The sequence below is a fragment of the Macrobrachium rosenbergii genome, chromosome 6, assembly GCF_040412425.1.
Source record: "Macrobrachium rosenbergii isolate ZJJX-2024 chromosome 6, ASM4041242v1, whole genome shotgun sequence".
Lineage (NCBI taxonomy): Eukaryota > Metazoa > Arthropoda > Malacostraca > Decapoda > Palaemonidae > Macrobrachium > Macrobrachium rosenbergii.
The window spans coordinates 62,299,012-62,414,011 of NC_089746.1; the positions used below are offsets into that span (position 1 = coordinate 62,299,012).

The 115,000-nt window shown below is 38.5% G+C and overlaps 2 protein-coding genes across 3 annotated transcripts; one reads left to right on the top strand and one right to left on the bottom strand.

The window, feature by feature from the left end:
- The first annotated feature begins 3,151 nt into the window (after positions 1-3,151).
- Positions 3,152-60,832, top strand: rdx (BTB/POZ and MATH domain-containing protein rdx). Its single transcript, XM_067105957.1, has 10 exons — positions 3,152-5,194; positions 33,553-34,198; positions 40,010-40,167; positions 41,043-41,164; positions 43,473-43,624; positions 43,872-43,999; positions 47,652-47,829; positions 51,777-51,955; positions 54,279-54,421; positions 59,492-60,832. Exons 1-10 carry the CDS (start codon positions 4,961-4,963, stop codon positions 59,637-59,639), a joined length of 2,088 nt encoding a protein of 695 aa, XP_066962058.1. The 5' UTR covers positions 3,152-4,960; the 3' UTR covers positions 59,640-60,832.
- Positions 60,833-76,644: 15,812 nt separating this feature from the next.
- LOC136839647 (3'-5' exoribonuclease 1-like) lies at positions 76,645-113,037 on the bottom strand. 2 transcript variants are annotated; one of them, XM_067105960.1, is made up of 9 exons: positions 112,826-113,037; positions 109,569-109,829; positions 101,680-101,815; positions 99,307-99,475; positions 98,612-98,750; positions 87,013-87,165; positions 84,220-84,303; positions 80,329-80,504; positions 76,645-77,147 (listed from the first exon to the last, which is right to left on the bottom strand). In XM_067105960.1, exons 2-9 carry the CDS (start codon positions 109,761-109,763, stop codon positions 76,931-76,933), a joined length of 1,269 nt encoding a protein of 422 aa, XP_066962061.1. In that variant the 5' UTR covers positions 109,764-109,829; positions 112,826-113,037; the 3' UTR covers positions 76,645-76,930. The 2 variants fall into 2 exon arrangements, with proteins under 2 accessions (XP_066962061.1, XP_066962062.1); XM_067105961.1 differs by lacking the exon at positions 112,826-113,037 and adding an exon at positions 112,692-112,754.
- Positions 113,038-115,000: the final 1,963 nt, after the last annotated feature.

A 115,000-nucleotide genomic window follows, 5' to 3' on the forward strand; every position in this document is an offset into this window, starting at 1 on the left:
AGAAGACGCAACAGCAGTGAATGAAGAAACGGATGTACATTTACAGAGGACAAAGTTGACAATAAAATAAGAATGATGCTGCAGCACGAGGGCAGTACCTAAAGGCCAACAAATTAAAAAACGGCAAACACTGTCAACGGTAGCCTATTATAAGAATCTGGGTCACTTCCCATTACACGGTAATGTACTCGTTATTGGAGTATGAATAAAATACAGTAAGCGCAAAGCGGAATTAATGAACGGGGCCGCATGTGCCTTGCTGGTGGTTGTTTTGAAGATGAAAATACGACCAGAAATGGCTCAGCATTGCAAAAGAAACAGATTACAGGTAAAAAACGACCAAGTTACCTTTATTTAAAAGAATCTTCTGCTGAGAAAATCCCTGCCAAATTCACTATGAGAGTTATACGAGATTCTAGACGGCACGCACTGTTAGTCCGTTATGGGCCATCAACTACGATCCCTTGGCCTAGACAACCTTCACATTAAAAGTATATTCAGTTGTGATGAAGGGCTTACGTCATTTATGAAAGCAAATAAAGACATGGCAACCTCCAAAACATGGAACTTAACCAAGTCAATAGATTTCAACGGATAAATTTCCGAGCGCTAAAAAGGGAAATTTCCTTTCCTCGTGACCTCAATAACAGCTTCAGTGCAGCTTCTTTTCATCCTCACTTCTCTGTTTCACTTAAGTGATAACAGTATTATTCGCCACGTGACGACTTTACTTTTTTTCTAAGAACAAAGACGCACAAAGGGACTGCAAGCATGAACGGTGAAAGATGAACTTGTGAAATGCTAGTAGAATACGGACAAATTCTTGGTTAGCTTGTGTTGGAGTGATGCGTGAGCTGGGTTCGTTTTAGAAGTTTGGTTCCCCATCGCCCATCGATAAACGTGAACGGACATTAGGCTAACCCAGTTTAATCATCTTGTGACGAAACTTCTAATACTGAATTTTGTCTCAGCGACTGTTTGTTATAATAGAGCCCGAATTATACGAGTAATGCTAAGATTGCCGAAACCAGTTTGTATTTTTTTACAGTCATCTGTGAAACAAAGGAAAAGAGAAATCAGTCAAATAAACCAATGCAACAATGCGTCACCTTTTCAGTCAGAAGATAGCAGTCATAAATTTGTAAATGAAAACACAAAAATAAAATTTCGTATGAGAAATACAGTAATCTATACAAACATCGCAGACATATGTACTTTCAAGTTTACTTGTGAAAAAAAAAGCGAGAGCAAAGAGAAAATAGGATCTTGTTTCAGAGAATAGGTCATAATACGAGACTTAAATTAGAAATCAATGACAGGAACTTCTTTGTCGTGGACAGAAAAAATAACACTTAAAAATAAATGTAACCTCAATGCAAAAGAAGAAAGTGGCGATATTTAGCTCGGGTAACAATTCTCAAAAGAGAAAACTGTAACGGTATAATCACCACTTTCTCTATAGGAATACAGCAGACATCGAATGAGAGACAGAGATGGCAGCATCTGGAATAATTCTATTCCAGGGCTAGAATACTATGTTAACGTGGGTAGTTTGTAACGTCGGGTTGCTAAAAACTTTCAATATTATATTGATACGGTATGATCAACTTATCAACTTTTAATTCGGAAAATTTAGATTGACATATTTTCACTGTGAATCGATGAAAGGTGACTAAAGTATGTATGTTATGACCATGGAGAAACTGTTGATCGATCACGACGTTTGACCTATTTAATAATAAATAATTGGTTCCAGACGTGGGTTGACCTAAAATGAGTCTGATCTAGTTCAGATAAAACTTTATCCCGGCCGTGATTAGCCTATTCATGTAAGCACATTGCATTTATAATACACGCCTTGTTAACTTTTAGTTAAAGAAAGTCAGTAACGCAATTCCTAGCCTGCACTCTCGAGGTTTCTAATTTTCTCCTTCTATCCAACCCTGGAAGTTCTGCATTCGGCTACGGGCTTGGTTTCCCTCGAGTGGAAGCGCCGGCCCTGGTTACAGGTATGCATTTTTGCCCTACTTTACTTCCTGGAGGGCCTCCGAAGCAAAGAAGTGACGATATTTCATTCTTACTACAGTCCCAAGTGATTCGTAGTTGTTTTTAAAAGAGAACAGGTAATCGATTTTAACGATACTGACAACAACAGAAAGTTACGACAGTATAAATGTCTGGCCCCTGGTCTAGCCTTGTGTTGAGATATAATAAGTCCGTACCCCCTTAGTTACTGACGATAATAGTCATTTTACTCATACATAGTCGATGGCCTTTGAAAACAGTGATTCAAAGAATGACCTTGACACAAATTGACCTGTTTGTGTGTTTCGATTCTTGCAAGATGTTATTAGATTATGCAGCCGATTGCTAACTTTAATTCATCAGGTCGAGCGTGTTCACATTTTTTCTATCAAGGCCGAGAGTTCTCCTTGAGAGGAAGTAACCATGCTCAGCATTCTGTTTAAAATGCACCCCTTCTCTTTGTACCCTGAACAATTACGTTATTCTTTATGTTCAGGAAAATAATATTTTGCACAGAGAGAGAAAGGAGAGAGAGAGAGAGAGAGAGATAGATAGATAGATAGAGAGAGAGAGCGAGAGAGAGAGAAGAGAGAGAGAGAGAGAGAGATCTAAAAATTAAAAAGTCCACAAACACAGGAAGAAATACGTTTAACCATCTATTAAATGATGGTCTTCACTTCTTGAGTGTTGTGTTATAGCACACTACGTCAGTAACATGACATTGGCTGACTATTCGTTCCCGTTCTTTGTAGGCCATTCTGCTGGCCATGGCATAGAACGGTGCACATTTTTGGGTGAGAATGGGTGTTTTCCCCTATACTTTGTCCTCTCATTTCCGTAATCTTAAAACCGTCGAATTTTCAGCAAAACGTGTACTTTCATGGTCTGTGGTCTTAGGTTTAGCAAAATCAATGATATTGTTTCCAGAACTGAAGTTTATTATTCCAGAATTACACGTTTTTTGTTGTTTCAGGTACATCTCTATTCTCTTTCTCGTGCTGTCTGGCAGCTCTAACTCTCCGTGGAAGGCTGCTGCTGGGGTCGCTACGAGGTTGTTGCCATAGTGAAACGGGAAATAATATCTTATCCAAACTATCCATAGCGTAAGTAAAAGTTCTAGGAATAAGTAGTTATAGGGATACACCGATCAGGCTGACAGCGGAAGTAAAATTTGACCTCAAAGAATTCTAGAAAATATATTACAGAAAATGACCAGTTGGCATTTTCGTCAATGCTGAGCCTCAAGCCAGTCATTTCGAGACTGGGGTTGCAGTTCACACGTGTCGGTGAAAGACGTAGGTGTGTTTTATCAGGTCGTCTTACAAGGATATCCCCCGTCTTTCCGTTCATTGTAGGAAGTTCACCAGATTCTGTGGATGTGTGGCGTGAGATACTCGCCGATGTTGATATATTTAGTGTTTTGAAAACCACCCGAGGGCCGGATCTAATAAAATTTCTAGTGCATTAGTCACAAGAAGTTTGAGTGAACCCTGTGAGTGTGTGTGTGTGGTGTGTGTCTGCTGCTGGTGGTGCTGCGTTGGAGGAGAGCTTCTATTGAATTTCACTCGCTGTTTGACCTGCCTTTTGAAGGTTAGTGTTCGCAGGAGGAAGAAGAGTGAATTTAACACAAATTTATTTATCGTCTCTCGCCCTGCCGCTATCCTACTGTATATTAGGGAGAGTTATGGTAGCATTAGCCAATGGCGCTTGCTAAGTATTTTTATCTTTGTTTTTAATCATTTTATTTTCATTGATGTGCTCGACCATGGCCACGGGAGGAAGAAGAGTTTTTTCGCACACGACCCCAGTGATGGTGACCATGCAAGTCGAGGGGATTATCGCCCAGGCGTAAGAGAGCACAGCATTCTTAGCAGCAGCAGCAGCAGCACCACAACAGCAGCTCCTCCATCACCCGTACAGACATCGCAGGTGGTGGTGGCGGGCAAGAGAGAGAGAGAGCGAGCGAAGAAGAGCGCGCACCAGAACGAACGAACGCTCTGCAGCAGAGCAGGATTTGACTGACGCTTGGTAATTGAGGTCAAGCTAATATAGTGAGTGTGAGTGTGTGTGTGTGAGGGAGTTTTCTGTTGCGTCCGATATGATTGAGGAGACCGCCAAAGGCCCCCCCTACAATTGGTTCATCTCCGCCACCTCTACTTCGTATTCGCTGAAAAAATGCCCGTCGTCTTCCTCGGTCTCTGCATCGTAACGGAGACCTGCAGCAGTACAAGTGTGGATGGCAGTGCAGCTGAGGAGGGGGAGAAGTCATAGTAGCAGCAGTGAGGACTGAGGAGCGAGAGAGAGGAAAAGTTGTGAATGAAGAAACTAGGTGAGTGAGCCTCGAATTCAGGCCAGCTTCTCCTCGTCCTCCTCCTGCCTGTGCGTGTTGGCATTGGTGTCGGTGCATTACCGGGATTATTATTAAAGCCGTTGTTATCGCCGACGTGATTAATAGTCTACTGTGAACTGTGAACCTTTTATCAGCTGTGAAGTGGCATGCGTCGACCTTAAAAGCAGGGTACGAGAACGGCGAACGTTTGATTGATTTCGACAATGTTAAAAGGAGACGCTGTAACATAACATGAGGCTGGTCTCGAGTTGCAGCAGCAGACTTTTTTTTTTTCTTCTGGTGCTCGTACAGCAACAATAAATAGCAAAGAGAAATCGGTCGTTGCAAAGTGAAGAAGTGCTGTGTTGAATGGTGGGATTGTACGAATAGCACACGATCTAGGGCCAGCAGCCCATTTTTCTTTAAGTTTGATATTCGCGAATGGTAGAGGCTTGGAAAAAAAAATCCTTCGCCCAGTGAAGGCGGAGGAGGAGAGTTTCTTTCCGCAGTTGTAGGTCACCATAGCTTAGCAAGTCTAAGGTCAGCCATCCAAACAGCCGTCAGTGTCATCAGTGTTTGGAGGTCACTGAGGCCACCTGTCTATGCATGAGTGCATCGGAGGTAGCTAGGTGTTTGGATCAGTATCACAACCGTCGTCTGCACCCATATATTCACTTGCTGAAGAGTGTATTGTTGGGAAATAGTGAGCACTGCCTCCGGTTGCCGTCTGTTGATTTGGTAGTGGAGACTAACCTAAGGAAACTGCTCGGTTGCTCTGCTGTAGCAAGTCTCCAGAGACGTGATTTGCCACCCAAGAACAACACGCCAGACACACGCAAGGTGAGGCTCAGCCGAGGATGTGATGCTTCTGCAGTTGATAATTTTAAGGCTACACTGTTTTTAGTAGAAAATTGCATTCTACATTTCAGTTTTGTTTACATTTAAGCTCAAAGGCCAAAGCTTGAATAGGCCACTGATATGTAGAAGCTACGTCAGGTCTTTTGAATTTGAGATTAAGACTGCTGTGTTTATGGAGATGGTATCCAAATATTGTATTATTATGGTGTTTTAATCCAAGTTATTTCTTTTACAAAATGTGTCTTGACAGACAGTGTAATTTTGTGCAGTCAGAGATAACATTTTTGGGCCACCATAGGCCAGGTTAGAAATGGTCAAGCCACGAGGAGGTATCAGTATTGTGGGCTACTCTAGTCGATCACAGTTTAACCTCAATCCAATGGTTAGCAATGGCTTAACTGTGCATAAATTCTTTGGTAGTATAGGCAAACTATTCTACAGGTGTACTTTTGTACATCAGACTGTCCCCATTTTTTTTATGCTTTTAGTGTATAGGTTTCATAAATAATGTTTATCCATGTCAACTTTTGTAATAATGTCTCTAGCTTAGTTTTTCTTGCCTTTACATTTCCACATCTTTAGTTTGCTGTGAATCCTACTGAATAGTTAATATTCTGTGTATTAGAAGGTGCTCTTTGCATAGGCTATTGACTACCTTAATTTCCAAGCTCAGTGTTTTTTCATAGGTCAATGTATGCACTATAAGTCAGCTTTTTATATTATATTTTCGTGTATTTATGTATATGTAGTTTGGTTCTTCACTTATTGAGTGTTCACAAGCAATACTTGATTTATAGTTGTTCTCTGTGCATTGTGCCTTTGAATGACAGTCCTCTAACTTGTCTTTCCAACACTTCAGTTTTACAAGTTTTCCATTACATTTGTCCTGCTTATCTTCAATTTTCTCTGTATTGTTGTACATGATATTGCATAGACATGGCAACACATATTTGATACCTAGGCTATAGCTTGTCATCATATGTCTTTGTATTCCTTAAATATGATGGGCACTCTTGTGATGTAATGTTTCATCCCTTGCATTTTATATTTTAGTTGTTTTCACCTTTTACCAAATCTTTTGGCCACAGTTTCCATGTTATTTTTATGTGTTCAACTTGTGGGAAGTTTGCAGTCTTGATCCTTGGGTTGTTTTCTTATCAGCTGAAATATTTTTCTAGAGCGATTGTAGAGTGAGGGGTCAGGGCTACTGCAGGTTATTGGTGATTTACTTTTACGGCTCTTGTCTAGCGACAACAATAACTGGATTTTCGATGCCGATTCCCGGTTATTAACGATTTCCGGTTATCGCACCGATTTCCGGTTATCGGCGCTGATCCTTGGTTATCGACGGCGCTGATCCCCAGTTATTGGTGCCGATAACCGAGGATTGGCGCTATTATGGCCAATTTTCGGTTGTTGTCACGCTGTCTGGAACGGAACCCTGCCGATAACCGGGGACTGCCTGTACTGTATTTCAGGGAGAATGTGACCTAACTAGACTCGACTTTACTTAACCTAACCTTGAATACTGTGACTAAACTTGGCCGGGAAGGGGGTGAGGCCCCCTCCCCCAAGAAATCTATGACCCCCCACTCAGCATTCTACCTGAATTTATTCACTTTTCTCCATGATCTTATTTTTTGCAGTTTGTAACTTTGTTCTGATGTAAGGTAACAAGAGTAAGTCCATCTCTTACTTGCTTTATAAATTCTAATGTTTTTCTTTGATTCAGTAGCTTTTGCTGTACACAGGGTTGGAAGAATTTAGAGCTAATGGTAATTTAGTTTTAATCAATCTACCAAGTGTGTAACCTCTAAGTTCCTCATTGGATGGGTTGGTATCATTCTCGTCTAGCACTCTGCTGGGCTTGCGTTCGATTCTCCGACTGGCCAGTAAAGAATTAGAGAAATTTATTTCTGGTGATAGAAATTCATTTCTCGATATAATGTGGTTTGGATTCCACAATAAGCTGTAGGTCCCGTTGCTAGGTAACCAATTGGTTGTTAGCCACGTAAAATAAATCTAATCCTTCGGGCCAGCCCTAGGAGAGCTGTTAATCAGCTCAGTGGTCAGGTTAAACTAAGGTATACTTTTAGAACTGTTTTTCACATTTTTTTTACTCATGGCTGCTATTTTTACATCTGACCTGCTGAATTTTCTTTGTGAACATCTCCAATGCATTAATCATAGTCATCATTCACAGAATTGGCTTTGCAATCTCATTGGGTTTTGTGTGGGCAATGACATGTCATATCTGAAGGTGATGATATCAATTACTGTACTGTAATTGACTTGGCAATAAGTTGTCAGTTGAAATACCATACTATATTAGTCATTTCAGTACATTACATGCCATACAACAGGGTCCAGAATTTATATTTATTCCAATCTCCAGTTTCAGATGGTAGTGTAAATACTGTACAACGAAGACCACTGTTTTTACAAAAATAGTTGGTGCTTTACAAAAATATATTTTTTAAAGGGTTGACTCTTTGCCATTTGAATTGAGTAATGAGAAGTTACTGGTTACTACATACCTCAAAAGTTATTAGGGTAGACTTGTCACCAGACGAGAGAATCAGTGGTGTCGACTAATATGAGTACAGGTCCTTCTTCCAATTGCTTTGATTCCTTTTCTTTGTGCAGTAGAAATGTGACCTGTCTCGCCAGGTGATTGCAATCAGCATGTAACAGAGAGGGCAGGTGGATGGCTCCAAGCATTGTGCTAATGTTTACCTCCCTGTCTTAAGGAATAGGCTACCTGGAAGTCGGAGTTGAGTGACTGACTTAAGTGCAGTGTCATTTACTTTTCTTCCTTAAGACTTCAATGACCTTGATTTACAAATCAATACCAACTACTGTACCTTCTTTATTCTCTTCTTAACGATGAAGCTCTAACAGAAGCTGATGTTGGTTTAATTTTATGGGACTCTGACTTGAGAATGACTCAAAGGGCATCCTAGTTGTGAGACAAAGGATATAGTGCAGCAAATTTAGGAAGAGACTCTGGCTATTTCCTTGGGTCAGTATGTACTTTAGTTGCCACTACTACTTCGTGCTTTAAGTCCTACCTTTATAAACAGAAGCCTTTTTCCGTTGAGAATACTCAGATCCATTCTTAAAATTGCCATGCAAATCCAGGTTTAACCCTCCGGATTCAGGTTTTGTGTTGTTTATACATGTAATGGTGTATGTGTACTGGAGTTTGCTCATAATGAATGTTTTTTCTTTTATGAAGCTACGTATTTACACGTAAAATTCAAATACAGGTGCTGTAATGTGAAAGCAGTAACAAAAGTGTAAAAACTACTAGTCCTACAAAATTTCAATGGGAATATGCTCTTATTTTAAAACTTATTTTCATTCGTTTTTTATACACATCTTTTTTTCATGCTGTTGTGTTTTCTCAGTAATTTTCCTTTGCTATGTTTAAACAGCTTTTTGAATCTTCATGAAATGATTCCTTGCTTTACATACATCATATATTTTCCATATCCAGTGAAATCTTTTCACAAGTAGGGATTTTCTTTTAGTACAGAAATTTAGTAGTATTTCACTAAGTGTGTCGAAGGTGGATCAAGCATTGCCGCTTTAAGAATGGTATCATAAGAGAATAATCCTCAATTCTGTTGTGGGTTATGCAGCTTAACCATCCGATAAATGACCTGTTTTAAGTTGATAGGAAAATTGGCAGAGTTCATCAAATCATATACCATGTTACTAGGTTTATTATTTTAATCTTAATAAAAGATAATGATTCTAAAAACAAGTAAAATTTACTGAGAGAACATATAGCCTATGCCCAGCACTACTTATGTATGGCATCAGTGCACTGACTCAAGTCAACAGCCGGTGTCTCTTCATAAATTGGTCAAACCATAGTAACTGCATAATAAAAGAATTGTTGGGAAATTCCAACTATCAGTTTTGGAAAACTGAAGGGTTTTTGAAGAGTGTGTCAGGCAATTTTTGTACCAAGAAAGCAGTAAGTGGAAGTAGGTAGATGAAGACGTGTAGGAAGCCCCAAGAACTATTGAAAAAGTAGGCAGGTGAAGATCTGTTAAAAAATGAAGAGAACTAGTTTCATATCTGACCTTGTAAACGGAAAAGCTATCATGAAAATATTAGTGACCAAGACTAAAGAAATGGAATAGCGTGAGAGAGAGGATGTGTGATGCGGAGTTTCCAAGTGTGTGAACAGACAATGATTAATGAAAAATGACCAGAAAAGTTCAGCGTTCCTTTTTGGATCATGGCTTTTTGTTATTTGTAACTTTTTCCTTTGTTTCCTTTCAAAAGAGGGTTGAAGGCAGTTTATCTAATCTGTGCCCTTGCCCTTATCTTTTCATGTAGATAAAGGATCCTGTTTTAAATCATACCACTGAATCCACTCTTTTGTTGATGATAGATGTGTCAAATTTCCATAGAATACAAAACCTTTTGTTATTGAATTGTTGACCATATAGCCTAGGCTATGTATACAAGCTTTCATTGTATCAACACACAAGCAAGAAGTGAGACTAAGGGTTACATTCTCCAAACAATTTCTCTCTCTCTCTCTCTCTCTCTCTCTCTCTCTCTCTCTCTCTCTCTCTCTCTCTCTCTCTCTCTCTCTCTCTCTCTCTCTCTCTCATTCATGGATCCATCAAACATCAATGCACAAGATGTGGATATAATTCAGTTCTCTCTCTCTCTCTCTCTCTCTCTCTCTCTCTCTCTCTCTCTCTCTCTCTCTCTCTCTCTCTCTCTCTCTCTCTCTCTCTCTCATGGATCCATCAAACATCAATGCACAAGATGTGGATATAATTCAGTTGCCTCAGCAAGATCAAATGTCTGTTAATGCTCCTTTTCTAGACTGACACCCATTGCAGTGGTGGTCAATATTTAACTTTCCAAGAATCCTGTTGAACATAATTGGATGAATAAATAAGAACAAACAGGTAAATATGTTCTTACATAAACAGCAGTGCTTGAGGAGGACTAATGACATAGCCTATTGAGTTTCAAATTAGCCTAGTCTCAGAGCCTCTCCTGAATATGGGAGTTCTAGTAACAACAAGCTTCCAAGGACACCTTTCAGTTTTATAGTAAAAGAATGAAAGACCTCTGTGTTTGACATTGTTACCAGAATTTACACCTCTAAATTGAAATTTGGTGTTCTAAGCAAGAACTGAAGATAATGACAGAAGTTTTATATTGAGTATTTATGGGAGAGGGTTAAACAGGATATCGTTCAGGTGATCTAAATCCTAATTTTCATTGTTCGAAAAAGGAAATTGCTGCTATATTCTTGACAAAAGTTAGAGGTCTAATGTTGCTGACATCCAGGCAGTAAGCAGTAAAAATGATGTGGAGCTTGTGATATTAATACCATTCATATACAGGCAGTCCCCGCTTACCTACGGCATCAATTAACAGCATTTCAGTGTTACGGCGCTTGGCTAGCAACGTCGTCAACCGGATTTTTGGCACTGATCTCCGGTTAACGGTGCCGTTAACTGGGGAATTTAGCGCCAGTTTCTGGTTAACAGCACCATTAAGTGGGGATTTCAGCACCAATCTCCAGTTAACAGTGGTGATGTCCAGTTAATGGTGCCATTAAGAGGGGTTGTCATTGCTATTATCGCCGATTTTCGGTTAGCAGCACTCAGCTGGGGACGGAACCCCTTGCCGTTAACCAGGGACTGCTGGTGTAGATATAGGCCTTGTAACAAGCAGTGCTTTGGTGTGTTACAGCTTAAGGTTAACTGTAATGTCAGTTATCAGAAAGTAATCAGTATTCTTAATTACAGTTCCCTGTGAAAGGTAAATTGTGGTGTGAGTACAAGGTGATGTGTAAGTTATTAAGCTTACCTTGGGCTTAGCCTCGTACCCTATGGTACTCCACCATCTGCACTGCTCACTTATCAGTTTTGGGTTATTATTGATGCTGGATGCAAGGTCATTTGTGGGCATCGAATAACAGCAGTCATCACCATCATCTGCAGCAATTTCCACATAGTGTTGTGCTCCCTGCCATTTTTCCCAATCTCATTCTTGTAGGAAACTGCCTGTAATTTTGGTTAGTTCTGGGGCTTCTCTGCTTTTTATCTTCCTAAGGCCCTTTGATTCCCTCAGATTTTATTTTCTTATTGGTGTTCTCATCCCAACATCCTTTAGTATGTATTTTCCCTCGTAAGATTTTTCAAGTATTGCTGCTGGTGTTTTATGGTAATTTTTTTTAGCTTTATAGTTTCTTCTATTTCACTCTCCTCCCATACTTTTGCCCTTTCATACCTTTTCCATTTTTCCTCATATATTTTATTCCTTCACACCTTTTCCATCTTTCTTAAGCCCATTTTCTCTCATAGAAAGTGCCTCATTTTTCTTGTTTACTTTTAAGTGCCTGACTATTAAGCTCAGCTTTCCCTTGCCACTTACCTTTTAAGCTCTCTTCACTTCCTCTTTATACGTCTGTATTCTCTTCCCTGCCTGTTTTATGCCAGTTTCCCTTTGCCATGATTATACCATCCTCTTTGCTCAATTGCTAGAGGCCACATTTTGATGCTATTCATTTTTTATTCCCTTGACCTTCTAATACTGTATTTTCTTTCTGTGCCTTAATATCAGATCAGCATACAGTAGTCTGTTTTGTATTAAGCTGTGCTTCACTTGGTTCAGGTCGTTTGAATTTTCAGTAGTTGCAACATCTGTGTACTGTTGTTATCTTGTTTTATTTTTGAAATAAAAACAAGAAATGTTCCAGACCCTATCCATGGAGCTTGAGGCAGTAAAGATGTCCTCAGTAGAGACGCCAACAACAATTCTTTGATCCGGTTGTTTAATAAGTACTTGTTCATGTATGTAGTCTCCAACATTGAAGTTAGAAATCTCGTATAGAGCGTGAATAAGAGCCTAATGGCTAATCAAGTTAGATGTGATGCGAAAATTAGTGTCAACATTGTCTTGTATTGAGCACGGTTGTTAGATCTTAAGGGCATCACATATATACACCTAATTGGTTCATGTAAGTAAGCCTGCTGTCCGGAAACAAGTACAGCTTGTAGACTTGAGGTACAGGTACTCTCTAAGCACAGGAGTGATGAAGATTGCCTAGTAATATTTTTAGTCACCACTTAAACAGTCCATTGAAAGAGCTCTTTACTGCATAACATCTGCTCAGTCAAAATATTCTGGAAGATAAATACAGTGCCATTAATACATAGCAGTAGGGTAGATTGCCCTTGACATGCAGAAGGCATTATTAAAGGATTAATATGGCATTTTTTTTTAACCTCCTGCATTGTTTTCAGCCTTTTTCAACTTTCTTGATGTTTCTTGATGATCCAGTTTTTACTCTATATTTATGGAGACAAATAATGTAGGCCAAACTAAGAGTCTAGAAATGAAATGAGACTGTCTTGTTAATATTATAAAGAAGACGTATCTACTTAGCAATAAAATTAGCTGAGTTTGGGAGCAAATTCCTCAGACATTTTGATAAATTTATGGGAGAAACCCATCTGGTTATTCTTCACCCCAGTTATCAAGGTTTTTAGTGACTTTGTGTTTCCAGTGAACAAAAATTAAAGTACACTGCTTGTTGAAGGTGTGGCTCAGATTAACAGGCTCAGAGATCAACTGGAGATTAACTTCCGAAGGTTATATGAGTTCTGCTTCCTTAGTATAACTTGGCATATTTATTGAATGCACATTACCTTGCTATTTGGTGACTTTCAGCAAAAGTTCTGATCGATCAACTGTTAGCTATTACATCTTTTATGTTCGAGTTACCACAGTAAGTCCATCCCCATAGGCCTTATGTAGGTGAATAATTAGGTGTGATTATGATGGTTTTATATGCAATTAAGGGAGTTACACGTAAAAGTATAGTCACAGGTTATTAACCATTTTCTTTATTCCAGAGACCCATTAGTGTTTGGCAATAAAGAACAGGAGATTACACAAACCAATATGTATATTATTCTTTGTGGTTCTAATGTGACTCACTTGATTATGTCGAGTCTGGCTGTGGGATTATTGCGCCTTCCCTGGCAAAATCTCAGCCTGACCACCTGTCTCATGGCAATAGTGTTTCAGGAATTTTTTCTCCAAGGTGAAGTCACAGGTTATCGACCCTTTTCTTTATTTTGGAGACCCTTTAGGGTTTGGCAATAAAGTACAGGAAACACACGAACCTATGTACTGTGTGTATTATCCCTTGTGGTTCTACGGTGACTTACCTATTGTTGGGTCTGGCTGAAGAATGATCGTGCCTTCCCTGGTTCAGGAATGCTACCTCTAATAACCACCCTGTACACTCAGACATCTTTGAAGGAAACATTTCCAAAGATAGTTAACGATGTACAGTACTCACCTTTTGCATGTCATGCAACTTAGGAAAGGATTGAGGGTCTGCATGTTTAATGAAGGAACAAATAATAGTGCTATCTAACATTTAGGTAACCTTGAGTGCTTGAACCAGGCATAATGTTTTATATGAAATGCTGAATTCATTTATCAGAAATGGGGATTTTTTCCATGAAAAGGTCCTTATTCTTGGCCAGGAATTATAGGCCTGGAGAAAACATTATTTAACTAGATGTATGTGTGACAAAACAGTGTCCTTGTCTAAGAGAGCCCAGTTTGATAATCCAAGCTCCTTGATGCCAAAACAGTCAGAAAGACCGCCGTTTGGAGCATATGAGTTGCAGTTGTATTGGGCCCACTGAATTGAAGGGACAGGAGTCTAAGAACCTTATTCAGTGACCAGGGAATGGTAAACTCTGCTGGAGTTGGCCTTTGCAGAGCAAAAGAATGGGGAAGGGAATTGACAGTTCCTATATGAGAATCGATTCCAAAGCCATAAAGCAAGGGTTCCGATAGTGCTGCCTTGTATGCTGTGAGTGTTGTAATAGTGAGGTGCTTGACCTCAAAATATATACGTGTAGTAAAACGTGAAACTGTTTCAAAATATTTCATCTGGGCTCTCACTCTGGAGGCAAGCTAACCACATTTTCCACACAGACTGTATGTTGAATAGATAAAGTCCATAGTTTTGAGCTAGGTACCTAGCAATGTTAGGTAAATAATGTTCATGATAGACTAGATTTTAGAAGTCCACATATGAAGGCCATGGCTCAGAAAGGAGGATGCATAGATGACTCCCCCTCCCTCTGTCTGGGGTAGAACAGCAGACGGTAGTGGAATCTATTCTCTCACCTGTTGTTGAAGTAATAAGGAACCAGTGACTGGTCGACTGATTCTGGTCCAGTAGGTAAGTGGTTCCATTGAAAGCTAGAAGATTGTTGAAAGTTTCCAAAACCAAGGACAAAGGGGGGCTGAGGTATAAAGGCCGTCCCTGGTTAACGGCGGGGTTCCGTCCCCAACCAATGGTTGCTAACGGAAAATCAGCGATAATAGCGCTGAAAACCCCGTTTAATGGCGCAGCCAACTGGATATCGGTGCCGTTAACTGGAGATCGGTGCTGAAATCCCCACTAAACGGCGCTGTAAACCGGAGATCGGTGCCGAAAATCCGGTTGATGATGTCGCTAGCCAAGTGGCGTAACACCGATGCTGCTGGTAAGCGGGGACTGCTTGGATTATCCTTCATTCATTCCAGCCTTGTAGAAATGTATCTCTTGCTATTGCCTGAATGTCCAGGTTCAGAGACACATACACTGGAAGTTGATGGTTCTCGCATGTGGCAAAAGAGGTCTACTTCCAGATGTGGAAGCACCTTAGAACAGGTGACAATATTCCCACTACCTGCATTCTCCTAATGGCCTCCCCAACTGTGAAGGAGACATCCATATGTATTAACATTTATACAGACGGTGGAGTCGGCCCATTTGTCAGAGACCCCTTCCAGGCCCGTGGACAGAGTGTCTTCCTAATCTCAGATGAAGGAAATCACAGTCTTTTCCTGACATGTGAGAGCCAGACTCCATTTACATCCTTCAGTTGCAGTCTGAGGATTAGATCTACCACAGACACAAACTGTAACAGGCCCAGACTTTGTTGCAGTTGTTATCTGGAAAAGCTGGGCTGTGCAAGGAATCTCACTTTGAGGATGAACAGTGGCTACCAAAAGTAGTTTTTTCCTACGTCAAAACCTGTTTTTTTATGAGACTTAGGTGAACTTCACTCTCTGACTATAATTGTACAATCACATTTTAAGACTTCACTGTTCTCATGACTTGAATTCCACTTTTTTTTTTTTTTAAATGTGGGTATTATATTGATTTATTAACTGGACTCAGTTATTTCCAAAACATTTAGGTTATTACCAAAAATGTGAGTAGGCTTCTGGTGTGCTGGAGACAGAGTATTGACAGATGTTAGACTACTGTACTCTACTATACCTTATGCATGCCATTTTCTTTGTTAGCATGGAAATCATTAGTAGTTGTGTGAACAGAAAACTACCTTAACTATATTTCTTATTATTATTTTGGCCACCATTCCTGGAGCTGAAGTCACAATTTCTCACATTTTCCTTGTTGAAGATCAGATGATCATTTTCTCACTTCAGTGACTTTTTTCCTCTTACCAACCTTTTTGTGAGCTTTTATTTTTTTTTTTTTTTTTTTTTTTTTAGTGCTCCTCCATCTTTCAAAGACAAGTCAGTCAATTTAATTGTCTGTATAGCCCCCTCATTCCCCTCTCCCTTTTGACTTTTATTTGTAGCTTTTGTTTGGGAGGACAGTACTATGTTGTTGATTTTCATTTATTTTACCTGGAATAAATATAAGAAAGTAAAACTTCTGTTTTTATAGTGAACCGAAGTCTCTGGTACTGTACAACTGTACTTTGTGGATGATACATTTAACTTTTCATCACCATTTTTGCTGTGTTGAGTATGATTCTTTATCTCCTTTTCATCACCATTTTTGCTGTGTTAAGTAGGATTCTGTATCTCTTATAATACTGTGATGTTTTTTTATTTGGATTGACAACTTTTGTATGAAGATTTATTAGTGCATATGTATATAATAGATTTGACTGATTCAAAAATGGGTTTAGATTTTAGTACAGCAGCTTGAAATGTTTTTAACAAAAAAATGTTCAGGTTTTTGATTCTCTTGTCCTTGGCATGAATTCTGTTCATGACATGGCTTTCAAAATTTTTCCTCCTTGTTGCTACTTAGAGGAAGTTAGAGCATTTTGTTTTAATATTTCAAGTGTAATCTTGCCTATGTTGTAAACTGTAGCATGGTTGCATGAATGAGATGACCCAGGTTTGAAGGAGTAATGTGGTTTTCTAACAATACTATAAATGGAAAGTTCTGCTAACTGACATGAGACACACTAAAAGTGTGGGTGGTCATGGCTCCTTCAAATGTATTCTTGACAACTGTACTTAGTAATGAATAACTGGTGGCCTTGACAAGGTAATCTCACCACCTCATATTTGCACTTGAAATGGTTTTTCTGACTTTATAAATTCATGGCAGATTAACCTCTCAGTTTATTGGTATAACTTACTTGACATTTATATTTATTTATTTTTTTTTTGCATCAGATTACTGTGTATGCAGAGACAGATCATTAGCAGTAATGATTGTCCTGCTTACTTTTGCCACCAGAAGAATTTGGAGATCTTTCACTTTAAAAATGAATGAAACTGTACTTTGGTGTGTGATCTGTGCCTTGCGGTGTGTACCTACTTTTTCCTTCACAAAACTTTGTGGTTCACTTCACCTGTAATGATTTTTATCATAGGGCTTATTTAGCCATACAGTATAACTTTAAAGCACAGTCATATGATTTTTCTAGTTATTAAAATAGTTCCTAGACAAAGTCATTTCTCTTTTGGCTTTTGCTAAAGGATGGTCTTATAAATATGTTATCAACTTGAGTGTCTGTGGCGGTGTTAGGGTTTCAACCTGTATCATAATCTCTTTTCACCATATTGCCGAATGCATATTGCAGATATTGTCATCTGAACAATCTTAGAAGTATTAGTCCAGTGTCCTTCGTCAGTGCTGGTCTGAAGGAAAATAAGAACTTGGACGAAAAAGTCAGAGTATGAATTGTGTCATTTGCAGGCAGATCATTCATGGGATGATTTCAAATGATCCTCCTTAGGGTATTGTTTAGCACCCAAAACACCTGAAGGCACAGATCTCCAAACAAATTCTGTTTCATAAGAAAATTAAGTATCCTGTAAGCATTCAAGAATGCTACAGATGTTGCCTTTCCAAACTTGTAAGTGTGGATTAGCGTGTTGCTAGGCTAACTCAACCATCAGAACCAAAGCATCTTATTGAAACTTGTTTATGCACCCTGCATGTGTGGGCACCTGATATTAAGAAAGAAGCTAACTAGAACAAATGTAATAAACATAATGTATAAAGCTGCAGTTGAATGTATGATATATGAATCTGTCACATCCAGCTCACAGAATTGAAACCATTCTACAAATGTTCTACAGGTTTCCTTATCGAAGACCATTCAGCCTGGTGTTGATGGTCATAAACGTGAAAGAAAATATAATGACCTATCAAGTGATAAGGTTATTTCTTGGATATGTTGCATTATATATTGACCAGCACAAGGGTACACTTTTCAGTCCTTTATAATAAATAAATATGGGAGTACATGATGAATCATGTTTTGTCAAATGGACAAGGGTTGCAAGACAGCTTATATGTAAGAATCATATTCTTAGCCTTCCATTTTGTTTTCACCACGGGAAGTGACTTCTCAATCTTATTTGCAAGTTTTGTAAAGTACTAGAAAAGCACCTTGTCAAGCAAGGGCAGAGATTATTTACTGTAACTACACAATGCAAAGTTTGCAGCTTAATTTTATGGTGATTAAAGACCTTCGCATACTATTACAAGGATTTCTGAGAAAATGTAGGACAGTAACACAAGAAAGGGAAAGTTTGATACATCCATGGGTAAAGGAAGGTTGCACTTATCATCTTTACAGTAAAATCCAATGAAATCTCTCATTCAGATTATGGTGAAGTCATTCGATCGTTAATCACACTAAACAGGATTAATGTAGTGAGATAAGGTTAATTAATCTCTTTGAAGCACCAGCAGCTGTGATTCCACTGGGGAAAAAAATGTTACAAACATACTCATTGCTGAGTAATGGTTATCCATGGTCACAGAACCACACCTATAGGAATATTTGTGATGAGTCAAAAATTCTTATCCCCACCATATAGCCAGGGACAAACTGCACCATCTGAGCACTGTTGGTAGTTCTTGCATATAAAAAGATGACAGGAGTATTAGTTAAGTGTCCTTATCAAGTGCCAGTCTTAAGGAAAGTAAAAACCGAAAGAAACGTGTTAGGAAAAATATAAATTACTTTAAAAATTTGTCATTTTACTCATGTCTTATGTAATTGTCAGCTGCTGGTAGATCTTTGGTTGGGTGACCTTATATGATCCTCCATGCTGCCACTAGTTTGTCTACCTTGGTGAATTGTTTAGCACTTGCTGAAACAGTACAGTACTGTAGTGCTTTTAGTTGTTGGATTCCTGCCTCTCAGGAAATATCTGAAGGCTAGGATGCATGAAAAAAATTGTATTTTGTATAGACATGTATTCAGTCCATGCATAGTGAATGCTGAAATGAATGTCACTTACATTTGCTTATCTAAATTTGCAAGAGTGGAAGCCTCAACTGCTGGGATAATTAAACCAACAAATCTCAGTGCTGTATAAATTTTATTGAAACCTATACATTATATGAAACTAGTATATGGGACTACTACTACAGCATTGAATTAATTTTTTATGATTGTGTTTTTTTTTAGTTATTTTTAATATATGTAATTTATACACACACATTGTAACAGCCTTTGTTTTGCCATTAGTTGTTTGTAACTTTGTAATTCAAAATTTAGAAGTAAAAACTGTATTTAGTAGCCATCCTGTATCCAGTAAACCAGGAGTTAGTCACATCAAGAGAATAGAAAGTTAGATGGCTTTTTTCCTTGTGTTCTACTTACTTGGAATAGAAAGTTTTTAAATATTAGAATGTGGAACCAACCGAGTATAACTCAAAGCAGTTTCCAGCTGAATTTGTTGCTTTTATCTGTGGGTTAATGCCTCTAGAGTTCTTAGAGATAAAGGTTTTAATTTTGATTATGTGGAAAGAGTTAAGAGAAAACTAGTGCTCTGCTCTGCATGTGTAAGAAGAGTCAGATGTGAAGTTTTTATAATATTGAATCACATCTTTTATTTTTAAATTTTAATGTGAAAGTTAAGAAGTCAGTATCATTTTAAATTTTGAATCAGTTCATTGATTTCAAATTTTAATGTTGCTCCCTGATGTTGCTTAGGTAATCTTTTAAGTTTTAGTTTTCTGTAAAAGAAAACTCTTGAGATGGCTTTGTCTGTCCGTCTGCACTTTTTCTGTCCGCACTCAGATCATAAAATCTACTGAGGCTAGAGGGCTGCCAATTGTTATGTTGATCATCCACCCTCAAAACACCAAACATGCCAAATTGCAGCCCTCTAGCCTCAGTAGTTTTTATTTTATTGAAGGTTAAAGTTAGCCATAATCATGCGTCTGGCAGCACTGTAGGACAGGCCACCACTGAGCTGTGACTGAAAGCTTCATGGGCCATGGCTTGTGCAGCATTATACGCTGTACAGAAAACACGATTGTGGCAAAGAAACTTTGTCGCATTGTTTACTTGTTTTTTAGACCACCCTTTAATTCCTTGGTCATTTTCTTTCAGATTCATAATATTTTTCCATGTGAATATATATTGATCAGTAATATACAGGTAGTCCTTGGTTATCGGTGGTGGTTCCGTTCCGACGGCATGATGATACGCGAAAAACGCTGATAACCGGGCGCTTTTTCGTTGATGCACTTATTGGTGCCAATAAGTGCCAAGGTTATCGGTGCCTCTGTTAGGTATGTATCGGCACCAATACACAATTATCGGCAATAAGCAGAAATCAGCTCATTTTGGCTGAAAATTGCCAATTTTTGTCGCTACAGGAAGTCTCTGGTTATCAGCGATCTGGTTTTACGGCGCTTGTCTAGCAATGAAAATCAGCGATTTTCTGTGCTGATACATACCTAACAGAGGCGCCAATAAATGAAAATTGATGATTTTTCACTCATTGTCATGCCGTCGGAACGGAACCCCTGCTGATAACTGGGGACTGCCTGTACTGTGCAGTCCCCAATTTGCATTTCCCAATGGTAAACTCTGTAAATGGTTTATTGGTAGCAGTGATGCTTCGTCTTTGCTGGTAGTATTTGAACGAGTTTTAGCAGCCTTGTCAAGGAAAGTTACCTTTTGCTTCAATCCCCTGTAGCTAAGGATCGTTCGCATTTTAAGGCTAGTATAAGTATCAGTTAGGTTCTAGTGAGAAGCTTAAACTCTCTTGGGCTCTCTTGTTTATTGTGTATTTTTTCGGCCGTGGTGATAATGCGCCTTGCAGTTTTGATACACCAGTAGCATGCGTCGAGCGCAAATTTGCGCAGTTGCCGCATGCTACACTCTTGCGTGTGCGTCTTTTGCTTACCTGTATACCTATCTCTTGCACGCCTTGTTTTGTACGCCTATTACATGTGCACCTGTGGCTTGCACGCCTATTGCTTGCATGCCCATGACTTGTGTGCCTATTGTGTGTGTTTATTGCTTGTATGCCTCACACGTTCACGCCTGTAGCTTGTATGCCTATGGCTTGCATGCTTATGATTAGGAGCACCTTTATTTTGCACTCATACGCCTGTGCGCCTATTGCCTGTACAGTACGCCTATCACTTGTGTGCTTTTTGCTCGCACGTCTACTGATTGCTGTATATTTGGTGGCTAAGACTTATCCTGCCTTTTTCTGTGGCGGAAGGGAAATTGCTTGTGCCTCTGTTGATTGATGAATCAGGTGTCTGATTTACAACCAGGGTATAAATGGTGCAATTTCTTTTTTGAAGCAGTTAGTTGCTTTCTGTAAGGAGAGGTTAACATTATGATTTTGTGGATATAGAACTTTCATTTTAGCTGTGGCTTGCGTATGTTTCAAGGCTTTAATGCAGTTTATGTGAAGGGAGCCTCTCTCAAGATATTTCTTTCTTGCCGCCATGCATTGGAGAAAGAGAACTGCTTCATAATCTAAGGATTAGTCCCTGCGCAGGTTTTTTCATTTTGGAGTCAAAGATATTCTTATTCTTCAGGGTTTTCCTGTGGAGAACTTTTTATCACCACTGATCACTTCTAAGAGTTTGTCAGGCCTTATAAGAGCTCTTTTTAGCGAAGCAGCGGTTTTTACATTGAGGTCTTAAGATTTTGGGAAATTTTTGACCAGGCAAGACTCAAGCTTAGGTTCTTTCCTGTTACCTGAACCTGGGTCAATAGGTGCTCTCCTATCAGATTCAGTGTTAGTTTAAGCTCTCATGGGAAGAAGGATCTGGTCCATCGGTCTGTGGCATGATCATGGGAGATCTAAGATTTCGGGAGTTTAACTAGTATTGGACTTATAATCCCAAATCTTTAGCAATCAGAAGAACGTCATGCGGTGTATATGTCAAGTGGAGCACAAGTTGCAATGTTATCATACAACCAACCATCCTCCCTTATTTAGGTATACAGGCAGTCCCTGGTTATCGGCGGCCTTGGTTATCAGCAATCTGGGTTTACGGCACTTGCATATTGGCGGCTACGGGTGTTTGTACCCAACAGTCCCATGGTGGGGGAATAGGGAAAGTAGATGGATGGAGGAAGAACATTCATAGAAAACTGAAAACGAGTATTCTTGTTTTTTGTTTTAATCTGTCAAACTCCCACTGACACAGAAGTAAAAGCTATAAAATGGAGAGGCAGGCATTTAAAACACACACACACACACACATACCCACCTCAGGAAGACTGAGAAAGGGTTTTGGGGAGGGGGGAGGCCTCGGGGAGTTTCCAAAGTGGGGGGGATGGGTCAAATGGCTAGGCGCCATGGGAGAGGAGGGGTACTAAGGTAGTGTAGAGAAACTCATGGAGAATGGGTTGTTTTGGAAGGTGGATCCCTGGCTGGGAGGGGTTGGGGATGCAGCATTGGGTGAGTGAAGAGGGCTAGGTAGATGTCTGACATGCTACAGCTTGTTTTGTGTTTTGTTGTTAAGCTTATGATTTTTTATTTATAATTTATGGTATTCTTTATTTATATTTTTACTGTATTTTCTCATTTTTTTATTTTCACAACCCAAAAGATAAACACAATATTGTGTATAGATAAACACAACAAAAATGATTGTCCAATTCTTTTGCTAGTAGGTTGTCCAATTCTTTTGCTAGTAGGTTGTCCAATTCTTTTGCTAGTAGGTTGTCCAATTCTTTTGCTAGTAGGTTGTCCATTCTTTTGCTAGTAGGTTGTCCAATTCTTTTGCTAAAAGGTTGTCCAGTTCTTTTGCTAGTAGGTTGTCCAATTCTTTTGCTAGTAGGCTCAATCAGCTGATTCTGAGAACATAAACATTACTCAGTGCAAATGGCGGACGTGCATTTTTTTATACATACAGGTATTACGATAATGATATAAGATTACAGTAAAATAAAAATGGATGTAATGAGTAATATATCAGTTTCATTACCATTACCATTATCTTAAATTCAGTTGTAATTACACATATGGCTTATGCAGTGGATACTGTGAGTGTAACACCTAGCCTAATGACTTATGCAATGGATACTGTGAGTGTAACACCTAGCTTAATGACTTATGCAGTGGATACTGTGAGTGTAACACCTAGCCTAGGTCATTGCTAATATAATATGGAGACAACTGATAAGAAAGTTGCTGTATAAAAATATATTAATGGTCGTAAAACCATGGTAGGTTGTGGGTAAACACAGGTAGGCTATCTACCTACTGAACAGTGTCATTTATGAGAGAGAAAAAGAAGTTGCATTTTTTTTTTTTCAGTGTATTTATGCTGTATATTTTCTTATAGCTATTAGAAAAAAAGGTAGATAAGTGCCTTTTGCATAAAGTTTTCAGTTTAAAAGTTTGAGTTGTAGTTTATAAGCATATTGAGTGTTTATGTGGTGTTGACAAGGTTAGGTGAGGAAGGGTACAGAGTTGCCTTGGAACACCCTTAGATTTTTTTTACTTGCCCTTATCCAGATTTTGCCATTATCTGTGCACCCTTGACTCTGTTTCTGGATATTTGAAGGACTACTATGTATATATACACATATACTGTATAATTATTGGATATTTTTTATATGAAACTTGTTTTAAACAATTTTTTTTCTTTTAGTTTGATATTTAATATTACGGCATCAATAAGCTAGATGTTGTAACACCAGTTTTAGTAACCATGAATCAAATCAGTCAGTCTCGATATGAGAATGTAAGGAATGGTCTGATGAGAATGAACAATTTTAAGAAGTATCAGAGGATGTGAGAAGCATTAGTGTATACAGACAGTCAGGTCTGGTCACAAGTTGATTCTAGCTATTCTTTCTTTTTCCAGTGTCATTCTTCTCCTACTCCTCTCCATCTTCTAATTCTCCCAGTGTGAATGAGGAGAAATAGATAGGTAAAGATTGCTGTTCCCCCCACATTGATTGACCTTTTCAGTTTCTCTCTTAAGAGAAGTGTGGAGCCTTTGGCAGTAGCCTGCCCTGTGGACTGCCCCAAGTCAGTAGGCTTTCATTACTGGATGGAGGTCTGTGCCCCTTGCCACCTCTCTCTCAGCTCTCTACTATTTCATAATCGAAAGGTTTTTCGGTAGAGGTTAGTGCTTTGCATCAACTGACTTACGTTTTATCAACATTTGGCAAGAGTGACAGTGGTATTGATCATGCTGAGTTATCTAGGGTCTGTAAGCTGAGTATTCCAGTTTATTTGATAGTCTCTGAAGCTCTACTTCAATTTCAATTGTGCAATCATTCCCCCCCGTTTCATCATTTATTCCTTCTGTTTGTGGTGTGAACACTTCCCCCTTCACTCAGTTCTGTGTCTATTGCCTCATATTTTCCTGTACCCAACTGTACTATTGGCCCTTCCTTTGCCACTGCTTCTGGTGTTGTGCAGCAGCTCCTGCTTATTCTCAGGATATTCGTCACTCGAGTCAAAACTTTTGTCTCTTGGGATATGTTGTTGAAGCTTGAAGCGGGGAGTTAGTCTTCCGTGGTGATGTCATGCGAGAACTGTTTACCTTCTCCCATCCAGCTGTCTCCCTCCAGCCATGTGGTACTTCCAAACAGCCTCCCATGGTGTCAGTGTTGGCAGTCCTAGGTATGTGACTGTCAGTCCTATCGTTTACTCTTTTCCACCATCTCTGTTCTTAAGACTTGATGTATTTCAGCCCTGATTAGATGATTCTCCTTTGGGTTTTTTAAACAATTCATAGTTTGCGTTGATCCATTTTACCGTCTCCTTTTTGCCAAAGATGAATCTATTGATTGGTGCACTTTTGCATGCTTTTACCATGGCTCCTGTCAAAATGAGTAAGACATTAAAGCTACCTGATTCTGTAAAGGCATTGCCTAAGATGCCTTGAATCAGGATAGTAGAGAATTTTTAGCATATTCTTTGATGTCTTCCCTCTAGTGTCCTGCCTCTGAAGCCTTTTCTACATGAATATTCCTCATGGAATATCAGCCCAAACTGCCCTAGAATGAGCTCTTTCAAGGTGATCAAGGCTCATGTTCTAAGTGAGGAATCGCAGAGGCAACCATAACTGATGTTTCAAACTCACAAGGTCAGGTAGGAAACCATGGACAGAGTTTCTGGAGTGTCTGGCAAAGCTTCAGGAACAACCTTGACAGTGTTCGTTCCCAGTGAAGGATACTTGTAGCTCTTGTTACTCTCCCACAGAGGGAAGTTGAGTTTTGAAGGAGGAGATCAGAAAGTTGTTACACAAGGAGGTGATCAAGGTTTTATCACGACTTTTTCTTGTTACCAAGGCCTTTTGGGGCCATGGAGACCAGTTTTGGACATTTCGAGTCTCTGCAAATTTTGTTAATTTTACTTCATTTTTGATGGAGTCATTCAACTTGGCCTTATCGTCCTTCTGGAAGGGTGACTGGATGCTTTCTGTTAGTATGCAGGATGCGTACTTCCTTGTTGTGATTCATCCTCAGTGGAGGAAGTAACTATGCTTTGTCTTCAAAGGGAAGGTCTTCCAATTCAGAGTCTTCCAATTCAAAGCAGTGTGTGTTGGTCTGAGCATGATGCCACACACATTCTCCCATGTTTCTGCTCCATTAGCAGGAGTAAGTCATCTGCTTGGAGTGTGAGTTCTCCTAAATTTGGATGATTAGTTAGTTCTCACCAACTCATTTCAGGCAATCTTTAGGACAAAGGATTGTCTTCTGTGTCTGGTCTTGGTGTTGGGTATTCTGATCAGTGTTGACAATCCTATGCAGCTTCTGACCTGGTCAGTTGCTTATTTGGGGATGAAGGTCAACATCCTTTTTGGGCTTTTCAAACAGAGACAGTTAAATATTTTCTACCACTGCTGAGAGAATCTCAACCCTTAAAAGCCTTGAGCCAAGAAGTGGGTTTCCTCTTTGGACAAGTTGGAAGGTCTTGTACCAAGCAGAACATCTAATCAGAGACAAGATTTGCAGGTCACTTGGTTTCTTTTGTTTTAATCCTTGAGTTAAGAAGTTAAGAATGCTATGTCCTTTTTTATTAATTGCAAAACTCCCAGTTTAATCAAGTCAGCTTTTTCTCCACTTATGCTTTCGAGGAAATGCAACAAAGTGTGGACTCTTTGGTTTGATCATTTGCCATCATTGAAAAGTAAAACAGTGGTGAGTTTTCACTTGGTGCTTGTCTTTATACTGTAAACATGTCTTAATATCCTTAAGACCCTTTCACTAAAGAAGGTTGTCAGCACAGCTGAGTGGACGTGGAACTCGGTTTTTCCTTGCCTTGTTTGGATAGCATCAAATTTTGTTGAGAAGCAGTGTATTAGTGAGCTTTAAGCTTGTCACAGAGGGGACATTGTTTTTCTCAAAACAAATCAAATTGACAGTGCCTGAATCTTCAGCCTCTCTCTATAACTGTAAGGATTTATCTAGAAAGCCTTAATCCTTATGGTTGTTAGCTTAAAATCCTGGTGTTGATCATTTGCCATCATTGAAAAGTAAAACTTCACAATGTCTTTATACTGGAAGGTTGTCAGCACAGCTTACCTTGCCTTGTTTCTAGTTTTGGATTGTCAGTTATGGGCTTTCAATTCTGGCATAGGAGTCACTAGTACTTTATGAGATAGGATCCTTTTCCCTGTAAGGATCCTTCGACAAGTCTCGCTGTGAGGACCTTACAATTTGTAGTGGATCCACCGTTTGGCAACAGCACTCACCAGGAAGAATCACATAGCAGGCAAGAATGTTTAGAAGCTTTTTTCTGTTTTAAAAAAACTTTTATTTCTCTTAGTTGAGCAGATGTTTCTCTGGCTGCACCAGATGTGTTTTGGCTGCACTAACCCACCATCCTCGTTAAGTGTGGTAGTCAGCTAACTTTAAAATAACAGTTTTTATGCCTCCCCACATCTTAGTGGGTGACCATGAAGAACTGACAAGAATGTAGACATTCCAACACCACTGTATGGGAAATATGTGATTACAGTCTATCTGGGTCGACCAAGCATCATTCTTTTGTTTATTTTGAATGCTGATCGTACCTAACGACATGAAGACTTAAGCAAACTAATGTTAGGTAAGTATCCAAATAGTTAATTTGGATTTAACAGGGACTCGGGTGAACATTTATCTTGCACAAACCTGGCATGTAATGAAGATGGTCAAAATATGCTATTGTCTCATCTGTGCGAGCGAGACGTAGTGGAAGCCGAGGTAATTGTTGTAGGACAAGAGATAGAACACTCCTGTCCTGAGTCCTTTATATTCTAGCACTGTGCCAACAGGCTCCATTCTGGCCAAGACCAACTATAAGGGAATTCTTTGTAATTGGTTGGTCTGTCTTATGGAGAGTGTAATTCCCTTGAGGACTCACAGCTGCTAGCAAAAACAGGTATTTTTGTACGTCAAAACCTGTTTTATTATTAGAAGTTTTATTCTGTAATTAGTCAGTTTATTGCACCTTAGGCCCATGCATCAATTGGTTAAGCTAGCTTGAAAACATCTAGATATTTTGATTTGGTCATGATTTGTGTTGGTGTGTTTGGTAAGATCATTGTTATAATTTTTTTTTTTTTTTTTTTTTTTTTTTGAGAAAAGATAAAATAGTTTTGAATTACAGTATACCTTTTATGCATTTTTAATTTTCTAGTATGTGGTTATTGTAGAGTACATACTTTATAAATTTCATGTGCATGGTTTGGTATGACTATTAATGAAAATGCTTAAATGAGTTTCAATAACATATTTTAAAGAAACATATCAAAACAGTGAAATACACAGACATGTTTTGAACTTAGTAAGTAAAAACAATTTATGACAGTTAAAATAAATTTTGTTAAAAAGTTTAAAATAGGGTTGTTGTCTCTTAGCTGCTGCTGTTCACCATGTATTGAATGAACTACAGTCTAATGTATAAAAATTAGAATCAACTAACATCATAAAACAGTACAATACATAAAGTGAAATATTTCAGTACATTATATAGTAAAAAGTAGAATTGCACATTTAAATACTCAAAAAAGATATATAGTAATGTTTTAAATCCAGTTAGCTGATATAACCACATGATCTTGGTGTTATGGTAAGCATTGAAAGAACTATAAAATTGTTTCAGTACACTTTAGTTCACTTAGGTACATGTAATATAGTGCAATAGTAGCTTGTTAGTTGATACACTTTTAGCCTATGTCACTAGAGGCTAGGTTAGCTTAGCATGTAGTAATCCTTCAATCATCTAGATTAATAGAGCCAAGGGCCTGTCGGATAATAGTGAAATCCATATAAGGGCGAATAAAAAATATAGGTTGTTCAAGGGCAACTCTGTACCCTTCCACACCTAATGTTGTCAATACCACATAACTGTAAATATTCTGTATGCTAATGAACAACAACCATTACACTTTAAACAGAAAAACTTATGCAAAAGGCATTATCTACCTTTTTGAGTAACAAAATATACTGCATAGATACACTTTGAAAAAAAATGCAACCCTTCTCTCTCTTGTAAATGACACGATTTGGTAGGTAGGTAGCCTGACCATTAATGTATTTTTATACAGCAAGTTATCAGTTGTTATCATATTGTAATACCATACATGGGATACAAAATGTGTATGTGTGAACTATTGACCTAGGCTAGGTGTTATACTTATCGTCAGAAAAATCTGTTATTGTCAGAAAAATCTGGAGCATAGTTGCCATGAAGTTCTTTGTTTTAAAATTTTCAGTAAGTTCTACAATGTTTACGTATTTGCTGTTCACTGCAATCCAAATGTCGGTGATTCTACTGTATATATGACTGTCTTTTGGAAAGGATTAGTATGGGTCAATCACGGGATTCAAAAGCTTCATTCGTAATTTGTGGCAACTTTAATGCAAAGCACAGTGAGTTGCTAAATTCAAATTCTACAAATCAACATGGCCGGTCTGCTCTTGAATTCTGTGTATCCGATTTTGTCCAGCTAATTGAGTAACCCATGCACACTTCTGGTAATAGATTAGACCTGATGTTCACAGATGTTCCAGCTGTAGTGAAGTTCAAGGTCTGTGAATATATAGGCACACTTCTGATCATTGCACCATTGAGATAGATGGACATATCTGTCAATCAATATATTCCTAATCCCACCATTGGAAAAACGGCCTGGCTGAAATCCGAAGCCAACTGGGATCGCAATATTGAAGCTTGTCAGGCACTTGATATTTCAGTTGCTATATTAGATCCTGATTCCAAGAAGTTAAATGAAATGCTGATGGCTGTTTTAATAAGATATGTCCCTTGAAAGGTCATCAGATTTAGGACAAATGACCAGCCATGGTTTGATGATACATGTAGATGAGCCTACCATGACAAGCAGGCCAAATTCAGCGCATGGAGACTAAATCGTCGAAGTGAAAATTACATCATTTTTGTTGAGTCTTGCCATGCTGCAAATAGAACTTACCATACAGCCGAGAGAAATTACAGTAATTCCTTGAAGAGGAAACTCAGCCTCATCTGTGGTGGACCAGGTCAGGCTCATCTTCCATTCCACCAATACTAACAGATGGTGGTAAATTGGTTACTGGCCCTAGGGAAAAGGCTGAACTACTTCATTGATCTTTTGAAGCTAAACAATCAGCTAAGGGTATCCCTCTCCCAGATACTTGTCATCCTGAACCTATTCTTACTAAATTTGCATTTTGCTCCAGGAATGTTAAGAAAATTCTGGATAATCTTGATAGCTTGGATGGAGAAATCCTGATGGTTTCTTCCCTTCGTTTTTTTTAAAAAGTTTCTAGTGTGTTGTCTCCCAAGATTAGTAGATTCTATTGATTTTTATGTCAGTATACAGTATCTTTGTGGATGAGTGCAAGCTGAACGCAAGCTTAGTACAGTAATACAGTGCCTGTTCCAAAGAGTGGCATATCTGCAGACTGCAATAACTACAGGCCAATCACTATTCTCCCCGTGTTCTATAAAGTTGCTGAAAAACTAATTTTTAAGCTACTATATAAGTATGTGGAATCTAAAGGATTGTTAGCTGATAGTCAATGCGATACAGGAAGCAATTATGTAATTGCGATGCTCTTTTAGACTTGACATGCCATTTGCCAGGGAACCATGATAAGGGTTTTGAGTGTAGAGCAATTCAAGTAGATTTTAGTGCTGCTTTTGATTTAGTAAATCACAAGACACTTGTTTAAAAATTTCCGAATCTTGGAGTGGGTGGATATGTTTTAAGATTATTTCAAGATTTCCGTACAGTTGCTGTGGTCAGGATCTTTAGTGAATCAAAACCTATTGTGTCTGGAGTTTCACAGGGCAGTGTTCTTGGTCCACTGGTATTTTTAGTGTATACAAGTGATATGGTGGTTGGCCTGGCTGGAAAACAAGATTGTTCAGTATGCCGATGATGCAACACTAGTGGGTGTTGTAATGAAGCTACCCTCAGCCTCAATCGGGACATGGACCCGATCTGAGATCTTGGTTTACCCCCTCCTCCCCTTCAGGTGGGGGGGTGAGTCTGAGGCTGAACTCCAGTAAAATGTTTCAGCAAAACTATTGATCAGCAGATCTTGTACAGATTTCCCATTCACAATTGATCCGTGATTCAGAGTTGTTGCGGCGTGGTGGTAGGTTTCTCATTTCCTAATTTACCTGCCGAGAGCAATTGATCCGTGAACCAGGTTTGCTGAACAGCAACACCAATATGCAGTAAATGTGCCTCACTGTTGACTTCTCAGTTCCAGAGGTCCTTTATTCCTCACACTGTTGGACTGTGGAACAGCCTCCCTTAAGAGGATGCCGTGCAATTGGAACTTCAGAAGTTCAAGCGAAAATGTAATGCATTTCTACCCTAATACTATTCTTGCATTTTGATACATTTTTATCTCTTTGTCTGTATATTTTATTTGTTTTTTTAATTTTTTTAATAAGTGGTATCTCTTCTTTCTGTATTTCCCTTTACTTCCTCTTACTTCTTCCTAATGAACACACATTCTTTGGAAGCTTGAATCTCAAGTCAGTGGCCCCTGTGGGCTTGTTCCATATGAATTGGTTTCATCTGCTGAATAATATAACAATAATAATGTGAAAAAAAAACATACTTCATAAAATATTCACAATTCCCTGCTCCTACAGGCAGTCCCCGGTTATCGGCAGCCTCGGTTACCGGCGATCCGGTTTTACAGCGCTTGTATAGCGACGATGATAACCAGATTTTCGTCGTTGATAACCGGTTATCGGCGTTGATCGCCTCTTATCGGCGGCGCTGATCACCGGTTATCGGCGCCGCTAACCAGGTATCAGTGCTATTATTGCCGATTTTCGGTTAGCGGCGATTTTCGGTTGTCGTCATGCCATTGGGAACGGAACCCCGCCAATAACCGGAGACTGCTTGTATTTGTTACTCTTTCAAGGTTTTATTATCACAGTGGTTTCCCTGTACAGTAAACCCCCCGTATTTGCGTTCTCAAGATTCACGGACTCGCGTATTCGCGGATTTCTCTGTGAAACGTATCAACCCATTATTTGCAGAAAATTCGCCCATTCGCGATATTTTTCACTGAGAAATATTCACTGATTACTGTATTTTCTTATTTTCATGACTAAATGCACTTTTTGTGATAAAACTATTAAAATAGTAAGGTATAAGCATTTTTAGAGGGTTTTTCTTGTGTTTAAACTACCAAAATAGGCAGTTCTAAGTGTGTTTAGAGGAGTTTTAAGTATTTGCGGATTTTAGCTATTCGCGGGGGGGGGGTGCGGTACGCATCCCCTGAAAACAGGGGTTTACTGTGCATCAGAGAACTTCATTCTTAAAATTTACCCATTATTACAGGCAGTCCCCAGTTATTGGTGGGCTCAGTTATCAGCGATCCGGTTTTACAGCGCTTGTCTAGCGATGAAAATCTGCAATTTTTGGTGCCGACAATCACCGATTTCCACTTATCGGCGCCGATAATTGGATATTGGTGCTGATACATGTCTAACAGAGGTGCCGATAACCGAAAATCGCCAATTTTCGGCGCCATTAAGCCCCGAAAAGTGCCAGAAATCACCGATTTTCGGTTATCATCACACCCTCAGAACGGAACTCCCTCCGATAACCGGGGACTGCTTGTATTTATTTATTTATTAATTTCATTTATTTTTTCTTTTTCCATAAGTGATCTCTTCTTTCTGTATTTCCCTTTACCTTCTGTTACTTCTTGCTCATGAACAGTATATTCTTTGGAAGTTTGAATTCCAAGTCATTGACCCTGTGCGCTTGTTCCATATGAATAGGGTTCATCTTCGGAATAATAACAATAATAATAATAATAATAATATGATTTATAAAAAACTGACCAACTACCATATGCATGTATGTAATGTTTACATTCTGAGCATCAGCTGATTAAGCTTACTAGCAAAAGAATTAGGAGAATCATTTCTCAGTTGTTAAAAGAATGAATCTATTAATGGAATTATTACTTTTATCTTTGTACATATAAATGTAAAATAGGTATACTGTACAAAGGTAAACTAACCTACTTTATGTTGAAATAAAATCTCAAAATTGTAAAACAGGACCACAGCCATTTCCTGATTTGTTTGTGTGTGTCATACTCAGTGTTGTTTATGTCAGTTCTTTGTTAAGTGGTTGTTAGTTTTAAGAGATGGTTATAAATTGTTACATAGTCACAGTTTTGGCATTCTTGTTTGAAAGCCTAACGTAGTACACCCTACCGAAAATTAAATTCACCCCAAATGCATAGCCAAGTACAGTTGCTTTACCAAAATGTCAGCCTTTCAGTTACATCCTGTTGTGCCTCTTCCTTCCTGTATTGATTGGAAATATGTATGAATTTGTGTTAAGCATTACCCTGTAGCCTTTTACAGTTATTGATGGGCAAATTGTAACTGGTGCTTCAATGTCTCTGTCTCATCAGTATAGCTTTGTTTGAATCTTGACTCTGTTTGCATGTAGCTGAAGAAAAATTTGTAACCTGTTTTGTACCTAGGCCTCATCTTATACATTGCTTTTAAATTTTAGTATCAAGTTTTGGACTAAATTGTGTTTTGGTCAGACCTTTGCAGTACAACTGGATGTTAATCACAGAATTTTAAAGAGGGATTTTTGTATTGCCCTGTTGTTGCCAGGAAGGTTTTGGTAATTATCTCAAAGTTATTTTGGAATTTTTTCATCTTGCTAAGTTTGAATTGTGTGTGTGTGTGCATGTGTGTGTATGCATGTGTGTGTGAAGGCAATAGCGACTGTTTAAGTTTCTTTGCTCATACTTTCCCAAGATAGAGGCACAACACATGTTTGGAAAACACAGAAATTATCCATATAAGATGATTTGATTGTAATGCAATATTTGTGTCAAGAGGATGGGTCCATGCTAAAAATGAAGGTCATTAATGTTATTTTTGGGTTTGACTCTGATTTTATTTGAAAATAATAACACGTACCCGTTGGATTTTTCACCTCTTGCCAAAGTTGGTTGCCTTCAGTTTAAGAGACTGACAAGCAAGGAAATGATTGCATTGGTTTTTTATTTTATTAAATCTTAATTATTTTTTATGCTTGATGGAATGGTTTTTGGTGCCATATAAAAAATTAGGCTATATAACAGTACTTGTAGCAGGTGAGATTAGCCAGTTGGTTTCAAGAGTATAAGAAAGATAGCCAAATATATGAGCTGATGAGAGTTACCCTTAGTTATAAATGTCCGTTCTTAAATGTAATAATGGTTATCATTAGTTTGGGTGATGTGTTTAATTCATAAATAATTTTCTCACAGGATTTTTAACATTTCCAGGTGTGTAGAGTGTGGGGAGGCGGGACGGGGTCGGGGCTGTGCTGGGTCGCATCAGCCGCCACAGTGGAGTCGCGTGGCGGGAGCTCCGGCGGCGTGTCAGGGGCTCTGCCGCCTCAGCCCCACTCCAACAATAACCCGCCCCCACCACCCCCACCACCACCACCACCCCCTCAACAGCCTCAAGCTCAGCCCCAGCAACAGCAGGCACAAGCACCTCATCCACAACCACCTCAGCAACCACATCAACAACAACAACAGCAGCAGCAGCAGCAGCAGCAGCAGCAGCAGCCACAGCAGGCGCAAGCTGCCCCACCCCAGGCGCAGCAACAGCAGCCACAGGCGGCGATTGCTGCTCCTGCCTTACCGGCGGGGAATAACGCGGAGCCTCAGAACGCACAGCAGGCGCCCCAGCCAGCTCCAAACCCACATCTTCCTCAGCCGCAACAAGCAGCTGCAGCAGTTGGGGGTGCTATAGTTGCACCTGCAGCGGGGGCTCCTGGGCAGCCTAGACAAGCAGCACCACCTGCAGCAGCTGCAGCTGCAGCATTAGCAGCCCACGTAGCAGCTCAAGCAGGTGTGCAGCAACAGCACGCAGCAGTTCCGCATCAGGTGCATAATACTCCTCCTGCTCACCAACAGGCTTTAGGTAAGAGATGCTGCATTGCATTGTACGGTATAACAGATCATTTTAAATTTATTATAGACACTTGTGCTCCGAGGTAGGTGAGAGCTTAGCAATCTTATATGGCTAGAGGCTGTGCTGAACAAAGAAATGGCACAAATACCAATCTACCACACATTTTTCTATATTAATCTAATTGTTTTTATAGTACTTTTAGGGAAGATGGGAAAGTACTTTCAGAATTGCATTCAATACATTTTTACAGCATCACACAAATAAAAATGCAGAAACTTCAAACATGTTGTTAGATTTGAACAGAAAACTTTATAAAATGTAATCTTTCTAACATATCAAAAGGATGATGATTTGAAATAATTATGATGATTGGGAAGGTACTGTATTGTAATCTACCAGAAACATAAGGTAAATGTTATATATTACTTCTTTACTGTACTGTTTATTATTCTAACACAGATTAACCCCCTTAATCCAAAGGGTGGGGGTGTTGGAATTTTTTCATCGGTAATCGGAGTACTTTGTCAGAAATATTTTGCGCATTCTTCCTTTTAAGCTTGCAATATTTATAAATGCATTCATGTATAAAGTTATGAATACAAATTTACTCTCAAGTAACAACTGTGCCAAAACTTCAGTGACATATGTCTATTGCAACAAGTACTTTTATTCTTATTGTTTTATTAATTGAAAAGGGTAACAACATTGAGTTTTGTGCATTGTATTAATTTTTATGAGACTTCTTTTTGTCATTATGTGTATTCTGATACACAAAGACTATTAAAGTCGTCTTTAACTAAATTTTGTCTCCCGGTGTTACATATACAGTGAGATGATTGGTGAACCAAATGGCCTTATCTATTAAAGATGCTAAATTAAAACTTAATGCAAGAAGTGTACAAAATATACTGACAATCGAACATGTTTTGTAATTAAAGCATGAAAATAGAAATCATAGGATAATCATACAATTTAATGTATGTATAGAGTTACTAAGTTTCACAAATGAAAGAAATTTGAAGTGGTGAAGAATATGCAAGAAACACTTCACTACCAAAGCTAGATTAAGCTAGAAGAGTAGAGTCAGGGGCAAGTGAGTTACAGTATTTTCACAAGAAAATTTTTCATACAAGCCCATTAATTATAATTGGCTTTTATTCTTTGTGAAAGGACCAGTTACACAAACTTGAAGAATTGAAAGAAGAAAAGTCTCACTGTCAAATGTCTGCCAACTAACATGTCTCATATCTATGTCAGTCCCCATCTGGAAGAGTGAGGCAAAGGTAGGACAGCACTTAAGATTATGATTAATGGGTTCTGATTAAAAATGTTTCATTGTAAAACATTGCTATACGAAACCCAGTCATCATAATTAGCCTGAAATGCAGTGTTGGAGGAAGGATGAACAAAATCTTTGAAGAGAGTAGATGACCAGATGTAAGAAGTCCGTTTCCTCTAGACTAAGGACAGTGGGGTCGACAAAGACTTCATTACTGGGGTAGCTTCTGTAAGTAATGAATGCAGTGGATAGGAGACATAATCCCAGATAGTTCACTCACAAAGGCACCTGAGGCATAAAGGTTGGTATATAAAGAAAAACACTCTATACCTGCCAATGGAAGAGAGATACTGTATGGTGGTGAAGAGGAGAAAGACAGATAACTTATCCCTCAACCTGTGCTGCATGAGAAGCTGCAATGATTATACAGGTAGTGCTCGAGTTACGATAATTCGTCTTACGATATTTCGATTTACGATGTGGTTAGCAGTTAATACCGATACAACAATATTTAGGAAATTTTTAGATTTCGCGCAGGCGCAGGCAGTAGCATACAACAGGCAGCAAGAGAGACCAACTCAAATAGACCAACTTCTTTTCCTCCATCTGTTTATTCCATCTTCTAGTTGAAAAGATAAAAGAGAATGATAAAAGTATTATTAGTAATGTTATACTCATGTGTAAATGTGTACAGCCATAAACAACTGAATGAGAAACTGTTGTTTTGCTAATAATCGAACGGATAACAACTGTTTACCTTGTATTTCAACCATCGTAATGTTAAACAATTAGCGTAGTTATGTTACAGATTTAATGACATTAAGCACAATACGACTAATATATTTTTACACTATACTCTCATTCACTTTGGGTAAAAGATCAGCAAGGAAATATACTGCTACAGTAAATTTAAGCTGCAAGTTGTAGCTGAAGCTGAGAAAACAATGTTCAAGCTGCTAATGACTATAAATTATCATGCATCAGCAACATAGATGAAACTCGACCATAAATAAAATTGGAGAGAAAGTATTTTAATCAAAACTACTGGCCATGAAAGAACACATTACTTCTGTTTTCACGCCGATAAAAGATAAATACATAAAGCTCTTATTGTAATTGTAATGAAATCAAGAGAAAATAGGGAACGGAATCTTGAATTTTTCGTTTTTTTTTTTACACAAAATAAACATGCCCCCAAACGGCCAGCCACCAACGTCATATCATCATCTATTAATGAAAAAAATAGCTAAATTAATTTCACAACGCGATGTATTTAAGATATATTTCAGCTTAGAAACACTTCGTATAACGAAAAATATCCTTGTCCCATATAAAAATAAAGTACTGTATCTAGAGATTCATTATGCTAACTAGAAGCAAGAAAAGCGCTCTGAATTGAGTTAAATGTGACAAAATAAACTTAACGCGCAACTGACCTCCAGACCAAAGCATTGATTGCTATGATTGCAATTTATAATACAAAAGCAATATAAGAATATATACAATATTATTGGATACAGTGTAGTAAAGTATAACTTTTTAAAAGATCCATGGAAAAGATGCACATTCATTATGTTGATGTTTGTATAATACGATGTTAATATATGAATATAGAGTACAGTATAATGTAGGCTAGGCTACCGATAGACTAAGCCTTGTTTGTTATTCAATTTCTCTTTATACTGAATTATCATAAGTCAGTCTGCATTGAACCTGCAGAATTAACTGATATTAATAATTACTATACCGTATATGTATAGAGTATACTGTGTAGTGTAGGCTAGGCAATATTCGAGATACAATTTTTTCAACAAACGATGGGTTTTTTGGAACCTAACCCCATTGTAAGTAGGGCAATACCTGTATAGGTGTTTTCATCCAATCGAACCTGTTTACTGTACAGCATGCGCATAAATCCCTCCATTTCTGTACCCTCCATTCATTATGAAGGAGTTCCCCAAGGCAGTGTTCTTAGCACTACCCTGTTTCTCATAGCAATCAGTGGTATTGTAGCATCCCAGCCAGCAGGAGTTAGGTCCTCCTTTTATGTCGATGATCTTGCAATTTATGCTGTTGGTTCTTCAATCCCTAAGCTCCACTCTCTTATACAGTCTGCCATTCTAGCTGCCTCTTCATGGGCTACTGGACATGGATTTCTCTTTTCCAATAATAAAACATTTTCCATTCTTTTCTCTTGCTCTTCAAATGTATCTTCATCTCCATTTTTGCTTTACAATTACCTGTACAGTACTGTACTAGTGGTAAATTCCTTGGTTTAATTTTTTACTCCCACCTTACCTGGAAGGAACACATTCTGTCAATTAAAAAACTGCTCTCCAACCTCTTTGCCTCCTTCAAACTTTATCCCACATGGCCTGGAGCGCTGACTGTAAAACATTTCTGCACCTTTATGTAATCCTCATTCTATCTGTCCTGGATTATGCATGGCATGTGTACTCTTCAGCTTCCCCTTCTCTTCTCAGCCTTCTAGACCTGGTGCACCACTTAGGGCTAAGCTTAGCCCTTGGGGCCTTCTGCTCATCACCAGTAGAAAGCCTCTATGCAACATCAGGACTACCATTGCTTACCCGCTGAGGTGCCCTCCTCACTCTTAGGTACTATGCCAGATTTCACCTATTCTCTACCCTGAAGCGAACTACACTTGAGCCCCTTCTTGCCAAATTTACTAACAATCCCAACTATCAGATCATCTTGCTTACCATCATTTCTTGATCCAGTCTGCTGAATAGCCTTCTTAGCTTGTGGCTTTGCTCCTTCTTGGCTTGTGGCTTTGCTCTCAGCCAATATACCAGTTCCTCGCTGGGTGAGTGGGTTCCGTTCTCAGCTACCACTATGTTGGTTGCGAGTTCGAATCTCCGACCGGCCAGTGAAGAACAAGAGGAATTTATTTCTGGTGATAGAAATTCATTTCTCGCTATAATGTGGTTTGGATTCCACAATGAACTGTAGGTCCCATTGCTAGGTAACCAATTGGTTCTTAGCCACGTAAAAATAAATCTAATCCTTTGGGACAGCCCTAGGAGAGCTGTTAATCAGCTCAGTGGTCTGGTTAAACTAAGATATACTTAACTTTTAGCCAGTATACCTGTTAATACAAATGTTCACATTGCATCTTCAACATTGTCTGTATTTTATCTTGTATTTTTAAGAAAGGTCATCCAGAGTAGTGCAAAACTTGAAAATTAGTTGAAAATGAAAAATAAAAATGTACAGTAACACATGGATTATATACTAATACATCCAAGGGGGTTGCAAAAATTTGTTAAGTGCAAAAAAACAAGGAATAGTAACTAGGCTAGCATAGGCTATGCTCCCAGTGGGCAGCCTGAAAATCCCACTGTAAGAATAGGTAGCCAATGGAAATAATGTATACACTGATGAAATTGTATGGAATCCAAAGAAATAAGAATTATCTTTCTTTAAAATAATTGTATATTAAACCTAAAACAGTAAAAAAAAAAAAATTACACTTCATTCAAGAGGATTACAGTAGTATAGCCCACTGAAACCAAGTATTCAAGATCAAGTAACTACTATACTCAAACACAAGATATCCAATGGTTTTGTATTGTATGTAATATATGTTAATGTAAACATCATAACCAGATTACCAGTTATTTTGAAAGGTAGTCCATATGTTAAAACTGTGTTAGCCTAGTTAATGTTAACTGGAGGCCCCAGTTATTTACATTTTCTATGGCTCCCAGTTTCCCAGTGTACAGCACAGTACATAATGTTTACTGTTATATCATCAGCAAATTGTATGTACTGCACTGTACTCTTCATATTTTCTTCTCTCCCTATAACAGCTTTTGTAAAACAATCATGCAATAAGATTGTAGTACACATAGTAAAACTTACATTAATGTGCTATAAAATTTTCTCTCTCTCTCTCTCTCTTTCGCTCTCTCAAGTTAATTTCAACACTTACCAAACAGGACATCTGTTTGCAGTATCCCATGTGGCTAGTGGTACACAGTTCAGTCTTATCTGTGAACACTTCTTCTTACCTTTGCTAGTTCAGTTGCATTTTTGCCATTTAGTGCAATTTGGTACATATATTTAGTCGCACTTAGAAAGTTGCGATAAAGGGTGTATTGTAGGTTAGGGATAGCGTGAATGATTTAGGGGTTACATATTCTATATTGAGTATCAAAAAGTTCCTGAAGGAGCCCTTCAAAAAATTGTGAAATGTCACTCAAGAGCATCTGATGAGTTTAGGAATGGAAGTGTAAAGATATCCAAAGTAGTTTGTATGTCAGGAAACACTTGGTTTGCAAAGATTTAAAAACATGGAACTATAACAAGTTTATTTGCCCTTTGACTCAATATTTCCTCTTGAAAAGTATGGTAACCTGGAAGACCAAAAAACTAATGTGTTTTGAGAATACTAAACATATTGGAGTAACTTTTGGTGTGTGATATTTTTATGTTTTATTGCCTAGGTTTGTGTCAGAGTGGTCTAAAAGAATATGAAGTAATTTGATCTTGAAAATATGTCAAGCCAATTTCAATTGCAGTTGGACACGCACATTCAGTGCACGGTGGAGGTGGTGGTGGCAGTGGCGGAGGTGGGCACGTTTCCTCAGGTGGTGTCAGCATGTCAGTGTCACGGGTACCTTCGCCTTTACCTCCTGAAAATAATATGCCCGTTGCTGAAAACTGGTGCTATACTCAGGTAAGAGTGTTCTTCTTTTTGAATTGTGTCACTAGAAAATAAATTCAGAATTAACCCTTACAGGCCAGGCTGAATATACATTACCAGTACCCCAAGACTGGGCAAACTTTTAAGTGATTATTTCTAACCTTGTATGCAGGTTCTTTTCTAGGACACTCTAAAAATACACTTAATTTTAGAAAGTTGTACATGTCGTTTCTAATAATTTTTTTGTAAGATAATAATTACAGCGCACATAATATCATAACAGATAAGAACTAAAGTTAGTAATAATCCCAAGTATATGTATGGTAAAATATCTACAAGATGTACTGAGATGGGGAGTTGCAAGACCATTTATGGATTATAAAGGTTCTTTCTATTATTTTCTTGTACTTTGCAAAAATCACAATGTACTGGGATGGGGAGATGAAGTACATTTGTACATTCTTCCATGAAATCTCAAGCTGAGCTGAAGAATGAGTGTTGCCATACACAGTAGTCATTTACAGCACATTCAAGTGATAGGAACGTTTTTGCAGAAAATTTGTTAAAATGTTATGGCGCAAAATAACAGTAATCATAGAGCTGAACCAGAATTTCATATGCAATTATTGGGATCAAAAAAGCCCCTTCAAGATTAATGCTGGATATAAATTTTTCATTTACCACTAGCCTTAGTGCAGTTATGATGCATAGTACCAGAAAATAGTATGGTGAAAATATATATACAGTAATGTCAAAATATTTTTATGTATATATCTAACTACATTATAAGGTTTTCTTTAAGCATTATGATTGCTGAAAGTAAATGGTCAATTTTCCTTAAACTGGTAAGTTTTACAAGGTTAGGTAAGGTCATAAATCTAAACCAGTGTCATATTGAACTTTTACAGGTAAAAGTTATCAAATTCAGTTATATGTGGGCTATCAACAACTTCAGCTTTTGTAGAGAGGAAATGGGTGAAGTCCTGAAGTCCTCCACATTCTCTGCTGGTGCCAATGACAAATTAAAATGGTGAGTGTACTAACTATATTTTCATTCATTTGAAAAAGGTTTAAAAATTCTTGGCTTTACAGGACTATTTCTGTTACCTTCAGAATTAGGGAAACATTTATTAAGCGGTAAGCTGTCTGTATACTGTACTTGAATTATGATTTCTTTTAGTACCAGAGTGATTGGGCTAATATTTTCTTGTTTTCTTTTTTATCACCTGTCATTCACTACCATTCATTATTTAAGACTGTTGCCATATTGAGTCATAAATGTAATGTAACCATTCATCCTGAATGAACCCTCTTCCCCTCTTTTTGGTAATGTGTAATGTCTTAGCATGTATCCATCCATATTCCATAATAAAGGTTACAAAAAGAGCCACAGCAGCAAGGTAGTAATGGTTTTCAGTCCATCAATGAGGTTGGATTTACACCATAATCTTCCAATAACAAAATACTAATTTGCTTTTAATAGCAGAAGTAGGCTATGTTATGTATGCTGTTGTAAAGATTTGTAATTTCTAGTCAGTTTCAGTATGTTATGTATGCTGTTGTAAAGATTTGTAATTTCTTGTCAGTGTATCTTAGAGGCACTTCAGAGTTGTCCTAAAAATGTTTCATTGACACCATTATGGTACTCTGAATTTATTAAGTTACAGCGCAGGTTGTGAACTTTGCAGGTTCCTTCTATTAGGGCTAAGTTAAACAGATATTCTTATAATTTTGAAAACACTGAGTTTATTACATTAAATGGAATAGCAGACTGTGGAATAAGGATGCAAATAATGAAGCTGATCAAACTCAAAGTAGGTTTATCATTAATCAGCAACAAAAAGAACATGGCAGATGTAATATCCATAGACTGCATGCTGGCTTATCCTCATCATCCAGTCCCTGTAGAAAGTGAATGCAGTATGATATAAACTGTATAACTTATATATTTTTAACAAAAAACACAGAAATAATTTGCGACAATTCTTAACTTTTTTGTAACCTTATTCGGTAGACATTTTTAAGAACCTGTATCTTATTCTGAATTTAACAAGAGCAGGTATTGAAGACTATCTATGGAGAGAAAGCTTAATAAGTTGCAACTTGCAAAGAATTTAATGTAGTACCAGATAAACAACATGAATAAAATGGTGGTACAAGAATTGTAGACCAATTTTTTGTGTTTTGCCGAATGAGAGATATTTACGTTAGCCATAAGCCTTTGAAATCTCTGGATGATTGCAAAGTCAAAAAGATATATACTGTATGAACTATTATTGGTTTCATATTCAGTGGATATATATCATTTATCTATTCCATCAAGATAATGTGAAACATTAAAAAAAAAAAAAAAAGATTGAATTCCAAACATAGATGAGTTCCCCAAAATTGTAAGTGCTGGGTTTATGGTCAAATAGAGGTAAATGTATCTAATGTGACTGTCTTGATTCCAGCAACATTGAATATCACTTTTGACACAGATCCCTTGGCAAAACTGTCTGAATCGTGAATGTTTTAGTGTACTTTTGTTGAATTGCAATTTTTCAATGGTATGTAGTTTTTATTGGAATTTTTCTATGGTATGTAGTATTTATCTAGGACAACAAACCTTTTGAGGTAGCCTTGTGTTAATTGAGACTGAATAGATGGTGTGGGCAAACTATCTATAATTCATCAATTTTCAGTACCACCAGTTTTATTGATACTGAATAATCGTTTGTGGGAATGGCTGTGTTTGATAAGGAAGTGGTTCAGCTGTGGCTGCCTTACCACTATGATATTTTCCTCAGTACCTACTTATGCAGCAATTTTAGTATTTGTGATGCCATATTACATTAATCAATAAATCTATCAAATTTTAGTGAGTGAATTGTTGGATTCCATCAGTTAAGGGTAGCTACCAATAATATGCTAACCATTACTGCTCCGCTACTGCATTTTAAAAATTTTAGTAGTCATAAATGTATAAATCAGTGTTAATAGGAAAATGGATATTTAATGAAAAAAAATTACTCGTAGACAAGGCTATTTGCCTTAAAATTCAAGTGAGTTATACCTGTTGTATAAAATTTGGCATTTCTAGGAAAGAAAGTAGAAATTTTATTAATTAATATATATGAATAATGACCATTTTAAAGATAGTACTGTAAATTTGGTCAAATTATGGTGACAGAATTTTTAAATATTAAAGGTGGTTTCTTTATAGTTATAAATCAAATGTGTACACATGCATATTAATAAAATTTTTATTTAGAAGACCGTGCATCGAGAAGATAGTGGCTTTAATTTTCTGTGTTTTATATTTAGTGTGATTAAATTGCTGTTTTGTCTTTTTACAGGTGTTTGCGTGTAAATCCTAAAGGTCTAGATGAGGAGAGTAAAGACTACCTCTCTCTTTACCTTTTACTCGTTTCGTCAAATAAATCAGAAGTTAGAGCTAAGTTCAAGTTCTCTATTCTTAATGCCAAAAGGGAAGAAACTAAGGCAATGGGTAAGTTATATTTTGTATGCTTTATTTTTAATGTAAGTAGCACCAGGTAGATACATGATAAATGTTGTTTTTAGTTTTAAAGAGGAAGGTTTTTTTTTTTTTTGCTATTTCACTTATGGGATATGAGGTTGAAAGATCATTTCAAGATATTTTAGATTACTTGTAGGAAAATTCTATTGTTAAAATATATATATATATATATTACTTGTACATGCAGTGTAAAGTTTAATGTTTTGTTTGCCAACAGAAAGTCAACGGGCGTACCGATTTGTCCAAGGAAAAGACTGGGGTTTTAAGAAATTTATAAGAAGAGATTTTCTCCTAGATGAAGCGAATGGATTATTACCTGATGATAAACTAACTTTATATTGTGAGGTAATTAGAAACAGTATCATCAAATTCTTTTTGCTCTTAAGAAATTTTATAAACATCATGCCCATGAATTTCCAGCAGACTTGTTATTGTACTTTGGGCTTATGATAGGATATCAGTCTCCTCTATGCCTGTTTATCCATCAAGGAGTGCCATATCTTCTGATGATGTTTTAGCTTGAGACATGCTTCTTCTTTTTATGAAACTCATAGATCTTGACTTTATGGGCAGTCTCAGAGACTTCCCCCTCCTTGCAAAAAATTGGATCATCCTTCTTATCCTCTTCCGCTCAGTATGGTTTAAATGTCTGGTTTGTATAAGAGTAACAGGTAACAAGTCTTCTGTTCAGACACCCACTATCCAGTCAGTGAAACTATCCAGCCCCTTTATGGTAACCATTGGATAGATGAGACTTTTTGCGAAAGTTTCTCATAGGGTTTAGTGAGTGTAGTGGAAGAATTGCAATGTTGGTTGCTGGTTGGCTGAGAGATTTCCTGGTTTGGTAAATTGAAGCACAAGCACTGACTCAGTATTAGTCTGTGATCATTGGTTTTGTGCTTGGTTGCAACCTGACCTCTTTCTTGTTCTGTTATGATGGAAGCATTAACGTGTGCACGCACACGTAGCATCCTTACCAAACTAGTGTAATCAAAGGTGGTCTAAATGCTCTTATTTGCCGAATATTACCTCAGGACAATGCTTCACAACGTAACTAACTTTAAACTGTGGGTTTATGCTTACTATATAGGCAACAGAACTGTAAACTTTGTGTTACGCTCACTGTGTATGTAACAGGAATAGGAGGAAGTAGTTTGGACCAAGTTGGATGCATTTGCTTTGTCCATCCTTATGGTAACAATTCTTGGCTGGTATGATGGTTTGTTTTACACAAACTGTACATGGCCATTGAGAAGTTATTACACCTTTAATGCTCTACTGATTCCAAGGCAATCGTAATATTGATGATGAAGATTCGGACATCTCAGAAAAGTTATTAATTAGTTAAGTGAGGAATGTGCAGATTTGATTGATAAGCATGTACATTTTGGTTTCCTAATCTCCCCTTGTACTGTAACTATTGATAAGATTAAAAACAAATTGCATAGCTAAAATCATAGAAAGCGAGCTATATTATTATTATTATTTTTATTTTTTTTTTAATCAGTCATCCTACTCAACTGGGTGGTTTTTGTAGTGTGGGGTTCCGGGTTGCATCCTGCCTCCTTAGGAGTACATCACTTTTCTCACCATGTGCACTGTTTCTAGTAGCACACTTTTCTGCATGAGTCCTAGAGCTACTTCAGCATCTAGTTTTTCCAGATTCCTTTTCAGGGATCTTAGGATCATGCCTAGTGTTCCTATGATTATGGGTACAATTTCCACTGGCATATTCCATATCCTTCTTATTTCGATTTTCAGGTCTTGATACTTATCAATTTTTTCTCTTTCTTTCTCATCTACTCTGGTGTCCCATGGTATTGCGACATCAGTGAGTGATACTTTCTTCTTGATTTTGTCAATCAACGTCACGTCTGGTTTATTGGCACGTATCACCCTGTCTGTTCTGATACCATAGTCCCAGAGGATCTTTGCCTGATTGTTTTCTATCACTTCCTCATGTTGGTGTTCATACCACTTGTTACTGAAAACTAGCAGGTGTTTCTTGCACAGGCTCCAGTGGAGGACTTTTGCTACTGAATCATGCCTCTTTTTGTACTGGTTCTGTGCAAGTGCTGGACATTCGCTTGCTGTGTGGTTTATGGTCTCATCTTTCATATTCTACTTCCTGCATATGGGTGAGATGTTATTTCCATATATTGTTCTTTGGACATATTTTGTTCTTTGGGACTGATCTTGTGCCACTGTTAGCATTCCTTCTGTTTCCTTCTTGAGTTCTCCCCTCTGTAGCCATTGCAATGTTTCATCACTGGCCAGTTCTTTTGTCTATCTCATGTACTGTCTATGCATTGGTTTGTCGTGCCATTCCTCTGTTCTGTTTTTCATTTTCCTGTCTCTGTGTATTTCTGGTCTTCGTCTACTTTTATCAGTCCTCCTTGCCATGTACTCCTTAGCCACTGATCTTTACTGATTTTCAGATATTGCCCCAGTGCTCTGTTCTCAATATTTGACGCAGTCCTATATGCTTAGTAGCCCTCTCCCCCCTTCCTTTCGTGTTATTTATAGTCTGTCTGTATTTGCTCTTAGGTGTAATGCTTTGTGTATTGTCATGTGTTTTCTAGTTTTCTGGTCTGTGCTGCGGAGTTCAGCCTTCGTCCACTCCACTACTGTGCTGTATCTGATTACTGGTGCTGCCCATGTGTTTATGGCTTTCGTAATGTTTCCTGCATTGAGTTTTGACTTGAGTATCGCCTTAAGTCTCTGCATATATTCTTTCCTGATTGTGTCCTTCATCTCTTGGTGTTTTATATCCTCTCCTTCTATTATTCCCAGGCATTTGTATCCTGTCTCGTTATGTGTTTGATGCTGTTCCCATCTAGTAGCTTTATCCCTTCAGCCCGTGTTACTTTGCCTTTTTGTATGTTGACCAAGGTGCATCTTTCTATTCCAAACTCCATCCTGATGTCCTTACAGTCTGGATTAGGTATCTATTTCCTTGATGCTCTTACCATACAGCTTGATGTCATCCATGAACATCAGATGGTCAATTCTGTTGCCTCATTTCTTGAGTTGGTACCCAGCATCCATCTTCTGCAGTACTTTTGTCATGGGAATCATGGCTACTACGAAGAGTAGTCGGGACAGTGAGTTGCCTTGAAAGATCCCTCTCCTGCTAGTATTATCCCAGAGCTTGTAAGTACTGTATTCCAGTTGCGCATTGTATTTTTAAGGAAGCTGATGGTGTTGTCCTCTGCCCCATATATTTTCAGGCATTCTATTCTTGTGTGGATTATTATTATTATTTGCAAAACCACCAATTTGCAGTGCTAGAGACCAAAGAGGAAAATTTGAAGGATTTGCTTTTAATTGAGAATTGAAAATTGAACAGTGGAAAGAATTTTGGCAGGTAAGTGAAACGAGACCAAAGCAACGGATGAAAAGTGAAAGGCAAAAGGCAGTGAAGCTGGGCCTGAAGAGATAGTGCAAAGCACCTTTTATACTGTTTGGTGTGCCTTGCACAGCTCACAGTAAATGTTACTCATCCCTGGGAGTGTTATGCAAACTCATTGGGGATCTGTGATGGGTATATGTAGGCAAATGCTGTGTCTTGATAGATTAACAAAGAGCTTCCAGCTATTTGGTACCCATTAAAGGTTTGGTTTAAGCCATTATCTTGGAAGAATGACTTCACAACCATTTATGCAGAAAGTCATCTAGTAAGAGGAGCTTGGTGTCATTTGAGACTGGTAAAAGCTTTTTGCAGTATGAGAACAGATAAGTATATGTAAACATATCAGAACACACAATTAGAAAGCAAGATTTGCAGTGATGCAGCATTACCTGTTACTGTTATATGCAGTTGCAGTTTTGTCATTATAAGGAGGTCTAGAATATACTTGGAACTCAGTTCAGAAACATTATATGATAATCTATTTATCTTTTTGTTTGTTTTATTTTTGTATGAACAGTACAGTTAGTCTGTAAATATCAAGCTTAACTGTTATTCTCTTGAGTTAATAAAAATTATTTTCCACAGGTTTCAGTGGTAGCAGATAGCGTTAACATCTCTGGGCAGAGCAACGCCATACATTTTAAAGTGCCTGATTGCCGTCTGTCAGATGATCTTGGTGTTTTATTCGAGTCCCAACGATTCTCTGATGTAACTCTTTCGGTGGGAGGCAGGGAGTTTCAGGCACACAAAGCTATTCTTGCAGGTATGGTATCACTCAATCTTACATGTTATCCCACCCATCTTTCCAAATTGTAGCCCTTAGTAGTTTAGTACACTATGTTCTTCCATTTATTAATCCATATGGATTAAATATCCATTTTATACCTCAGTTTTCTTCCATGTGGCATCCAATATATATTCAACTTTTGCTTCCCTAGGAAATATCCTCCCCAACTTTTTTGTAATCTCCCATTGACTCTGCATGTTGGACCTATTCTAGGGTTGGCATTGTCCATTCTACTGTTATCATCATCATGGCTTTTCTAAACTCTTTAGCATGCAGATTTTGCTTAGATTCCAATTTAGTACAGTATATATCTTCATCTGTGCATTTCCTACTTCCTAGCCTTTTTACTAATGTCTCCTCGCACTCTTCTCTGCACATGACCAAACTGTCACAGGTTTTTGAGGTCTTAATTAGTTTTATAGCTAATACACTTGATGTATTATTATTATTATGATTATTATGTTACAGTAATCCTTCAGTTTTCTGGATCGCCATTATCGAAAACTCGACATTATCCGACACACATGGACCAGGGACCAAGGCCCCCAAAGATATATGATATATATAAATTTTAAAAAATTTGAAAAAACTGATCTGTGATGGTTGGAAATGCTGCGCAACCTCAGGAAAATGTTGATAACACTGCTACACTCAAACAGACCAAGAAAATATTTTGGGGAGAAGGAAAAGCCTGAAAAGTTTCCAAGGTGGGGGTTGCTATGGAATGTGGGTGGAGCTGGGGAGCAGTTACCCTGTCTGGGAGGGGTTGGGAATGCAGTGTTGGATGTGTGAAGAGGTTTAGGTAGACATCTGACATGCTATAGCATGTTTTGTTTTGTGTTGTTATGCTTTTGATTTTTTATTTATATTTTATGCTATTCATTTTATTTTTGCTGTATTTTCTCATTTTTTTATTTTTACAATTCAAAATACAGTTCAAAAGATAAACGTAATCATGTGTGTATGTTATGAAAGAAATAGAGAAGAGCAAGAGAACAACTTAAGATGAAATATCAGCAGCAATTAAATATTCTCTTGTGGACTGTTATATGTGTGATAATCATTTTTAGTCAGCTAAACTTGTAATGAAGTACTGTTCAGTAAATCAAGCAAAGCAAAAAAAGAAAAATGGCAAATGTGATGCTGTGATAAGAAAACACACTGTAGAGTAGTTAATGTCATCATTGATGAAATGCCACATGCAGAGGTAAACAGGCATACAAGTAAAGCTTCCTTGATACTATGAGGTTGAAATGAAAAATCATTGATTCCAGTAAATGAGAAAGTGATCAACTACTTTTTAGTTGTGTTCTTAAGATGAATTTGCTGATGACAGTCGTCATTTAGAAATGCCATATGTACTAAAGATGCAACACAGGATGTTACAGTTTTCATGAGTTTATTTTCCAAACAAATTTCATTTTTGATAAATTGCACTAGGCTGGGCTTTCAAACAAGATTACCAAACTTTTGGCTTATATAGCAATTCATAGTCTCTATAAACAACATCGATTATGATGTAAACAAACGAATCGGGAAACAGCTGTTTTGCAATTTTGAGGGATTTTACTTTTAACATGAAGTATGTTAGTTTACCCTTGTATATACCTATTTTATATTTATGTACAAAAATAGAAATAATGGTTCTAGGAATACATTTGTTTGTATTAGCAACTAAAAAATTACCATATTTGCCAGCATATGAGACCCACCCTTGCATGAGACGTACATCTATTTTACAAGGATATTTTGTGGAAACAAACAATTTTACTTTGTTTCGTCTTAGATGTATGGAAAGATATTTTAAAGTGATTTTGTAGGGGAAAATGTATGATTCTAGTTTAAATTTGATGGTTATAACAGTGCCTTTTTGGTTTTTCAGCCATGGGTTTGGGCTCTGTGATGTGAAATTTACCATAAATAAATAACGTTACTTTATGGGAAACTGTACCCAAACTCTTGCCTCCTCTGAGGTCAGCTGTATACTGTAGTTGTTTATGTATGTGTTACCACGACAGGCCACCAGGGCAGTGTTATGATTTTGTTTACATCCACTCATTGCAAAGTGGGTGACAAGCGGATGAATATTTTTTATATTTAGAGGATCAGTAATTGTTTCTTAAAGGTAAAACAGTCCTTATGTAATGTAAGACATATCAGGTATGGGTTATGTATGCTTGGGAAGGAGATACAGTGAGATGATGTGAGTTTCTTGTTTAGGCTAACTACCAACGTATTGTAAGCAATATTTTGCAAGTTTGTGGTAACAGACAGACAACTCGGCTTGTTTTTAATATTTTATTATTAGTAACCAATTTTTACTATAATAATTAGGCTTGTTTTTCAATATCTTATTATCAGCAAAAATTTTTGTGCCTACCCAGTATGCAGGGCAGTTTTTTGCTATGTTTAAAATGAAAAAAGTGCGTCTAATATCCCGGCAAATTCAGTGTTCTCCTAATTCGTTTGTTAGTAGGCTCAATCAGCTGATTCTGAGAAGGCTGTAACATATTAGTCATTGCAAAAGGTGGACGATCAGTTTTGTTTACATGTTACAGTGATGATGTAACATGATAATAATACAGTATAAGTGGATTCAGTAAGTAAAATATCAGCTTCATTACCATTACCTTTATCTTGAATAGCTGTAGTAGCCTATTTGGCTTTCACAAATGGATACTGATTGAGTAACACCTAGCCTAGGTCCATAGTTCACAAATACACATTTTGTATCTCATGTATGGTAATACAGTATGGTAGCAACTGATAAGAAATGCTGTATAAAAATACATTAATGGTCATAAAACCATGGTAGGCTGCAGTTAAACACAGATAGGCTACCTTCCTACTGAATCGTGTCATTTAAGAGAGAGAGAGAAAAAGGAGTTACATTTTTTCGAAGTGTATTCGTGCAGTATATTTTGTTACAGATATTAAGAAAAAAGGTTAATAATTGCATTTTGCATTAAGTTTTCAATTCAAAATGTGTTGGTGCTTGTTTTTAAATTAAGTGAATTGAGTGTTTACAGTTTTGTGCCATTGGCAAGGTTAGGTGAGGAATGGTACAGAGGTGCCCTTGAAAACCCTTATAATTTTTTTTACATGCCCTTATCTGAATTTCGCCATTATCCGATGGGCCCTTGGTTCTATTAATCCAGATAATTGAAGGATTACTTATTATTATTTTACTCATGTTTTAACGCTCACGCGGGTCATCAACATAGAGAGTGAATTTTATGTATAAAGGTGGGCAAGTATTTAGAGTAGGAAGGATGGATTAATGTCTTGGTGGGTCACATTTTCATAGGTCCATTTCTGCTGGGGGGTCGTCTTCGTAAAGCTCATAGGCATTTGGATCTTCTTGGCTGTATTGGTTGGGGGGTTTCCTGCAGGTGTATCCCCCCACTGGTATTACTATTTAATGGTTTACTCCAGTGCAGGGTTGTTTGTACATCACCTTTCTCTTTATCCTTTGTTGGTGTTTGGTGCCTGTAGAATATTTTCTTTTCTTCTTACATTGCTGTTGAGTGTTGGTCAATTTTCTGTGTTTCGTGTAGTGCTGATGTACCAGGAATGGGGTGTGCTCCAGTGGTAGGATTGCTCCAAGTAACACTACTGTATATTTTTCTGACAAAATATGTGTTTTTATACTAAGCAATTAATCATATCTTCCTTACTATCCTTGGACATGAATTCACACTCCCACCAAATACATCCGTTTTGAACAGAAAACAACCTGACTGCCAGTGCTTAATTTTTATTGCTGTCAGATCTGTCTAAATTTGATTTACAGAATACTTATACTGATGGGTCCTGTCAGAGATGTAATTTTCTATTCAATATTTTAAACAAAATTCAGATATATGTATGCATGTGATATTAACATATTTTGCCTATGACTCTAACAATGATTTTTTCCTCAGCACGATCTCCTGTGTTTGCCGCTATGTTTGCACATGAAATGGAGGAAAGAAAGCACAATAGAGTTGAAATTCAAGATGTTGACCATGAAGTTTTAAGAGAAATGTTAAGGTTTATATATACTGGAAAAGCGGCAAACCTAGAAAGAATGGCAGATGATCTTTTGGCAGCAGCTGACAAGGTGAGTTGTTTTTTTATTGACTTAAAAATTCACTGCTAACAGTAATTATTTTTGAGATGAGCAAACACCATTGTGGTAAAGACATTTTATTTACATTATGTAAAATTATAGTGTCACATTTGATAAGAATATAAGTCCCTACAAAATAGGCTATAGCATAGAGAAGCAATAATAAATAATCTTCAAGGTAATGTTTGGGTAACATTCCTGAACCCTTTGTGTTTCAAAAAGTACATTAGTTGAAAAATTGTTTTGAACCCCCGAAAGTCCCCCCTAAAATCCCATTAAACCTATTTACATCATTATGACAACACATCTAGATGCTATGTATAACATTCATAATGATTTATACATGCAAGGTACATAAATAAAAGCAAATAATACTCACCAAGTGGACTTGAGTTAATCTTAGATAGTTATGAACAGTAGGTGACAGTTAATAAAAATTCAAGTTATGTTTACAAAGTAAAACAGTTAGTTATGAACAGTTACATTCTTGTGCATATACCTCTCATTTCCTTTTGATCTAAAAGAGAATCCTTAACGTAGGAGTGGAATATAGTTTAGGCTAAGGACTGGGACCTATGAGGTCATTCAGCACTGGAAAGGAAATTGAGAGTAGGTAGGTATGAAAGGTGTAACAGGAGGAAAACCTTTTAGTTGCACTGTGAAATACTTGTTAGGGGAGGGTGGATAGTAAGATGGAAGAAAGATGATATGAATGGAGGTACAGTACAAGGAATGAGAGTATGAATGGAGGTACAGTACAAGGAATGAGAGGAGTTGCAACTAAGGGCCAAGTGGACGCTACGAAGAACCTTTAGTAATGCCTACAGTACACCCTGTGAGCTCCACTGACTGCTACCCCCCCTACTGGGGAATCCTTAATAAAGTCAAACAAAAAATAAACATACAGTGCATTATCACTAATAAACAAGTAAATGTGGGTACTCGGCAGAAATACTTTGTGATATAAGCACACAGGCACAGATGAACAGCTGGATCAGTGTGTTGTAGCATATGTGATAAGATCAGCTGTTTAGGAAAAAATGGAGGGCCCCAAGGTTAAGGATATTTTGTAGGTGTAGGCTTATAAAATGAATTGAAGGTTGTTTAAGTGACACTGCACTTTCTCATCATAAATTACCACACAGTATACTTGTACATTCCACTCCATTCCCCAAAAAACTTGGGTAAAAATAATTTGTTGTGCATAAAATTTTAGTCCAGGTATTCTGAGCACCCATAAGTTAGGCTAGGATGCCTTGCGCTGCAGAAGGTCAAACTTTGCACATTGAAATTTAGTACATGTAGTATCAGTTGAAATATTAGGTTAGGCCTTAATATGAAATGTTTGTTCACTCAAAAATTCGTAACAAAATATAAAAGAATGCAGCGTTCTGACAAATAATAAACATGGAAGAAATACATATTTAATTACTGACATGAATGTCAGAATGGAGTTTGATTTGGACACCCATGGAAGTGATAGTTAATATAATAAAAAGTATTACTAAAAATACTGATATGGTATAACAAAATATATACATCATTTACTTTAAAATGAAAAACAAAGAAAATAAAAAAAATTTATTGAAATTATATCTTAGAAATAAATTTTATTATCAGTGACAGTTGATATAGGCTTTCAACATTAATTTTTAGAGTATGGTGTAACATATCAATATATACAGTTTAAAATAAAAAAGAAAGGACTGCAGTAATGCACGGTAAAACAGGCAAGAGTACTGTTCATTTTTTCTTTTCATTTTACTATCGCAAAATTTATGTATGGTGGGTATGTAGTGAAGTCTGTACTATTGCATCTAACTTTCATATTTTACACTCAGTGTCAGCATTGTTAGTAATCCCATGTATTGAATGAACTTGGAAATGAAAAAAACATGCTCAGCTGCAATAGAGTTTAAACTAAGAATTGATGTTTATGTTGGTAACAAGTTTAGTTGTTTAGGATAGTTCACAGTTATAGGTGCTAATATATACAGTAACCATGGTTTGTTTGGTAAAGACTGTTTCTTGTCTACCATGAATGTTTTTTTTAAATTATACAGTAATTTCTATTGTAAGATCACTTGTAATAATAACGATGATTATGAGTTAATATTACAGAGCTGTGAATTGAAGCTAGGTAGAAGTACCAAAAGGCAGTAGTAGGAATTATGTTTTCAATAGAATTTCTGTGTAGAAAGGTGGTTTTTTTTTTTTTTTTTTTACTATCTAGTGAGGAGTAATAATATTTGTTGTGTAATTTAATGTACTTTTAAATGTCATTAATGGTAAAAATTTTTTTTCTGATTTGCAGTATGCTTTAGAAAGACTAAAAGTGATGTGTGAAGAAGCTTTATGTACCAATCTCAGTACAGAAAATGCAGCTGATGTGTTGATCTTGGCAGACCTTCACTCAGCAGATCAACTAAAGGCACAGGCCATCGAGTTCATCAACACGTGAGTATTAGACTTGAGTTTTATTAAGAACTTTATGTCTTCAAGAGGTCATTTATGAAATTCATTAATAATAAAATCCTTAAGGTGCTTCCAGATGATTCAGCTGTGTTCAGTTTGGCTCAGGTACTTTGGACATGTAGTGGTGCAGGTACAGCATTCATTTGATGCCTGTATTTTATACCCGAAATTGACAGTACATAATATGTCTGTGCAAGGTCATCCATCATTGGTTAGAATCTCTTGAACTGTCTCACGCATCATATGTAGCCTACTCCATATGTTATAATTTTTTCATTCCTTGAACTGTTGAAGAAAGTGAAGAGCTATAATGCTGCTTTACTATAGAGACCATGAAGTACTTTGGAAGTCCTGTAATAGGTGCAGACAAGGCCTCACCTGGGTTTGCAGATTTTTGCCAGTATGTATTGTAAAGTAGTTTAACAAGACTACTGACTAATATTTTAAACTCTTTAGAGTTGTGTGAAAGATAAATGAATATTGAAGTTAGAGAAACTGGGCATATATGCATTTAGTAAAAGAGTAAAGGGAACAGATTAAAAATAAAGGACATACAGCAATTCTGCTTGGGCCCAAGGGATATTTCAATGAACTCTACTAACATCAATCAGAGTGTCATGCAAGATGCAGGTGGTACTTCCCAGTTGGTATCAGGCAGTACTGAAGGTTTTTTGCTGCATCCTTTTGGCCCCGGGCTTTCACAGGTTTTTCTTTTATTTCATTTACTCTTCACAGGTTGGTTGCTATTCAACTTCAAAAGAAAAAAATTTTTTTTTGTTTTACTTCACGGGTGATCCCTTAGGGCCTGCAATCCTGTATTAGAAATCTGACTTGGTTGTGGTTAAACAGCTTTGATATAAATAATTTCCTTCATAGACTGGGCCCCAGAAATTGAGGATCTTCAAATCATATACACTTTGATACAAGGGAGGAGGTTACAATCCCAGTGTTCAGTTGCTCTTCTTGCATGGATTAGTGTAAATAATGTATATTATGAGCAAATAAAGTTACATAATGCAATGAAGGAATAACTCACCCCAAAAAAAAAATAAAGTTCTAAAATTGAAATTAATAAAAAACAAGCCACTGAAATTAATCAAAAACAAGCCAAGAACAGTGGTAAATGGGATATACTGTATGAAATAGTGGAGTAAAGAAAATTAAATTAAAACCAGCAGCAGCAAAGATACAGTAGGTTAAAGTGTAGTTTGGTGTTGATTAGCATTCTGTAAACCCATGCTTGCCTCTAGGTTTGCTTGATAAGTTTATTAGTACAGGTCGACCATCACTGATCTGGCATCATTGGGACCTGCAGGGCACCTGGTTAAGTGATTTTTCCAGATTACACAGTGGTTAGGTTAGAATACACTTAACCCAACAGTTAATAACCACCTCATCCTACTTTTAAAATACCCTGTAAATCAGTACAAGTTGGTTAATAAAGGAGAGAGAAATATCAAATGAAAATCGTGTGAAATTTTAATGGACGGGCAAAATGGTACAGGTAATTCTGTTGACTTACACAAGAAAGCTCATCACTGCAGCTTCATAGGTGAACTTGAATGTGGATTTTTTTTTATATTTTATGTTATTCTCATTTATATTTTTACTGTATTTTCTCATTTTTTATTTTTACAACCCGAACTCTCAAATTCACTTGTTAGCGTCGGAGAACTTGCTACGGCTTGTTTAGGTTCATGTTTTCGCTCTTATGATTTTTCTTTATATTTTATGCCATTCTTATCTATACTTGTACTGCATTTTAACCATTCTGTATTTTTACAGTCCAAAAGATAAATGCAATTGTGTGGTTAGGTATATACAAAGCTACAAACTCATTTGCTGGCATCGGAGAACTTGCTACAGCTTGTTTTGTTTTGGCTTGTTTTGTTACCTAATGATTTTCTTAATTTGTATTTTACACTGATTTCATGTATATTTTTACTGTATTTTCTCATTTTTATTTTTACAATCCAAAAAATAAATGCAATCGTGCTTAGCCTATGTACAAACGCACAAACTCATTCACTGACGTCAGAGAACTAGCTACAACCTGTTTTTGGTTATGCTTATAATGTTTTTATTTATATTTTATGCTATTTTCATTTATATTTTTGCTGTATATTCTCACTTTCTATTTTAACAACCCAAAAGATAAATGCAATCCTGTAAGTGGGGTACGAACCTACACACAAACTAACAAACTAATTCGCTGGCATTGGAGAACTGCCTACAGCTTTTGTTTTACTTTGTTACGCTTATGATTTTCTTTATTTTGTGCTATTCTCATTTATATTTTTACTGCATTTGCTCATTTTTTTTACAACCCAAAAAATAAAGGCACTTGTGTACGTAGCGAATGTACGTACGCACACAAGTAGTGCCAACAAACAGTATAGCAGGTTGGTGAGGTGACCTGGTAAATTTGAAATTGCTCTAGCCAATAGCCAAAATTAGTCATGGCTTAGTGATGGAACTTTATTAATGATTGCCAGATTAGTGAGGGTTGACCCATGTATATCTTGCACTTTTAAGTGGTTCTGCTCATAGTCTTTTTGTGGTGCTCGGTGCGTTCTTTGCTACCATTTCCTCCTCTCAGTTTTCATACGAGAGTGTAGGGATGTGACTTAGTGACATTAGTAAAATGCTTTGTGATAATTAGCTTTATAGTTTTTCTGAAATTTATCTAGTTTATTGCATATTCATTATGGCATTGAATTTTAATTTTTACAGTTTTGTATAATTGGCATTAATGGTATATTGTTCAGGCTAATTTAGGTTTCTCCCCTGCTACTTTTCTTGATTGCTTGGTTTCTTTCATATATTATGGAAGGTTTGTTGTATTATCTTGTATCCAAGTGTGTATTTCTGTAAGTGTGGTACTACCCATAGTAATGCTTCATAGGGGATGTGTCTTGTACAGCACATTACATATGGTAAAGGGTTTTTGCAGTGTCCATTCAGCCACAGCTGCATTGCTTTGGGCCTGTTATTTTTATCCCATCCCATGAAAGAAAAGGTCCTTTTGGCAAACACTAAGTATAATGAGGTTGTGGTGTTCTTCATTTAAAAAAGAAAGCTACACTGAAGTAATTTCCCACGTTAGAAATGACAATACAGTACTTGTCTGACCCAAGGGTATTGGATCAATAACCTACACGACCCATTCTCTGAATACAGAAGGTTTAGAACATCACTTACAGTCCATTTTTGAATGTCCAACTTTCAACCAACAATGATAAGAGATAAATGAAACAGTGGAGGCAGTACTTTGATTTATCCACTGATTGGAGGAAATAAAACTATCAGCAAGGCTCTAGGATTATCAAGTAATTTTTTAAAAGCATCTTTTATCTGTTCCCTTTGGTCTCTTCTTACTTAGGTGGCTAACTTCTTAAACTAAGTAGCATTTTAGTTTTCCCTCTCATTTTAGAAAAATTCTTGGGTAAACAATAGGTGAGAAGAAATAGGACTTGGTGATCTGGTTTAACTAGTTTATAATAGTTAGCAATTGATAGAAAATTTTCTCAGCCTTAAAAACAAAGCCAAATAACTTTACAGGCATTTGAGGTTAAACAGTCTGTGATGGACTTTTCTGTTACTGCAGACACATTATCTTCAGTACCTCCATAACAAATTTGCCTTCCTTGCTGGATGATAAGAATGAAAAGAAAAAAATTGAGGATAGAGAAGATTGTGGTTCTGGGTTTAAGCTGCTTTAGACCAAGAATCACTGGTTTTGGAGAGATTTTGCATGCATGAGTAAATGACAACAATAGTTTTATTATATCTGATAATATTCTTTTTATATTTGATACAGCAACCTTATTACTACTAAAGTTTGCTTCTCCATGTTCGAAGGTGGATGTTCTTTTTAATGAATTTTCTTTAAAATGTTGTATCAGGTTAAAATAATGCAAATTCTGACCAAGGAGGGAAATATACAGGCAAGATAACCCATCTCAGATGTAGTAATGAATTTTCAGAAAAAAATTTTTATTGAACATTACAAGTGAATGCCGGTATGATTTGTAGCTTAAGATAATGTCCAATTAAATTTTCTTGTACAGTATGTAACTAGTAATACAACTCTTAAAATCTGGATTGTCTTAGATTAACAATGTTTATATTGTTGTATCTTTAAGGATTGTGTGTATAATTTCTTAATTGTCAACAAAATTTATTTTGGGATATACTAACAAAATTTCTGAAATATTGGTTTCCAGTACTTCTGTTTTTGGGCTTAAATTTTTGTTGTTGAAAGGAGACAGGATGTGATGGATTGTTTCAAAGAATTAGAAAATTTTAATGTCTTGAAAAATAAACAAATATACAGTACAAAGCTTTATACAACTCACTATTAAGCAGATATACAAAGCTTTATGCAACTTATTGCTAAATAGTTTAATCAGAACATTGAGTTGCTATTTATTACTCATTAGGATGGGCCTGAATGATTTTTCTTGCAAGAAAATATTAATCTTTAAGTTCCTTGGAAATTTGTGTTTATTAACTGAAAATTATGCAAATTAGTATATAAAAAATTTCAGTATAATGTGTAATTAAAATATGAATGAATACATATGGAAAATAATGCAAAATATGAATGAATACATAAGTATGGAAAAAAATGCATAAATGAAATAGTACATTGTGATAAACTTGAACCTAAAAACAACTGTACACAGTTTAATAACTATGCTGTTTAGTTAATGTTTATTAATGCTCCTAAAAGCTCAATAATTTCACCCAAAATAATGTCCCCAGCTGCACATTTCCGCTCTATACTTAACATGCCTTCACTTTTGTATTATCTGGTCATTTTGTTATTTTTACTTTGCTTCCATTCTCATCTTTCATTTAAGAAAAAAAAATGCCTTGAAATGCAATTCCTTGGTCTTGTTAAACTTTTTCACAAACTAATGTGTGAAAATATTTTGAGTGCATACTATAATTATCATTTATTTTCCATTTTTTCCCATTTTTTTTTACCATGTTATTACTAATTGTAATGATCTCACTTAATAACATTGTACTCCTTTTCCTTTTCAGACATGCAACAGATGTTATGGAAACACAGGGTTGGAAGTCTATGATACAGTCTCATCCTCATCTCATTGCTGAAGCTTTTCGCGCTTTGGCCACTCAACAGATTCCACCTATTGGACCTCCACGCAAGAGGATAAAAGCCAGTCCATGAGCCTAGAAGGTATTTAATCATGCTGGCTTGGCCACTCACCTCACCTCCTTTGGCCTCCCCACTTGTCCAGCCCCTCACACTAAACCACAAGATTGGATGGCCCAGTTTCCTCTTTGTTGGGTATAAGAGGAAAGGAAAGGAAAGACACAGGAAGTGAAACTGAAGACAGTAGTGATGGCAATATCAGTGTGAAAGTTCGATTTGTTATATATTTATTGTGCTGAGATAGTGTTCCAAGCTCGTCCAAGATTAACCTTGGAATTCATATGAAGGAGTGTGGGTGAGTGTTGTGACAAGTGATTGGGACCTGGCCTCTTATTATCCCACCAGTCAACAGAGTACAATCAAGGAACAAAATGTTCCTGCCCACTCAGGTTGGTAGGGCTGTAGTAATTTCTTGTACTTACTGCGCCCAGCCCAGCTTTTTCTCCCCAATTTCCTTTAAGTAAGTCCACCAAATGATCTCAGAGGGGTCTTATGAATATGTAGAAGCCACAGACTGCATTGTGCAGAAGCCATACTCTACAGGGTATGTCTCGTGTAAATATCTGTGATGTAGTTAGTGATGGTCTTGAACATTTGACGTATACTTTTCCAAGTCATGGACCTAATAACTGAATACTTTGTTAAATAGCATACTCTTGTGGCAAACGCTCCTCTATTTTTCTTTTTTCTCTCTCTATTTCTGTGTCCAGATTAATAATTTGGACAATTTCCATAATGCATCTGAGCAGACCCTTCAGGGAGGTAATGAATAATGAGTCTGTTCTGTAATAACACCAAAGTAAAGTACTAGAGGGTCAAATACTGTAATGTGTATGTAAATGCATAGTCAGATCTAAAGAAGTCTACCTATTTGGTTTTTTAAAATGAGGTAGAAGTTTTGTGAAATAAGCGATACTGTATTCAGTGTACATTACTAGACTGAGCTTTCTTAGTTCCTTTAGAAAATATACATTATTCTCATTTTGGAGAATGGTTAAGAACGCTGTATAGGGTGAACAGTTAATGTAGTATATTAACTGTTAAGATTCCAAAGTTTACAGCCAAAGCTGTGCTTTATGTTGGCAGTGATTTAAGATCATGTAAAGGACAGAATGGTCTGTCATTTCTTGACAGCATCAGGTGGTGACAAGTGATGATAAAGTGTAATGCAGTATTTGGATTGCTAAATAAAGCTAAATAGGTGATCATAGCTGTGTTTCATTTTGCAACCAACTTCTCATTTTAATTTTGAAACCATAATTCCTATAGATAACACAACCCAATGTAAAAGTCCCCAAGTTTAGTTGATTGATGCATAAAACACAATACATTGCAGGAAATAATACTTTTTACTAACCTAAGTAATCAGTAGAACACTAAACTGATGTAACTCATTTTCAGTACTTGGCATTTTTTATTGATGCCATGACAGCACAGTATCGAGAAGAATTTGACCATTGCCTTTCATATGTGGAGTACCCTTCAGTGTGAGCTGAATGGCTGTTGAATCTTGCCTCACTCTCCACTCCATTCTTTCTTCGCCCACCACTGAGGTAGGATGCATCTGTTGTCTCCGTCTGTGTGGGTGTTGAATTTGGATAAGTAGCTTGCTACCACTATTCCTTTTACCTTTTTCCTATTCTGGGTATTTTTTGCATTTCTGCTGTCTTCTGGTTTTGTTTCTCTATATAGAGAAAAAAACTGACCAGCGCCAGAGTGGGGGTTGTGGGTGACTGTGTACTTGTTTAATGTCTCCCATATCAGTAGTCCTACACACATTTTGCAATACTGTAGAGTAAGGTAATGTATGCTCTCCCTTCCTTATAATTCCCAGCCTGAGAAGAACCCTAAAAGGGTTCAGTGGTCTGGTTAAACAAATCATTTATAACTAACTAACCTTCCTTATAATAAACTAGCTGACCTACCCGATAAACTCACTCTCTCCCCAACTCTCCCTTACTCTTTCCCTCATTCTTCTCCCTAACACCTGGCCCCCCTACTCTCTCTCTCTCTCTCTCTCTTGTTAAGGTAGTTGCTTCAGTTACATTGCCCAGAATTTTTGACATTTTATATTTCACCGCTTCTTACTCCCCATTCTTATAGTGACAATCCCCATTCTTATTGGGGCTGAACCTGGACTTAAGGGCCTCGGGATTGTCACTATTCATCTCAGTGACCTTGAAAACTATGGATTAAACACTAATATCTGTTGTTTTCGGTTATTTTTACATGTCAACCACTTTCCAACCCCCCCTTCCTATCGGGGGCTGAACTTGGACTTGAAATGGTATCAGGAGTGTCAGTATTCATTTCAACAACCTTGGAAACTATGGATTAGACATTAACATCTGTCGTTTTTGGTTATTTTTACGTCACCCCCTTCCTATCGATGCTGAACTTGGAGTTAGAGGGCACCGGATGCCCAGGAGTGTCAATATTTATCTTGGCAACCTCGAAAACTATGGCTTAAGCACTAATATAATTGTCGGGAATTTCGAACTGATCATTCGAAGTCCCCGCCATTTAACTTCACAAGTGTTGCGTTAAATTGGGGCAAGACTGAGGGATCTTGCGGGCAGTTCATTGTGCAGAAAGTTGTCCAATACGCGACAGAGTTAAGTAATTCTTAAATGCCTGGAGGGGAAGGAGCGCGTCTTATCGTAATGAAGACACTATGAATTTTCATTAATGAATATGATTTGCTATTCCCTAGTACGAGCTAAATTGTCTATGTAGAGATTTGGAGCCAAGGACTCCGTAGCCATTCAAGAATTTGCAGATTCGGCCTTCAGCCAGAACTTCGAGTCAATTCATTGATCCCAGATGATAACTTAACTGTCATTCTTCCTATTCACATGTAAAGTAGATTCATTGATCTCCGTAATGCCTAAATAACCGATGATTCCCGCCTGAATTACAAGGATTCTGTAGTTTCGGAGGAAAGCGTAAGTTTCTTTTGAAGTAGGGTGAGCGACGCCTCATTCCTGCCCTAGTCCTGAACGTTGTAAGTACCGTGATGTTTTAGTGTCTCTCTCTCGATTCTCTGGCAGCCATCGCCATACCAGGTCGAATTCCGTAGTAACTGTGAGTTATCTTTATCCATGTATAGATGTGTCATCCTTGCGATGAGGAACTTGATATGCGCAGCAAACGAAAGCTGCAAGTGTAAGAATGTCATTTAATTGTAGTTTAGAGTAAATAGTTCTCGATTTGTTGTGTTTTTTTCGTCCAGTCGTGGACTTAGTGTCTTCAAGCACGTGATATCAAAGACCCTAAGGGCTGCAAGTAACAAAGCCCAGAGAGCTTTCAGGTTCCTTGAATTGGATTAAGAAACTACGTGTGCAGTGGAAATTTGCTATTAACGATTAATCAGTGTTGGTTCTTGATGCACATTGGCTTAGCCGCCCGTGATGCTCTTTCATTCATGTTCAGTATTGTTAATGGGTTTAAATGTTTATTTTTGTAATAAAACTGTAATTTGTTGACCAAATTTTATTGAATCCCACCCAGATAGTTTTAGAGAGTGCGCCTCCTCAAGGCCTTGTCATCGGCCCATAACATCAGGCACTAATCAGAACAAAAATAATAAAAAGTCGAAGAAAATCCCGACAATTGGTCCTTCGAACCGGATGACAATTGCTCTCTAGAGCTTGAAGGAAATTTCAATAAAGTATGGTCTATAGGGTAGCCCTGATAGGACACAGTCAGCTCCCACCGAATCTGCCACAGTGTTCAGATAACCAGATTGAGATCTATAGAAGGCCAGAAGGTCTGGTCAGTCAATTTTTAGATAGTAGTCTATCATTCTGGCAGAGACGGAATGAGTTGGTCGTGTTATATATAGGAGGAAACGACCTGGCAATCGATCACCCAAAAACCGTTTGGGATAATTTACGTACTCTTATCGAACGCTTGAGGAAAATTTGTGAAATCATTGCTATCTGCGACGCAGAGATCAGAGAGTATCTCCCTGATAATCGTTTTGCTATCAATTCCGTTGAATATGTCAAGAAAGTGAAGAACTTTAATGCGAGAATCTCCAAATACTGCAACAAAAGAAGTCGGTACGGAGTCCGACACTTGCCTATGAACTCTCGTGCCTACCGCGAAGGCAAACAAAGGGACGCGTTCCTCAATCGTTTGATGAGATTGATCAGGAGAGAGAGACAGACAAAACAACTAGGCTCAGCTTGTTCCGATGTGCATTGGCCACACGTGCCACTAGTCTTTGTACCCGTCTTTCTAAAGTAAAGAAAAATCCTAGTTTCTAGTTTACATAAACCCCTAAGAAGTAGAGTACATTATCCAAAATGGCAGTGGCTACGATTGTCCACATCAAGGCATCGCTGAGTCTCACAGCGGACTTACTGGCCGAATCACAGCGTGCGTTAGTAGAAACGTATTCTGAGAGCGTGTACCAAAATTTGGTCACGCAGTTGAGACAAGAAGGTCAGCTTCGAGAGCTGTACAAACGTCAAGTCGTAAAGTTAGAATCTAGCTTAGGTGCCAGAATCAGGCAAGCCTTAGCAGAAGCTGTGCGAGCTTCTACCCTTTTGTTGAATCGAATCGATAAACTGAAAGTCACTCAGACAGGGAATGTTTCCCTCCCCAAATTGAAACCGCTGCCTCTCCCCACCTTTGAAGGGGAAGTGCAGGACTATGCTTCTTACAGAGAATTGTTCACGATCCACGTGGATCGAAGGGCGGATTTGGACGACGTGTCCAAATTTACTTACTTGTTAGGGACTCTGGGCAGGGATCCGCTTAGGATCGTTAAATCCCTAAGTGTAACCGTAGCGCAATTACCAGGTAGCGTTAGATCTCTTGGATAAGCAATATGGTAATGTACACCAAACGCTTCGTGATCTTGCATCGAAAACTTGCCAACATATTCGTACCCTCGTTGAACCCTGTAGAGCTGAAGAAGTTCAGATTTGAGTTAACAATGATCATTGAGCAAATAAAGAGGCTCAGTACTAATGATATAGGCCATGGCATGGTCATGAGCCTTATCAATCAGAAGTTGTCAGAAGGTAAGCTCTATCGAAAGGTGGTCGAACACCTCAGAAAATGCGACTATAGTTTAGAAGAATTTTTTGAAGCTATAGACTTCATAATTCGCATGTTGGAAGATGACACGTTACAGCGAGGCGAGAAATTAGAATCTGATAAGAAAAACGATGTCAGTGTTAGACCCAAAACGAAACCCATGCAGAATAATTCTTGTCCCTTTTGCAATGAACGGCACCCGCCTCACGGATCCCGCCGAGTAGGGTGACGTGGCTGCCAGACGCCGCATTCTACTAAGGAAGGGCCTGTGTTTTAATTGCCTTCAGTCAGGTCACCGTAGTGATAGATGCCCTAACCCCAATTCATGTAAAAGTTGTGGAAATAATCATAATACTTCCATTTGTGATAATAGCAGCTTCAGAAAAGCACATTCCGTTCCCTCCACTTCGTCCCGAAATAATCCCAGTTTAGTAAGTAACAGTCAAGCTACAACCTCCCGCCCTGTAGTAAATGCGACGCCCAGGCAGCACGATAGAAAACCCCGTCCACCCCAAGAGAAAGTAGAACCAAAACCATGCAAGAGCGCCAAAGTAGCCCAAACGTCTAGTGTAGATCTTCCCTGTACGATTTTGCCAACGGCCATGGCCGAGATACATCACAAGCAGGGGAGTAAACGGGTTCGCTTGTTTTTGGACACTGGGAGTCAACGAAGCTTTATCTCCGCTAAAACTGCAAAGCAGTTAGGCCTGCCCGTGGTAGGCAGAGTGGCGTTGAACATTACTCCCTTTGGTTCAGCAGAAATCAGTGGCCAGTATGACGTTGTGAGTTGCCGGGTAGAGATGGGTAACAGAATTGTTCGAATGAAACTAGTTGTTCACGAGAACGTAGACGTCCCGATTCATAACGCAGGTTATGTAAGAGTAAGACAACACCTAGTAGGGAAGGGAGTCACGTTAGCAGATCCTGACAGTAAGAGCGATAAATTACGAAACGTGCACATTCTTGTGGGTGCAGACTACTTTAATTATTTCATTATTGGAGTAGAAAAGATCGATGGGATAAGTCTTTTCTGACCCATAATGGCATGTCGCCATACGGGAGAGTGCCACAGTGGCTATTAAAAGGTCACAAGATAGATCATGTGAGAACGCTTAGGGTATGTAGGGTGTGGAGCGAACCAATTGCATTTGATGTTGATGAATGGTGGCGTTTGGATACTGTAGGCATCGCCCCATCCGAGCAGTACACTGTCCGTGAAGCGGAAGCCATGCGAAAGGTTTCGCAGAGTGTAACAAAGAAGCCTGAAGGATATCAAGTAAGTTTGCCGTTCCGTTCAGAAGGTAGGCCAGAAACAAACTTTAGAAATGCTGTAGCACAGCTGGATTCGCTGCAAACCAAATTTCAAAAAGACAAGGAATACTATAATCAATATCAGGGAGTGATCGACAAATACCTGGAGGCAGGATTTATATATGAAGTAAAAGATCCAAAATAGAAGGATACTACATGCCGCATTTCGGCATTAAAAAGATAGCCGCATTCGACCCCCTTAGAATCGTATTCAATGCCTCATCCAAAGCTAAGAATAATAAATCCTTAAATGAATGCCTGTTACCTGGGCCTAATTTAGTAGAGTTGGCCTATAATATGCTTCTAAAGTTTTGAATGAATAAATACGCCATGCTTGCAGACATAAGCAAAGCGTTTCATAGAGTATTATTAGATCCCCGTGATGCCAAATATACAAGATTCCTGTGGCGAGAGGTAGCAGGTCGAGCGCTGACCTTCGCTTTCAGAGTCGTGGTGTTGGCATCACGGCTAGTCCTTTTTGTTACAAAAAGTATTGAGTCATCATTTTAGTTTAGAAGGAAGACCTGAATTAAGCAAGTCATTTTACGTTGATAACTATGTTAGTACCTTTGAAAGTCTGGATGAGATGAAAAAAGAACAAGAATCTGTCCATGCAATTTTGGATAGGGCCAGAATGCCGTTAGAAGGGTGGGCAACGAACAGTATAGCCTTCGATAGCGAGAGAGAGTGGAAAGAACCTGTGAATGCGAGCGTGCTCGGGCTGAGATGGGCTCGAGACGTCGACTGTCTGTGTGTGAAAGAGAGTGAGAGGATTCGTGAATTGGGCGAGGGATGGGTACCTACGAAACGTAGGGTACTATCTTTGCTAGTGTCAATTTACGATCCGCTAGGTCTAGTCAGTCCTTTATTTGTTAGGGGGAAGCTGTTTCTCCAACAACTTTGGGAACAAGAGATTGGATGGGATGACGTGTTGTGTAAGGATAAGGCTACAGAAGCGCGAGAACTGTTAGCAGAGTTGAAATCAGTCGGTGATTTAACATTTCCTAGAGCGGCAGGAGTCAGAAGATCCGAACCCCATATATTCACCGATGCCAGTAGTAGGGCATACGGTGCTGTAGCGTATGTCAGAAATAAAGGTGGTAACGTAAGATTACTCACCAGCAAAATGAGAATCACTCCGAAAGGGATGCTCAAAATCACCATCCCTAAATTAGAACTTTTAGCTTTGCTGCTAGGTTGTAGGCTAGCGAAAACGATTAAAGGACTAATAGAGCCACAAGAGATTAGTATCTGGTCAGATAGCAAAGTGGCATTAGCCTGGGTGGCATCCCCGGATTCCAAGGACAACAAAAATATCTTTATATCTAACCGTGTGGCGGAAGTTGTTTTTCTCTGCCAGATTTGTGATTTCAGTGTGAAGTATGTGCCCAGCAAACAGAATCCTGCTGATGTCTTGTCTAGGGGCGCAACAATCCAGCAATTGCAGCAGAACCCTCTTTGGCGCCAGGGTCCAGAGTTCTTGAGAATCGCAGGAGAGCCTGTTCCTTTCAAAGAGGCAGATCTAATGAATATCAGAACCGTAGAAGGGCGGTGCAGGAACTGAGGGGAAGAAACAAGCTCTATTCCCCCAGGAGGGATATGGGACCTACTACTCAGGGAGGTTGAGTTCCGAATTTTGATTAAGAGTAACAAGATTAGTGTCAAGGTTTGCAAAAGTGAAAAGGGATCCTTTTCGAGCTCTTGTCCTATTAGAGCAAAGATTCTATTTACCTACGGTGTATGCATATTTGGAGGGTGAGGTCAGACCCCCTCGTGAGGTACTGAATTTTGTGAGTCAATTAAATTTAATTATAGTAGATAAATTGATTTGCACTAGGGGACGAGTGTCCCAAATTGAAGAAATGAAACATTTAATTCTTTTGCCTGCCAAGGGACACTTAGTCAGAGCATACTTAAAGTATTTGCATTGTTTGCACCTCCATTGTAATGTCAATACGCTAATGGCGATTTTTCGACAGAAATGCTGGACGCTGGGCCTGAGGTCTATTGCTAAGAAAGTTGTACGGAAGTGTCCAGAGTGCGTGCTAGCCTTCCAACCGCTGATGAGACGACCACTGCCAACCCCCCCTGCCGAAGGAAAGGATCACCTTGCAGAAACCATTTGCCGCAGTCGGCGTGGACCACACTGCGGCCATACAAACAAAAACACGACCAGGCTATATCCTCCTCGTGATGTGCATGGCCACCAGGGCTGTGTATTTAGATTTCTGCCCCTCCTTGGAAGCGGAGGAATTTGTTCTAGCTCTTCAAAGATTCAGTGCTACGCATGGAGCCCCGACCTTAATCACTTCTGATAACCACCAAACGTTCAAGACGGCCAGCAACCTCCTTCAGGGACTTTATGAAGAGGATGAAGTCCAGCAGTTCCTGAGGAGGACTGGTGTAGAGAATGGCGATTTCAAACTCCCCGTGCGCCGTGGAAAGGCGGTTTTTTCGAACGTCTGATTGGTGTTACGGCGTGCCCTTCAGATTGCCCTGGGAGAAAGTATCTGCCGGAGGCCCCACGATTAACTCTAGTGAATGAGGCGGAGGCGGTAGTTAATAATAGGCCGTTGATGTTTAGCGGTGACAAGTGCGAGGACGAGGTCCTCACCCCCTCTCATTTAATACGAGGTCACTTAACTTAATGGCACCTGTTTTACCAGATGAAGACCTTAATGCTACCTTCACCTCCCGGAGGCTACGGGATCGATATCTAAAGCTAACAGACACTTTAAAGGCCTTCCGGGAGAGGTGGAGGAAGGAGTACCTAAGTGCCCGACACGATTGTCAGTCTGGGGAACCCACCAAGCTACACCCCGGAGACATCGTGTTAATAAAGCAAGAAAATCAAAAGCAGGCAACGTGGCCCCTCGGACGCGTCGTGGAGACGTGCCGGACGACGCAGCGTGTCGCGTGCGCTCGCCAAGGTATTGTTCGAAGATGTTGAGTCCCTGCGTGCTGTCAGCCACTTGGTCCCCTGGAACTTGCCCCCTCAGATGACGATGATGGCGTTGGAGACGAACAGGCGTGGACGATGTTGATGGTGCGACGGAGGAGATGGGCGTGACAACGACGGCAACGAAGAGGTCCGAGACGAGGGAGCGTACAGCCCAGCAGTAGGTGTTCCAGGAAATGTTGTGACGTCTGGGGACGACCAAGGGATGGCACTGGCTGCAACATCCGAACAACCAGCCACAAAGGTCTTGAGTGACGTAGAAGACACTGGCGATGTTGGTAACGATTGAGCGATACCAATGCGGTAAGTGAGAGTGCTGAAGTGAATGATACTGAGGTATCGGTGGTGGTGGCGTTGACGTTCAGTTAGGCGGACAAAGACGTTCGCACGCCCTTTGAGAAAGGCTGCTGCTAGGGCAGCGCGAGTTAATGAAGCGCTTTAATGGAAAGCGACTATATCTAAGTTATAGCTAGACACAGAAGAAAGAAAATGGGAAGGTCCCTTATTCTAGTAGGCAGGAGGGTGGACCCAAGTAAGTGTAGGTGAGTTGAATCCTCAGAGGATGGAAGTGCGTCGGGTCAGCGTAAGGTAGTGGGGAGCCCCCTCTTGCGCAAACAAGTCGAAGCGTTGCAGCGGAGATAGCCCCACCCTCAAGGTAAATTACCAAAATGTATATGAGTAATGAGTACTTCTTATAAGAGAAGTGAAAGAGTTTTGAGGGCATGTGTCCCGTGAAAGAGTACATACTGATTCAGTGTAATCTATGTTTCCTTAAAGGTGAATGGCCTATCGAACTGGTTATGCTTGTTGCACACATTCTAGAGTTATTATTGAAGACGTGTCGCCTAGAACAACATGCGTGTTGCATGAAGAAGGTTAAATGAAAGTGTATATTCATGTTTCCTTGATTGTGATTTTCCATTTATGCTTTTGATCTTATTGCAGGCTCATTGCCTATTGAGTTTCTATGCTGATTCATGTCTACCTTAAGTGAGTGGGTACATTTATATGTATATATCTGCCATTGATATTTTGTTTGTATATGTGTGACATTGATTACCCGGGGGTGTGATATTTTTTTGCCATGTCATGTTTTTTGTGTACTCTGTTAGAGTCGCTGTGGAGCGCCACGCAGCGAGCCTGACTGAGTAGTGTAGAGTGGTTACTCCCCCGAGCTCAGTCTTTCCTGAATTGTCCAGCATTTCAACGCCCCATACTGGGTGTGGAATATGTCGGGAATTTCGAACTGATCATTCGAAGTCCCCGCCATTTAACTTCACAAGTGTTGCGTTAAATTGGGGCAAGACTGAGGGATCTCGCGGCAGTTCATTGTGCAGAAAGTTGTCCAATACGCGACAGAGTTAAGAAGTAATTCTTAAATGCCTGGAGGGGAAGGAGCGCGTCTTTTATCGTAATGAAGACACTATGAATTTTCATTAATGAATATGATTTGCTATTCCCTAGTACGAGCTAAATTGTCTATGTAGAGATTTGGAGCCAAGGACTCGTGAGCCATTCAAGAATTTGCAGATTACGGCCTTCAGCCAGAACTTCGAGTCAATTCATTGATCCCAGATGATAACTTAACTGTCATTCTTCCTATTCACAAGTAAAGTAGATTCATTGATCTCCGTAATGCCTAAATAACCGATGATTCCGCCTGAATTACAAGGATTCTGTAGTTTACGCGGGAAAGCGTAAGTTTCTTTTGAAGTAGGGCGAAGCGACGCCTCATTCCTGCCCTAGTCCTGAACGCCAGGTACCGTGATGTTTTAGTGTCTCTCTCGATTCTCTGGCAGCCATCGCCATACCAGGTCGAATTCGTAGTAACTGTGAGTTATCTTTATCCATGTATAGATGTGTCGTCCTTGCGATGAGGAACTTGATATGCGCAGCAAACGAAAGCTGCAAGTGTAAGAATGTCATTTAATTGTGGTTTAGAGTAAATAGTTCTCGATTTGTTGTGTTTTTTCGTCCAGTCGTGGACTTAGTGTCTTCAAGCACGTGATATCAAAGACCCTAAGGGCTACCAAGTAACAAAGCCCAGAGAGCTTTCAGGTTCCTTGAATTGGATTAAGAAACTACGTGTGCAGTGGAAATTTGCTATTAACGATTAATCAGTGTTGGTTCTTGATGCACATTGGCTTAGCCGCCCGTGATGCTCTTTCATTCATGTTCAGTATTGTTAATGGGTTTAAATGTTTATTTTTTGTAATAAAACTGTAATTTGTTGACCAAATTTTATTGAATCCCACCCAGATAGTTTTAGAGAGTGCGCCTCCTCAAGGCCTTGTCATCGGCCCATAACATCAGGGCACTAATCAGAACAAAAATAATAAAAGTCGAAGAAAATCCCGACAATAATTGTTGTTTTTGGTTATTTTTACATCACCCCCTTCCTTTTAGGGCTACTTGGACTTAAAGGGCATTGGGAGTGTCACTATTCATATCAGTGACCTCAAGAACTATGGATTAGACACTAATATCTCTCGTTTTTGGTTATTTTTACATATCACCCCCTTCCCTCTTGGCTGGGCCCTTCTTAATGGACCTGGCTGTGAGACATACATTGAAACGGGTTCTAAACTGAGATCTGGGTCTACTGTACCTCCACGAAAGGGATGCTGCTGGAGGGAAGAGGCTGTCTTGGGTGCAAAGGCAAGAAAATCCTTGGGTTGCTTGGAGGATTGAGCCAACGGATCTTGTGTCAATTTTTTCTGAAGGTCAGACGCAATTTCCTCAACTGTGTCCTGAGGGAAGAGGTGATGTTGGTCCAGAGGTGAAAATAACGGGGCCAATTTCTGCATCTGTGTGACTCCCTTAGTAGTAAAGGAGCACCAGAGCTCTCTCTTTGTAAGTAATCCCAAGGTGAAAAGAGTCAAAAGGTCTAGAGAGCCATCTCTAATGGCCTTGTCTGCACAAGGCAAGACTCGCAGCCAGTCCGAGGCGATGTCTCACGATACAACCTGGAAGTCATCCTTAACAAGGTGATCTAGTTCCTCCGATGAAAACATTATCTTCGCCAACGAGAACGCATAACATCGAGAAGAGTCGATGAGGCCAGAGAAGTCTCTTGGGAGGAGGCAACGACTCCCAAAGAAGCAGCTTCCCCAGTGACATACGATAAATAGCTCCTATGAATTAAGTGCGAGGGAGGAAATATGAAAAATGCTTTTCCTTGCTCCCTTTTAGCTGAAAGCTAATCTTCCATCTCCTTGAGAAACTTCTTGGAGGACGAAGAAAGTACCATCTTAAGGAGTCTAGTCCTGTTGTCCGGTTGACCCCTCATCAAAAAGGTCGAGGCAGGCGAGACCAGAGCAGCTGGGGCAAAAAAGTAAGGAAATTCGCCAACAGATACTGTAGAAAACCTGCATAGGAAGGAGGAGCTGGTTCTTGATTGACACCTTCCTCTTCTGAGGAGACCGGGGACAGGATAGCATCATGGGAAGTCTTGGAAGTGGATGGAGCTTTCTTCAACAAGTTCATGATGTCAGCTAAGTGTCGCTTAATCGGAGCAACGACAGTTTGTCTTGATCTGAAGGCAGCAGAGACCATGGTCTCTGAGCAGAATGAAATGGAGAAACACGCATGGGAGTGGACGCTTGGCAGAGGCAGTGTTTGGGAGCTGGCGCCAGGTGCTCAGAAAGAGGTGCTGTGTGCTCAGGAACATGAGTCAGACGTTTGGTCACTTGACATTGGGTGCCTATGAGTGGACGCCAGGCACTCAGCAGATGGGTACTCTGGTGTGAAGGCCTCTGGACTGTTCCATACCGGGGAAGGGACAGAAGTGTCCACCGTGTAACTAAAAGAAGGCTGAGGACTGGTACTGGCCTTCCAATACCGCTTAACTGGAAGTGGATCCAAACGACAACCCACATCAGATAAAGGGCGCTTAAGAGGACGTGAAGAATCTAGGTATCTATTCCGGCACCTCTCATCTGCACCAGAATCATCAGAACTGAAAGATAACTGATGCATCTCCAACAAGACGCCTTTCCTATGGCTGTCAGTCAACACCTGGGATTGTGCAACAGGCTCGACTGAGGGGGCAACTACCTGTGGGCAAAACCCCACCGGCCTCCCTTGGACTTCTGGTATGTCTCCTCCAGGTTCAGGGAAGTATGACAGGGACCGTCTTCTAGGAGACCTGACGGGATGGGTAGAAACCTCCTCCACTTGCACTACACTGTCACTCATCACTTTTTCGGCGTACAATTTGTCCATAATCACTGTCAGTGATGCTCCCAATTCTACCACTGTACTAACTACAAGACCTATTTCCTTATTGAACCTAGATTTGAGACTGGCAATGGTATTAGGGTCGGAAGCATGGAAGCCAGGCACGGGAGTAGGTGGATGAATAGTAGGAGGGCCAGTATTATGAGAAAAAGTGGGAACAAGAGTAGAAGGAAGAGCAAGACTAGCTACTGAACTAGGTTTAGGAGTAGCTTCTAGGCTAAGTGACCATCTCTCAGCTCTAGAAGCCACCTTCCTCTTCCTATCTCTCTACTTTATTTGACCCTTCAACGCCTACTGGACGTATCATATGTCGACTAAAATTGTCTGTTGGGTGCCAAGTGGACGTACTGTACGTCGACTACAAAAATTTCAACCTTCGGTCAACTTTGACTCGACTGAAATGGTCGAAAAATGCAATTGTTAGCTAAAACTCTTATATTCTAGTAATATTCAATCATTTACCTTCATTTTGCAACCAATTGGAAGTCTCTAGCACAATATTTCGATTTATGGTGAATTTTTTGAAAAACTTTTTCCTTACGTCCACGCCAGAAATTCTTTCATCACGTTGTCGTAATGTTTGCACTGTTTTATATTAGTCGTTACATAAAGTTTTATATATGGAAATGTGCGCAATTTCATGTAGAATACAACAGAAAATAACTCATGGTTGTAGCTTTTATCAGTTTTTAAATATTTTCATATAAATCACGATAACTGCCAAAATTTCAAGCTTCAGGTCAATTTTAACTCGATTGAAATGGTCAAAAACGCAATTATAAGCTAAAACTCTTACATTCTAGTAATATTCAATCATGTACCTTCATTTTGCAACAAACTGGAAGTCTCTAGCACAATATTTCGATTTATGGTGAATTTCTGAAAAAAAAAACCTTTTTCTTACGCTCTGCGTACTGTAACTCGGCCGAACATCTCAGAAATTCTTTTCGTCATGTTGTCGTAATGTTTGCATCGTTTACATTAGTCGTTACATAAACTTTTATATATGAAAATGTGCGCAATTTCATGTAGAATACAACAGAAGATAGCTCATGGTTGTAGCTTTTATCAGTTTTGAAATATTTTCACATAAATCACGATAACTGCCAAAATTTCAACCTTCGGTCAACTTTAACTCGACCGAAATGGTAAAAAAACGCAATTGTAAGCTAAAACTCTTACATTCTAGTAATATTCAATCGTTTACCTTCATTTTGCAATAAATTGGAAGTCTCTAGCACAATATTTCGATTTATGGTGAATTTTTGAAAAAAACATTTTCCTTACGTCTGCGCTGTAACTTGGCGAACATCGCAGAAATTAAGATTTTTTTTCTCGTTGTCGTAATATTTGCACCGTTTTATATTAGTCGTTACATAAAGTTTTATATATGAAAATGTGCGCAATTTCATGTAGAATACAACAGAAAATAACTCATGGTTGTAGCTTTCATCAGTTTTTAAATATTTTCATATAAATCACGATAAATAGAAAAAATTCGACTTTCGGTCAACTTTAACTCGACCTAAAATGGTCGAAAACTGCAATTGTAAGCTAAAACACTTACAGTCTAGTAATATTCAATCAATTAGCTTCATTTTTCAACAAACAGGAAGTCTCTAGCACAATATTTCGATTTATGGTGAATTTTTGAAAAATTTTTTTACGTCCCGCGTTATTTAATTCATGCATCATTTTGTGATAATATTTTCTCTGTGTTGCTTTGATCGTTTTACAATTTGTTATATACCAAAATCATAGCAATTTAGTGTACAATACAACTAAAAAAATTAACTCATTAGCTTTAACCGTTTGTGCTTACAGCGCGATTTGTATACAATTATATAAGTTTTTTTAGCTGTCATATATTCCAGTATTTATATATGATAATGATATTTTTTCATTTCTGATGGTTGCATACTAAACTTCAGGCAATGACAAAAAAAAAGGAGCCAAAAATGAAATCTTAATCTTAAAAACTAAGCGTGCTGTGATTTAAAAAAAAAAAACTTTTTTCCGCTTCGGTGCTAACTCACCAAACGCCGCCGGCATATGGGAGACGTTTTTGTAAATAGAGGCTCGGCGTTTAAGGGTTAAGTACGATTTAAGCACTTTCCACTGCTTCTCATCTAAGGAAGAACATTCATTACAAGTTTTCTCCTTGCTACATTCTTGGCCCCCTACAATTATTGCATACTGAATGAGAATCATAAGATTTTGTTAACCTAGTTTTACACCATTTGCTGCAATAGCGAAACTAGAAGAGATATAATCAGATATAATTCTGCCAAAAAACTAGGTAACTAATCAAAAAAAGCTGAAAAGCTCACAAAAATTTGTTGGCTACCAAAACAAAGCAATTGTACTTCACCAAAAGACAACTGAAAACCATGAAAAAGCTGCAGCAATGGCGCTTATGTGTAGGACGAGCCGGCAGAAACTAAATTGAGCTTACCTGCCAGTTGTTTTCCCGGGTGCTCTAATAGTGGGTGGAGCCTGTCGCCTACACAAAAACAGAAGCACTACCACACGTTTTTAAAAGGCTGCCATGCGAGCAGAAACGTTAGCTATGTAATTACTTGATAGGTTACTTATATGAAATTATTATTTCATATCTAAATTTTAAGAACAAAAAATGAGTCTGACAATGTCTTCCCCTTCAAAAATACCTTGTGAGATATCGAGGAATTGATGACATCAATCCTTAATGCTAAAGGTGGCTGAAGTTTGTATATGTTACTGCCTTCTGGATAAATGTGCTACATCATGACATTAGGAGCTCTTTTTGTGATGTCTGAGAATATAAAATACTACAGCCACTCCCCTACATACTAACATACACAACCCTGAAAAGTACAACATAAATTTTTAAAATAAAATATATGTAGCTTGGACCATTTTGAATATCTTACACAAATCTGGGTTGCCCTTGTCACCAGGCTCTCCTTATCCCAAAAGATCCCTCTCCCAAAAATGTCAACTCTTCCTCTATTTTCAAAAATGTTATAAGAAAAAAATGCAATACACCTTTAACACTTTAGGCATGAGATAGGGATGGGGAACAATAAATCAGAAAGGCATTAGAGTACGGAAGTAACATGATGAAGACCAGTAAGAAGGCCCAAGAAATTTGGAGGAACTGCTTCATGTCCAACCTCATAAAGGGGAAACTGAAATGACAAACAATAAGATGAAATGCAACTGAATACTGAGTTAAATGAAGCACTGCTGTTGTTAGCAAAAGGCAATCCTGGGAAACTGGCGCTGTTGACTGAATAAAATTCAAATGAATCAGAGGTGGTATCAGTATGCAGTAGAAATTTTTCTGGATCTTGACTAAATGACTCCAGTGAGGTTGGGATTTCCATGTTTACAGAAACAGGGTAATTCATTTATTATTAATAAGGTTGTGATGTAGCACATGAATCTTAAAAATATATATCAGGTATAATGAATCTCATGTAAAAGTTTTCAATATTTTCATAACTTCTGTAAACAATTAGAACTTAATAAACTAAAATGGAGCAAGTAAGGGAATGAAAATTACCATTCCTTCTCAATCCAGCACTATATAACGTATATGCTGACTATCTGAGAAAAAACATGTATTGTGATGATTAAAACCTTTCCTTACCAGCACTTATAGTTTCATAGCACAAAATGATGTACGTAATTTACAAAAATAACTTTTGCAGAAGAGATGTACATTTGTAACCTATTTTGAACAATATCAGAATAACGCCTTTGGTTATTTTACCAGTAGGGATGGAAATTCTTTGTCATATTCAGTCTCACACACTGAGGAACCTACAGCTGATGACTCTTCTTCATCTTCAAATGGGTCTTCCTTATCTTCACATTCATCACTCAAATATTCATCTTCTCCATCTCTTGGTGGATCAACATTTCTCCTCTTGATCATTGCATTAAAATCATTCCTGTTTATGCACTTTACAGTATGTAACCTGGAAATAAATGTTAAAATTTTCATATTCCATTTAACCATTAAACTTACACTACAGGTAATTTCCAAGATAATTTGCATTTTTCATTGATATAAAAATATTAAGTATTTTATATGGATGAACTTTTTTATATGGATGAAGTCACTTGCAAAAGACCTCCAGCAATGAGGACAACTGTGGGGTTCTAGGGGCAGTTGATAAAACCTCAGATGTGCATAACTAGTCAAAAAGCTAATTATCATGAGTTTGTGATTTGTTCCTACAAGAATACTGTACAAACCTTAATTTTTTATACAGAGACTTGCTCCTTGGGTTGGAGATCATGATCGATTTTCTTCTTATCAACCATGAATGCCAACTGTATTTTCATATAATTTTCATAAATAAATGCACTTTTTGTGTTAAAACTAATAAAATACTCAGGTATAAGCATTTTTACAGGATTTTTCTTGTGTTTAAACTATCAAAATAGGCAGTTCTAAGTGTTTTTAGAAGGGTTTTAAGTATTCGCGGATTTTAGTTATTCGCAGTTACGTGAGCGAAGTCGATGTCCCATTCCCGGATATACCATCCTGAGGTAACTTCAACAAACCCCCGTGCAATGGCGATGTCATTATACGGCTGTATGTCCGTGTTGTCACATCCACAGCCACGCAAACTAGATTTCTCCTAGGAGAACGAGAACGCAAGAGATGACGAGATGCATGTCTTCACGAACTCGGAGGTTCGACAGGACAACGACATTGGAACTGGACGACGATCCGAGGGCCTCTTGGGAGAGCGTGAACAGGGAGGAGTTCTGGAATGATGGAGGCTAATGCCACAGATGTGCAAGTGACAGGCAACAACAGCCTTGACTGGAAACATGTCTGTGGCCATGCAGAATCTCTCACATCCGTCATAGGATTGCAGGACCCAGAAGGAAAAGGCTGAACATCCAAGTTTTCAATACCCTCGATTTTTTAACAGAAGTATTGCCATCACAGCTCAAGCAAGAGACTCTGCGGAAAGAGCAGGAGCAAAAGACGTCATCTCGTAGCCATGAGTCGCCACAGTAAAGGTTCTCGGGTCAGGAGCAGGGAGAGCCGTTGAGAAGTGGCTGGATGTGCCAACCCCTTATCAGCAAGACGGTCGTGAGATGGAGTGGGAGAAGCACAGCCATGGTTGGACGAAGACAGAGAAAAAAGGAAGCCAGTGGAAAAGAAGGAGACCTGGGACGCTTCTTCTTCACAACATGGGAGAGCCTCTCTTGAAAAATGATGTCAACTTTGTCAACCACTACGAAGAGGAGAACGGGTTAGCTGCTGGTCAGGGTGCACCAAAAACTGAAGTAGCAACACTGGTACAGCTAAGGAGAAAGCAGCAGGGATGGCAACTGTCGAAGGTGGACGACACCATCAGGCGATGACAGGAAATGGGAAAATAGGCCACCCAAGGTTGGTGCTCCTGGCAGGCCTAAGAAAGTCCAGATATTTTCTGCGCCTTCGATCCTGAAATAGAACAAGATGATGTTGCCTCTTCCCTCATGGGGGGGGGGGACCATCCCACCCTGAGAGAGAGGGGTACCCATAGAAAAAATATCTCCTGACTCCTCTCCCTAAACTTCCAAAGTCGAATCTACGGAAGAATGGGAAGGGGTAAAATCTTCCAAAGAAGAAGAAGCAACTGGAGGAAGAATGCATAGAAGGAACCAGAAGGAGACTGAGAAACGACCATCGAAGAAGGAGAAAACCCCTTCCAAGCTGGCGCCTTCTTCCTCCTCTGATGCTTCCTCTTGCCAAAAACTCCATTGCTCAGGAGGCCAAGAACGACATTCAGAGAGTGGAAGGGGGCGCCTTACAACCAACCACCCCCGCCGAGGTGAGGCAAGAAACAAGGCAGGAACTGTTGACAGGAATTCCCACTGGTTATTTAGAGCAAGTCAGGACAAACGCACTATCAAGATTTTGCGACATCAACCACCGTGTTGAGGGAAAGGGGAAATACTTGCTGGGTTTATGCACGAAGTATCTTCATACGAGCTGAATACAAAACCCTCACCTGGAAACACGAAAAACCCGCCTTGTCTCTAACCTCTCAATCTACACAACATCTGAAAGGCTAATACATTACAACACTCCATGAAATTGTGTACTCAAAAATAAAAAACAGTGTTTGTTCATGAAAAGAGAATACCGCACACAAAACAAACACCAAGGAGATAATACGTGTGGGGTTGCGTAAACGCGTAAAGGCAACACAAACAGAAATAAGTAAAATGATATATAAGGAGAAAGTCTCCCAAAACTTATGTAGACTTCGTAGGAAGAATAAGTGAATGTATCAATATAGAGACATAGAAAAACATGTTGGAATATTTCAATATATGCAAAGTATAAACAATATAAATTCAAACAGAGAAGAGAAAGTCAAATGGCAGGACAGAGAAAGGAATGCATGTCTCGTCGAGATGGCGGCCAAAAGTAAAACTGAGTAGATCTGAATATATACCGACTGGGTGGACTGTTCTTCCGCCCCTACCATCGGTAACTGCTACCATAAACAACCTTGCAAAAGTTTTACGTCTGGATTTCCAGCTCGCTGAAAGTTAATCCCATATGTAAAGACCGAGTGTTTGTATTCGTGTAGGAACAATAATGGACTGCTTAAGAGAAGTTTATAGGTTTTAGGTAAAAGGTCAATGGGAATTTAGGAGGTGAATAATTTCTCCTTCAACTATCAAATGAGATAAAAGATGATACTAGCTCTGCTGTACATCTTCTGTACTTAAATTCTATATGAACCCATCTGTATCATAACTTATGCATGCATGACTTTTTATACTCAAATACTATGCCACAAATATCACTCAATACCAAAATTACTATACTGTACTATGGAAATAATTGACTTTTGCCAGCCAGGACTTGATATCAACCTACATCTCTCTCAATAGCTGAATGCTGAATCGACTATCACTGTACTTAAACCAAAGGCACAGGTTTAAACCCTGGCTGAAGCAGTAAAATGTCAAAACAAAACAAAAACAGAAAAAAAGACTGATAACCATAAAAGCATTCCATTTGCCATACCTTAAAAAAAATATTGATATAAATTTCCAAGTCCATCACTTAATACCAGATTTGATGATAATCAGGCCAACTGCAAGCTGTTAGTGGGTTTTTCTTAAACTGACTCTTACCTCTGCTCTAAATTTTTGGGCTTCTTGAAGTTTATCTGCTCATTTACTCGCATGTTTGCACCATCCTCATGTAATTTTATTGCCACCCTGGCAATGTTCCGTGCATCATCCAACCCACAGTGAGGATGTCCAATAAAATTCATCCCAAGTTTTGTTAGCATACCCTGCAGATTCATCTGCAAAATGATAACAAATGGTAAATGAAACAACAAAACTATTTTAAAAAACAACAGCAATCCAAATATATATGGCAACATGTCAAAGGATACCATAAGATTCTGATACTGTATACGGTACTGTCATGTAAAGTGTCATTCAGTTCTCATACCATCCAGTGCACATACTCGTACTGTATAGCATAAATAACACTACAGTACCACTGAGTATGGCTCCATGTGAAATAAGTTCTTTGCATATTCTTGGTATATTTAATTATGAAATTTCACTGTCTCTTGAATATCCATATGTGAAGACCAAAACAATTTACATATATGTTACAATTACTTATACATAATTCCATGTCAGACCATCAAGAATTGCAAACTATCAGGTGGCTCTTAAAAAATACCTTTTAAAAATAAAAATAAACATTAATTAATATGAATTATACTTTAACCTTAAATTACTGGACGTATCATCACGTTGTTCTAAAATTGTCTGTTAGACAGTGGACGCATATCACGTCGACTTCAAAAAATATCAATCGGTTGTTTATCTGAAATGGTCGAAAAACGCAATTGTGTAAAACTCTTACATTCTAGTAATATTCAATCATTTACCTTCATTTTTCAACAATTTGGAAGTCTATTGCACAATATTTCGATTTATGGTGAAGTTTTGAAAAAAACTTTTTCCTTACGAGGGAGCTTTCGGTCGAAAATTCAGAAATTGTTTCGGTTCATTTTTGTAATTTTTTCAATGTTTATATTATTCGTTACATAAAGTTTTATATATGAAAATGCAATTTCAGTAAAAATACAGCAAAATACAACCCATGGTTCAAGCTTTTATCAGTTTGGAAATATTTTCAGTTATAAATCACGATAACTGCCAAAATTTCAACCTTCGTCAACTTTGATGAATTTATGAAAACACAATTGTAAGATAAAATCTTACATTCTAGTAATATTTAATCATTTACCTTCATTTTCCAACAAATTGAAAGTCTCTAGCACAATATTTCGATTTATGGTGAATTTTTAAAAAAACTTTTTCCTTACAATCCGCCAGAAATTCTTTCATCAATGCGTAATGTTTGCACCGTTTTATATTAGAGTTACAGAAAGTTTTATATAGAAATGAGAGCAATTTCATGAGAGAATACAACAGAATATAACTCATGGTTGTAGCTTTTATCAGTTTTGAAATATTTTCATATAAATCAGATAACAAAATTTTTTTTCAACTTTTAGAAATGGTAAAAATTCAATTATAAGCTAAAACTCTTACATTCTAGTAATATTCAATCATGTACCTTCATTTTGCAACAAACTGGAAGTCTCTAGAGCAATATTTCGATTTATGGTGAATTTCTGAGAAAAAAAAAACTTTTTCCTACGTCTGTATATAGCTCGGCCGAACATCTCAGAAATTCTTTTGTCACGTTTCATGATATTTTTTTTACATAAGTCATTACATAAACTTTTATATATTTGAAAATGTTTTGCAATTTCATGTAGAATACAACAGAAAATAACTCAGAGTTGTAGCTTTTTATCAGTTTTGAAATATTTTCACATAAATCAGATAACTGAAATTTTAAGAGAGAGAGTCAACTTTAACTCGTTGCTAAATGCCCTAGGCCAATTGTAGAGCTACTTACATTCTAGTAATATTCAATCATTTACCTTCATTTTGCAATAAATTGAAAGTCGATACAATATTTCGATTTATGGTGAATTTTGAAAAAAACAATACGTCCGAGAGGTAACTTCGAGAGAGACCTCAGAAAGAGTCACGTTGTCGTAATGTTTGACCGTTTTATATTAGTCGTTACATAAACTTTTATATATGAAAATGTGAGAAATTTCATGTAGAATACAACAGAAAATAACTCATGGTTGTAGCTTTTATCAGTTTTGAAATATTTTCCATATAAATCACGATCAATGGAAAAAATTTGACTTTCAGTCAACTTTAACTCGACCGAAATGGTAAAAACTGCAATTATTTAAAACACTTACAGTCTAGTAATATTCAATCAATTAGCTTCATTTTTCAACAAACAGGAAGTCTCTATACAACATTTGATTTATGGTGAATTTTTTAAAAAACATTTTTTTATCCATGTGTTCTAATTCATGCATCATTTTGTGATAATATTTTCTCTGTGTGTTGCTTTGATCGTTTTACAATTTGTTATATACCAAATCATCGCAATTTATATCCAATACAAAGAAAAAAATAATCCGTTAGCTTTAACCGTTTTGCTCACAGCGTGAATTTGTATAAAATTATATATGAAAATTTTTTTAGCGGTCATATATTTCAATATTTATTTAAGATAATGATATTTTTTTCATTTTGATTTTGCATATTAAACTTCAGGCAATGACAAATAATTTGCCAAAATGAATTTAATCTTAAAAACTAAGCATGCTGTGATTTTTTGAAAAAAATTATTTTTTTCTGTAAGAAAAAATTAAAACGCCGGCATGCGGGAACGTTTTTGTAAATAGAGGCTAAAAAGGGTTAATATGTTTTCTTGCCGAGTTCTCAGAATAATATTTTTATCAGGTTTTAGGGCTACTGCATCTTAGAAACTATACAGTACGTATATACATGGTCTAAATAAATTTTACCACATTTTTTTTTTTTTTGATATTTGCATTTTTCCAAATATCAAAACCTGTTTTATTGTTACACTTGTACATGACCAGTATCCATTATAAATAAACAAATACATTATAAACAATACAATTCCTTTGGATATCTTGTGTGTGATGTTTGTATCTCAGTCAATAATATACAGTTTGGTTAGACTAGGTACTGTGATGAAGTTCTTAAATGAATCATTTACCTGTTTAAGGTGTCCTATTTTTGGGTAATTTTGTTTAATAGTCGTATATTATAATAAAATATGGATAATTCCCATTTCTTTTGATTTTACAAAACTGTTTGATTTTCAAGAGTATATTTTAATATGTTAACCTGGGTTATGGAAGGATTTTGTGGTAGCCTACAGGTAGCGAGGCCAAGGCTAGCCTACAGGTAGCGAGGCCAAGGCTAGCCTACTCACTAGTGCCATGTCTGCATTTGATTTATTCACAAGCCCCTTGGATGCATTAGCATGGATGACTGATCGATTATCATAACCCACAAAAGCTTAAGCCATCATAAAAATTAACTACACTGTAACATGTCAAAATGGCTAGAAAAATCTAAATATACAGTACTGTGTAACATGAATCTAATACTATTAATACAGAAAATTAAGCAAACAGCCATCATCCAACCACAAATTAACATTTGAAATGAGCAAAATAAAATGAGCCATAAATAACTTGTTTTCACACACAGTTGACCCCTTGATAAAATAAAAACCAATAAGCAACCTGGTATTTATATGCTACAGGAAACCTAACAGCAGGTACAGCAATCAAGCAAAAATCTGTCTAATCCTTTCTCCCATCTCTTGTTATGTATCAATATTTCAATGTAAGTTTTGAGGAGGGTCTTGTAAGCAGTTAAACTCAGCATGAATGAAATAATACAGGTAGGAGTAATAAAGGATAAAAAAAGAACAATATGCACTGTGTGTGTGTGTTTGTCTGATGATTTGATACCGAGTTAGTAGTTAGCATTAAAAATATAATAAACTCTACATCAATGGGTCATTTCAAATATATTCTTTGAATATAGTAAATATGAAGATAGGCTCACGTTACTTACCCTTTCAGTATTATAGAAGTTACAAAATGGTTTTTTTATATTTATCCAAGTTTTAGCCCAATGTGGATAAGGCACTTTTGATATCTGAAAAATAAAAATATAAACTTGAATTATATTCAAAGCAACAGCTCAGCAATGCAAAAACATATTCTATCACTGAAGTCTTGAATCTTACTGTCACTTACACTACTGACCATATACAGTATAAGATTCTTGTAATTAGGTAAGTTAAATGTTTCTGCAAGCTGTAATAAACTTAATATTACAAGGATAATGTCAGTACTGAACTTGCTTTTCCATTTTGAAATGTTTTCTGGCAGATAAAAAAAGTCCTGAAATTACTTGTGAACTACACAACACTGATGTTCAATTTTTCATTGCATATTTTGGCTTAAAAGACCAACATAAAGGCTAACCATCAAACAGAAAGAAGTAATGCGCCAGAATAGGATGTTTTGAGTATACTGTACACAAAAACATCAACTGTAATGTCATTACACAAATCTTGGATATAACCTTATCCAAAACAGAAAATACTAGAGTAACTGTCACAGAGGTTACCACTCTTGAAGTTTCATCAGCACTCCTCTCAGATGGCTCCCCAGTTTAGCCAATCAGCTAGGTAGGCCACCAGTTAAATTCCTTCATTCCTGAGCTCCCATAAAATAAATAAGTACAGTATATATAAAAATTTATGCAAACAATGTTTGTTCAAATCTGATGGGTCATGGATCACTTCATTCAGAGGAATGCTTCTTGGGGGAAGCTGAAGAGCGGTGGCATATAAAGCTCTTCCTCTGTGGGCCCTTTTTAAAAGGGGTCTGGTTTTTGGAAAAAACTACTTTAGAGGAAGGGAAGGGTGAGACCATCTCTACCCTAGCCCACTGAAAATTATACTGTGTCCCCAAGGACACAGCATGCATGTTATGCTCTAGAAGACAACCCCAACCATGCAAGTCCTATTGGGCTCCACCTCTTCCCTTTCTTGTACTATGCAGTCCAGGATTTGATTTTTCTTTTCCTAGAAGGAGTGTCTTCTCTGCTTTGAATGGAGTGCTGATGCTATTACTGTCCCTTCTCTTGTTGTCGGAGGGGTCCTTTAGTAGTGACTGGAGGCTTGTGGGGTTCTGATTCACACCAAGCTTTCTTAGGCTAAGGAAGAAGAAACTCACAAGAGTACTGTACAAAGAGGAAACTCTCAAGAGTATTGTTTCCCAGATTCCCCCTTTTCAAGAACAGTATATATTGTGCAATTCTGTTGTCAGGCTCGTTCAACGAGTTGTGCGACAACAGACTCTTCTAAAGGGTCCTGAAAGATAGGGGAAGAATGTAATAGGGAGGTTACACTGGGGGAGCGAAATGTTGGAGCCCAGCAATTGCTTCCTTTCAAGCCTTAATGCAACACTCCAGAAAGCCGAAGAGTGCTCCCCATAGGGTCCACATAAGTGTTTTGGCTACTGCAGTGAACATTATTCTGGAAGAATAGGTGGAGGCCTGCATAAAATCCAGCTATGTCCGTCCTGAGATTTTTTTTGTGGGGGTCCCAAATTGCCGGGTAGTCATGTCCAATGGGAGTGTTCCTCTCGTAATAGAGGACAAATGTTGCCCATTCCTTTAGTACTATCAGATACTGGGATGGTGGAGACAAATGGCTTTATTTCTGCCACAAACTCTCTTTTCCAAGTCACCACAAAATTCTAAAGTTTTGTCTTCACATAACTGATTGTTTCTAAAGTGAAGAGACAGAAGGCTGATGCCTACCAGAGAGGTTATTGGTTCTGTAAAATAATTGTTGCATTATGTTTTCCATTAAACTGGAGAAAGGTTGCTTCTATGGCTTTCATTAATATGGTTGCTTCAATGGCCTTCACTGCTATATCATTACGCAGGATACTTGTCTCCTCCAACGGTTTCTGAATTCCTACTGAAGGAGGGACCAAGTGCCATTCAGTATTGGGGAAGGCCGCTCTGTCCCGAAATTCTATATGCTCAACCTCAATCAGTTTTCATTAATGAGGTATTTTCCATCTGGTGAAAGATGCACACTGAGGTTTCTTGCCAAGGGTTATTAGTATCTTTGAGGTTTTATTGTCTGACCTGGTCTTATTATTACCTGTTGGAGCTCTGCGAGTGACTAGGCTGTTTCTTAATATCCATTATGATTTCAACGGGGACCTACACAACTGATTCAACTTCTTTTTGGGATTGGGTTTTTTTAACCTGTTCCTATGACCTAAGATTTTTGGTGAAAAATCTATCTCTGCCTGGGCAGACTGTGCAGCCTCTCTATCCTCTAGTTTAAAGGATGAGAAATTTTCACATATCACACCCAATTCCATATCCTGGGTTTGTGAAGATGCTGAACCATGAAGGTATGGCATCCTCCTACCTGTTGGTTATGGCTGTGGGAGGATGTTGCATCTGTGGCTGCTGAATATAGTGACTGACTCCGAATAACTTCCTTTAAAATGACACCCTGATTGAAGGGATCAACAATCTTAACCAAATTTTTGGGCTATTCTAGGGTTCTGTGTTAATGATATAATAGTTTATAAATACTTTCCGGATGTGGTCTCTAACCTGAGGATACGTGCATTGATCAAATCATCAAGTGTGAGGGAACAGCTGCAAATTTTTATACATGCCTAAGGATTGCAAAAGAAACACAAAACAATAAGAGAAAACCAGCAATATGAAAGATGAAGAACACAATCAAGAATTAACAATAACAGTATCTTACAGAATGTACTGACAATGTTCATTCTTTTGTCTCTCTTTTTTCTCATCACTTACCTTACATTGATGATATAAAAAACGTCCCATATCCCATGGTCCATCTGTAACAACAGCAAAAGTTTTCATGTCTACCTTCAATTTGTGTTCTTTCAGCCACTCCTCAAATTTCCGTAGAACTTCTGGAAACTCTGGTGCAAAATTTACCTGCTCCTGTTGAAATGAAAAATGACATTTTTATAATAAAATAAAGTTTTATATATACTTACCAAGCAATTACATAGCTACTAGCTTTCTACATGGTAGTCTAACAAAATTCAGATTTTCATGGTGGCGCTACCATCGCTTGTGTAGGTGACAGGGTCCCGCCCACATTCGAGATTGATAGGTATAACTCAGCAGAAAGCTTAAATTCGTTTGATGCCCAATGTCCACTGAGGAGAAGGGTGGGCTCCGATTATGTAACTGCTTGGTAAGTATATACATAAAACTTTATTGTATCATAAAAATGTCATTTTTATATAAGTGACTTACCAAGCAATTACATAGCTGATTCCACATTGAGAGGAGGTGGGAATTATGGACATATTCTAATCCAAAACATTAATAAAGGTAATGACTTTGAATTATAAAGGTTGCTAGAATTGGGTCAATGCTTGCTGTACCTTACCTGGTAAGAGAGCTGCTTCAGGTGGGTGCTGCCTCTGGTCAGCACTCATCTTAACCTGTAGAGGACGTGGCAGGATGGCCAAGAATCGCCTCTACTTCAGTGTCGCCTCTACTTCAGTGGAGACTTTGCAGCCATGGAAGTTCACTGATGGCTGACAAAGATTAAAAAAGAGTGCCCTTGCCCATCCAGGCCTATCCAGTCCAACGGCATGGCATCCGTTGCCCATGAGAGACGGTCTGGGACTGGGGAGCAAAAGTGAGGCAGACGATGATTTATTGATGTTTCAGAGATCCACAGCTGCTTTGCCCCAAAGTTTCCAGAGATTGTCGCATATGAGGGAGTCCAGAGTCCACTTCGTCGGCAAAACCTGACTGCAACAACTTAGTTCGTCTGCGAGGACATTCAGTTTTCCCTGAATGAAGCGAGTGATAATCTTCACCTGGTACTGCTCCGGCCAGAGAAGGACGTCTTTCGCCGTCTTGTAGAAAGTGAAGGAGTGGGTGAGGGCAGCCAATCATCAAGAGAGAGACAAATGTTCACATCAAGAAGATGAAGCCATTTCCCAAGAGAAGCGAGGATCCTAGTGAACACTTGTGGGGCTGTGGACAGGCCGAAGCACGATACGTGAAAATGGAGAACTTTACTCTGAAACACAAAACGCAGGAACTTTCTTGAATCTGGACCTATTAGGACATGGAAACAGGCGCATTTGGCGTAGCTGATTCAAAACGTGGCGATTTGGTCGTCAGAGAAATAATTGGACTATTCCGTAGCCCCTTCCCCACTTTTTGCGTCACAACAGTTCGACGTCACTCACTCTAAAATTTTATTAGGATACATTTTTCATGCAGGGAATCCAGAACAGGCTGGAAGTCCAGAAAAAGATGAAAAAGGGTAAAAATAATGAAAACACCAACATCTAATATGACTTTTTGTCATTTATTCTTAGAATCAAATATTACATTATTTTATAAACTGATGAAATAACGTAAATTAAAAACTTGAATTGAAAAAACTGTATTATAAAATTTTTTTTTTAAATCTAGTAAATCTATTTAATCTTAGAAACTGCATTTTCACTTCATTATTATGAGCAACACCCCTAAGGAATTCAATAGGATCTAATGATTCCACTTCCAGTATGACTTTTTTTTATTCGTTCATCAGCATCTCTCTCTCTCTCTCTCTCTCTCTCTCTCTCTCTCTCTCTCTTTCTCTCTCTCTCTCTCTCTCTAAATATATATATATATATATATATATATATATATATATATATATATATATATATATATATATATATATTTTTATTTTTTTTTTTTTTAGCTTTTGGGGCCTGACATCCAGCTGTCAACTTTTCAAGATATGAGCGCCACGTCCTTTCTGTACTTTCCGTAAGGCATCAATGAATTTCAGATTGTGGGATGGTGCATTCCAAGCTCATATTGCAAACGTCGATTGGCCGCTTTGCCGTGATTATTGGTCTGATCTTCATTGTTTAGAGTTTGTTCATAAAGGTTCCATATCTCGGGAGCGAAAATTGGCTTCATCTTTGCGTTTCCACTCCTATTCAGTCGTCCAATATAAATATCCTCAAACCAATGAAACAAGGCTGTTAGTTCATCAGGAAGAAACTGCTGCTAATGTATCCATGTTATTCATCCATCTTTTCTAATGGAACGAAATCGAGTGCTGTGATCCTATTAGCCCATAAAGCAAAGTCAGAATCAGGCTTATAGCGATTTGACAAAACCCAGTGAAACAAGATGTCTGTGTGTCTTGGGCTAGATGGAAAAAGCAAATTTTAATGCGAACTGTGGGAAATGCATCTTGCATAGCACGAATGGCAGCTTGTTAAAAGTCACAAATTATTGAAGTCGGTCTCAAATTAAGTTCGATGGTTTTAAGTTACTCAAATAAACGAAAATAAGTTACTCTTTGTTTGTTAGGAAGCAGAGCATAAACTGTAGGAGTAACTCCTTCATGCTTCTTACCCAATATAACATACATCTGATGAAAAAGACTATGTTGCACCCAGCTAATTCTTTCATATACTAATATCCTATTATTGCTTTCTCCAGTGTCTCCCAATAGGAATTTCTCTTCCACACCCAGATGAGGAACATATAATGTATAGGACTCAGGTAAAACTAAATGCTCCAAATCAGTTAAGATGGTACCTTGTTTAATAATTTCCTATTCCTTGCTTTAAGTTTTTGCATTGTAGGCAAGTCTGGAGCTAAGGCTAAACTAGTTTGAGATGCGCCAGCCTAACATTCATTTACCACAACGGTTGGTGGCTCGAGAATTCAGCACTTCTTTTTTTAGCACTTATTTTACCTTTCCAACCTCTATTTTTGCAACAGATGCCTCGTGGCTATGTTTATTTATCTGGCGAATAACTTTACCATCCTTTTTATGCAATCTCACTTTACATCGATCTTTATGTTCACATCTCCAAAACTTTAATTCAGGATCACTTTTGCTCGTTGCGTCAAAAATAAAAAGGTATCCATCGTGCATCACTTGTTTCTTCCACGTTTTGATACAATATTTGATGCCATTTCGAATGATAAGGTTTAGACGACTGAAAATTTGAAGCTGAACTGAGCTTGAGATCTATGACAGTTTCTAGCTTAGGCCTAATTGGACTGTTTGGTAATTAAAACTATTACGACTAGAAGAGCTAATTTGACTGACAATGAGAGAGAGAGAGAGAGAGAGAGAGAGAGAGAGAGAGAGAGAGAGAGAGAGAGAGAGAGAGAGAGAGAGAGAGAGAGAGAACAAGATCTAATAACAACAAACAGGCGCTGCTAGTTTTGATAAATTATCTCACACTACAGCGACAGTTACTAATTTGACGCCAAAACGACCCTCCAGGCCTAAAAAAACTCTCCGTCGAAAGGGCTACGCTGAATCGGCCACGCCGAATCAGCTACGCCAAATGGGCTACGCCTAAACGTCCCATTCCCCCTGCATGTCCAGAAAGACCATCCAGTCGCCCTGGTGGAGAGAGGACATGACAGAGTGGTTGGTCTCCATATGAAATTTGGTCTTCAGCACAAAACGGTTCAGGGCTCTGACATCCAGATCTGGTCTCCAGCCCCCCGATGACTTGGGGACCACGGTGAGACGGTTGTAGAATCCCTCCGAGTCGAGATCCAAAACCTCCTCTACTGCCCCTTTGCGAAGAAAGGACTCAGCTTCTTGAGAAAGGGAGGCAAACTTCTCAGAGTGAGCTAAATACGCAGTCAAGTTGATCGCTGACTTTGATAAGGGAAGCTTCTCTTGGAATATCCTTCCATCAACACTTGGACTACTCAAGGTTCTGCTGGCCAACTAAAAATAGGTGCAGCCTGGCTCTGACCAGGGAGTGAAGGACTGTGTTCTCATTTCTTAGCGGCTGGTTTAAATGACAACTTCTTGATGGTTTAAATAACAACTTGATCGATCTACAGCTTTTTACCCTCAAATTAAAAAAGGTCAATTTCAAATTAAAAAAGATAAAAATCAAATTAAAAAAGATAAAAATCAAATTAAAAAAGACCAAATTCAAATTAATAAAGGTGACCTTAAAATTAAAAAAAGATGGACTTCAAATTAAAATAAATCAATTTCAAATTAAAACAAGTACCTCAATACAAAAAAAGTTTTCAAATTGTTTTACATGTGCAAAAAGCAAAAAGCATAGCCTAATTTTGTAATGATGATGGAATTCTATGCCTGTCGACAACTGTTCCTAGCCCATAGCAAATGCTGCCATACATTACTCGTCACAATCATACTTTGGAGTTTTTGTTCCTTACTGTTGAAGTATGCATATATATTGTATTTTGATTACATCCGATTACTATAATATTAGATGTATTTTTATTGTTGAGATGGATATGTGGAGTCACAAGAAGGAATAGGATTAGAAACAACTATATTAAAGGGACAGTCAAAGTAGTAGAAGTATCAAAGAAGATTGCAGTGGTTTGGTCATATCCTGCGGAGAGAGGAGGATCATGTGTGCAGAAGGGTCATGGACATGGAGGTGGTTGGGAGGAGAATGAGGGGAAGGCCAAGATTTAGACTGAAAGGTAGTGTATCAAATGGCATACAGGGAATGAGTCTAAGAGAGTGTGATCTCCGGTATGAAACGATGGCACAAAATGGTTCTTGCAGCTGAAACAGAACTGGTATAAAGATGAGGAAAAGCTGTAGACAAAGAAAAAGATGGATTTTTATTGCTCTTTTTATAAGTACTGTAGTGTTTTATAAATATGGCTAATGCATATCCGATGTCAAGTTTACATCAAGTAAAAAATTACTTTTTACACAAAGTCATATATTTAACAATTTGTTTTAAACTAAAATTGATTTATTTTAATTTGAAGTTCATCTTTTTTCATTTGAATTTGACGTATTTTAATTTGTTTTTCACCTTTTTTTAATTTGAATTTGACCTTTTTTAATTTGATTTTTATCTTTTTCAATTTGAAACTGACCTTTCTTAATTTGAAATCCACTTTTTTTAATTTGAGGGTAAAAAGCTGTAGATGGGGGTGCAGATTGGTCTGAGGTCTAGATCTTCCTCCTTGAAATGGCTGAGGCTGCAGAGGAGAGAAGGACTTGGTTGCTGTTGCAGGAGCTTCTGTAGGTCACTTGGAAGACTGAGCCAAAAGATCAGTAGTGATTCCTTAACAGTGTGTTGGGGGAAGAGATGGGATCTGTCTAATGGAGAGAACAAGAGGGCTGTCTTCTGTGTTGTGGTGACTCCTTTAGTGGCGAAGGGGCACCACAGCTCTCGCTTCTTCAAGAGCCCCATCGAAAACAAGGAGGCGAGCTCAGAAGAACCATCCCTGACTGCCTTGTCTGTGCAAGACAATACCCCCAACCAGTCAGAAGAGAAATCTCCAGCAAGGACTGGACAATCCCTGATTTTTCTTGCTAAAGCCCCCACTGTCCAATCAAGGAAGCTAAAAATTTCTAATACCTTGAACAGGTTCTTGACAAAATGATCAGTTAGGCAAAGAGAAGGAAATCTTGGCTGCGGAGAATGCAGAACGATATGTAGCGTCAACCAAACCGGAGAAGTCCCTCTGGGAGGAGGAAGAGACTCCCAAGGAGGGAGCTTCCCCAGTGGTGTAGAAGTGATACTACTTCTTGATAAGTTTAGAAGGAGGGGACGCAAAGGTAGCTTTGCCTTGGTTTCTCTTCATGGCCAGCCACTAGTCTACTTCTCGAAGAACTTTCTTCGAGGAAGAGGAAAGCACTAGCTTAGGAAGGCAAGCGAGATCAGCAGTCCGTTTCCTCACAAGGAAGGTTGAGGCTGGGGAATCAGGAGCGGCAGGCTTGGAGAAGTCTGGAAAATCAGTCACAAAAAATCTCAGCAACAACGAATAAGCAGACGAAGGAGCGGTATCTTGTTCAGGTTCGTCCTCAACAGAAGAGACAGGGGATAAGGTACCCTTGCTCTTGGAAATGACAGTCTTCTTTAAAAAGCCCACGAGTTCCTCAACCTGACGCTTAATCGGGGCTAAAGCAGAATCTTCCTGAGTTGATGAAGAAGGAAGAGGCGCCGAGCATCCCATGGTTGGTGCTGAGCGCCCAAATGTTAGGGCCAAATGCTCCACAGTTGGCGCTGAGCAGTCCGGTGCAAAAGAGTGAAGCGGTGAAGCGGGCGGCAAGTGAGTCGAAGGAGAGGGGCGCTCCGAGCTGAGAGAGCCCTTAGCAGACAGTGATGGGTGCTTACTTGAAGTATCATATTGCTTTGAGACCGAAGTAGGGCGCTTGCAACTCGAGAGGTTCCGGACTATCCCATCAAGGCTGATGACGAGCAGAAGACGTGGCAGCAGGCGGAAGAGTGAAACTGCAGGAGGGCTGAGGACTAACACTAGCCTCCTTGTGCTTCTTGACAGGAGGAGGGGAGCTGTCTGCCACATTGGAGTGCCTCTTCAAAGGCCCAGAGACAGAAGATTGATGTTGCTGGCACCTCGTGTCCGGCAAAGAATCTTCCGAATGGGAAACAGACAAAAAGCACTGAACAAGACGTCTTTCCAGTGGTGCGATGTCACAGCCTGGGACCGTGCAACAAGCTTGGCAGAGGGGGGGGCGACTGTCTGTGGGCAAACCCCACTGGCCTCCCTCGGACCTCCGGCACATCTTCTACCTGGTGCGGGAAATTCAAATTTCTTATCAACTTTTGCTTCGAGACTGGCAACAGTGTTGGAATTAGAAGCACGGGAACCTGGTAAAGGAGTCTGGGGTAAAGGTGTAGGAGGGCTAGGAATGGGTGACATAGCATGAATCAAAGGAGAAGAAACAGAGCTATCTTCTACCACATTAGGTAAAGAAGGAATCTCCTGACTAGCTCTATTTTCGGCTCTAAGGGCTGCCTTCCTTTTTGTATCTCGGTCTAATTTGTCCAGATGGGACTCCAAAGTCTTCCATTTACTATCTTCCCAATCCTGACACTCCGAACATGTAAGCTCTCTACTACATTCCTGCCCCCTACATTTGACACACTTAGTGTGCGAATCATACGCCACCTTAGTTAGTCTGTCTTACACCCCTCAATGCAATAACGAATGGTTGAAGAGCTGGAGTCTGACATATTTGACTATCTTTAGGAATAAAGTGTCAATCTTTAGGAATACAGTTAACTAATGCTAACGATATTACTAAGCTTGAAAAACCACCAAAAAAAAAGAGAGAGAGAGAATACTTCACCAAAAATATAGGACAAAATCTGAAAAAGATGAAGCAGCGACTGCACAAAACTATCGATGTTAATCGGGAGCAGGCAGAAAACGAACTGAAGCTCTCTGCTGAGTTGTACCTGTCAGTGCCAAATGTGGGTTGGACCCTGTCACCTACACAAGCGATAGTAGTGCCACCACAAAAATTTGAATTTTGTTAGACTGCCATGTAGAAAGCTAGTAGTCATGTAATTGCTTGGTAAGTCACTTATATAAAACTACCTTTTACTTCCAAAAGCAACTGAATAAATCATTTTATTAGAGCACTTTGATTAAAACTACCTTTTACTTCCAAAAGCAACTGAATAAATCATTTTATTAGAGCACTTTGATTACACATTAGATTCAATTTAGGCAATATTTGTGCAGTCACACCAAATTTATGACAGCAGAAAGATTAAACAGTATAATCTCACAATGTATCCTAAATTAATAAATATTTATAATTAAAAGATAGTGTCTGTTTGCAGGAAACCAGAGGTTTGAAATACCTAGCTTAACTGACCTGAGATAGATGGCTAGGAATGGATACTAAATAGCAGGGCATGACTGAAGCAATCTAGGTACAGGATGATCCTTAGAATTGTGCATGACGGAGGGAAATAAGGTCTAATTAGTGCTGTGTATTGACTTATCAGTTGTGATAGCGCTTTGCCTTGAACATCTTCCATCATCAGGATTTGTCTTGTGTATCCATCCTGACATGCTCAGCTCATCAAATACTGTATAAGTATGTTTTACATTCAAATGTTACAGTAATGGACAAGTTTGTCTTGTGTATTCTTTATGGATACTACATACAATAGTACTTTTTATAATTGGCTTTTCAAGGTTTCTGCCTTATATCTTCATGCGCTGCCTGTGGTCTGTTTCTACTAAGCTGTCCAGCTTCTTTAACTTTACCTTAATTTACTCTTCACCTCTTCTTTAAGAACAAATCCTTTGGGGAAGCCCACGAGCCTAGATATAGGATTTAATAGTCTTGTTAAACTAGTCAATAATAATAATAAACTTTTAAACACCGTTAGGCTTGCCTTTTTATAATCTTTTTCTCTCTTCCAAATGCCATTAAGTGTCCATACAAATTTCAAGAATTGCACTTACATTAGTTGCGTTGAAAAAAGTCATCATGCTTATTCTCCATAGGCTAAAAAATGGTTCACAAAATGCTTAAGTGATGAACAAGCGGGTTGTAGAGAAGCAGAAGCTGAACATATCAAACATTTGTGTTAAGACATTGTGCAGTGTACGGAACTTGAAAGTCCTCTCCTAATGGCCTTTGTTAATTGCAAGGAGGAATTTGGCAACATCCACAGACCAATATTAGGGTCTTGTGTCACTCTTGTATTCCCATTAAAATGCCAAGCTAATTGAAATTCTCCATGAATGAAGTAGACACAAAAGTTTATGATGAGTGAGTCTTGTCAAATAAATATGCAGTAAAAAGTGGGGTGCTACTGGGTAATGTGATGTCACCTTTATTATATTGTTGGAATGGAAGAGATGGTTTAGACTGGAGTAATCATTTAAACATGACAGCAAATGATAAATACTCTAATATGCAAACCATACAATTTATATAGCTTACTTGATAAAAGGCATCATGTATAACGAGAGATGGGACTCGAGTTAAATCTAAGAAAAACAGAATTAAAGAAGGCAGGGTATGCATAAAGCAATGAAGTTACACTAGAGGGGAAATGAAATAATGACATTGTATCTTTCAAATATTTAGGGAAAGTAATGTCCAGTACAGGTTCTGTTGAGTGGGAACAAAGTAATAGATTAAAAAGGAAAATTAATCTATGGGCAGGCTGAATAAGATTTGGATATCAAATGGACTGATTTTTATACGAAAATTATGATTATACCTTAATCTGGTAAGATCTGCACTGCTATGTGGACATGAATCATGGTGTTACAATGAAGCTGCATCTTGAAAGATTTCGTTGGTTTGAGAACAAAGCTTTAAGAAGAATATTTGGGCATCAGATGGCAGATACTGAGAAATGATACCATAGGGGAAATTACAGAAGTTTCATAGGTAGACATATCAATGATGAAAGGGAGATAAAAGATAGCTTGGAAATGTCCTGTGCACCAAACCAGGGAAAATACTATGTATTGTACTTGAGTGTGTCAGCTGGGCTCCCATGGATACCAAATGAATTAGAAGACCCAGATTTATTTGAATGAGGACAATGAAACAGCAGGTTGGAGATGAATGGAGATTTTTGGAAGATAAAGCACAGGAAAGACACAACTTGAGTGGTGGAATTTCATAGACCCTTGGGGATGATGTTGAAGTTGTTGATGTATTACACAAGTGCAGATCACCATCTTACATGTTCACTCAAAACTTTACTTAATGCTTCACATGTTTATCAATGGAATCTGTCCAAGACTAGACCTAAAATCATTTCTAATAATAACACTTTTGATTTATATCCACACCAAATGTTCCCAAAAAAACTCCTTATTGAGAGATCTACTATAAAACTTATGTGTAAAGTGTAACTTGAATTAATTAGAAAACACCTGTAAGTGTACAATGAATAGCAGTACATAGACAACTCTACTGTCATATAAAATCTTTAAAGTAATCTATATTAAAACAAAATGATTGACTTTTACTGAGCTTGAGCACTAACTTTTTTAGCATTTCCAAGAGAAATTTCTTGCACTAACTTTTTTAGCAATTCCAAGAGAAATTTCTTTTTACTGGGCACTTTATGTTTCAAGTGTGGCTGGTTAGGCTCTCGAAACATCCAAAAGAGGCAATATGCAATACAACATTTAAAACATTAAAGTTTTACTCTTTTGAACTATACACATGATATTTCTTTTTCTCTCAAGACTTCATTTCATTTAATAAATCAGCCCAATGAAAAGAAAATACAGTAGTTTTAATCTTTGCAGTAATGGCATGCTAAGTACCTCCTATTAACTTCTTTAGCAAAATCAAGATAGCTTTTATCTTTTTTTCTTCATATCAGAATTGGTAAATGATAAGGAATTTAATATCTAATGCCACATTCTATTCCCCTTTTACGTCTCTGTATGTCACTCTAGGGAAGATCCTACCAGTTTTTGTGTTGGAATGCAGTAAAGTAGTTAGCTCCTAAAATAGTATTCAACTGAAAAATTCCAATGCTGAAAAATACACCCAACGCTCTTCACATATTTTTGAACATGTCAGGTTCATCAGTCTTAAAATGTAATGGCAAATCCACTAACTCTCTGAGTTTCCTTAGAGATTCTATTATATTTCCATGATATTTAACCAAATTATGTAGCTTTGACAGCTTTCTTATGGTAAAAATCCAACAGTACACTATTTCTGAATTAAGTGAGGGAGTCATGTTCTTTGTCCTTGAAAATTAATTACTAACCCCTAAATTTGGCAACACTGGACCTTGGTTTTCACCTCATATGTCAATGACAATAAAGACAGAGTTACATACTTTTGTGAGAATGAGAGCTACAAATAACCTTCATGGGTGCACACTGTCAAATGCCATCACTGACCATTTTGGCAATGAATGAAGTGAAAGGTCGTTTGCAATGACAATAAAGACAAAGTTAAATAATTTTTGTGACAGTGAGAGCTAGCAAATAATTTTCATCTCTGGTACACACAGTCAAATGCCATCACTGACCATTTTGGCAATGAATGAAGTGAAAGGTTGTTTGCTTTTTGTCAAATATGCTACGACTGTAATTAAGTGAGACAATGGACATCCTGGGCAATATTTAATTTTCATCTCTAGTACACATAGATTTGATGGTAATTTGATCAATCTCTGATATTTTGGATGTATTTATTTTTTTTAATGAATAAGGGCTGGATTTTGTATAAACATCAAGTTTAGTTTTTTGTGTGTGTGAATCACAGAATACTGTCAGTACTGTGCAGAGCTAGATTCAAGGATGACTCATCAAGTTTTGTGTGTGCTTTATTAATGTAAGTTTCCAAGACTAAAATTTTGTATAAAGACTTATACTTTTGCAAATGTCTCACTTGATTCCCACTACCAACCACTCTTATTCTTGAAATTTTATAGTTATTATCTATACCGCTTGACACAAAAGTCTAATGACAACTCCATGGTATCAGATGTCAGTGGAAGAGCAAAACGGCCTTTGTAAGCATATGGATCTCATGGTTGCCCACAACTCAAGTTTTACGGGTGAAAAATTATTTTTTTTGTGGCTGAACAAAAAGAAAAATTAAATAACGGTAACTCACCTGAGTAATTCCGGTTAGATTTGTGCAAAACGTTGTAAGTTTTGGATTAATCACAGGACGTACGTATGAATGGAATTTGGCAACAATCTTCTTTTTTTTGGTAGATACCAGCACCGCAGGAAACTCGATTATTTCATGTCTGAAAAGAAGGCAAAACATAATTAGTATTTTTTAAATGGTGAAAACTAATAGAAATCTGACAACTTCTCCTGAGTTCTGTTTTCTTTCCTCTTACCTATCTAATGATGGAAATAGCAAAAAATTAGCTCTAAAATGAGCTTCATTTAGGAGTCTGGGGTGTCCATTTATGAGCCACTATATTTTTGGTTTTTTCAGACTCTAATAATATATGTTTAGTGGACTACGTAAAATGTACTGCAGAGACCTACAAACCACAAATGATTGATTGTCAGAGCACCATCAGTCAGAAAGCAAAGCAGCAGAAATAACTAATATCACCTTCAGTGTGCCATGCAAGGCATGTTGTAAAAGATGTGGTCTACCTAAAGATAACTGATAGGATAACCCACAATCACCCTTATGAAGAATACACCCTAGATGTTCATAAAAAACTTACTAATTATTTCAAGTCTTGAACTGAAATTTTACATAGAGAGAGAGAGAGAGAGAGAGAGAGAGAGAGAGAGAGAGATTCATAATCAGAACAAATGCATGAGTAATTATAAATATTTTACCTTAAATTATGTGGATGGGCATCACAGGTTGCCTCAAAGTCAATGATTATATAATAACTATAATGACACTCATTTTCTTTAAGCACTTTTCTTTTATGGTATGATTTTAACCGCTGCTGCAAAACACTCTTGGACCCAGATGTGTCTAGATCAAACTGTCTGAGCCTTTCTGAAAAAGAAGACATATTGTACATTACTATCAAAACCAAGTACCATCACACACATTGTGAATAGTACCGTAACACAAAAGATAAACATTGGCAGCTTTTATATAACTTTAACTTCATTTTCCACTAATATAAAAAATGATATTTTCATAATAAAATTAAGTTTCTTATATACTTACCACGTAATTACATAGCTATAGTTTCTAACTAGCGCGGCAGCTTAAATTTTGAAATTCACGATAGTGCTTCCACTGTTTTAGCGTAGGTAACTAGATAGGTAACTAGCCCCGCCCACTTTCAGGGAAGAATAGGTATAACACAGCTGAAGAACTCAATTCGTTTGTGCCCTACATCCATGAGAGGGGAGGAGGGAGGGCTCCAATTCTGTAATTACTTAGCAAGTATTTATGAAACTTAATTTTCTTATGAAAACATCATTTTCATATGAGTAACTTACCAGGTAATTACATAGCTGAATCCCAAACTGACAGGGGGTGGGATAAATGGACATATTCTACTCAAAACATTCAGTAATGGTAATGAATTTGAAATAGAAAGGTAGCTAGCAGTGGTTATATGCTTGTCGTAACCTTACCTTTTATTATTACTTACAGTTTAACCAGACCACTGAGTTGACTATCAGCTCTAATACGGCTGGCCAGAAGGATTTGGATGAAATGCCAGGTCTAGGCTAGAGGCCTATCACTGGGACAAAATTGGTCATTCAGTATGATGATGAATGAATGAAAATGAAATTAAAATTTACACAAAGGCATATGCTTTCATACTGGAACACACACGAAAAGTGCATTTATACTCATGTTTCCATATGTACTCACTAAAAAGGTATATTAAAAGTCAGAATAGGGTAAGCAACATTTTAAAATTTAGTTGTTTTAAAATTAATTAGACCTCCTAAGAGGTTTTGTATTTTTATTATCTACTTATATTTATATTTTATTAATCAAATCACGTTCCTCATAAACATTAAAATTGGTATTACTGAAAATGTAGAAGATTCTGACAAAATTTCCCTCACTGATCTACAGTACTTTCAAATTTTGATAATCGCTGCAGGTTATGTGCTTGACTGTTATCAACTCTGCATTCTGGGCATTAGGGAAGAGGGCCATGTGGACTGTTCATTACGTGTCCATGTGTCAAAAGAGTATGGCCTATTCGAAGATGCATCAGAATTACTTGTATGTGTGTGTCTCTCTCTCTCTGATATGATGAACTCCATTTTCCAACACTGGATTCTATCTGTTTTAATTTATTATTTTCAGGTTCTTCATTCCGTACATTTTCCCAGTTACTTACAATGATTGTTTTTACAATCTTACATAGTCACTAACAGGAATGTTTACATTAGTTCTTGTCATGTGGACCACTTTTTTAGCTGCTTTATCAGCCTCTTCATTTCCTTTAATCCCTACATGGGCAGGGATCCAACATATTTCTATATTTTTTCCATTATCAAACAATTTATGTAGCGAAACTTAACCCTTAAATGCCTACTGGACGTATCATACAACCACTTCCTTGGTAAATCTTTTGTAAAACCATTCAAATATTTTTAATATTTAACATTTGGCAATTTCCACCTTACAAGATAATATTTTACTTACAAACATTAAACTATATTTTTCAAGAGAGTTTAGATTACATTATTGACAAGTGTTTAAATTACTTTCATCCTTAAGGAAAACAGACAGGAATTTTGGATGACGCTTGTAATATGGGAAACAGAATTAATGTCAGTTGCAATTTGAGAGGAAGCTCATCTGCACCCACTAACCTACTTCCTATCGGATGATCTAATGGCTCCTGTGGTATTTCTCATTCTGGCATTACGGAATGTATTAACAATTAAGGTCATGCAGTGGGGCAGATATAACTAATGTATCTCACATCCACAGGCAAACTACAAGATTAATCTCAGAAACTGCACACAGTCAGCTCCCCAGATGGTATGAGAGTTTAGTTACATGAAAAGTTCAAGAAAGTATAGGAATGAAGAGTCTGGAGACATTTAAGACCACTAGTGTGAGCAATATATAAAACTGACTGTTTTGTTTGGAAAACTAGCTTTATGTTACATAAACCCAGTACAGGTATATTTCAAGTGTAAAAGAGAACAAGGGTTAAAGTTAGACTTCAGATTTAGTCTTTTTATGACATGGGGAATTGTATCAATTATGCTTACTTTTCAGCTGGTCCATTTTCATCCGGTTAATCTGTCCATTTATTCGACTAAGTTCTTTATGCTTTTCGCTAGACTGGGAAGGCCTCTTCTGCCCTTCTTCTTTTTCAGGAATTTCTTCTGTTTCTATTTCTTCTTCCTAGAAAAAAAATTCACTTACCTCATGCTAAAAATAGCAAATTTTTAAAGTACTTTGCATTTTTCCTAACATACAAACCCCAAGTTCTTTACATAGGATTTAGCTGCAAACGCGAGCTGGGACAGCCGTTTAACTTTTAGAGAAGACTGTTAACCACCGACAGGTGGGGGAAGACCCACCCACCTGTCGGTCTGCACTTCACTTTACCTTCCGGTCCAAGTACCAGAATGAGGGGAGGCTGAGGTGGGCCGTAAAAGAAAAAGAACTTTAGGTTTGTATATTAGGAAAGATACAAATTATTTTAAAAATTTGCTATTTGTTCCTAAACAAATACAAACCTTTGTTCTTTACATATGAGACTTACCCAGGTGCCAGGATGAGGGGGTGGCTGAGGTGAGAAGAAAAAAAAGTAAAGAATAAATTATTTTAGGTTTGTATGTTACAAAGGAAAGATAGGTGCCAGAAATTAGACAAAAAAAAATTGCTATTTGAAAGAAACAAATTACTACACAAATACAAACCTGTGTTCTTTACATAGGAGACTTACTCATTGGTGGGGGAAGTATAGATAACTCTCTGAAACAACTGGTTGGTTCTACCCACCCGGAAACACCTTCCTGGTCTGAAAGAGCTGAGGAAGGAATCCCACACCTCTAACTTGTTGGACATATGGGATGCTGCAACTGCTAGACTTCTGGGCATAAAGTAATGAGTTTGCTTTCATTACCTTTGATGAAGGCTTGAAGGAACCAATAAATATTCATCAGAGACAATAAACTTGCTATTAAAACCAACAGGTTTGTTTAATTGTCTATCCCTCTTCCCCCTTGTCTCCATAGAGGGGGGGATATGCAACAAATCAATCTACAAACAAGATGAGGGACAGGGATACCCTCGTCCTGTACTCACCTGCATATCTTGTCCGTCCGGTGTGTGGCAGCTCGCTACCTGCTTCTCTGCAGTACGAGAGAAAAACTAAAAGAGGAAAGGGAGGAGACCAGTCACTCACACACACTCTCTTGCTTCCTGAACAACTTACATGAAATGTTACCTGTCTCCTCAGGGGAGCTGGGTGATCTACACAACTTGCTGGGCAGCCACCAGAGGGCCCAAGAAAAATGTGTCCAAGGACTTGTGGGCAACGTCCCGAAGGTAAAACGAGGTAAATGCTTTCTGCCATGACCACACACCTACACTTATTACCTACTGAACCAACAGATCCTTTCGGAATGCCAAGGACAGGGTGATACCCCTAACATCGTGAACCCTTGCCTAGTCCAAACTCCTGTCTTCCTCATCAGAAGAGTACACCCTTTTGATTTTGATTGTCTGCCAGGCCATGCACTTTCCAACACCCAGAAAGACATTGTGTTCTTGGACACCTTTCTTGGCCAAGCCTGTCCTAATGAGGCATCAACACTCAGGCCTCACATGTCGAGTTCTCTTGTGGTAGTACTCCAGCACCCTAATCAAACAAAGTAGCATCTCATCCCGATCACTACCTTCAAAGTCCTCTAGGGAGGGGATCAAAAAAGGCTTGAATCTGGTGTCAGGGGCCAACAGATTCTGAGTCTTTGCTACAAATTCTGGGGCAAAATTGAGCATAACAGATCCTCATCCCCATGAGTGCTTATCTTTGAAAGAAAGGCTATGAAGCTAACCCACTTTCTTCACTGAAGCTAGGGCAAGCAAGAAAACAGTCCTCAAAGTCAGATCCCTGTCTGGTGACTCTTTTTACAGCTCATACAGAGTAAGAGTTAGGCTCCTCAAAATGAGTCACATCCCACTTGGGGGGCTTGAGTTCCTTAGGTGGGCAAAACTGTTTGCAGCTTCTCATTAGTGCTGAGATCTCCCGCAAGGATGAGAGATCGACTTTCTTCAACTGAAGGACTTGGCCAAGGGCAGCTCTATAGCCCTTAATGGCCAAAACAGAGAGACGCTTCTCTCAGCAAAGAAAGACAAGAAAGTCCGCTGCTTGATGATGACAAGCTCTGACTGCAGAGATATCCCATCAACAACACCAACTACAGGTACCACTCTGCATGTAACCACTTAGGAACCACCAGAGTCAACTTAAGTTTCGGGGTGATCAGGACCCTATTGATTACCCGACCAATCAAACAAATTGGAGGGAAGGTGAAAGCTTTTAAGTTGTCCCATGGGTGTTGGAAAGTGCCCTCCATCTTAGCCCATGGGCCTGGCATGATTGAGCAGTACACCCTCCATAACTTGAAGTTTCTCCGCAATGTCTTGGTGTAGGCACCATTCTGTCCCTATCACATGGCAGGCAACAGAGCTTGTCTGCCACTACATTCCAAGAACCCAGAATGTGCCCTGCTGACAGATCTACTGAGTGTGCTACTGCCCACTCGTGCACCTGCAATGCCAACCTGTGCAGCTGGAAGGACATCAGTCCTCCCTGCTTGTTGATGTATGTCACTACCATAGTGCTCTCACTTAACAACACCATGGAGTGCCACCTCACTCAGTCCTGAAACTCTTGCAAGGCTAAGAAAGCTGCCTTGAGTTCTAGGACATTGATGTGGTGTCTGTTGTTCTGGCCCCACACACCTGAAATCAGCAACTCCTCCAGGTGTGCGCCCCATCCCTCGGTCAATGTGTCCAACAACAGAAGCATCTCAAGATGGGGAGGGCACTTGGCACTCCTGTTATGGGGTTTCTGTCGGCTAACCACCAAGCTAGATCTCTCCTACCTTCCTCCAACAGAAGAATAGGAGAGAAAGGAGGGTCCCTCACCAGAGACCAAAACTCCATCCTCCACTAAAAGGAGCAGAAGTGAAGCTGCTTATGAGGGACTAGCTTCCCCAACAATGACAAGTGACAGAGGATGAATTTCACTGCTGCCATGTCTGTCAGCAAGCCTGGATACTTTACCCTCTGCTTGGGCATGAGATTTGACCTCTCGAAGTTATCACTACACCTAAGTTGTAATAAAACTTGAGATGATCATCTCTGTCCTGAAGCAACTTGTTACCAGTATGCTGGGATTACCAAAGAAGTAGGGCAGTCCTACAGACGGTGGATACCATGAATGCTAAAGTAATCACTGTCATGTTCATAGCTTTCAAGTGATCAATAAGCACAGATTACACTTGGCTCCCCAAGAGGCCTAGGGAGGCCATAACTCGCTAAGTCCCTTGGCCTCCATAACACCTGAAACAGAAGTTGGGTTAGGTGAGTGTTTTTCTTCATGCCCCAAGAATGAGCATCCATCAGAGGACAATTCCTCCTCCATGTGAAGAGAAACTCCCAGAGAGGAACTGGGCTGGTCGTCCCTCCCCCACTACCTTATGGCTCTCTACTGAAGCAACAGTAGGAGTCAGCAAAGGGGATATCACTCCCTTGGGAGTGGTAACAGCAGGAGGAAGTTTGGCAGGAAGTAGAATGGTACTGAAGAGAACCTTCGGTGTCAATGGTGGAGCATTACACTCCGATGACACCGGGGAGATCTCTCTCTTCTTCTTCATGGCAAACTTGACCCACTATTCAGAAGGCCAAACCTGACACTATGAGCATGGGTTCTTTTGATTGCAATCATGTTTGTGGCAGGAAAAACACGTGTGTGGGTCAAACTCTACAGAGGAGAGGAACCGGTTACAAGGCCTGTCCTTTCCTGAACAGCATCTAAACACCTGTGGTTTCCTCTCCAACGAAGTAGGCTTTAGTGATTGAGGGGTTTGCATGGTTTTAAAGATAAACAACAATCTCAAAAACATACTTCTTCAAAGAAACATGAAAAAGTCATAAAATGAAAGTGAACGGGAGTTGGGCAGAGAAGCACGGAGACATCTTTACACGACAGCGGCCAGAAGCAAAGTGGAGTGCAGTACAATGGGTGGGAGGAGCTTACCCCTACCCCTCGGTAGTTAAAGGCCCTGTCTGAAAGTTAAATGGCTGTTCCATCTCATGTTTGCAAGCTAAATCCTATGTAAAGAATGAGGGTTTGTATTTGTGTAGGAACAAATATGATCTAAACCATTGTAAACATTTAAAAAATATCTTTGGCAACGTTGTATCACAATGTATGCATAACAAATAATCTAACCAGTGATGCACTTAGTAGACATAACACACTGCTTGTCATGCTCATAGCTTTAATGGAATATATATACATCCTGACTTGAAAATACAGTATTCACTGGTCTAACAATGGGGTACAATTTATCACGGTATTTTAGTAACGTTTTCAAAGACGGTCCATTCGGAATTGTATCAAAATTATGCAAAATATGAATACCAATATACCGAAGGTGCCATGGACTCTTGTCAATATTGCATTTGATTTTCCTTGCTTTAATGTTGAACCTGTCACCACTTGATATTCAACTCAAATAATACTGGTAATCTACCCAACCTCTAAGAAATAATCCTCACTCTCAATTTGAAGTAGGACTACTTCAAAGACCGAAGGCTTACCACGAGCACATGAATGATGCTGGCTTTAGCTGGCATTGCTGACTTGGGGCTGAAATGTGCCCATGGGACAGTTTAAACCACACCCTGTGCCTCATCTTCTCACCCTACACTGAACATCCTTCAGGTGGTGGATAACTTTCTCATAAACAGACTGTAACCTATACTTTCCAGTCTTATCATTCTGATACAGTTAAGTCTTTGAGACCTCCTCTAGCAGTTTGGAAGAAGGAAGAAGTGGTTGGCTACTTGTACCCGCCACCCCCAAAAAAAGAAACTGCTATTCTCAAGCTGATGTAAGAACATCAGCTTGAGTAAAAAGTAAGTATACCTTAGTTTTACCAGACCACTGAGCTGATTAACAGCTCTCCTAGGGCTGGCCCGAAGGATTAGACTTATTTTACGTGGCTAAGAACCAACTGGTTACTTAGCAACAGGACCTACAGCTTATTGTGGAATCCGAACCACAGTATAGCGAGAAATGAATTTCTATCACCAGAAATAAATTCCTCTAACTCTTCATCAGCCAGCCACGGGAATTGAACTCCGGCCCATCGAATGACAGCCTGAAGCTCAACCGACTCAGCCAAAGAAGGGCCTACATCAGCTTGAGAATAGCTACAGTATTACACTTCCTACACGTGGCAAAATCTTGCTGTACCTGTGGTTGTTGATCTTTCAGCAGACAGAAAAAGAGTCTATGTCAGTCTTGGCGGGTGTATCTACACCTAAGACAGGAGTCTGCTGGCTTGCTATAGCTTATGCTGGTATTTGCTGATTCTGACACTGGTGCTCATGGCACCTGCAGACACTGGGGCTGGTGATGATGTTTAGTGACACTGTTGCTGACACTTGCTGACGCCAGTGCTGATAATCACTGACAATGATAAAGGCACTTGGTGATGCTGGTGCCTGCACTGCTAGTGCTTGAAAGCAGCAGGAGTGGGCTGTGGAAGACTAGAAGACAGCAGGTGAGCACTAGCACTTGGCTGGTACTGCAGAGCTTGATGCTAAGGGGTGGTCATGGGATTCTTGAAATAGAAATTCATGCCTCTTACTTTGACCCTAAATTAAATGTCCTTTAGGATGGTCAATATCACTTCATCAGAGGAAGATCATAACATCGAGTTGCCATGATCTCTTCATCTTGGTACAGTTCAGCCACTGAAGCCTCCCTAAGTGGTTGGGAATGACATTCCAAACTAAAAATACTGCAGATCCAGTCTATCACTTTAGCAAATGTAGCTTCAGTTTGTAAAGTGAAGGTCTTATGCTGGTTCTTCATCTGAGTCAACCACTCAAACCTCACTCTCTCAGGAGGGATATGAGGTATCTCTGGGGTACTTGCAGGGCTCAAGATACTAGAGTTAGGAGGCTGTGACTCTGGTGGAGAAACAATGCTGTCTTGCAGTTCCTGATCTGGGATAGTAGGCTGGATGAACAACAGGTGATAGTATTTTCTGGTGAGGAAGGGATGGATCACTGGAAGAGTACACTGATGATGGAACTAAGGGTGAATATGAAAAAGAAAGGAGTTACTTTCATGGGGTCACTGCTGTTCTGGTGGGTCTGGAGACATGGATCTACCCCTGGGGATGATGAATGATGCCTAAACCATCACTAAAACATGATTAGCTTGAGTCACTGGGTCTCACTCCATTACTTCTGACAATGGAGCGACCACTAGAAGCCTCATGGAGAAGCCACACAGGGCAACAAAGTTAAAAGTTAAGTATATCTTAGTTTTACAGACCACTGAGCTGATTAACAGCTCTCCTAGGGCTGGAGGATAGATTTTACGTGGCTAAGAAGTTTGGTTACCTAAATAAACGAGACCAACAGCTTATTGTGGAATCGAACCACATTATAGAGAAATTAATTTCTATCACCAGAAACAAACTCCTCTTGTTCTTCAATGGCGGTCGGAGATTCGAACTTGCAACCAACAGAGTGGTAGCTGAGAACGGAACCCGCTCACCCAGTGAAGAACTAGACCAACAAAGGGAGCATGGATTTAGTGACTAAAAGTTTGGGATGAGAAAAATAAGCCACCAACATGTTCAATGAAGTTGAGGGTATTATAGATGAATGCTAAGCACGACACAAAGCCTATGTGATACACTTAAGGCTGACTATAACTGATGGTGCATGGCACCTTCATAGTAAACACCTGAAATTAGTTTCAAAAGGAAGGAATGACAGTGTTGTTACCAGGCCAAAAAAAAAAGATGATGGGGCAGTTGCAAGGACAAAATCTTAACAGGATTCATAGATGGAGTAACTAAGGTGAAAATGACCAGAGTCTTGGCCAGCAGAACTACAGTACATTGTGACCTTCACACATATAAAGTGAATGCGTGGCAGCAGCAGCATCATCTGGACCCACTACTGTACAAGGGTAGGCAAGGACTCAGCTCACAATGAGGAACCAGCATCTCTCATCTCTTCTCTCCATAGCACTTGTTCTCAAGTTTTGATTTCAAGGAAGGCATGGCAAACGATGAAGCACGTGTGGTACTTGAGAGGGAGACATAAGGCTTGGCCCAAAGGTCAAAAGTGAATAAAACATTTTGACTTTTTTAAGGCTCAAAATTTGCAAAAATACTCACATAAACCACCAAAAGACAGCATCACATTCTAGCCCTACATAAAAATACAAAAAGAAACACTAAAAATGAAGCTGAATAAATAAAGAAACGAGTACTTCAAAACCAAAAGAAGTAACCCTGGGAAAAGTAGTTGCACAGGGACACTAGTGCTATGGAGTCACAATGGCAAGTGAGGGTGCTGTGGTCTTCTCTTATAGGACTGAGAAATGTGGTGGGGAGATTTTATTCTGAAAGGGTGCGCTGTGGTGTAGCTAGGATTTCACTTCCATGGAAACAAGGCAACATACAATTAGTTGGGTAATGTCAAACCAAATAAGAAAGAGATGTTCTGTGTTACAGCTACTGTATATCAGTTTTAAATAAATTCACATGCATAACTGCTCAACATCTGTAAGGGAGTACTATGTATGTGCTAGTTAGACAGCATTCAGATCTTAACAGAAAACACTAAGTATCCAGCATACATGAAACTCAGATATACCCAAGAGTGACTGATCAATCAATCAACTGAGCAGTCCATTAATATAAGTAATCCTTGTAGATACAGATATGTAGAGAATTTCATTTAAAAGTGTAATAAACAATCTTATTTATTTTTCTGGAAAACTGAAAAACATAGAATGAACATATTTTCTGAAAATTTTAAGTCTCAACTGTACAATGGCTAACCTAATATATATACAGAAGGGGCGTGATATCACTTCACTCACCAAAAATGCCAAGGTCTCGTATGGGTTTGCACACAAAAGGTCTCCTCTTTGACTGTTTTCTTCATGGTCCTCACCAGCACTGTCACTACGGACATGTCCTTCATTACCTAGACTGAGTGATTTTAGAGCTTCAGCACTGAGGTCATCAATATGACCATTCACTGATGCTGGTGCGTTTTTTAACTGGCTCGCCATTGTTTTGCACTTCAGCTTCCAGTCTTTTCAACTCGCTATACTGTAGCCTACGCCATACACATCAACCTGAAATAGAAAAACGATTATTTCATATAACATTTAGCTGACTACTATTATTTCAAATATTTTCTCGTACTAATTGTTCTGAAGATAATTTGCTTTATATTTAGGGTTCTATAATTTACTGTTTTTCCTCAACAGAATTTGATGTAATTACTAATCCCTCACGCTGCAATAATCACTCTTGAATATGAATAATGTAACAGAGCCTAATTTAAAACATTGCTCAATCAGTTTAGAACGATATTACATTGAAATTGTAAAACCTAGAATATTTTTGTGATTCCTTAACTCTTTACCATGCTGCAAAGACTGCCTTTTCTGACCTTAAGATTCCTATCCCTTCTAAAGCTTTCAAGTCATACTTTGTACACAAAATACTGCATAACACTGATTGATAAAAATATCAGATGTTTAAATTAATGTTTATTTTTCGTGGGTTTACAAACCACAACTTTTATGTAGGAGTATTCCTCAATGCAAGCTGGTCATTGAAGCCTGGTGAAAAGGTGGTTAGTTAGTGGTGAAGCCTGGTGACAAGGTGGTTAATTAGCAGTTAAGTATACCTTAGTTTTACCAGACCACTGAGCTGATTAACAGCTCTCTTAGGGGCTGGCCTGGACTTATTTAAATGGCTAGAACCAACATTATAGCAACGGGCTGAGAAATGATTATAGCGAGAAATGAAATGAATTTCTATCACCCGGGGGAGAGGCGAACTCGGGCCTAGCGAGTTGCCAGGCCACAACTCTACTGACTCGGCCAACGAAGAGCTGTTAGTTAGTGGTAGGCAGGTGAGTGGGGGCACCCCATTCATGTAAGCTGGTTGAGGTGGGATTATGAGAAAAGGTTCTGGTCTGTATACCTAAGAAAAACACAAATTATTTTAAAAATTTAACCTTATATGAATACAAACCATTGCCTCTTATGGGCAGACAGTCTCACAACAGACTGGCAGGATGAATCTATACTCGGAAGTGTCATGATCCTGGTCTCGAGGATGAACTAGGGACCAATGACTCCTGTAAAACATCTTATACAACCTGGCACAGGGATGCAAGATTAATAGGGTCCTGAGCTAGAGATGTGTCTGGACTCTTGCGCTAGTAAAAACATCAGGGAATCATGTATATACTACCAAAATGGAAGGGTAGTACAATTTAGAAAGCAGCTAATATCCAAGTCAATTATAATGAGTTCCATCAATGAATTTACTTCCGGCCTTTCCCAACCTTGCCCAATTTCCTAGAAGAGAGAGAGAAGGGAGTTGAATCTTTTGAGTCAAAGCTCTAAAATAGGATGCTCAGATGTGAAGCCCACCTCCAACGGGGCCCATTCCACACATACTCACCTTGACTACTGCATTACAGGGGAAGGAATGAAAGGGAAAAGGGGGAGAGAGAAGCAGTCCACTCTCTCATTCAACCTCCAGCCTTATGACTTCTGAGTACCTTGTGAGAGGTTTTCCCCACCCAAAACCCCGCATTCCCAAAGGGTCCCCAACCATGTTGGATGTATGTGAGGTTAATAATAATTGACTGACAATAAATGCCACCACCTCCTTCATCAGCAACACTAAAAGCATGGAAAAAAATCAATTTCCAAGGCAACAGTCCATGCAGGGCTGTTGCTTAGATTTAGGCTACTGGGCTAAAACGCAGGGAGAGAGAACGGACACGTTATTGTTATGATGGCCACCATGGAATGGTTCCGTACTGGTAAAACTTTACTTTAGTTGCGCGGCCCAATTCCCGCCAGACATCGACCCGGGCCGATTCCTCATACACTAAACAGACATATCCTTTCCCATAATACCAGGTCCTGACCTAACCAGATCTTACCTACCTAACCTAACTTAGGGTGCAACGTGCTCTAACCTGGCTGGGCAACTAAAGTAAAGTTTTACCACTATACTAACCTAACCTAGTAGGCCATGTTACTTAGCTGCGGGTCTCTGTCCCATGACGGCCCCAGTGAAGGAAACTCCACCTTTTACCAAAACCTCCCTTAGGCCTACAGCACTGCACATGAGCAACAGAATTCCAGGATGGCCAGCACACAATAGCATACCAGTTCTGATGTTAATTACAGGTTAATTACAGTTGACCACCAAAAAATAAAGGTAAACTGTTAATAAGCAACCAAAAGTCGTTAGATCTAAGTAGCAGCCCCATGCTGGCGATTTCCCTCTAACTTGACGTTTTCTGCAGTTTTTTTGGTTGCCAATTATGGATTTACCTTCAATTTTTGTCGCACGAATGTAGTTAACCTGTAATTAACCCCTGAAGTCCATCCGACACGGGGTTTCCATACGAGTTCTTCACAAGACAGAGCACGGGTACGTCTGTTTCGAACGGTTCATATCCCGTCCGGGGAGTGCAATAACTTGTTAACGTATGGGTAACCCCCCAAGGCCAGTACTGAACACGACTAAGGGACATTCCATTTAGTCGACAGCAAACAAGTGCACCGCCAGTATTAGAAGCCCTAAAATTGTAAAAAAAAAAAACTAGTTTAAAAGGCAAAAACAGGTAAAAAAAAAAAATAGTTTAAAAGGTAAAAACAGGTAAAAAAAAAACTAGTTTAAAAGGTAAAAACAGGTAAAAAAAAAACTAGTTTAAAAGGTAAAAACAGGTAAAAAAAAAACTAGTTTAAAAGGTAAAAACAGGTGCGGAGCTAATTTAATACTTAGAATTACCCAAAAGTCAATTTCCAAGGTGGGCTAATAGCCTAATACCCGATGCGGGGCAACCCCACAGTTCTACCAGGCCTATTTCCAATAAAAAAAATAAACTGAAGCAAAAACTACAAGCGTAATTCACAAGCTTTAGAGGTTGTAGAGTACCGTTAAATATTTACTGGACCTACCTAATAACCTTAACCTACGACGAGATACGGTGGGCTAAAACAAAGAGAAACCTTTAGATAGGTTTATCGTAGCATATTCCTTCTTGTTTGCTTCTTTTAATTTAAATAAATGAATTTTTAAGTTCAATGCCTACCTCTAATCAAGGGCGAGATTTTATTTCTGCTTATTTCTTTACTGTTTTCTGCAACAACGTGACACTATATTTATCAGCACAGAAATTTGGGATAACAATAACATCACATTATCAAATCTCGTCTTCTTCTTCTTCTTCCATTTTTCTTCTTCTCTCTTTGCCCACGGACTTTCAACTTCAGAAGGAAAAATACAGCAAGTTGGAGAAGAAATCTGAAGTAATAATAAAAGGTTGAATATTTGCCACGTGATGAATGAAGAGACCGTCATTAAATAATAGCAATGACGATTTGGTTCAGAAGAAAGCAAGTAACGGCTGAAAAAGAAAAATTCTCTCACCATGGAGTTTACGAATGAGGAAGACTTAAATTGTTGAATAATGAATGAACTCAAAGCACAAAAGAATAGCACGTCACACCTTCTGTACACAAATTGCCATTCATCTTTGCCTTTCATTTACTCTCTTCTGGGATGTTGGGATCCATACTTTCCTTTGCTTCTTTCACACAGTCTATCCATTCCTTTCTGTCTTCCTCTCACCCAACACTTCCCAACTGCAGCATATATTCTTTTCAGCACTTCGATTCTCCATTCTTTTCACCTAACCAGACTGTTTCAAAACACTGATAAACTTTCTTATGTTATCCCCCTTTCCGTCTCCTTCTACGTATCTCCACATTTGTCAGCCATTCATATTGTCTAATATTGCATCTTTACAAATTATATCATCTTATTGTTACCTGACTTCAATATCAGCGCTTCAGTTTAATAGATGCGAACTGGTCCAACGATCCATTCTTATATTCCAAACTTGTTTTCCTTAGGCACGATAAGTTTATAACTTTTGTACACATCCTGCTACTCTTCTTGCTTTACCTTTTTTAATACCTCTTCGCTCCCCATATCATCATGCAAGCTATTAAAGCCTAAATAACCATAGGAATATCCTGTTTCCATTACCTCAATGTCGACATTACCATTCACTGCTCAGTCGTCTTGGTTCTAGTTCACCATCATAACCTTACTCTTGCGTATGTTTGTTCTCACTTCCCTTTCCGACTCTTTCACTAGGCTCCTGCAGTTTCCCTTCACTATCCCCGGTCACTGTTGTATCATCTGCAAACATCAGGAATTCCACACTCCTCCACTGATGACCCATATTCTTACCCTACATCTTTTCACTTTCATCTATTATCCTTTCACTGATGTCTTACATCATTCTCTTCATGAAGATATTACACACACTTGAAGACAACACACCCTTGTCTCAGCCCAAAATGTTCACCAAACCAGTCGATCTCCAGCTTACAAACTCTAGGACACACTTCACTTCCATCATACAGCCATTCTATTTACTCTCAGCAGTTTGCTCTCTCTACTGTAAAACCTTTACGCCAATCACACTGCCTCTCCCTCTATTCTGTCTTAAGCTTTCTCTTATGTAAAACAAACAATGAAGTAAAAAGAGTGGTAAGGTTAAGCTAAGTTTATAGAGAGGGAAAACTATGCAAAAGTTAGCACCGAAGGAACAGCATGATAGTGTCAGTGTGATAACAACAAAGACAAGTACGTGGAGGCTTTGTGCCTATTAATACAGTACAATATCGACGAACTCTAATCCATAAAGGAACATAAATACTTATAAAAAATTAAGCAAAATAAAAACATACGAATTTTGAAGAACACCGAAGCATCATTACTTACTTTACTGATAACAGAAATACTAACCTTAAACACATCACACTAAGAATGGGATAATTTCAGTTAAACATCGTTAACACATCCATTACTACGTGGCGAAAAAATTAAAGTATAGCACGTGTGGAGTATGCTTTGGTCTGCTCAACCTTCACTAGGTCTACTCTCTACATGGAGGTTCCTTAGATGAAATGACTATTGATAAGCAAGAAAAAAAAAGCCAGCTCTAAATTGAGGTCTAAATCAAATTCATTCCACAAAAGTATGTTTATCATTGCCTCATAGTTCTTATCCAAATACATCTGAGTCTTCCAGTTCTTCTAGTGTAGGCCATGCTGTTTAGCCCTTTGTTGATTTCAGACTTCACTCGATGGGCCGGAGTTCAATTCCCCCGGCCGGCTGATGAAGAGTTAGAAATTTATTTCTGGTGATAGAAATTCATTTCTCGCTATAAAGGGCTGAGCTGTAGGTCCCGTTA

Coding starts and splice junctions, on each gene's coding strand:
- LOC136839647 (XM_067105960.1), bottom strand. CDS start 109,763: ATGGCGAGCCAGTTAAAAAACGCACCAGCATCAGTGAATGGTCATATT. Junction 84,304..87,012: donor TTTTATATCATCAATGTAAG/GTAAGTGATGAG, acceptor TTTATTTTTCAG/ATATCAAAAGTGCCTTATCC. Junction 80,505..84,219: donor ACTTCTATAATACTGAAAGG/GTAAGTAACGTG, acceptor ATCATTTTGCAG/ATGAATCTGCAGGGTATGCT.
- rdx (XM_067105957.1), top strand. CDS start 4,961: ATGAGTGCATCGGAGGTAGCTAGGTGTTTGGATCAGTATCACAACCGT. Junction 43,625..43,871: donor GGAAGAAACTAAGGCAATGG/GTAAGTTATATT, acceptor GTTTGCCAACAG/AAAGTCAACGGGCGTACCGA. Junction 54,422..59,491: donor GCCATCGAGTTCATCAACAC/GTGAGTATTAGA, acceptor TTTCCTTTTCAG/ACATGCAACAGATGTTATGG.